General features: G+C 39.8%; 2 protein-coding genes across 6 annotated transcripts; one reads left to right on the top strand and one right to left on the bottom strand.

The window, feature by feature from the left end:
* Positions 1-35,416: 35,416 nt before the first annotated feature.
* Positions 35,417-80,300, top strand: RASSF6 (Ras association domain family member 6). 4 transcript variants are annotated; one of them, XM_035720618.2, is made up of 12 exons: positions 35,417-35,637; positions 46,938-47,036; positions 57,777-57,839; positions 59,021-59,099; positions 63,357-63,496; positions 68,710-68,807; positions 70,485-70,669; positions 73,377-73,478; positions 73,813-73,864; positions 78,645-78,763; positions 78,868-78,965; positions 79,069-80,300. In XM_035720618.2, the coding sequence occupies exons 2-12, from the start codon at positions 46,978-46,980 to the stop codon at positions 79,142-79,144; spliced, it is 1,071 nt and encodes a 356-aa protein (XP_035576511.1). In that variant the 5' UTR covers positions 35,417-35,637; positions 46,938-46,977; the 3' UTR covers positions 79,145-80,300. The 4 variants fall into 4 exon arrangements, with proteins under 4 accessions (XP_035576511.1, XP_025291495.1, XP_035576529.1 ...); XM_035720636.2 differs by lacking the exon at positions 35,417-35,637 and adding an exon at positions 35,644-35,843 and having other exon boundaries at positions 46,936-47,036; XM_025435710.3 differs by lacking the exon at positions 57,777-57,839 and having other exon boundaries at positions 35,418-35,637.
* Positions 80,301-81,946: 1,646 nt separating this feature from the next.
* Positions 81,947-135,360, bottom strand: LOC112652257 (alpha-fetoprotein-like). 2 transcript variants are annotated; one of them, XM_025435766.3, is made up of 14 exons: positions 135,247-135,360; positions 133,867-133,918; positions 133,581-133,722; positions 131,749-131,960; positions 126,807-126,939; positions 123,892-123,989; positions 122,727-122,856; positions 112,962-113,176; positions 111,360-111,492; positions 109,655-109,752; positions 107,116-107,254; positions 104,271-104,497; positions 95,141-95,273; positions 81,947-86,539 (listed from the first exon to the last, which is right to left on the bottom strand). In XM_025435766.3, exons 1-14 carry the CDS (start codon positions 135,329-135,331, stop codon positions 86,492-86,494), a joined length of 1,845 nt encoding a protein of 614 aa, XP_025291551.3. In that variant the 5' UTR covers positions 135,332-135,360; the 3' UTR covers positions 81,947-86,491. The 2 variants fall into 2 exon arrangements, with proteins under 2 accessions (XP_025291551.3, XP_035576490.2); XM_035720597.2 differs by lacking the exons at positions 111,360-111,492; positions 112,962-113,176.
* Between the last annotated feature and the right edge of the window lie 8,819 nt (positions 135,361-144,179).

Here is a 144,179-nt window from a genome sequence, read left to right as displayed (position 1 = left end):
GTATGCTGTTTAAATCTCACCAATGCTAAAATTCACATCTCCCAAAGAGGGGGTTTAGGAGCCTTCCACCCCTTCCCTTTTCCTCACAGATCAGGAAGCAAGATTTGTCAAGCTCTCTTTCCTATCTAACAAAAGATCCCCTTTTATACTACAGTACCATCCCCTTGCCCTTACTCGCATGGTTACTGTTACTGTTGCTTGTTAACTTGGTTGTTACACAAGGAATTTTCCTTGGACTATTCTGGAAAAAATGAGTTTGAAGCCATGAAGATGATTTAGAAAGGAGATAATTTTGAAGGAGAATGCTTTGCCTGTCCAGAGTCCAACATTCCTTCAGAGAAAGGAGCAGGTTCTTATCCTACAAATTCCATGGTTGTAGCCTCAGGAATGAAAAAGAGATGGTATTATTAATTTACAGTTCCAGGTACACCCCATTATCTCATGGGCCACAAATTTTAACATTTTTTGCCAAATAATTGACATCCTTTGATTGTCTTCTTTTGTTTCCCAAACTGGCTAAATGCTAAGTCAATGGTTCAAAGCTGAAGTATGTGGGTCTTGACTTGCAGGGTTCTCAGAGCAACTGAGAAGGATGTCTTCAGTTGTTTACTTATGGAGGTCGGCCTGCCACAGGGCTTTCTCATGGAAGAAAATGTGAATTTTCCAGGTCAGGAAAACTCAGAATTATAGACTTACAACATGAGCTTCCTATATGCTGGAAAATGTGCGTATAGACCCCAGTTACCATATAAGGAACTTCTTGCTGCCCTTAATGCTTTCATGGGTCAATGATACCTTTAGCTGCATCAAGAGGTCAGCAACATAGCCTACCACAAGGCAATGATGAAGTTTTGGACTTTTGCTTTTGGGCCCCCACCATCCAGGTCGGCAGATGACCACTAAAGAGGAAATGAGATTAAGTTACTTGAGGGTGTGGAAACTAACTCAAAAATTCAAAACTGAACTGACCCTTTTCAAAGATAACAGTTTACATTTATTAAATATAAGCAAAACCATAGTTATAAAACCCCATGAGGTAGATATCATTATTATATTAATTCTACTGATGAAGAAAGAACAGTGTAGGTACGGAGAGTTTAAATAACTTACCTAGGTGGTAGAGCTTGAATTTGACCTCAGCCTGCGCATGTCATCAATTTTACCAGGACTCTCAAAATGTGCTCTACAGGAAAACAGCCTTACAAGATCATCCATAAAATTGTTTTTAGCGTCACTTAGGTACCTTCATTCCTGGCAATTTACTACAAACATCATCAATAAAAGCTCTGAAAAGACAAAGACTTGGTTTTTTCTTTCTTTCTTTCTTTTTTTTTTTTTTTGAAAAGACTTGTTTAATTTAGTATTATATTAACTTTCACAAACTTGCTAAAGCACAACATACTTTTCTGCATAACTACCACTAACAATACTCTAGTAAGCAAAAAGAAACACCATAGGATACTAGAGGATAGAATCTGAGATTCTCTTCACGTCCTTTCTAGATTCGGACACAGCATATCACAAAGAGATTTGTTCCATATTTCCCAAGCGAGTTAAAAAATAAAAATTCTTGTACATGAATCTCAACATCTCTGGCACATCTCTGTGTGTGTGTGTGTGTGTGTGTGTGTGTGTGCGTGCTTAGTCTTTAGCTTTTACTGGTAGATGATCCAGGACAGGCTTATCTAAGTCCAGTGTATAAGATCACTAACTAAAGTGCAGGCCATGAGTTGTACCTTCTCTGTGGTTTCCTAAAAATGAAAAAATAAAATTACAATGTACCAAGACCAGCTGGCTGCCCTCTGAGGTCAGCCAGAATTTCTATAGGTAGGTGACTGTGAAAAGATCATCTGGTGAATTCATAAAAGGAAACAGTCATCCAGAAATAAAGAAAAGGGAAAAGTTCAACAGAAACTAACATCTCCCCTTCCAAAAAAATATATGCAGTCTATAGGACTCATAGGGACAAAGATTTTCAGACACGAAGTCCATATATATCTGACATTGTATAGTGTGCAGAGCATAGCCTGGCTCTGAACAGATGACATAGCTCTCTTTAATTTCCTTACCTGAAAATGAGATAAGGAAAGTGCCATTCCGAAAAGTTGTTATGATTAAGCAAGATAACGCGTGTGAAGCGCTTCACGCAGTGCCAGCGCATAGTAAATGCTCATTCAAGTTGGCTATTATGAAGACAGTAGGAGGATTTCTACAGAAACTTGGCCTAAGGCAAGTTACTTCCTCTTTCTAGGAGCCTACTTTCCCGTGTTGACAGTTCTCTCAATAGTTCCTTGGCATACCAAAAAACAAAGAGGTGGGAGAGAAAGGGACCTCATTGGATGGAAACTGTAAGAAGGTGTTCCTGGTCTCAGTCTGACTCACAGCTTCTGACAGAAACAGGATGAGTATCCACTTCCAGGACCTCTGGTCTTACCAGTATTAAAATCATTTCTTGAAACACAAATTAGAGTTCCCTGACTAGAGCGGGACTTGCTACTAATCAGGAAGAACCTTTTTTAAATCATTTTGTTGTTCACCAATGCAGGGTTAAGCTGGGAAGTATCTTCAAATGATACTAAAAAAGAACTAAAATGTATTGAGCTCTTACCATAAATTTTCTGGGCTAAGCACTTTGTAAACTTTCTTAAATTTGATACTCATAGTAAACTAATGATTCAGGCACTATTTTTATGTCAATTGTCTGAATAAGGAAATAGATCCTTAGACTGATCAAGGAACCAGCCTGAGGTCACAACCAAGGTAAGTGCTTTCATCTGATCCCAAGGAGTCCATTTCCAGTGCCAATCCATTTAATGACTCTGCGGCGTTGCCTACCTGGGCCGAACCCACTGCCCTGCTGAGACGATCCATTCTAAGTCACCTACGAGAAGCTGTAATGTAGATGCAGCTCTTCATTGATCAGAGAATTGACCAAAATGTTATCTTTTAGACTAGGACGAACTGCCATCATGTTTTGTCAAAATTTTGTCCACCACTGCGTGGTTTGCAATCATCAGAAACTCTTGTGTTACCTGAATAATGCTAACTGGATATTTCTCTGGTTAAAAAACATACTAATTGCATATGACCTGTTCATGAATCTTCCTAATCTCTAAGTAGCAATTGGTCCTCAATATCACAACCTCTATCTTCAGTTAAGCCATTAGCAATCCCAGCATACAAACCTCCTAAGATGAAAGACAATAGTGAGGCCTACGTACGCATCCTAAAGTCATATGGACGTTGAGTGGAGAGATTATGTGAGAAAGACCATTTTGTCATCAGATTATTGCACACAAAATGAAACCAATCCTAGAATTTAACTCTTCTGAAACTAAGAGCCTTGTGACTGAACTGGTTGGTTATTTGTTTTGGTATTGTGAAGGGCTTGCCTTTCAAAAGATTTTTTTTTTTTTAATTTTTTAAAACAGTCCATTTTTTTTCTTTGTTTGACCGTATATAGTACTTTTGCTTTGGGTATATACAGAAACTAATAAAGAAAGTCCTAGTCCTTAAATATTGTTTTAACTTGAAAATAAATTATAAGAAAGATATTTAAGAAAATCTAAAACAAAAATATTGATGCAAAATGGTGATTATAATCTAGTCACTCTACAGATTATTTTGGCACAAATTTTGTGGAGCTAACCAATTTTCTAAATTGATGCCACGGGTGTACGGGCTGCTTGCAAATCGCAAATGCTGCTGTATGTCTGAATTGGAAGGGACACAAATGACGATAATCTTACTTCCTTACCTAATATTTTCTCTGTGGCAGACAAGATTCTCATTTAATCTTCATTAAAGCCTTATAACAAAAGTGAGAAAAGTGAGCCAAAGAGGCCAGGAGAGGCCAAGAGAGGTTCAGTGACTCACTTGAGGTCACATAGCTTGCAAGTGGCAGAGCTGGGATTTAAACTGAGAAAATGAGGCTTCAGAGTATGGGGTCTTCACAACCATACTCTGACTCTATGTTATTCCCAAGATGTGAGCTTCAGTCACAATTCATAGGGGCTCTTGGTGAGGAAGGTCATGTTCTAGCTTTCCATTCAGAAAAGTCTGCAAGAGCTACCCAGACTGGGAGTGACTGGAAAAGCACAAACTGACTGGCATAGCCAGGGCCTGCTACAAAGGCCAGCCCCACAGGACTGCCTCCTACTGAGAGACACTAGGTCAGGAGGACCGCCTTGAAATGCTGATGGGTGCAGTGCCCCTCTGGCCTGCTGCACTATGTTTCAAGAGGGAAAAAGGGTCTCTGCCATATATGAATTCCCCTGAAGATTTCCCCTATAGAATGTGGATTGTCACATCAGGTGACTAATAGGGACCAAGGAGAGAGAAGTCATAGATGAATGCCCTCCAGAAAATCATGTTCTAAAGGTCTTTATCGGCAGCTACTCTTCTTTTTTTTTTTTTTTTTTTTTTAAGATTTAATTTTTTATTCATGAGAGAGAGAAAGAGGGGCAGACACACAGAGGGAGAAGCAGGCCCCATGCAGGGAGCCCGATGCGGGACTCCATCCTGGGACTCCAGGATCACGCCCTGGGCTGAAGGCAGGCGCCCAATCGCTGAGCCACCCAGGGATCCCGGCAGCTACTCTTCGTTCTCATTTCCCCCTCAGACTTTCTTCAGGTGTATGTATTTAATTTTCAAGAAAGTTTTAGCATTTTTTTAAAGATGTTTATTTTTTAAAGTAATCTCTATACCCAATGTGGGGCAGAAACTCACAACCCTGAGTTGTGAGATCAAGTATCATATGCTCTACTGACTGAGCCAGCCCAGCACCCCAAGAAAGCTTTAGTAACACATAGGTTCCGTCTTTATCAAACTGAGAAATGAATTGACTGTCAAAGTTAATCCATCGGCTCTTACAAACCAGCCAAACAAGTTAGGGTGAATCCTGCACACTCATGCCTTCCTCTGATTCAGACATACTTGTTAGTGAGGCGGAGGTTGCAATGAGCTGACTCCCGGCACTACTGATATCCTTTAGCTATGGACTCTGGGACTGAGAGACACTAACAAGCTTGGTTCAGACAGGACTTTGTGCTACAAAAACAACTTAATCCCATATCTACTATATATATGCCGAGCAACAACAAATCCTGACTTAATTGACAATGCTAACCCCTTTTGGTGCATTCACAGCAAACGGGAAGGCCATCTCCAAACTGCTTGAAGTAAGGTAAGAGGAAATTAGAAGTGCTTGTTGATGCTAAAACAAGAAGCTTGTGTTATAGCTTTGCCAAGTAACTTGTATGAAATCATGTGTTTTGAGATTATTTTCAACACAACATTTACTTAAAGTCTATCATGAGCCAGGAAATGTGTCAGCTTTTTGAAACACAAAGATAAATAAGACATGGCCACATCTAGTGCCAAACATGTAATGCAGCAGTGGAAGCAGTAATGTCCATGATATATTAATACAGAGGAGCAAAATTTGTCTTCTTTCCTTTTTGAGGTAAACTTAATTTGATGCTATCTTAGAGTCTAGTTATAAATAGTTTGTCTTCTTAGTTTTGGACTTTGAGCAGAGGAGCAAAGGTTCCCAATTGCTAGGCAAAGACTTTTTTACAAGTTTTTTTGAGGGTGACAAAATAAGAATCACTCTTCTTACTAGAAACAGAATTTACATAATGCAAACTAAGACATTCTCATGTAAATAAATAAACCAATCTGGGGCTCACAAGCCTATTGACATTCCCCCATGGGTCAATGTGTAAATGCAGAGATCCTTTGAACAGGGAAAAACATTTACCAATACTGTGATAGAGACTAATAGTTGTCAATCCAATAGACTGTTCCCTTTTCTCCTGCTGAGAAAATCCTGATTTGACTATCTGTTCTCCACAATGTGACAGTGTGAATTCTGTCCCCGCCCCCCCCCCCCACCCCAGAGATGAACTATGACTGTTCTAAATCCATTTTCCTTTGCTAGTCATTGGTTTAGGGGTTGACCTGTGACCTATTTCTGGCCAGTTGGATGATAGAGCAATATACAAGAAAGGCTCCTGGAAAGGACTTTCTTCTCTAATAAGATAGAAGGATATGATAAATATGTTCTCTTTCTACTAAGGGCATTGTCCTGTGCAAGTATGATGTTTGGAGATACCACCCCCATCTTATAACTATGATGAAAGACATCGTCAATGTGATAGGATCGCAAGAGCCTTGATAACATGGTCAATCTGCCGACTCATTCTCAAAACCAACCATTTCATGACTTTCTGTTATATGAAACCATAACAAACAATTACTTATAAATGAACAAAGTACATTTTCCCAGGCTTAAAGATAAATAAGAGGAGATATATCAAACATAGATATATCTGATTCAAAAGCCTGATTGGCCTGGTCCTCTATGGCCGGGCTAAAGAAGTAAAACACTAAGAAAGTAAGGAATGAATATTAAATATCCTGGTTCTTTCCCTTTACACAGTGGATATACTTGTAGCATATACTGGGCAAGTACCAGATTTGTTCAGGAATTATTGCTTTCTTTGCCCTAAGTTAAGGTCAGCTGTAGAGCAGATAATACAATTCTGACTGGTGAAATTTAGTTAAATCATTCAGAACAAGACAGTTTGGTTTAAAACTGCTTTAGTGTTTCTAATCTATATGTTAGAAGTATCAACTATTTTTTTAAAGATTTTATTTACTTATTCATGAGAGACACAGAGAGAGGCAGAGAGAGAAGCAGAGACAGGAAAAGCAGGCTCCACGCAAGGAGCCCAAAATGGGACTCCATCCTGGGACTCCGGGATCACATCCTGAGCCATAGGCAGACGCTCAACAGCTGAGCCACCCAGGCGTCCTGAAGTATCAACAATTTTTGATAGTTTTCAGTCTAAACAAATATTCCCTGAATAAGCATTCTTTTTGACTTTTAGTTGTGCACAAATTATCTTCTTTAAAAACTTCCCAGAACAACCAAATAAATTTCTGAAGGTGTCCATATTAGGTCAAAGACTTAAACAATTTCTTTTTTCTGATAAAATTATGAGTCATTTGGTACTGAAAACAGAGGCATATGTGTCTCACAAGTCAAAATTAATTTAAGAAGGCCAGAGCAATTTGGAACACTCCTGGAGAAAGAATAACATTCTACTGTCATGGATAAAAATGTCAGTAGCCTCAGGAGAAGAAGCAATTCCTAGGAGAAGTGCAAATCAAAACCACGAATGAGACATCATCTCATGCTTGTCAGAATGGCCATATCAAAAAGGCTAGAGGTGACAGGTGTTGGTGAAGATGTGGAGAAAAGGAAACCCTCATGTACTGTTGGTGGGAATGTAAATTGATACAGTCACTGTGGAAAACACCATGGAGTTAAAATTTTAAATAGAACTACCATAGGGTCCACCAATTCCACTTCTTTTTCTGAAGGAAACAAAAACACTAACTCAAAAAGAGATACGCACTGCCATGCTAATTGCAGCATTATTTATGATAGCTAAGATAAGGAAACAGCCCAAGTGTCTACCAATAGATGAGTGGATAAAGAAAATGTGGGAGGTGTGTGTGTGTGTATAGTATATATATAATAATTATTTATGCAAATGAATAAAGTGTGTGTATATATAAACAAATATATATAATGAAGTATAATTCAGCCATCAAAAAGGATGAAATCCTGCCATTTGCAATGACATGGATGGACTTTGAGGGCATTATACTAAGTGAAAAAAGACAGAGAAAGACAAATACTGCATAATATCACTTATACGGGGAACCCCAAGAAAATCAAATTCATAGAAAAAGAGAATAGATTTGTGATTACCTAAGGCAGTGGGTTAGAAGATAGAGAAACGGAGTAAAGGTGGTCAAAAGATACAAACTTCCATTTATAAGATAAATATGTCCTGGAGTATAAGGTACAATATGATGACTATAGTTAACGATGCCGTGTGATAGATTGAAATGTGCTAAGAGAGCAAATCCTAAAAGTTCTCCTTACAAGGAAAAAAATTATATGAGGTGCTGTTAGCTGAACATTGTGGTATCATTTTGCAATATATGTACATCAAGTCACTATGCTGAACACCTTAAAATTTACATGGTGTTGTGTCAATTATATTTCAATAAAACTGAAAGGGAAAAAAAGCAATTCCTGGGACAGAGAATGATCTTCTATAAAAGGCTCCCCTCGCCCCCCAAACTGGGCAGTGGTAGGAAGAGAGAGGGGAATAAGGATCTTAGAGCCTTGCCACTCAAAGTGCAGTCCAGGAGCCAGTAGCAATGGCAACGCCCAGGAACATGTTGGAAATGCAGGAGCTCAGGCCCCATCCTAGACCTAGAGGATCAGAAGCTGTGAGTTAATAAGTTAATAAGAGGCCCAGGTGATTTGTATGCACCTCACAGTTTGAGAAGCGATGGCTTAGAGCAGTGATCCTCCACCTTGGCAGCACTTTGAATTTTCTCCAGAGCTTTAAAAAACACTACCAGCTAGGCACAAACCTCAGAACTTCTGAGTTAGCTGTTCTGGGGTACAGGTCGTGGGTGCACTGAGGTTTTTAAAAGTTCTCTGGTGATTACAGTATGCAGCCAAGGCTGAGACCACGGATTTAGTGAGCTGATGGTGGCAGCTTCAGCATATTTGTTTGTCCTCCTCAGTGATGCTAGGGAGTAGGTAAGTTTCTCAGTTTTAGACCTGAGGCCATGAGATCCCGCGCCAGGAGAGAGCTTTGTCGTCAGATGTGGGACATCAACAAGAAGTCAGGGAACTCTAGTGCAGTCGTGCTTTAGTTCAGGTAATAGATCTTTCCTTACAGCTGTACATGTTCAATGAGTCTTTAAAAAGAAGAATAATCTTTGCACTCTTCCTATCATACACTGTACTAGACAATTATGTCTATTCTTCTAACCATCCCATAAACTGTACAAAGAAGGTATTATTGTCCTTCTCTCACAGATTTGGAAACTGAGGCTCAGAGATATTAAGGTACTCACCAAGTTTGTGCATCTGATAAACAGTGCTGTCAGGGTTTGAGGGACAGATCCTTCTGTCTCCCAAGCTGACGCTTTCCCTTGAGCTAATTGCTTTCATATGAACACAAACCATATTTCAGATTCACCAAGTTTATCACTTCTGAAAATACACAAGATAAATCATTTTTTTTAAAGATGTATTTATTTGTGATAGACATAGAGAGAGAGAGAGGCAGAGACACAGGAGGAGGGAGAAGCAGGCTCCATGCCAGGAGCCCGACGCGGGACTCGATCCCGGGACTCCAGGATTGCGCCCTGGGCCAAAGGCAGGTGCCAAACCGCTGAGCCACCCAGGGATCCCCAAGATAAATCATTTTGAAAAGCAAAGAGTTATTTGATGCAATCACTCCTAATTTACCTACTTTATATATTACAAAGTTTACATAGATTTCCCAAAGGATATATATATATATATATATATATATTCTAAGCTCCGATTTTATCCCTCACCTGGGTGCGATTTAAAACAAATAGCTAGGCTTACTTCCTCTCCTTTCTCCTGGCCTGCACTCTCCCCCACCTCACCTCCTAGCCTCAATTAAAATGAGAGTTGCAGGCCAAAAGAAAATCGCTTCATTATTGCCATGTAAGTATATTTAGCTTCCTAATTACTTGAGCTAAAGGAGGTAAGGAAGGAATAATCAAAACTTTATTGCCCTGGATGGGCTTAGCAGGCCTTAATGTGATCATTTTCCTAACAAGAAACTATAGAGGCCCAGTAAGATAACCCTGGTACCCTATTCTCAACCACGTAAGAATAATATCTAGCCTGTGAAGGAAACTCCCCATCAGAAACACCTGGTCAGGCTTGTTTTTAAACATTTGTGCCACTATATGCCACAAGGCATCGCTTCAGTATCAGAGCACTCACTCTCTATCTCAGGGTCAAAGAGCGGACTCTGCCTAAAATGAATTCAGTAACTGACAAAAATGATCTGGGAGGGGAAGAGAAGCTTCCAAAATATGTTGGGCAGCACACAGATGCCTAAGCAGATAAAAAGGATGTCTTTAAGGGTCCATCAAATGGCTACTTTATGTGCAAATATATTGTCTCCGGTACTTAGAAATCAACATGTGCTATGCTAAGTGCTCTGTGTGCATCCTCGTTGAGTTCTCGTAGCAGCTCTCAAGAGCGAATGTACTGATTGCATTTTGCAAATGAAGATGCTGAGGCAGGCAGAGTTTGGGTGACTTTCCTAAAACCGGACTGCTTGCAACTGTGTTAGACCTAGGAATTGAATGGCTGCAACCGAAGTCCAGAGCCCATGTTTCGTAGCCCAATCTTGCCACCTACAGGTAAAATGGGATAACACTTCATATAGGGATAAGGTTTAAAACAGAAAGCCCTGGATAGGCCAGGCAGACCGGCATCTCTTTTCTCGCTTCCCCTTACCCAACAGAACTCTGATTTCCTTTAAGGAAATACCTGTAGTGACCATGCATTAATCATGATGTTTCAGTGGACTACCCATTTCGGGCTCCAAGTGGTGATCAGTTGTTTGGTTCTCGTACTTCTTGCGGCAACCGTCACTGTACTTTGGTTTAATCTGCATGAAGAACTGGAAATATCATGTGATATTGAGAGAAATGCCACCTTCTACCCTGGAAATGAACAGGTAGCAGTCTCTGCTGATAGACGTCTTTTTGACCAGGGAGTCACATCCTGGCTAATAATAAAGCCAGAATTAAGAGATAGAGACAAGACCTTGACCAAAACATGTCTGATGCTGGATCTCCCTTTGGTTTTCAGTTACTTGAGCTAATTAATTTGTATTATTAAGTCTCATTGACTCAGGTGTTCTGCAACAAAAGCTCTTAGCTGTCATGTAGAAACCAATAGTGTATACTTTGGTGCTTGAAATGACTTCAAATGAGGGATTTACTTTCTACACAGTATAGTTTTTTTTAAAAAATATTTTATTTATTCATGAAAGACACACAGAGAGAGGCAGAGACACAGGGTCCCTGTGGAAAGCCTGATATGGGACTGGATCCCAGGACCCCGGAATCGTGACCTGAGCCAAAGGCAGATGCTTAACCACAAAGCCGCCCAGGTGCCCCTACACAGTATAGTTTTAGTGAGAGCTTCATTGTAGACCTCTCCCTGGAGATAAAAGAATTATCTCTAGACCAAAGCAGTGATTAGGTGATTGCTACGCAGCTCATCTAGACTTAGTAACTTGAAATTCATCATGATAGGTTCATAAAAATTAAGACATTCACACTGAGTCAATTATATTACTATTCACCAACTTGTGTAACGGTGTGAAACACAATGTATCTCAAACTCAAGGAAAACAAGCCTTGTTTTCTGAGAATTAGGAGGAAATGTTATCAGGCATACGTGGCTTTTAGTCGAAGAACAGGAAATGATGTTGAGAAATAAAACATGACCAAACTGATTTTCCCGTTTTATTCAAAACCATTTCCGCCATGAGGTTTTCCTTAGGACTTCAAAGAATTACACATATGGAACATGACTCAGTCTCTCCACTGACCTGACTTATTGACAGTTGCAAAATTTGGCCTCCTCATATTGGATCTGATACCCTACCATAGCCCTTACATGCAAAACAGACCCTTCTCCAAACTACATCCTATGTACCTCTCTGCCTGGTTCCTGTCTCACCAGTGTTTCTCCTTACCCTCAGGTAGTTGGATCCATTCTGCTCAAGTCAGGAGGAAGCCGCAAAATTTCAAAATGCCATTGCAACCAAACGACAAGTGCATCAGCCAAACACAAACTGAATTGTCATCTCTCCATAAGCTGTTCTATGATAAACTTTTTTAAAGGGAGAAATACATAAAACACGTATATATGCATACACATGCACATGCACACATATTGAAATATTTGGGGAGAAGGAAGACTGCCAAACATTTAACAACATTGCTGTGGACCTATTACTTTTCTGAAGAAAAGTGTACTGAAAGTTGAGGAAATCGGGAGAGAAAACTTCATGTAAGTTAAAGAAGTAAACCTGGACATAGATTAAAGTTAATCAATCTTCGCCTTCAAAGTTCTAGAAAATGTTTAAGTTGAAATTACTAAGAGGTGAAGTAAAGAGGTTCTCCTGCCCCTCATCCCCCAGGACAGCACTGTAGTTGAACAAGTGGTTTGTGTCGCTCGTTGTGTGAGAGAGAAAGCACACGGCGGGGAGGGGTGTCTTACTAACACATATATGTTTCTATCTCCTTACCCCTATGACCTCCTTACCCCATGACCTAATCCTTTTCAAAAGGATTAGGCTGTTTTGTTGTAGCATATATCAAAATATGTTTCCAGATAGCCCATGCTATATGGTAGAAATGTAGAAATGTCTATGTAGAAATGTTTACAAAGCATGGGCTAATTGGAATTTTTTTTTATTTTACAGAAACATATTTTTTAAAAATTACATACCTAAGATGTTATCCTCAAATTATCTGTAGTAATTAACATTTAATAGCATCCTAATTTCAAACAACAACAAATTCCAAATATATTTGCTTTTAAATTTTTGAGATTGTCTATTAAGCCATAACTTAAATGATCATTACTGGAGCTATAATAGCCCCTCCCCATTGGAGCTGTCCTGCTTTTAGTTAAATGGGTCTTTATAGTCCCACGTAATCAGTCATTGAATGTGGGCAGGGTCTAGAAAGGTGTGACCTTGGGGGAGGAGACTCCCCAGCCGAGGTAAATGCTGAAGGATCCTGAACTACACTCTGCAGGACTCTGATAGCCGGGGCGGTGAAGGAAGGTCTGGGGGCCTAGCTCATGTGCGCTGCAGCCTACTCCGGTTCTGCCAGGATCAACTTCTCCACCTATGCACAGGAAGCAGCTCTTCCAGGATCTTAGGGGTCTCTCTTCTGGAAGCGATGTGAGAGAGGAAATTAAGTGGGAGGAACTATAGTCTCTGTACCGCAAATGATCTTGGAATTTCAAGTGATGTGCATTGTCTCCCTTCTCCATTACCCCCTGTAGATCTCCCTTCTCTTTAGTCAGCAGCTCTGCTTGACCTTGGGGCTTCCTGGTGACATGGTCCAGAAGCTTGTCCTTGAAGAGCCTAAAGCCCTGATCACTGTGACCTTCTCAAGTCAGGATGGCTACACTTGTCGATTTACTGTCCAAACTGTCCAAAGAGTGCCAGGAGTTACCTAAGTGCGTCACCTGAATTTGATCTGCTGGTATGGGGTCCACGTAATTCCATGTCCAATCAGAGGACACACTTTCCTCGGAGGAGAAGAATGAGTCAGTCCCTGACTGCGAGTTCTACTAGTACTTAACACAGGGCCTGGCACCCAGAAAGCTGCCATCGCCCTCAGCGATGTGCAAGGCAGGAAAAGGAGTTTACTGTGCAGATGAAATGACTTAGTGAGTGGGCGCGTGCGTGCGCGTGTGTGTGTGTGTTTCATTTGAGCCTCAAGCATGCTGGAGGGTCAATAAATATGAATTGAATGAGCTGTAATTATGCGTGTACATTTTGTGAAATAAGGAATGTTAATCACTAACATCGTCCTTGCTATCTCCAAGCAGAGGAGCAGGGCCTGTCCAACCGCGGAGAAGACGTGGCTTCTGTTAGAGAACACAGATTCTTCTCTATCTGTTATATTCTATTACACATTCTATTTTTGTATTTCTACGACGTTGATCCTTCTTAGAGTTTCCCACACTCCTGTATCTGCCACTGCAGTCGGCTGACGCTGCTGGAGAAAAGGCTCATTACTGTTCTTCCTTTATTCATCACAAATCGACAGAATGCGTTGAAGACAATCTGTTGTATAGGCCACACGATTAGTTAGCTCAGATGGGCCTCTGAATCCGTAACCTCTGCTGCCCAATAAAGCAGTCGCCTGATCTCAGCTCCTTTCCTTTCTAAACCGGGGCAAAGTTACTCGATGGAAACGGAATCGTGTCGTGGGGTACGGATTTGTACGGTGTGTGGTAGGGTTGTCTTAGAGACAATGCTATTTGCTATCATGTTTTTTAAATCGATCCCCATGATGGATGCCCCTAATTGTCATCTTTAATATCAGTGGCTGAAATGGAAACACGACAAAGCATAATTCGTCTCAAGGGCTTCTTCAGACTCTGATTCAGACTCAGGAAGGCACAGCGAGCGCGGTACAGACCAAGGCGAGCCTTGTGGACCGTCGCCTCTTCAGGGCCCAGAACACTGCTTAGACGGGGAGGGCGTCCAAGGACAGATTTCAATGAACCTCACATGGTCTTCTTCCATGTATATTATTATCTGGGTGAACTTGGGGACATTATTTAATTGAATATTTCTGAAAGTAGGTCCCCTGATGACCCACAGTTGAATCACCTGGGTGTTTATTTACATGTTACTTTTAAATCCGCCTTCAACCTGGTACACCACACCTGTGAGTTAGCAGAGAATCCCATGTGTGTATTAAATCTACTCCTGGTCTGTTTTCTCCCTTTCTTCACTTGAGGAACTAATAAACTAAATCAGTTCTTCGGTACTGATGCATCTATGGAGTCATCACCACTTGCAAGGGGTTGGAAATGTCAGTCCTCATGGCTGCAGAAGCAAAGCCCAGCTGGGAAGAGTGAGGCTGACTTATTTCCATCCATCACATCTAGCCCCTCTGCCACCAGCAGCAGCCGGGGCTATGAGGGCCGGGGAGCCTGGACCAGAGTCCAGCAGCAAGGATGGAGGAGGGGGTTTGTACCCAGCCAGGGGAGAAAGTAGCAGCAAACAGCCTTCCAAGCTCGATTTCACAGTCTGATCCCTGAGCCAGCCACACAGCGTCACCTGGGAACTTGCTGGAAATGCAAGTTCTCAGAATTCACCAAGAACTCACGGAATCAGAAGCTCTGGGCCTGGGGCCCAGCAGTCTGTGTTCTAACAAGTCTCAGACACTGAAGTCTGAGAACCACTGCCCCAAGTGCTGCAGAACCTGGACAACCTGAGTCTCTGTCCTGATTCCCTAAGGTCCAAGGCTTTTGGGTGTGCACCTGCTGCAAGGTTGGGCCTCTCCTTCATGAATCAAACACGCTCCTTAGTAAAAAGATTTTTCTTCCTGGCAAATCTCACAGGCCCTTAAATAATTATTAAAAAGACCTGTACACACATAAGTGTGTGTTTATTCTGACGCCACTTAAGAGCAGCAAAAAGAAAGATATTATCACCATTTTGTCAATAGTTTCCATAATTAAATTAAACATGTGAAGAGGGCTTGGCTTTGTTAAGATTCAGGGGAAATAATTCTTTTAAAATTCTCTTGTCAGAGCATATTGTCTACTAGGCTAAAAGTTTCTTCTCAAATACGATATTGGCCTGAGATGTTCAAATTCCTGGACAGTGACAATGCAGCATAAACTCAAGGTAAGCCATGCTGTCTCACCTGGGGAAATGTGTGCCAGGTAGAGGGAACAGCAACTGCAAACACACGGAGTGGCCACCAGGAGGCCAATGTCACCAGTCAAAAACCGGGTGGTGTAGAGAGAGGACAGGAAAGTGGCCAGTTGTGTAATGGAGAGCCAGGCTACACAGATGCCTGGGAGCCATTGTCAGGACATCTCCTCCGAGTGAAGTAAGGAGCCATTTGAGCTTTATAAGGCAGCATGAATGGTCAGAGCTAAAAAACGGGCTCTAAAAGGACCACTTTGACTATGGTGCTAAGAATAGGCTATGTGGGAGTAGCAGAATGGAAGCAAGAGACCACTTACTGGGTTTTCCAAAATTCATGAGTGAAACAACGATGCCTCCAACCAGATGGCAAGCAGAGGTGCTAATAATTGGAACATTCTAGATATATTCTGAAGATAGAAGAAATAGAGGTTTTGCCCATGGATTGGATGGTGGAAAAGGGAGAGGGGTTGGGGCTGTCTCTGTGTTTTATGGTCTTAATAATTGAAGGTTAGATTCGCCATTTACTGGGATGGAAAAATTGCAATTGGGGTGGGCGCTGGGCAGCGGTCTGCTTCCAAACATTAGGTTTGAGTTACATATTGGAACTGCAGAGGAGATGTTGAGTTGGCAGTGGATTTAAGAGTCTGGAGTGGAGGGGCAGAGTTAGTCTGGAGAGATGACTTTAGAAGTCAGCCATATATATCGACAATAGCTGTTTCCTGAGGAAGAAGAGAACAGTTTTATAAAACCAGCTTATAACTTACACAAGGTTGTTCAGGGCTGCTTTATTCATAACCGTTAAAAACTGGAAAAAGCTCAGGTGTCCAGTACTAGGAGAATAGATAAACAAGCTGTGGTATATGCAATGGCATATTAGTCATAAAAAGTATATTTACTTCTGAAAATGGCCACTACCTGAATGAAGCTCATGGAAATGATGGTGTATAAAAGAGGTAGGACACAAAAAATACACACTTTATGATTCCATAACAAGTAGGACATGAAAAATACACACTAAAAAAAAAGAAAAACAAACAAAAAAAAAAAAAGAAAAAGAAAAATACACACTGTATGATTCCATCTACATGGAACAGGCAAAACCAATGTGTATGGGGGAGAATCCGAACAGTGACTGCCTCTGAAGGGTTACCCCTGCAGGAATCAACTGGGAGGGCATATGAGAGATCTCTGGTGTGATGCTGACTTCAGTTTCCTGATAAAAGTTTGGGTTGCACTGGTACATGCATTCATCTAAACTCATCCAATGGAACGTGTAAGAGTTGTGCATTTCACCGTATGTGAATTACATCTCAAGAAAGAAACAATGTTTGCTCATATGCAAATACTGAACTCCAGCTAATAACATTTGTGATATGCATACGAAGGTGGTTAGGGGTGAAATAAGCTGATTTCTATAATTTACTTTGAAATACATACAAAAAAGATGATAATGAAGAATGGATGGATGGATACATTCATCGGCAATTTTAAAAACAAGTAAAGTTAAAGTGTTAATTGCAGAATTAATGTGGTGAATATATGGGTATTCCTTGTAAACTCTTTTTCTTTACACTGAAAATCTGTCATGAAAATTTTGAAATTGAAAATTATGAAACTGCTGAAAAAAGAATCAGTCTACTACGGGTTCAAAACATTGGTTACTTTTATACCCTTAAACTTCCATCTAAACTTACTAGAATTCAAGTCCCATGGGAGCAAAGCTTCTATCTTCCTACAGACTGTTCTGTGACAGACACCTGTCAGCACACTGGGACACACCAAATACATGTTCAGACAGAGCCACAGTTGACTTGTTGGGGTTTTGTATTGGGGAAGAAGAGTTTGTCAATAAACTGGAGGAAGTACAGGAAAAAAGCAAAAGACCCTACTGCTCGGGACATTTAAAAAAATTTTTTTTTATTGGAGTTCAGATTGCCAACATATAGCATAACGCCCAGTGCTCATCCCGCCAAGTGTCCCCCTCGGTGCCCATCACCCCGTCACCCCAGCCCCCTGCCCACTTCCTTTTCCACTACCCCTTGTTTGTTTCCCAGAGTTAGGAGTCTCTCATGTTCTCTCTTTCTGATATTTTCACTCATTTTCTCTCCTTTCCCCTTTATTCCCTTTCACTATTTTTATATTCCCCAAATAAATGAGACCATATAATGTTTGTCCTTCTCCCATTGGCTTATTTCACTCAGCATAATACCCTCCAGTTCCATCCACGTTGAAGCACATGGTGGGTATTTGTGGTTTCTAATGGCTGAGGAATATTCCATTGTGTACATAGACCACATCTTCTTTATCCATCATCTTTCGGTGGACACCGAGGCTCCTTCCGCAGTTTGGCTATTGTGGGCATTGCTGCTGTGAACATCGGGGTGCAGGTGTCCCGGCGTTTCACTGCATCTGTATCTTTGGGGTAAATCCCCAGCAGTGCAATTGCTGGGTCGTAGGGCAGGTCTATTTTTAACTCTTTGAGGAACCTCCACACGGTTTTCCAGAGTGGCTGCACCAGTTCACATTCCCACCAACAGTGCAAGAGGGTTTGAGGACTTTTTTTTTTTAAGATTTTATTTATTCATTCATGAGAGACACACAGAGAGAGGCAGAGACACAGGCAGAGGGAGAAGCAGGCTCCATGCAGGGAGCTCAATGTGGGACTCGATCCCGGGACTCCAGGATCACGCCCTGAGCCAAAGGCAGATGCTCAACTGCTGAGCCACCCAGGTGCTCCCCTCAGGACATTTTAAATATTTCTCCTCACTCTCTCGTGTGCTTGAGCTCCAAGGACAAGTGGGATGTAATTCTTATCTTAGCTCCTCTATAGGGAAGGTGTTTTTCCTTTGACTTCATTTAGTAGTTTTAAAACATCTTTGCTTTTCTGCAGTTTAACTATGGATTTTGTCCTTTATCCTGCTTGGTGTGCTCTGGGCTTCCTGGCTCTATGGTTTGGTGTCTGACAATAATTTGGGGAGTTTTTTGAATGATTCTTGCTTCAAATATTTCTCCTATTCTCTCTCTTTCCTCTTCTTCCAGTATTCCTATTAGGTGTCCTGTCCCCACAATTCTTAGATACCATATTCTGTCTTTGTCAGTCTTTTTCTCTCTTTACTTTTCAGTTTCGGATGTTTCTGTTGGTTGGCATATTCACAAGCTCAGAGGTTTTTTCCTCAGCCATGCACAGTTCATCTACAAGCCCATCAAAGGCTTTGTTCATTTTCTTGCAGTGTGTTTGGTCTCTAGCATTTCTTTTGTATTCCAGCTTAGAATTCCCATCTCTCTGCTTAGCTTACTTGGCCCACCTATTCTTGCCTGCTGCCTCCTTGGCGCACTGGCTATTCACATACCCAGGTTTCACTCCAGAGGCTCTATCAGGTCTTCACAGTCAATGTCAGGCAACGTATTAGTCACCGTCTTTAAAAATTTCTGTTCTCATGACTCAAATATTCCTGCCATATCCATTTCTGTTCTGGTGCTTGTTCTGATGCAGTCCCTTCAAATTCTTTGTTTTGCCTTTTAGTATGTCTTATGGTTTCTTTCTTGATAACCAGACATTGTGTGTTGACTGAAAGGAACTGAGGTAAACAGCCCTTTACTAAATGTGGTGGTGAGGTGTGAGGGGAGAGAAAGTGTTCTCCAGCCTATGACTGAGTCTACTCTTTCAGTGAGCTTGGGTCTCTGGGCTGTGAACCTCACACATGCTCCTCAGTCGTCCTTCCCCCCAGGAGGGACAGGATAAGTAGAGGCGTCTGCAGCTGGGTATTTTCCTTCCTCACATGGAAAGCCACAGGTGGCTGAAGTTGGGTATTTCCCTTCCTTCGGGTCCACTAGGCTTTAGTCAGCTCGCTCCCCGGAGGGCAGGCCTTGTGAAGAACAGAGTGCCGGGGTGTATTCTAAAGCGGAACCCCTCCACACCTTCCACCCCAGCACAAGAAGCACGAGCGAATTGTTCCCTGGGATTTAGCCTGAGGATCCGGTAGGGCTCCTGGAGGTAAAGCTCACCAAAGACTGGTTCCCCCTGGAGTTTTTAACTCTCACTTGTCCACATGAGCCTCCAGCAATTCAGCAACTTCAGGTCAGGTTTTCTTATCCCAGCACCGGTTTCCCCCAGAGGTTTCTGCTCTTGGTTTCTCTTCCGGTAAGTCGTGGTCTCTCTCCTGGAGAAATAGGTTTCTCCAGTTTGAGGGGAAGCAATTTGCCCTGTTACTTCCCCTCTCTGATGGATTTAGGATTTTTTTGGTCAGTTCAGGTTTTTACTTACAGTTTAGCAGAGTGGTGACTGCCAAGCTCCTTACATACCAGACAGGAAACCAGAAGTCTTTTCTGTGTTCCTTAGATTCACAACTGATCTGGTGAAGAGGCTGCTTGTGGCAGCTGAGGGGCCTGCCTTTGCAGGAGGGATTCTCTGAGGCCTGGACCTGAAAGAACAAGGTAGGCCAGTGGCAGTGGCAAGAGGAGCAAGAATCCTCTCCTCATGCATGCATGCGCTACTTTGGCCCCTCAAGACAAAACACCCAGGTTTAGACAGCAGCCTGGGTCCTAGCGGAAACCCCGTGGCAGTGAAAGTGGTGTGGCTTTGAGTGGTTGCGGAAGGGGGTCAAAGGCAAGAATATAGGACAACGGGACTAAAATCCCTGGGGAGATTCAGAAGCCCTTACTTAGAAGGGATTTTGCTGGGGCTGAGTTCTGGTGCCATTTAGTTAGAAAACAAATGGCAGTGAAATATGGGGCAAGCCATTTACCCCACGTTGAGCCACATTTCACTGCCTTGTGAGTGTCCACACCTCCTCTTATAGTGTTTCTAGGTTAAGTCAAATGATTGGAGCAAAGACAGTTAGGAATATGGCAACTCTTTAGTGGCAGCAAAGAAAAGGGTTTCAAATTTGCAATGTAAAGAGCCATAAATACATCAGATAAAGTTGACCCTTGAACAGTACGGGCATTAGAAGCACTGACCCCTGCTCTTTTGAAAATCCTCATGCCACTTTCGACTCCCCCCAAAGCTTAACTACTATAGCCTACTGTTGACCAGGAGCCTTACCAATGACACAGTCAGCTAACACGTTTCATAAGCTACATGTATTAGATTCATCTGTATTCTTTCAATAAAGTAAGCTACAGAAAAGAAAATATTATCTGGAAAAGCATAGGGAAGACAAAATACATTTACAGTGCTGTACCATATTTATTGGAAAGACCCCATCTGCACCCGCAAGTGGATCCCCACAATTCAAATCCACGCTGTTCAAGGGTCAACTGTAGTAACATGTGTAAAAAAGGAGAAGCTGGTGATTTGTGTTCAGGAACTGCAGTTTCGACATCAGGAGCTCACCATCATGGGTTCCTGTGGCCTCAAGTTCCCCAACTTTATAAAATAATGGCAACAAAACCAGACTCCAAGTGAGAGTTAGACAGGAACCAGGGAACCCTCTGCCTGTAAAATTGCGATCCGCATGTGAGCCTCTACTTTTCAGGTTCCAGGAAACTGTACCAGTAGGAGCCCGAAGCTGGAAAAGCTGACCCACTGCGTCTTGGGACAGCTGGTGTGGAATTCCGAAGGGGATGCGGATGCATTCATCCCTTCTTGTGCGCGGAAAGCCCATAAACACATCTTGAGTTCCAGCCTAGAGGAGTTCAGCCTTCTGTAAGCAAAGCTGGTCACAGGACATCCGTCTGGATGCACGATGCTCAACTGCCTGCAAATGATGGGAGCGTCTGAACACCCATCCCGGCGCTCTATGCTCTATCTTTCACTTTTTCCCAGGCCTTCATCTTCCCGGGGTGGATGCCAGGGGATGGGGGCAGCCTGTAAGGTTAATGTGCTTGGTGTTCACACATGAAATTAAGAAGAAGAGCCACCCAGAGAGTAGCTCTTTTCTACCTCATGCCCTGGCTTTCAGGAAACAACACTAGTCCCCAGAAAGATGCTGCGGAGATTACAACATTCCTGCTTTTGTCTACTGCTTTCAATAGCTACAGTATTTGAACACTCATCCAGCCCAAAGCTCTTTTAATTGTATACAGCACCCTAAGAAGGTCATACACACCCTGACATTAAGAATATAAAAACTGGGATCCCTGGGTGGCGCAGCGGTTTGGCGCCTGCCTTTGGCCCAGGGCGCGATCCTGGAGATCCGGGATCGAATCCCATGTCGGGCTCCCTGCATGGAGCCTGCTTCTCCCTCTGCCTGTGTCTCTGCCTCTCTCTCTCTCTCTCTCTGTGACTATCATAAATAAAAATTTAAAAAAAAATAAATAAAAATAAATATTTTTAAAAAAAGAATATAAAAACCTGCGTGTGTGTGTGTGTGTGTGTGTGTTTATATGTGTATATGAGAACATGTGTTATACTTTGGAAGGCAGAGGAGGAAAAACTGGCAACTACCTCAAGCATTAAATCAGTAGCGAACATCACCTACAACAGCCAAGACATGGAAATAACTCAAGTTCATGGATAATTGCACACACAGGTTGTGGTATGTCTACAGACAAGAAATTCTGCCTTCTGTGATAATGTGGATGGAACCTGAGGGCATTCGGCTCAGTGAAATAAGCCAGAGAGAGGAAGACAAATACCATGATCTCATAAACAAACAGACAAACCAAACTCATAGCAAAAGGGATCAGCTTAGTGGTTACCTGGGACGCCTGGGTGGCTCAGCTGTTGAGCGCTGCCTTTGGCTCAGAGTGTGATCCCCACCCATATGGGGATCGGATCAAGTCCCCACATCAGGCTCCCTTCGGGGAAACTGCTTCTCCCTCTGCCTGTGTCTCTGCCTCTCTCTCTGTGTCTCTCATGAACAAATAAATAAAATCTTATAAAAAGAAAAAGATTAGTAGTTAACCAGGGGTGAGGGATAGGGGAGGAGCAGAGGAAGGTGGTCTAAAGGTACAAACCTCCACTTATAAGATAAACAAGTACCAGGGAAGAAAACCTACAACATGGCAACCATAGCTCACACACGAAAACTTAAGAGCATAAACCATAAGAGTTCCCATCCCAAAGACAAAAGGTTTTCTTGTTTTGCTTTCTCTTTTTATTGCTTTCTCTAAGAGATGATGGCTGTTAACTAACATATGTGGCGGTCATCTCACAAAATATGCAATGGTAGGTAAACAATATGCAGTGCACCTTAAACATATACAGTGACTGGTCTCAACTGTACCTTGATAAAACTGGGGGGAAGTGTTGCTGACACGTGCCCATACTTACTCTGGGCCAGGAGCTCTTCTAATGGCTTTGCACATCCTCTCTATTTACTCATTTTTATCCTCACAACAACCTCCTGAGACACATATTACTATTTTCATCATTATTCCTTTTCTGGGGGTGGGGAGGCTAAGGCACAGAGACATCAGTAGTGGGGAGGAGTTGGGATCCAGGCTGTTAGTGCTATGACCCTGGCCTGCAGGGGCTTGCTCCCTAGGATCCATATAGAACTCCCTGCACCTCTAGCAATTTTTGGGTGGTGTCTTTCAGGTTTTCTATGTAAAATATCATGTCGCCTGCGAATAGTGAAGGTTTTACTTCTTCATTGACAGTTTGGATGCCTTTTATTTCCTTTTGTAATCTGATTGCTGAGGCTAAGACTTCCAGTTCTGTGTTGAGTAACAGTGGAGAGAATGGACATCCCTGTGTTGTCCCTGACTTAGGAGAAAAGCGCCCAGCTTTCCCCTCCACTGAATATGGTGTTCACTGTGGGTTTTTCATATGTGACCTTTACTATGTTGAGGAATGTTCCCTCTAAACCTACTCTGTTGAGAGTTTTATCATGAATGGATGTTGTACTTTGCCAAATGCTTTTTCTGCATCTATTGAAATGAGCATATGGTTCTCTCCTTTCTTTTATTAATGCGTTGTATCATGCTGATTGATTTACAAATATTGAACCACCCTTGCAACCCAGGAATGAATCCCCCTTGATTGTGGTGAATGATTTTTTAAAATGTGTTGTTGAACTTGGTCTGATAATATTTTACTGAGAATTTTTGCACCCATGTTCATCAGGGATATTGGGCTGTAGTTCTCTTTTTTAGTGGAGTCTTTATCTAGTTTTGGTATCAGAGTAATGCTGGCCTCATAGAACAAACTTAGAAGTTTCATTTCTTATCTATTTTTCAGAATAATTTGAGGAGAATAGATATTAACTCTTTTCTAAATGTTTGGTACAAGTAGCCTGAGAAGCCATCTGGCCCTGGGCTTTGTTTGTTATTTTTTTTTTTTTTTGTCTTTAAGATTTTATTTATTTACTTATGTTAGAGAGAGAGAAAGGAAGAGAGCTCAAGAGCTGAGGAAGGGTAAGGGCAAAGGGAGAGAGAGGCAGAGAATCTCAGGCTGACTCCATGCTGAGCAGGGAGCCTAATACGGGGCTCAAGCTCATGACCTTGAGATCATGACCTGAGCCAAACCAACCAAGGTTAGATGCTCAGTTGATTGAGCCTCTATTGGGAGTTTTTTGATTACCAGTTCAATTTCTTTGCTGGTTATCAGTCTGTTCAAGTTTTTTCTTCCTGTTTCAGTTTTGGTAGTTTACATGTTTTTAGGAATTTATCCATTTCTACTCTATGATCCAGCAATTGCACTACTAGGTATTTACCCAAAGAATACAAAAATCCTAGTTTGAAGGGATACATCTACTTCAATGTTTATAGCAGCATTATCCACAATCCTCAAATTATGGAAATAGCCCAAGTGTCCATTGATTGATGAACAGATAAAGAAGATGTGATGTATATATACATAGTGGAGTATTACTTGGCCATAAAAAGAATAAAATCTTGCCATTTTCAATGATGTGGATGGAGCTAGAGAGTATTATACTAAGCAAAATAAGTCAGTCAGAGAAAGATAAGTACCATGATTTCACTCATATGTGGAGTTTAAGAAATAAAACAAATGATCACAGAGGAAAAAAGAAAAAGAGAGGTAAACCAAGAAATGGACTCTTAACAGATGAAACTGATGGTCATCAGAGAGGAGGTGGGTGGGGGGATGGGTTAAATAAGTGATGGGGATCGAGGAGGGCACTTTTTCATGAGGAGCACTGGGTGATGTATGGAGTGTTGAATCACTATATTGTACACCTGAAATTAATATTACATTGCATATTAAATAACTGAAATTTGAAACTAACTACATAGCACTGTATTCTCCAGACTACCTAATTCTGCAATTCGATTTAATTCCCCAATACCACTTTTTCTGCAGTACCTTCCTTGTTCAGATCTTTGCTTGCAGGAACATGTTGGGAGCTTGGAACCTTTGCCTGCAGGACAGGGAAATGACAGATTAGGGAAATGGAATGTCACGTTTTAAGACATGTCTAGGAAAAAAAATTAGAACATTGAGTTTCTTTGATTCCTTTCTCTTTCCTTTCAACAACGCCTTTCTGACGTTTCTCTTCTCATTGACAGGCATCTAATAGTCCAAGACCAAAAGAAAACACCCATATTTTCTCCATAAACTAGAAGTCTTCTGGGCTTTGCAAGAACTGGGATGCATTTGTCTATCAGTGGTCAGTTGTAAAGGATGAGCACAACTAAAATGTTAGAGAAGGTCTGATCTAATGTTACATAATTGAAGAAATGTCTTCATCTTTGCAGCAATCATGTAGTTATGATTGCAGCCACCATTTAATGAATAGCCACTAGTGGTTGGGCAGTATCAGATGCTCTCACTACTATAAGATAACCTTATTGCCCCCAGTTTACAGATGAGGAAGCTAGGGCTTCTCTAGGCCTCCCCTGGCTGTCTTCATTCCAGCTACACTGAATTTTTCTGTCTTTTCATTTTCCTTTCTCCTTTCTGTCGAAAGTCTTTTGCAGATGTTGTTACTTCTGATTATATACTATTTCCCCCACCCTCTAACTTGTAATGCGGTTCAGAATTGATCTCAGTGTGTAATCATATATTCACCTGTGTCATTTTTAAATAATGTCTGTCTCCCATATGATACTCTGAAGTTCATTAGAGTGGGGATGTTAGGTGTCTTTGCTCATTACCTGATCATAAGAAAATAGTGCAATACCAGAGACATGGTAGGCATTCAATAATACAGGTTGCATTAATTAATTTACCCAAATTAGCAGGGCTAAGAGTCAAACTGAGTTCTACCTGGCTCCAAAGCCTGAACTGTCTCTATTGTGCCCTGTGCTTCTAATATATTCGTGGCACTTTAGGAAAATAAATAAGGCTTTTTTTTTTTTCTGAGAGAGAGAGAGAGAGAGAGACGCAGAGACACAGGCAGAGGGAGAAGCAGGCTCCATGCAGGGAGCCCGACGTGAGACTGGATCCTGGGTCTCCAGGATCACACCTGGGCTGCAGGCTGCGCTAAACTGCTGCGCCACCAGGGGTGCCCAAGGAAAATAAATAAGCCTTAACATTAATAACTTACATGGAGATGCCAAGAGAGTGGAGCCTGGCAGACAACAGGACAATCACTTTGGCAAAAGGTAGGCCTTGGTATGAATGACATTGCAAAAAGTCTTTCAACCTTTGAATTTGTGGGGACCTATCTACCTGTCTTCTGTCATAGTTATCTGTCCATCTGTATATCTAGAAATCTGTGGTTTGCGTTTCCACCACTCTTCTTACTCTTTGCCCATCCCCACTGAATTTTAGTGGCTGTTGGTCTATATTTGTCACTTAGATGGGTAGACAGATCAATGTGATAAAGATATGGATGATATAGATGATACAGGTATAGATATGTGTGCATGTCCATCCTTTTGGAACAGATTAAAATGGATACTTGAGTCACAATGGAAAAACAAAACTTCCAACTATGATTGTTTTTTTCTGAAATTTTTTTTCACTGTTCACAGTCTATTTTTATTTTTCCTTTAGTTCCATCCCTCAATTATAACTCATAACTTCAGTCTTGGAAGTGTTAGTTTCTTGCCTTTGAGATCTTTGCCCTCTCCTGTTTACACCTCAGGAAACACCAATATGGTTTTCATTTATTAAACAACTATTATGTGCAAGGCACACAATACTTCTTCACTTATATGCTCCTGTGCAATAGGATTCCCATCTAAGGTCTCTATCAGAGGTTCTCATTTTGCAGAGTAGGAAAGTAGGGCTCCAAAAGGCCAGCTAACTTCCCAAGGTCACACTTCCAGTATGAAGCAGAACCAGAATTCAAATCACATCTGGTCCCAATTGCTTTGTGTTCTTTCTGCCACACTGAAAAATGGCTAGAACATTTGAACCCAACATTGGAAGCCACATATGGAAGAATGAAATTGGGCCATTTTCTTACACCACACACAAGGATAAACTCAAAATGGATGAAAGACCTAAATGTGAGACAGGAATCCATCAAAGTCCTAGAGGAGAACACAGACAGCAACCTCTTCGGCCTCTGCCATAGCAACTTCTTGCTAGACACATCTTCAAAGGCAAGGGAAACAAACAAACAAACAAAAAACTATTGGGACTTTATCAAGATTAAAAGCTTCTGCATAGCAAAGGAAACAGTCAACAAAACTAAAAGACAGCCTACTGAATGGGAGGAGATATTTGCAAATGACATACCAGATAAAGGGCTAGCATCGAAGATCTACAAAGAACTTATCAAACTCAACACCCAAAAGACAAATAATCCACTCAAAAAATGGGCAGAAGACATGAACAGACATGTCGTCCAAAGAAGACATACAAATGGCCAACAGATACATGAAAAGATGTTCCACATCACTCGGCATCAGGGAAATACGAATCAAAACCACAAGGAGATACCACCTCACACCAGTCAGAATGGCTAAAATTAACAAGAGGAAACAAAAAATGTTGGTGAGAATGCAGAGAAAGAGGAACTTTCTTTTTTTTTTTTAATTTTTTATTTATTTATGATAGTCACAGAGAGAGAGAGAGAGAGAGGCAGAGACACAGGCAGAGAGAGAAGCAGGCTCCATGCACCGGGAGCCCGACATGGGATTCGATCCCGAGTCTCCAGGATCGCATCCTGGGCCAAAGGCAGGCTCTAAACCGCTGCGCCACCCAGGGATCCCGAAAGAGGAACTTTCTTACATCATTGGTGGGAATGCAAGCTGGTGTCTCCACTCTGGAAAATGGTATGAAGGTTCCTCAAGACGTTAAAAATAGAATTACCCTATGACCCAGCAATTACACTAATAGGGATTTACTCCAAAGGTACAAATGTAGTGATCTGAAGGGGCACCTGCACCCCAATGTCCATAGCAGCAATGTCCAGAAGAGTCAAACTGTGGAAAGAGCCAAGGTGTCCGTTGACAGATGAATGGATAAAGTAGATGTGGTCTACGTATACAGTGGAATATTACTCAACCATCATAAAGGATGAATACCCACCATTACATTGACATGGATGGATGTACTGAGTGAAATAAGTGAAATAAGTTAGTCAGAGAAAGACCACTATATGGTTTCACTCATATGTGGAATATAAGAAACAGCACAGAGGATCGTAGGGGAAGGGAGGGAAAACTGAATGGGAAGAAATCAGAGAGGGAGACAAACCGTGAGAGACTCCTAACTCTGGGAAACAAATTGAGGGTTGAAGGAGGGGAGGTAGGTGGGGGAAGGGGTAACTGGGTGACGGGCACTGAGGAGGGCACATGATGTGATGAGCACTGGGTGTTCTAAGCAACTGATAAACCATTGAACACTAGATCTGAAACTAAATATGTACTTCATGTTGGCTATTTGGATTTAAATTAAAAAAAAAGAAGTAATAAAGCCAGTCTTCCCAGTGGCAGAGGCTGCTTGAACCACATGAATACAATAAGGGTAGATGACAGGACGTACTTACCTTTCCCTTCATTGTCTCAAACTTTCTCTCCCCACTTGCTTCCTCTCTTCACTTGCTCCTGTATAAGGGAAACCAAGAGTACTCGACTAGTCACCTGGAAAATGTCTAAAACATTAATTCTACATTAGAATTAGAAAGATGAAAGATGTAAAAAGAAAAACAAGAAGTGAATTATCATTTATTGAGTGCCTTCTTTATGCCAAGTGCTTTACAAATGGTGACCCATTTGCAGCAATGCATAGAATGTTCTTCACATTTTGTAGGTGAGGTACACTTGAGCAGGATAAGAAACTAAATCTCAGCTTTTCATTGAGTCATTTCTTTTCCCTAAAAACTTGTTCTGGTCAATTTCATGGATGCATGTTTAAATCACTGATTACTCCCAAAATTTAATACTCTAGGTCCCACCTGTCCCTTTTTTCCCAACCAGCAATTCTCAACTTTTTCATTTAGTGGAACTTCTTTACATTTCTCAAAATTATTGACAACCTCAAAGAATTTTGCTTATGTAGATTATATTTATCAATGTTTACTATGTTAGAAATTAAAACTGAGAAAAAATTTAAATTTATTAGTGTATTTAAAAATATAATTCACTACATGTTAATTATATTTTATGAAAATAGCTATATTTTCCAAAACAAAAAAAGATGTGCTGAAGAGAATGTCATTGTTTTGCAGTTTGCAAATCTCCTTAACATCTACCATAATAGGGACGCCTGGGCAGCTCAGCAGTGAGTGCCTGCCTTCAGCCCAAGGTGTGATCCTGGAGTCCCAGGATGGAGCCCCGCATCGGGCTCCTTGCATGGAGCCTGCTTTTCTCTCTGCCTATGTCTGTGCCTCTCTCTCACTGTGTCTCTCAAGAATAAATAAATAAATATCTTAAAAATATGTATCTGGTGTAATAGAAATCGCCTGGGTTCTCATATCTGTTTCTGCCTTTAGTCTGTTTTAATATTGACAAAAACTGGCGTTGTACACATATATAGTTAGAAAGAGGAGTATTTTTCTTTTTTTCTTTTATTATTTATTTATTTATTTATTTATTTAGTATATATACTTTTAAAGATTTTATTTACTTATTCAATGAAAGACACAGAGAAAGAAAGGCAGAGATGTAGGCAGAGAGAGAAGCAGACTCCAGGCAGGGAGCCTGATGTGGGACTCAATCCTGAGACTGTGGATCACGCCCTGAGCCAGGGGCAGGTGTCAACCACTGAGCCACCCAGGCGTCCCAATTTTGTATATTTTTTTTATTGGAGTTCGATTTGCCAACATATAGTATAACACCCAGTGCTCATCCCGTCAGGTGCCCCCCTCAGTGCCCGTCACCCAGTCACCCCATCCCCCTGCCCGCCTCCCCTTCCCTTGTTCGTTTCCCAGAGTTAGGAGTCTCTCATGTTCTGTCACCCTCTCTGATTTTTCTAACTCATTTTTTCTCCTTTTCTCATTAATCCCTTTCACTATTTTTTATATTCCCTGTATGTATGAATGAAACCATATAATGTTTATTCTTCTCTGATTGACTTACTTCACTCAGCATAATACCCTCCAGTTCCATCCACGTTGAGGCAAATGGTGGGTATTTGTCGTTTCTAATGGCTGAGGAATATTCCCTTGTATACATAGACCACATCCTCTTTATCCATTCATCTTGCGATGGACGCCAAGGCTAAGAGGAGTATTTCAATAGCTGCTCCTTTTTATCCTAACTAATAAACGGACTCTACTCGGAAGATACATAATTACATCACTCAAGTGTTTAACTTTGCTCCACAAATATGTTATGATCTACTTGATGTCACAAGAGTTCTCAGGAGGGATCCCTTAGTGCAAACAGGATGTACACCAGGAACTGCATGCTCTGGGTGTAGCCAACAAAAGCCCAACCATCTCCTATGTTCTGAAACTATACAAGCACCTGTGTTTAGAATATGTGACCTGTAAGTAGCTGGAGTTCTTAAAGGTGGGATAGAAAGCAATTGTGATCCTTCTAAGAAAAACAATAGTTAACAGTTTATAACATTTTAAGTCTGCCATTAAGTGTCAAGACTTTTGAATGAAAACTAAAAACCAAAAAAACAAAACAAAACAAAACAAAACATACACACATGCTTAGTTATTTCCACAATGACTACTGAGCCAAGTGTGTGCTGTAAGCAATAGGATGGTTTAAATAATGTGAAAAGATGGCAGCTATCAAAACTGTGGTTCCTTTAGCAATAATGCAGACAAGGATCAAGAACACATCACTTATAGTCTGGATCAGTGAAAATTGTGTTATTTGTTTAACACTCATATGTCCATGATTTCCTAGGAAATTCCTAAAGCCATGAGTTCTGTCCAGAAATCAGACCAAATATTCCATTTTTTAATAAGAAATAGGATCAGTATTAAATACTCCATTAAAGGATGTCCAGGCTATGACTTGGCTTTCTTTCTTTCTTTTTTTTTTTTTAAGAAGTTATTTATTTTGGAGAGAAAGAGTGTGCATGCATGCATGAGAGCGGGGAGAAGGACAGGGAGAGAGGGATAGAGAGAATTGCAAACAGACTCCTTGCCTAGTGTGGACCCTGGTGAGGGGCTTGATCTCAGGACACTGAGATCGTGGCCTGAGCCAAAATAAATCCAATGCTCAACTGACCTGATCCACCCAGGTGCCCCATGACTTGACTTTCAGTTTCTTTCAACTGCTTACACTGAGATTTAAGAACATTGACTTTAACTGCTTATAAGCTATTGTCACTTGGAATTAAACTTTTTATATGTTGTTGTTATTGTTGCTATTATTATCGCTATTGCTAGCACATTATCCGTCTTTTTCCAAAACTTGAAGAGTGTGGAGTGGGTGTGTGCATGTGTTGGAAGAAAAGGAATGAAGAAGCAGAATGGTATAAAAATCAAATTGGCTAACCACCATATTTAGAAAAAAAGCAATCATTGTCAAATTCTGTTGGATTTCTTTATGTTTTATACACAATTACAATATTAGAAGGCAGTAACACTTGGGGTGGGAGAACAATTATTCCTTATTTCATTTGAAAAGGATTCTCCATTCGTTTAAAAAGTATGTTTGTTTGTTAAAAACAAACAAACAAACAAACAAAAATTGTGAGGCTCCCACTTCTTAAAATTTATCAAAACACTTTTATACTTGGGTTTCTTTCTGTCACTGAATTTTGAAAGTATGTGTGCTTTTAAGTCTCCTCTCTCCTGTGGCAGAGAAGACTGAACAGAGTCTATGTTATTGTTGAAGATTGTACCTCTTTGAGGGCAGAGACTGCCTTATGCATACTTATGTGGCCATGATTACATCCGCCTGGAGCGCAGCAATTTTTCAATGTCTAAGTGGAAGTCTCTCCACTGGCCATTACACTGTTAAAAAATGATCTATATTTAGATAAGAAATTTTCTCTTAGAGAGGAAGTGTGCTTAGAAATGGAAATTATTTTTGTCATTTCTCAATATTACTTTTCGTTGTTCAGATTGTAAACGTAGTTGTGTGGCTTTTATGACAAATCATAACCTGATTCAAAAGTTACGCTGCAGCCCTACAATGTAACAAGAGACAGGGAACCTTTTTCAAAACTCATCAACTATGGAAGCTTTTTAAATGACCTGTACATCAATGACAGCAATGCTTTCATGAAAGTTTTGGAAGAATTTTAAAAGGGAATTTCTTACTCCTTATCTCATTTTTCCCAATTAAGAGAAATTTTGGGTTTTTTACATCAAAGTTCTAAAGTCTTTTTTTTTAAATAAATTTATTTTTTATTGGTGTTCAATTTGCCAACATATAGAATAACACCCAGTGCTCATCCCATCAAGTGCCCCCCTCAGTGAGTTCTAAAGTCTTTGTTTTCATAGGAAATAAATTATATGTTCCTAAATCTAAACATGAATTCTCGGAGAAGAATTCATGTTATAATTGTTGTAATTCACTAAGATCTTGAAGTTAAAATTTTCCAATTGAAAAATATATTTAGGGGAGGGGATCCCTGGGTGGCGCAGCGGTTTAGCGCCTGCCTTTGGCCCAGGGCGCGATCCTGGAGACCCGGGATCGAATCCCACGTCAGGCTCCCAGTGCATGGAGCCTGCTTCTCCCTCTGCCTATGTCTCTGCCTCTCTCTCTCTCTGTGACTACCATAAATAAATAAAAAATATTTAAAAAAAAAAAAAAAAAAAAAAAAAAAAAAAGAAAAATATATTTAGGGGATCCCTGGGTGGCGCAGCGGTTTGGCGTCTGCCTTTGGCCCAGGGCACGATCCTGGAGACCTGGGATTGAATCCCACGTCGGGCTCCCTGCATGGAGCCTGCTTCTCCCTCTGCCTGTGTCTCTGCCTCTCTCTCTCTCTCTCTCTGTGTGTGTGACTATCATAAATATTTATTTATTTATTTATTTATTTATTTATTTACTTACTTACTTACTTACTTATTTTAAGCTTTCCATGTTGGAAAAGTAACTTATTGTGTTGCCTCCTTGTGTATGGCTGGCTTCCTTAACAAGGCAATCCAATTAGGTTTTTATTGGGAGTGCCCTCAATGTTTAGAGTTACTTTGCTTCCTTTTCTACTTCACTTAGTGCCTAGCATAGGCAAGTACAACTTCAGAAACAAAATGAGGTGTACGGCCACGAAACAAACTGATAGTAAATTGGGTCCCACAGCATTAGAATCAGGCAATTTCTTGTTCTTCGTGTATTTTCCTCAAGTTACAATCATCTCTATGCATTTTTCAGGGGTGATTTAGTGGTCTGTGGAAATCACCTAATCAGATGACAACCCACATCTCTTTTTGCCTCCTTTTCTGTTCTATTGCTATGGGTCGCTGTATCCCTGTAGCAAAATTGCAGTAGGAACACATTGTAATCCAAGTATTTGTCTCAACTTCCAATTAATGAGATATTGGTCTGCATGCATATATTTGTGTGTGTATTACAAAAACACACCAGATGTATCCATTAGTTTGTGCTCTAAAACATCCTACCTCAAAACTTAGTGGCTTAACACAACCACCATTGATATCACTGATGGTTCTGTGGGTTGCCAATGTGGGCTGGGCTCAGCTGGACAGTGTTTCTGCTGTTCTCAGCTGGGCTCATCCGTGGGTCTTTATAGTCAGCTGCAGATGAGTTTAGTGGCTCTGCCTTTAGGCTGTCAGTTATGGTAACGGGAACAACTGGGCCAAGGGTCTCTCATCATTTGACAGGCTAGCCCGGCCTTGTCCATACTGTGATTCTGGGCTTGAAGAGCAACAAAGGTGAAGCCTCAGGGCCCAGCTGATTTTCAAGCCTCTGCTTGTGTCACTTGGAACAGACCCATCGATCAAAGCAAGTCACAGGTCCAAACCCAGAACCCTCATAGGAAAGTCCTTCCAAGCAATACTGGGAACAAAACAGAGCTATTCCTGCAGTCGCTGTAGCACTCATTAGAATACCCTACAAGAAGGCATTAGCAAACAACAGAAAACAAAACAAAACAAAACAAAAATCTCCCTTTAGGAACCTTTCTCTCCTCCACCTGAAGTCAACTGCTAACATGGATTAAGCCTGGGGCCTAGGACAAATTGCCAAAGACAATGGTTAATGGTGAAATCACTAAATATAAAACATCAAGGGAAAAGTAACAATATTTTAGTAAATACCCATAGAGAAACCATGTCAATGAAGGCATTCACCGATTGTTTATGGTAACTATATTTGGGGGCTGGGATTATAGGTGAAATTTGCTCCTATTCATCTGTGTTTTTAAATTTTTCCACATTGCGCATGTGTAATTACGTGTTTTTCATATTACAAAATAAAAATGACATACTTACAAAAGAGTAAGTACTCAAAAATAAAAGGAGTCACTGAGCCTCTGATTGGAAACCAGAAGTCAGATAAAGGCTTCAAGGATGCTTGTGATAAAAAAATGAAAAATAAAGTTGCCCTGATACCGATAATAAGCAAATGATCCCCACAGAGTGGAGATGGTGGAGGCAGAGCATAAGTTTAAGTTTAAGGAGACAAGCCTGGGGGCTAGAGATGCTGCAGGTCCTGGTAGTCCTCATTCAAAGGCTAGTCCATGCAGCAGGGGGTCATGGGGCCGACTAATCAAGTTAACACCTACAAGTAATCTCAAAATACACTGTCCTCATATATGAGGTTGTAGAAGCTTTGATTGTGATTTAATAAGCTCATTGGCTTGAGTCTGCTCAGTTTATTAAAATAACCTTCCACAATGATAAAGATGAGCACTCCTCCACACACAAGTGAAATAGATAAACCATCTGACCTCTTGAACATGCAGAATCCTTAAAACACCATATTTATGAAACAGGTAACCTGCAAATCTATAATAATGGTCAGTTCCATCTTTGACATTTGAACTCAAAAGACACCACAGGTCAATTCTGCCTGCTGAACTCATTGTTGAAATTATACTGAATTTCTTTTGTGGGGGCTCTGAGGTTTACACTTGTAAGAATAATTGATTTCTTAAAAATTACCAATGGCTGCTTTACGAGAGAAACAGGTAAATGAGCAATGACACCAAAAAGCGTTTGTGTGAGTGCATGCGTGTGTGCACGCCCACCCAAACAGGAGTGCTTCGTATTCCCGCAGCGTCTGCCGTTTGAGGGTCTCTACGTCCTTGGTGCCCTTTTTGAAACTGGAGGTATTGAGGAGAAGCAAAGTCTCCAAGTTCAATTCAGTAGGTCAACGACTAAATTATTATCTAATTCCTCTTCTGCACCTCATTACAATAGTTCTTAAGCTTTGATGGGTACCAGGTTCTTCTTTGGAGTGTGTGTGTGTGTGTGTGTGTGTGTGTGTGTGTGTGTGTGTGCACGCATACAGGTGCCTGTAGCCTACCCCAGATCCGCTAGATCGGAGTCTCTTGGGTGCTTAGGCCAAGAGGTATGCAGGTTTAGCAAGTCGCATAGTGGTTCTGGGGTGCCCTGAGATGTGAGAACCACTGCTCTGGGTGGAAAGGTGCCGGCAGGGAAAGGAGGCGGCGTTGGAACAAAGGAAAGAAAATAAGACGTTTCCAATTCAAAGAGCACATTTTTAAGAGAAAGAAGTGTGAATCACGACATTCTTTCCCAGGTGGTGTCATTTCTTATGGGCCACTCATTTCTCATGTGGGGAGATTAGGGTGGAGGTGAGTTAGAGTCCATCGGATTCAGCAGGTACAGTCCACTCCGTTCTCAGGATGTGTGTCAGGGAGCAGAGGCCGTTCCTATCAGCTACTCCCAGGAGAGAAAGTAAACACTCCCAACATGCACTGAGGCACAGGGAGTGGCTCAGGTCTCTAACACTTCCCTGCCCTGGCCAGGGGGGTAAGAACCAACAGCCTGGGCCCTGGCCTGGCCTGGGCCCGCAGAGCCTCCGGCGGTCTGGTCGGTGCTGGGCTCCAGCTCCCTGCAGGTGCACGAGCCCCGCCTTCCCGACCTGGGACCTGGCCGAGCAGGACGACACTCCCCGGAGCGAGTTCAGCTCAACGACTCAGGTACAGAGGCTTGTCCTGGTCACAGCGTGACTAGCAGGTGAAACCGGGGCCAGGGGAGAGCACGCCTCCAATCCGCCCCTGAGGTCGCGGTGAGGGCAGGTGTTAGAAGGCAGAAGCCTGGGCAGCCAAGCTGGATGTGCGCGGGCACACATCGCACCAGACGTTGCTTTTCCTTTTGATTGTTTTCAAAATGCGCATTCCTGACCCAGGTGAGCTTGTGGGGAAAGAGGGAACGGCATGGGGGTGAGTGTGGCCACAGAAGCCCTTCCCCCTTCCTCAGGGGAAGTAGCTCAACTAGCTGCACCTGGGATTGCACTTGCCTTCACCAAGGTACTGGCTCCTGGGTGACATCCCCCTTTTTCCTTGAATCATCGGATTTGAAATGTCTTTTGTGGGAGGGTTCTGCTAAACTTGTATTTATTTCCACAAAGCAACAGAGACATATCCCCCTAAAAATTGAAAAGGATTTCTGATGTACTTTAAGACTTCACAGACATTAAACTACTATGAGTAATTAAATGGGAGTCCGTGAGTTAAGGACGCAAGTTCAAATCCTGGCTTTGCCACTTACTCGTTTATCCCTTAGCAAGCTACTTCACCTAAACAAGCCTCAGTGCTCATCTGTAGAACAAGCACCAGAACAGGATATGCCAAGGGGGCTTTGATGGGAATTGAACACTTAGCAAGCGTTCTCTAAGTGCTATCTCCAGTTAGCATTAGGAGAGAAGCAGCTCTGCCAAAAGGGCCAGATCAGGGAGGGTGAGCTAAGCTGGGGAGACCGGACAGTGTGGAGGTGGTAAAGGTAGACTGGTCTCCAGGGAGTGGGTCTAGGATGTGAGCAGATGGCAAATGGGCAAAACATTGTCTTTGAATGGCAGTGAAATGATCTGGCTTCTTGCTGCTTTTTGACAAGTACCTGGTAACAAAAGCAAAATTATTTGTTACTCAATCGCTTTTACTTTGGAAAAGTAACATTCACATTGACTTATTATTTCTAAACAGAAAATACAAGTTCGTAGTAGGAGAGTTACACGCAACCACATATTGTGGCATTTAGTTTTATAGGACAGACTGCCCTTGAACAACTTTCAAAAAATAGACCGTGAGGTCCATGACCCTATGCTGTAGTACCCATGTTGTATGGTTTGTACTGAAGTGTTACAGACTTTCATTTGTGTTTATGGACAAGAAACGTGCAAGAATGATACCTGTGTTTTGTCGGTCTTTACCTCTGAACTTAAATTATAGGGAAGTGAACTTACTTTATCAATCTGTATTTAAAGGGCACGTTCGTTAATGTTGCTGTTAGTTTGATTAATGTTGATAACTTGGAGGAGGGGACAAACTTAGAAGTTGTGACTAGCGAAGTATTTTCATTGACATTTTATCTTATTATTCCGATAATAAACATTTAAATGGTTTGCAGTTGATCCTAGCTTAACATCATCATCGTTTTAATGGATTCTTGTTTCAAACTGCAGATTTGAAATTCTCCAATGTAGTTATGATTGGCTACTAACTAGAGAATTGTGCATAGAATTCTAAAGCCAATGAAACTGAACTTTCCTATTTAACTGTCCTCTGGGGTTTGATTGTGTTTAGTGTTTATAGCTAAAAACTCATAAAATAATCTAATCCACTTAGAATAAATTATAGGACCAGTATCCACTAATTGTTTTTCAAAGAGGAAATATTCCTTCCTGCCAAATAGATACGGTTGGAACTTCCTAAACCAAGTTATTTGATTTACTGTTTCTCGATGGTGTATGTCTACACAACAAACAGTAGCCCCAATTGAGATTAATCTGCTTAACCATATTTGAGATTAGCTTGAGATTAATTTATCTAATCGCATAACTGTGTTAAGTCTTCCTAGTTAAATTCTTATTTTATTTATTTTTTAAATTTTACTTATTTATTCATGAGGGACACAGAGAGAGAGATAGAGGCAGAGACACAGGCAGAGGGAGAAGCAGGCTCCATGCAGGGAGCCCGACATGGGACTCGATCCCGGGTCTCCAGGATCCCGCTCTGGACTGAAGGCGGCTCTAAGCCACTGAGCCACCAGGGCTGCCCAAACTCTTATTTTAGCATTCATATATGTCTCTACTATTTCTAATACCTATAACGTTTCACAGTAAACCATCAAATTATTTGGTCCATGGAGCGAGAAATAACCAACACTGATTAATAAAAAGTTAACTTCCCAATTATCTTGGAAACTATCCCAACTATTGGAAATAGTATAACACATATGTAATATGTTTTTTAACATGTAATTCAGAATTTCATATTTGATACTTGTTTTACTTTTAACTTCCTTAAATAAGAAGCATCCTATACTTTAATTGAAATAGAAATCTAATGTTAACCATCAATTTCCTTGTACAGATTCACTGAAGATAGGGAATTTAGGATTATTAGAGATACATGGGCCTCCTATAAAAGTTTGATTTTTTTATCTTGCCCATATGCAATGCCAAGGATGGAGCCAGAGAGCATTACCTTAAGTAAAATAAGTCAGAGAAAGACAAATACCATATGATTTCATTCATATGTGGTAAAAAATATAAGAAACAAAACAAACAAAGAGGGGAAAAGAGAGAGAAAAGCAAACCAAGCAACAGACTTTTAACTCTAGTGAATGAACTGATGGTCACCAAAGGGGATGTGGGTGGGGGTTGGGTGAAATAGGGGATGCGGCCGAAGGAGCGCACTTGCTGTGATGAGCACTGGGTGTTGCATGGAAGTGTTCAATCACTATATTGTACACTTGAAATTGTATATCAACTATACTGGAATTAATATTTTTTAAAAAGGTTTAGATTTTGTTTTATTTTTTTTTAAGGTTTAGATTTAAAAAAAAAATTCAAATGTTGGTCAATCAAAAATACAACCTGTGAGAAGGAACTTCTGAATATTCTCTCTTTGCTCTAAAGTCTAGTGTTAGAGAGGGTTAGGTTTTGTTGCAGAAATTCATCTATGGGGCACCTGGGTGGCTCAGTTGGTGAAGCGTCTGCTCCAGCTCAGGTCCTGATTCCAGGGTCCTGCGATCAAGGCCCGCATTGAGCTCCCTGCTCAACGGGGGAGTCTGCCTCTCCCTCTCTCTCTGCCTCTGCTTATGGTCTATCTCCCGCTCATACTTTGTCTCTCTCAAATATATAAAATCTTAAAAAAAAAAAAAGAAAGAAATTCATCTGTCTTTCAAAGCTATCAGATATAGTGATTTCATCACTTCATAACTTCAAGTAGTAGACAAATGCTACTGCTTTCAGTGACTGAATGTGAAGATGTCTCCTTTTCAAGTGATGACCATGTAACCTCAGCCACCGAGATGACTGAAGGGCCACTTCTCCGCCATCGTCCAAGAGTCTAGTAGATGGGGCTCAAGAGCTCATTCTGCAGCCAACAGAAAAACGATTCACACTCCCTGTGAAGTCAAGCTTAGAGTTTCCTCTTGGAAACTAGATGAAGCAGAGAATCCTTGAGCCATACCACAGCAGCAGTTCCAGAAGATTCCTTTGGCAGGCAGAGCAGCTCCCTTCCTGCCCGAGCAGTGACAAGATACTTTGAATCCTGAGGTGGCTTAAAGCTCATGTGCTTCTGCTAATAAGGCTCCAGGCCCCTGAGGACACTGAGAGGAAAATGGAGCCAGGGCGTTCTTGCCCTGTCACTAGGCAGTAGAACAGGAAGGGTTGGCATTTCACATGAATTCCACCGGGACCAATGGGAATGAATGTTCATATAGCCGTTCGGGTGGTTGATACATATCCTGTTTAGTGCTGCTTTCAACTCAAGTGCTATAAGACATTTTTATTTGCATCTGGAAACAAGCATTTCCTAATTGCAACACATATCACTTAATAAAGTGATAGTTTTAATATACCAGCTTCCCACGGTGGTCTTTGTGAATGAAGCAAATTCTTTAGAAAAATGTGGGGCCAGATGCTTCCCAGAAACCATGCTTCTCTGGATTCTTTTCCTGTTTTATTAAGAGTTGGATAATGGATGCAATTAAAGATTTTTTTCTCATTTCCTTGAAATCATATAATTATCTACTGTTCTCAACTTTGAGGTTCCTGGTCAGAGCGTAGAGGGAACTGCTTCATTTTGGAGCTGAAAACATGTTTGTAACTTTCCATTGCTTCTTCAGGTCAAAGCAATAATTTTTTAAAACTCCATATGTACATCCCTGAATATAATCTTACTTCATAATTTAAATACACATTTGCTATTCCAATGTTACTTTCCATTTTTTAGTAACTTTTATGGTGTGTGTTATTTTTTTTTAAGACTTTATTTATGTGTAACAGAGAGAGAAAGAGAGGCAGAGACACAGGCAGAGGGAGAAGCAGGCTCCATGCTGGGAGCCTGATGTGGGACTTGATCCCGGGGCTCCAGGATCACGCCCTGGGCCAAAGGCAGGTGCCAAACCACTGAGCCACCCAAGGATCCCCTATGGTGTGTGTTATTAAGATAAGTTCATTGTATATGATTTAGAGAGAACATACAAAATCAAAACAAAAATAATTATCACTCATACTATCATGGCTCACAGTTTTGTGGTTAATATTTTAATATACCTCCCTACATATTGAACATATTCATCCTATCTGTTTTTACCTATATACTTGCACTCATACGCTCACTCTAGGAGGTACAAAAAGGAAATAAGCAATAATCCCGTTCTAAAGGAAGAGTTACATTAAATAAAGTAAAATAGAGATAGAGAGCAGTGAGTAATGGGAAAGCTGCAGATATTTTGCTGGGAAAGTTCAGAGGCAGGAGAAACTCTCTCTGGCTGGGGAATCTGGGGAAGTTAGCATCTATATTTCTCTAGGTCATGTAAACGGAGGACTGTTGCCACCTCACACACCCAGTGGCCCTGAGGACTAAGGGGCTGCACATATACCTAGAAGCCACACTTCTGTGACTAGCATCAGCCCCAGAGGAGGAACTCGTGAAACATTTGTTGATTACATAAAGGAGCAGACCAAGTTTCCTCTTTTAAACAAGTAACCATTTAATCCATGATAGGGCACAGCAAGGTAATCTAAGTGACTGGCCCAGTTGAGTTCACTGAGGCTGGGATTCGCGTCTCCCATCCTCTGGCCTCATTTCGATAACTGGCCGGTCCAGGCTAGCCAACGTCTAGGCAGGATACAGAGCAGGGGCCGGCAAAGCATGGGTGCTTCCTGCTGCTGTCAGAAGCCTCTCAGGCTCCTGATCTCCTCTGCCTGTTCAGACCCAGTCTACTTTCCTGTGTCCGCCCTGCCCTGTTGAGCCACCGAAGCCCGTCTGAGCTTAGACCTACGTAGAACTTCCAAGACTGTTTATGTCTCCAGGACTTGATTGCTGACCTGTCTAATTTCCTATCTCACGAGCTCTGTTCTGGCTGGACAAAATGAAGAAATAAATAACCAAACTTATTAAATAATGATCTTATTTTTTGTACAGCCTGAGTCGATAAACTCTCACCCCGGGACCAGAGAGCTTATATGATTTACTCTCCCAGTTAAGTACATAGATTTGTAACAACTACCTTCCTCCTCAAGGCATAGTTTATTTTGTTCTACCAAACTAGTTGTGAAAATGTCCAGTGTAAGACCTCTAGGCTTCTAGAATTATCATTTCCCCTTTTTTCATAAATCCTCATCTCTGCTAATCATGACCTCCGTTATCCTTCTCATAAGTCTTTTGAGGAAACTAACTCTGATGCTTGAATCATCAAGTCTCTATAATTTAGAAGATATTCACAAAGGTCCTACCAGATTTTTAAATGGCTATAGATTATGGTTAATAGGGAGGGGAAACTGTTTGAATTCACAGATCTATTTCTCACCTTGACAATTAATAATAAAAGTGAGACTTTGACCAAGTTGCATTTTTACTTTTCAGATATTTGGACTGTTTGTACTGTTAATATTATTTCCTGTTCAATTAGCATATATTGCCCACGAACAAAAATTTATCCTGTTTTTATTTTGTTCCATAAATTCCACTTAACTGTCTTCCTTCCTGAGGTCAGAGAATAATGGAAGGGCTTTTGAAATCCTTTAATCGCATCTGAGATCTTCCGACTTGCTTCAGCAAAGCTCCTGGGTTTGACAATATAATTCCACAGCAGTTATTTGGTATCTTTAGTGATACCTCAGCTATTTTTTTTTATAAAGGCAAATAGGGAGCTAACCAGGAAGCTCCTGCAATGGTTCTTCAGCCCATTACCAACCTCCATTGGTGCTTCTTCAGTTCAGTATATACCCAACTTCTAGTGTTAGTAAAACTATCATGTTAACTATGAAGTCAAGAAAATTTTATGGCTAACAATTAATCCTTCAGGCCACATGTGCAACTTTACATTTAGTCAGCCACCCAGCAAACATTAATGGAATTCCTTCCATGTCCCAGGCAAAATTCTAAGAGCTGGATGAACACAGGTAAATGCAAAAAGCCCTGGTCCGAAAGAAGCTCATTTTGTGGTTGGGGAAGACAGACACATACAGATAAGATCCTTTCAGACACTGTTAGATACCTAAATAGAAATCATGTGGTAGTGGCTGAGACTTGCTTAGGGAAAGCCTCTGAGAGAAGAGATACTTGGCCTGAGACCGGCATGATGGGAAACAGACGTGAAAATCTAAGGGCAGGGCGCTCCAAGTTGGAGAGGCAATAAGTATAAATCCCTAAAATGGGAATGAGCTTAAGAAGTGACTGAAAACCAGCAAAAAAGGCCAACCCAGAGAAAATGTAATCAGTGGGAAAAATAAGGGAATGAACACTCAAGAGACTGACGGGATTTTGTGGGTCATCATAAGGAGGCTATATTTTATTCTAGTTCATTCTTGGAAGTCATTGAAAGTTTTTAATCATGAGATGATGATGTCTGTTTCAGTCTTGAAAGTGATCATCCTCAGTGCTGTGTGGGCGATAGAATACTAGTCACAGTGTGGATGCTGGAAAACTAGCCATGAGACTGATGCAAAAATCCAGGAGAAAGATGATGATGGCTTGGCTCAGGGTGGTCACATTGGAAAGAGAACCTTGTGAGGTTCGGGTGATATATTGGAGGTACAACCAGCAGGATTTACTTTTGGATTGGACGCTGGTTATAATGAGAGAGGAAAAATAAAATCTTAGTTATAGCGCCTCATTGGATAAATGGAAAATAATTGGGGAGAAGGGGATTCTGTAGATGAAAGAATGTCAGTGGCCCTGTCTTGGACATGTTGATTGATGTGGAGATGCCTGCTAGACATTCAAGTAGAAACTAAGTAGATAGTGACATGAGTCCGGAGCTCAGCAGGGAGGTTGGGCTGGAGATGGATTCGATTACCTGGAATAAAGTATAGACCCAGAAGAGGACATGGCTGAGGTTAGACTAGAACAAGCCAGCATTCCATGATTGTACAGAGGATTCCAGAGAGGAAACTAAAATATTGAGATTTGTGAAACAGAAAACAAAAACAAAAACAAACAAACCAACCCAAAAACCAAGGTAAGGTTGTTATGGTTAGAAGCCTCAAGAAAAGAAAGAGTTTCAAGAGCAGGAAACAATCAACTTTGCCAAATGCTGCTAAGAGGCCGAGAAAATGAGAGAAAACGAACCATTTGGCAAGCCATAGGCCACTGGAATGCGGGAGGGGAGGTACAAGGAAGGGCAAATTTAAAAGAGAGGTGGTAAATAACTGGAAGAAGGTAGTGTTTGCACAATGAGGTCGCCCCTGGGGAATTCTCAATAGGGGGAGACAATAACCCTTTCTGAGGGTGATTAGTATGACAACATGGAGGGGCGAAACTCAGGTTAAGAGCAAAGGCCGTATGACCAAACAGTCCAGAACAATTTCTATGAATGACTAACTGGGATTTGTTGGACTCATGGAACATGCTACCTTTTTGTACCAAGGCAGCCTAAAATATCCAAGTAACTTCTGACCTGTGCAGAGTTAATTTGCCTGGTTGGCTAAGCTTCTGTCCCTTCCAGCGTCAGTCCTCCATTAGACTCCCTTCCAATGAGGAGCTATCAAAGAGGATGACATCCCCAACTGGAGGAGCACCATTCTTTGAACAAGAGGGTATGAGTAAAAAAAGAACTAAGGTATGAATCAAGAAACAATGCAAGGTGGAAAGCAGAAAATGGCATCACAGCAGGTGCAGATAATCGGCTATAGGGAGATTTGATAAGGTCCCACTTGAGCAGAGATGAGGAGGAAGCAGAAATCTGGACATCAGCCTCTGGTGATGAGGGTCCTCTCGTGTGAGGTAACTAATTGGTGAGAAGAGACTCAGTGGTTTGAGATCCATTAGACCGGTAGTCCTGGTATTTGAGAAAAACTTCAATTTTCAGTTTGGAGAACGTAGGTGTTGGTGGAATTGCAGAAAATCTGAATGTCAGTTGCTTAGAATGAGATCCTCGGGAAGGTTTGTGAACAAGAAGATGATGTGATGGTCAGAATAGTAAAAGCACAAAGGGAAATTAGTCAAGCACTCAGCTTCGAGGCTATTATGATCTGCCTGGTGAGATGTACTCATAGCTTTCAAATAGATTATATAATTTCAAATAATGGGCTCTAAGGAGAAATATGCATCAGGGATTTTGTGAAAATAGCTTTCTTTTCTTTTTCCTTTTACCTTCCTTTGGGCAGTGGGTGAGGGATTGCTATTCTCCTGGAGAAAGAGGACATGAAATGTTTTCCAAACACCTTCCTCCAACCAAACTAAGCTGACTTGGTAAAAGGAGAAAGTGCCTCCCCCTCTCTTTTAAAATAAAAAGTTGAACTTTTCTCTCTAGCCTAAGTTTTTATTCTGGCTACCTACCCTATAATTCTATAGGCTTGAAGCAATAGTAATTAAATATTTAATTCCAGCGAAATGGAAGGACTAGAAAATATTATACTTAAAAAATCTCTGGTCGCACCCTAATGCCATTTAGGTGAAGACATAAAAGAGGATGTTATTCATGTCTAACCATGATTTCCAGAGCCTGCAGGAAACTTGAAGAATGTTACATCACACCTAATCAACACTTGCGAGTCAGAGCTTGATTTTAGCTGCCTGGAAACCTAAAAATTGTGTTTGCAGGACTGGGGCAGGGTTCAGCCCATTTGAGTTGAGTGGCTATAATAGAAGAAATGTGTTCCCTTGCACAGAATCATATAGGAGGGAACTCAGTCTAGAGATACTGCAAAAATAGACTTACCAAGTCGGCCAGTCCTTTCTTGCCTTGGGCCATTCATTGTGGGGTTTTTCGGTTTACATAGTACATTTTCCTCTTTTTTGCACATCTCCAAACATTGCCCTAGGATTTCTTCTCTCCTTTAGCTATTTTGTATTCCCATGTTGCCAAAAACATTTCAGTGATTATAAAATGCCTTTTGGGGTTGGGGGGTTGTAGAAGCCTTTGGGAATTTAATATCTTCTTAAAGAAAATAACACTGAGCTGCTAAGCAGAAGTTCAGAATTGACTAAAAAAATTTTCACAAGTCTCTGGAAATTTCCTTTAAAAACATGGTAAGACATCTAAAATTTTTTTTCATAAAATTCCGGAATTTTTGCTATAAAATATAAAACCAGCAAGGCTTCAGAAACATTATTCCAGCCAGGCAAAGTTCCTCATGCAGTTTTTTTTTTTCTTCTTTTTATACTTCTCAATAAAAAGTAAGCTTTGCACCAAGAAACAGCACTTTCAAACATTCCAAGCACATCTGTGCATTTATAGAAATATAGAACAGGAAGGTAACTGTTGCATCACTAAAACCTGGTCATATAAGAACTGTGGATAAATTGAAAAATGGGGAAAAAAATCCTTAAAGCATATTCCAAATAAAAAAAATTCAGAAAAAGGATTTCTAACAGGAGTTATGCCAAATTGGATACATGTATCCAGCCATACTGGATACATTCATGACCAAAAGCATAGCTAACAGGGCCATCAACTATAAAGTGATTTTCAACACGATTTTGATCCAGGGATCCACCTAAAAATTTGCAAATCATTTGCGTTTATCATGGGCCAGCATTATGGTTTATATTGTACTTTGTTAGAAATATCACTTTATCTTGTTGCCTTTCTCTCTCTGCATCTCTCCATTGCATAGCTTTCAATCTCTCAAACTGATTACCAAGGGGAAGACTGTATGTCAAGTTATATATTTCTGGTTCATCTAGTATTTTTTTCATATGCCCTCTTTATGCCCATTTTCTTTTAGAGATTGTTATAATTAAATTGTATGTTCCTCTCCCTTTACTACTTATTTTCCCTAAGTTACATGAAGAATATAATTTTCAATTTTCAATTTAAAATCAAATTTAAAATTTGATATATTTCAAATGAAATATATCATGAGAAATAAAATGGATTTTTCTCAAAAGCATGTATTGAGCAATAAAAACAGAGGAAAATACCTAAACATCTTATACTGGGGGAGTGAAGGAAGGTGAGAGCAGAGAAAGGAACACACTATTACTTGGTCTCCAACAAGTCACTTTGTGAACAATTACGAAAAAAGAGGTTTAGAGGCTGCCATTTGGAAATTCGCTCTGAGAGAGTTCAACTTTGAAATCTGAGCTTAGTTTCATACCATTGAACATTTTGGAGGGCATCTCCTTTATCTTATTAATTCCCTTAGATAGAGAAAAAGTCTTTGAAAAATATCTCAGAAGAGACCAATAGATAGGAAATCAAAAATTTTAATCTGTGTAACTTTTCTGAAATGCAAAAACAATGTTAGTGCAAAGAAGAAAGTAGAGGTTTTAAAAAGACATTCAGACTTTCTTCAAATGATGTGTGCCACTACTTACTAAGTGTCAGAAATACAGGTTAAGAATACCCATACCTTGCTGGGATGGTCTGAGGATTACATTAGATGATACCATAAAGTGGTTCACATATGGAGTGTAAGATCTGTGGCACATGGTAAAATAAAATCCTTCTCCTTCCTTCCCTTCCCAACCCAACCCTCATGCCCATGGATGAAACACAGCTTAAAAACTTGCCCGAAGTGGGGGCACCTGGGGAGCTCAGTGGCTGGGCATCTGCCTTTGGCTCAGGGCGTGACCCCAGGGTCCTGGGTTCCAGTCCCACATCGGGTTCCCCGCAGGGAGCCTTTGCCTGCCTTTGCCTGTGTCTCTGCCTCTCTGTGTGTGTGTCTCATGAATAAATAAATAAAACGTTAAAAAAAAAAAAAACTTGCCCGAAATACTTTGACACACCAGGGACATGACAAAATATTTCAGTTTAAGTCAGGAACTTATTTCTGAATGCATCACAGGAATATACCATTAATGATATTCTAATGTCTTAGGGTAAACTCAGATGACGTCAAAGAAGGGGAAAAGACGACTATGATGGCTCACCAGCACTCATCGTGGATCTTCGTCAATGACAGGACATTCGTTACGGGGTAACTATGCGCCTGTGTTATGTGTCATTCTCCTCTGCCCACTCGCTGGATTCTGCCCTGCACCTGTCATTCCAAGCACCATGTGCGACCCACAAGATCAATAATATCAATAACATCAATGTTGATTCGTAACACTGGAGACATTGGATAGGAATTTTTTTCTTAAAGATTTTATTTATTTATTCGTGAGAGACACAGAAAGAGAGGCAGAGACACAGGCAGAGGGAGAAGCAGGCTCCCTGCAGGGAGCCCCATGTGGGACTCGATCCCAGGAACCCGGGGTCACGCCCTGGGCCAAAGGCAGATGCTCAACCACTGAGCCACCCAGGCGCCCTTGAGTAGGAATTTGAATAAATATGGCCCTAAAGACTGCCAACCTATAACCTCTCCTGGAACAATCACTCATATTTCCTAAATAGTTGTCTAATTTCACTAAATGCTAAATTTCTATTTTAACAGTTGGCAGAATTTTCAGGAACAGCCTTAAGTAAAGGATCTAAGGCTCCTCAAAAATAATATACCCAAAGAATCCGTCCAGGGCTCTCCTGTCCTCTTCTCTCCCTCCTTGCTCCTCAGGACACACTTCATTTTCACTATGTCCCCACCTTGATGTTCGGTGATGCAACATATGGAAGGAACATCCACAGTTGTTTGCATGTACACAGCAAATAGCATCTTACATTGGAAGATAACAGAGGAGGGATTTGAAAACTCTAAGGGTAGGGCTGAGCACTGAACTGGCTGAGCTGGGGCAGAAGTGGATGAGGAGAAAGATGCAACCGTTCAACAAAAACCCAAGTAGCCCTAGAACAGGACCCACGTCTCACCAGGAAAAGGAAGAAAGCCAAAGAAATAATGGTGGAAGGAAGTGGATGTAAATGGAGCTGAACTGGGCCATGGGAAAGCAGGGAGAACAAATGTGGTCAAAAATGGAATTAAAGGGCAGCCCGGGTGGCTCAGCGGTTTAGCGCCGCCTTCAGCCCAGGGCATGATCCTGGAGACGCGGGATCAAGTCCCATGTTGGGCTCCCGGCATGGAGCCTGCTTCTCCCTCTGCCTGTGTCTCTGCCTCTCTCTCTCATGAATAAATAAATAAAATCTTTTTAAAAAATGGAGTTAAAGTCACAATTGGAGGACAAATACGAAATATGAGAGGTGGGGAGAAGATGTAAAGGAGACAGTGGATCCATACATTCATTCCTCAAGCACTTATTAATGGCTCCCTGCAGACGGGCTTCTGCCACGCAACACCCCTAGCCTCATGGGCTTGCCTCCTGGAGGATACAGTCTCTGTAAGGTAAGCGAGGAGCCACATACACTATTAGACACTGGAAAGAATGAAGAATAAAAATAAAGCAGAAAGGGACTAATGAGTGCTAGGGCTGGACAGCAGGGAGTCATGATGTCCTAGCAGAAGGCCAGCGGGGAGGCCTCACTGAGCCTTAGAAGGAAAGGCTGGAGGAGGTAAGCGAGCAAGCTGTGCAGGCTGCTGACTGGTAGCAAAGGGGGCACAGCAGGTTCATAGCCCTGAGGCAGGTCCCTGTCTCCAGGAGTGGAGGCAGCCAGTGTGGGGACGTGAAGGAGGAAGGACAGCAGACCCTGAGGCTCCCGACACTGTGGGCCGGAGCATGCAGGATCCCACAGGCTGTTGTGAGACTTCAGCTCTCCCATTTGTGGCAGGAAAAGCCGTTGAAGGATATGGAGCACATGCGTGGGTCAGTCTGGCTGCTGTTTTGAGAGCAGACTGAAGGGGCACCCGGGGGGTTCAGTGGTTGAGCGTCTGCCTTTGGCTCAGGGCATGATCCCAGGACCCACCTCGGGCTCCCTGCATGGAGCCTGCTTCTCCCTCTGCCTCTGTCTCTGCCTCTCTCTGTGTGTCTCTCATGAGTAAATGAATAAACTCTTAAAAAAAAAAAAAGCATGTCGAAGAGGGGGACAAGAGGGGAAGCAGAGAAATTACCAAGGAGCTGATAGTTGAGGGTCGAGATGGTGCCTTGGGCCAAGGTGACAATAATGGAGGCTAAAGAAAAGGGCAAATTCTGCATATATTTTGATGGAAGAGACAATGAAACCACATTTTGGGGGAGAAGGGTCTGGGATGCTATGACCCTTATTTCATGTCATATTTTGAATTGATCAAATTGAGGACTGATCATTTACCTTCTGTAACCCAGGACCCCTTTCAGACCCTGGTTTCCGCATACTAATAGGAGCTCCAGACGGTAAAATAAAATATTATGACATTTACACAAACACCAGACTTGACGACAGCACTTCTCACTGCGGCCCATGGGCCGCCCACCTCCCTATCAGACCATCTGTTACCGGTGCAGATCCTGGGCTCCGCTCCACATAGATCAGGTCATTGGGATGCACACTTAAGTCTAAGAATCACTGCTCAGAGGAGGAAAGGAGGAAAGTGTGAGAACCTCTGACCGCCTGAAATAAACAAAACCCTGGGGAAAATTTTAAAAACAGTCGCCGGAAATTCTGAGAGTACCACTGACCACCTGTGATATCAACATGTCACAGGTCTGACAAACACCTCCGTTCACTTATCCACTGGACAAATGTCATTCAGCTCCCACTCCATCCAAGGCTTGTTCCAGGGAACAAGACAGAAACTGTGAACTTATTAAGGGAGTTTTATTTCCCTCCACGGAAATGCAGGGAAGTAGTGGACATTAATAGGAAAATAGAATCTGCTTAGGGGAAAATTTGGCTTCAGCAAATTTCATGAGAGCGACATATGATCAATAAAATAAGAGGTCATGGTATTAAGAGCACAGCAGCAGTATGACATTTGAGTCTTACCACTGAGTGAGAATTCTCTGGGTTTAAAAATTTCCCTGGGTGAAGGGTGTTGGCATAAGCCAGCTTCATGCTCAAACGCCTGAGTCTCCAGTTGCCGTTTCATTGCCTGAGGTCATCACTACTCTGCTGCTTCACATGGTAAATATTCTAAGTGAGCTGAGTTTAAAAACACGGTTCCATCTGGTTGCTTTCAAAGTACTTTCATTTCAGGTCCTAGTCTGAAATCAGGGTGCTTTGGAGGTGAGTAAATGCTGACCATATACTTGAAACAGGTTCAAATCGGTGTGAGAACGCAGATCAGATTTCATTCTCGGAATCTGGTCGACTTTTTCTCCTACTTGGGAACCTACTATAGACCCTTGCAGGCCGTAGCTCTTCCAGCAGCGGCCCACAAGGCATGTGTCCTCAGTAAATAACTTTAATTAGCATGATGTAATACATTTTAGCCGAAAGTGCATTATTCCAAACAGTGTCTTTTTCCAAGCACGTTGGCCAGGCACCTTTACTAAAACAAAGGAATCAGCCTCCTGTACCTCTGAGAATACATTTAGCACAAAGAGCCAGTGTTCCAGAGGCTGCTCCTACCTGGCCAGTAGAGCCAGAGGGCAATGTCTGCCCAGTTTCCATGGCCAGGGTCTTCTCTTGGTCAAAGGCATTGGCGCAAACACTGCGTGCCCCAGCATGCTCGGCAGGTAGGCTTGGGAAGAAGACGCCACTCTTTTGAAGGCCACTGGACTCTTGTCTTTAATAATGGATAAGAGAGCCCTCTCTGGCATATTTCTTTTTTTTTTTTTTAAGTTTTCAGTAGCTTTTATTTTATTTTTTGTATATTTTTTATTGGAGTTCAATTTGCCAACATATAGTATAGCACCCAGTGCTCATCCCATCCAGTGCCCGTCACCCAGTCACCCCATCCCCCTACCCACCTCCCCTTCCACCTTCATTTGTTCATTTCCCAGAGTTAGGAGTCTCTCATGTTTTGTCTCCCTCTCTGATCCCCCCCCCCATTTTCTCTCCTTTCCCCTATAATCCCTCTCACTATTTTTTATATTCCCCATATGAGTGAAACCATATGGTGATTGTCCTTCTCCGATTGACTTACTGACTTATGTCACTCAGCATAATACCCTCCAGTTCCATCCACATCGAAGCTCAGGAACATGGCTCCAAGGGTCACTGACCACCTGCTGTGATTCACTCTGCGAACTATCCCAACGGTCCAAGAGCCTGTTGCCACCCAGCCCTGTGGCAAGTCCAAATGGCTCCACCTCCAAAATCCAAACACTCCTCTCCAAGCCACCATCATGTCTCCTGATGGGCTGCCTGCTCCTACTCCCTGCCCCAGTAACCATGGCCCCCCAGCACCCAGGATGGCCCCTGACCATGTAAGGCACAGCCTCCTGCTTGAAGCCTCTACGTTTCCTTCTAGAGACTCCTTACTATCAGGAGGCTCTAAGGCCCGACGTGATCCGGCCCAGAGGAACTTTAGAACCTCATTTTGAACCGCTCTTCCCTTCTTTGTCCCCTTCAAACATGCCAAGCGTAGCTTTGTATGCAGGGCCATGCATCTGTTGCTTGGGATGCATTCCCTGACTCCTCATGCGGCTGGCTCCTTCCCATGAGTGTGTGTTTAGTGTGTCAGTCCTCCCGAGGGCCCTCACTGACGCGTCCTCTGCCGTGCACTGCGTCAGATGATCCTGTTATCTCAGAGCGCTCCTCCCTAAGTAAAAATAGCAAATCTCTTATTTTGCTCTTTCGTTTTCTTCTGCCTTCCTCCTATAGAAGTAAGTCCTGGTAGCAGGGACCTCACTAGCTGCATATGCTGCAGTCCCCCTAGCGTCCATTACAGTGTCTGTTACGTAGTAACCCCACACAATTTTGCTGGTTATTCATGAGTATGGCAATGGCCAACCTCGGAGACCTGAACCAGGACCTTAGTGTTTGCCAGATGCTACCCTTAAGTACTGTTCTGCATCTAGGGGCAAAGTGACTACACCAGGGCTTACCTTTAATGTACGCGCACATTTCCTTGGTATCTTGGTTAAAATACAGATTTTAATTTCTAACAAGCTGCCCCCCGGGTGTTCAGCAATGCTGGGATAGGAGTCGCTTTTAAATCTCGTGATAGACATAATAACGGCTCCCGGAGATGACTACATCCTAATCCCCTGAAAGCTGTGAATATTTTTACGTTGCGTGGCAAAAAGTAACTCAGATTACTAATTGACTGATCTTAATATAGAGAGATTACCTAGATGGGCCCGATGTCATCGCAAGAGTCTTTAAATAGGGGAGAGGAGGGGAGCTCTACGAGGAGTCTGTGTCAGAGCAAGGCTGCAGCAAATGGTCATTGCTGCTTTGAGATGAAAAGGGGCCCAGAGCAGAGGAATGTGGGCAGGCTCTGGGAAGAAAGCAAACAGGTGAACAGTTTCCTGGTTCACAGCCCTCACACGATTCACGAATCAGTACTGTTCTCTCCAATACACTCTGCTGCAACAAGAAAACAGACTATTTCATCAAAGTGGTAGTTTCAAGTCCTTACTTTGGGCTTGGAATAGAAATACAAAAATCAGTGTTGGTTTGTCAGTAGTATTAGGGCTGTGAAGCAGAGACCATATCTTCCTGTGTTTCAGGCCAGAGAAGAAGATTATAGGGCATATGACTTCCTTCATTCTTTCTTCCCTGTCCGCGAACTGCTCGGGCTGCCCCTAGGAATTCAGCGTTGCACGTGATAACAGAAAACAGGGGCTGGTGTGGAAGCAGGCTCATTGCCACTGCCAACCGGAATAACAGGTTGTGGATTTTTTAAAGCTTTTTCATAAAAGTCTTTAAAAACCCAAGCATAGAGGAAAAGGGAATAGATAAATATCTTCCCTCATCTGAGGTTGTTGGAAAACACGTAACTTGTTAAAATATCAAATACTGAGAGTTACCCTTATAAAGAGATTCTCTTAAAAATCAGATGTCAGATCTAGAGCACACATGCCTGTTTTCTTCAGAAGCACTGGCCTTTTAACAAGGGATGTACTCCTTTGCTTCTCCCCCCCCTTTTTTTTAATCCCTTCTTTTATGTCTTATCAACATCTAGTGACATGGTTCTGTGCAGCTAAAGCCCTTCTCTCCAGTGGTAGAGTTCATCATCGAGAAAATACTTGGGGGGTTTTTGTTTTGTATCCACCAATTAGCCATCGCTTCAAGTTTCTTTTTAATACTACAAAATTATCCTTTAGTTTTTCATCCTTTTGCTGTTATCTGAATTCTAGGGGTTGAGGACCCGAGAGAAGCTGACAATTCTATCCACTCATGGCTCTGGCCCACTTTTTACAGGGGTCATCAGGCAAAAGATAAATGCCTGGAAAATACAAAAGTCCAAAATGGCCAAAAGCAGCTGAGGGTTGATTGTGGTGGAGGAGAGGCAAGTCTGGTTATGCACCACCTTATTGATTCCTTATTGATTAGATTTCTTGTGGAGTTCATGCAACTCCCACATCCTTTTTATTATTGGTTGTCAGCAGTGAAGAGGGAGTTGGGTCTTAGGATAGAACTGTTTGGAAGAACAAAGCAAACAAATCACAGGCACTGTCACCTGACCACGAGCAATGATTATGGATACGTTAGCAGAATTACTAGAAATGTTAGAAATCATTCCTTTTCTTTTCTTTTCAAGGTTTTATCCCTTTATTTGACAGAGAGAGAGAGAGAGAGAGAGCACAAGCAGGGGGACTGCAGAGGGAGAGGGAGAAGCAGACTTCACGCTGAGCAGGGAGCCCAACTCTGGGCTCCATCTCAGGGTCCTGCCATCATGTCCCAAGCTGAAGGCAGACGCCCCACCAACTGACCCCCGGGCACCCTGAAACCCTTCCTTTTCAAAAAGGGCAACAGCCTTCAAAGGAAGTCAGGAGAGGGGGCAAATTCGGAGCTTCTTGATCATTTGGGGCTTGCATTTTTACTGCAGTCAAGACAGCCCTCCTCCTCCCAACTGGGCTGTTTTCAAACTGTGGAACCAAATCCTTTCATTTGCAATGGAAATGTGAATAACCTACTTTGCAAGCTGAGAAAGGTCTCTATGCAAAGGTTGAAGGGTAGTCTTTCTTCATTTGAGCCTGGAGAGGAAGCCAAAAGCAAAACAACCCGAAGCTGTACTGGCTTACAGAAGAGCAGCTGCAGAAGTTTGCCTTTTTTTTTAAAAAAAAATTATATATATATGTGTATATATATATATTTTATTGGAGTTCAATTTGCCAGCATATAGCATAACACCCAGGGCTCATCCCGCCAAGTGTCCCCCTTAGTGCCCGTCACCCAGTCACCTCAACCCCCTGCCCTCCTCCCTTTCCATTACCCCTTGTTCGCTTTCCAGAGTTAGGAGTCTCTCATGTTCTGTCTCCGTCACTGATATTTTTACTCATTTTCCCTCCTTTCCCCTTTAATCTCTTTCACTATTTTTTATATTCCCCAAATGAATGAGACCATATAATGTTTGTCCTTCTCCGATTGACTTATTTCACTCAGCATAATACCCTCCAGGTCCCTCCACGTCGAGGCAAATGGTGGGTATTTGTCGTTTCTAATGGCTGAGGAATATTCCATTGTATACATAGACCACATCTTCTTTATCCATTCATCTTTCGATGGACACCGAGGCTCCTTCCACAGTTTGGCTATTGTGGACATTGCTGCTAGAAACATCGGGGTGCAGGTGTCCCTGCGTTTCATTGCATCTGTATCTTTGGGGTAAATCCCCAACAGTGCAATTGCGGGGTTGTAGGGCAGCTCTATTTTTAACTCTTTGAGGAACCTCCACACAGTTTTCCAGAGTGGCTGTGGAGAAAGGGGAATCCTCTTGCACTGTTGGTGGGAATGTGAACTGGTACAGACACTCTAGAAGTTTCCCATTTTAATTCCAGGATTCAAGCTGGCAGTAATGAAGGATAAAGTGAGTTGAGAGAACTCTGCTACTGCTTGCGGGCATCACGCAGACGTCAGGAATATGATATGATGGTTTGTCTTGGCAAATGGCTTAATGATAAGGCTCTACTTACTGTTTTCTGGTGTCCTATTTCCTGTTTCCACCATTCCAAAAACTTACAGGAGTTTATGTTTTTGTGGAAGTAAATCTATGACATCATAATAATCGTATTATGCACTTACTGTATAAAGTTTGGGAAATAGACAGAACTACAACTCCTAAAATAAATCACAATCTGGATTCCCAGCAAAGAGTCCCAGCTGGGTCGCCTTCACATGTTTAATTCATAGTTATTTTATTAAAAACATATTACATTTTAAAGTCAGGTTTTTTTTTTTTAAGATTTTATTTATTTATTCATGAGAGACACAGAGAGAGAGAGAGAGGCAGAGACACAGGCAGAGGGAGCCCGACCTGGGCCTCGATCCGGGACCCTGAGGTCACGCCCTGGGCCGAAGGCAGGTGCTAAACCACTGGGCCACCGGGGTGCCCCTTAAATTCAGGTTTTTAACCTGACATGAAATTGTTGATCTCGATGCTAAAATGTAACATCGTGAACAAAATCCACGTGTGTTGAGCGGAGAACTGAATGTAGGACACGGCAACTTAGCATTTGTATCCTGTCTCAGGTTTTCATCTCTTTGGGGATGTTCTCTCAGGCGTCGTGGGTTCCTGCTCCGAAGCACGCAGCTGTGGACCTCAGGCCATTCCTGATGCTGCTGTCACGATGCGGTTCAGCGGCGGCTGGGCTGGGGCCTGGCGGGTCCAGCAGGTCCCCGCGCCCTCGGGAGGCACCGCCGTGGCCAGAGCTGCCCCCGCCGTGCCTTAGCCCGGTTGTATTTTTCTCTGGTTTATTTCGCATCCTAAGGCCGCCTCGCGAGTTTGTACTGGGTTCCCCTGTGCAACGGTATTGCTGGTTTGCCTTTATTGGGTCCAAACTGTAAGAAGCACTTAGCAAAGAGGGGGACAAGGTTTTTGGTTTCTGGGGAAGGGTTAGGATATCCATTTAATCACACTGCAAATCGCCACTACCGCAGGAGCCAGACCTCTTGCTACAACTAATATCTGACATCCATCCGTCTGTGGCTGCAAGGCTAACTCCATTCCATCCATCATGCCGTCCCATGCCCATGACTATTACAGTTTTACAAGATCAAATAAAAATTGTTTCTTCCGGCCAGCTAAGTAGCATGATAAGATTGAGGAACTCCTCTCTTGCTAGGTCCATTATTCACGGCAGACGTCAGTGTGTGGGTAATTCCCATCTGCTGAGCAGCTGCAATTCAGGCCACAAAGTACAAAGTACGCCTAAGCATTTTACAGTGAGCTCTGGATCTAATATTGCTCATAAAACCAAGCTGGGAGCCTTAAAGGAACAGAAGCCCGGAGCCCTCCTCTGCATCCTTCCCCATGCAGCGTCTCTCCGGCTAGCACCCTCCCCGAGCCGCGGGCAACTCTCGGCCGTCAGCTGCTGCCAGGATCTGATCTGCGCCCTGCCGGTGCACGGGGCCAGCTTCTGTCCCGGGAAGCTTATTATTCTATCCCTTCATTTGGGTAGTCCAGTTTACACGGAAGTTTGCCATTCCTCAGTTTTCTAAAAACACTGTCCATATGGGGGCACCTGGGTGGCTCACTCAGGTAAGTGTCTGCCCCTTCAGCTCAGGTCCTGAGCTCGGGGTCTGGGATGGAGCCCCCCCCCCCACTTGGGCTCCCTGCTCAGTAGGGAATCTGCTTCTCCCTCTGCTTCTGTCCCTCCTCCACGCTTGTGCGTTCTCTCTCTCTCTCTCTCTCTCTCTCTCTCAAATAAGTAAATACATCTTTAAAACACTATCCATATTATATACTGTTTGATTTTTTCAAATCTTGTTGTATATCACATGCAGCATTTCATGTTCCAAAAAAGAAGCTCTCAGAAAATCCTTTTGTTATGTATCAAACAGAGTGTGTGGGGTCTTTGAACCTATGTCTACTTCTTGGGTATCCTTGTGGCTTCTGGACATCACAGATTTGTGGACTGAGAAGATTGGATGTGAAATCCATTGCTTATTATCCATTTTATAGTTTTGTTAGGGCGGCTGAATAGCTGCTTAGCGGTCTGATCTAGGCCGGGTGAGGAACATCTTGGTGGCTGAGAGCACAGGTGCACAGATGTTTGTTTCCTTTTTGGGGGGGAGGAAGGTGCATATATAACATTTAAGTGGATCCAAGAAATCTGTTACAATAAGCATTGACAGGGCACGTTGTATATTAAATCACTGTCCCCTTTCCTGACTGCCTAGATGACGCTTTGTGATTACCTTCAGATGTATCTGAATCATGTAATCCCTATACGTATTTTAAGTCCCTTTGAGACTTCACTCCTTTCTGTACATGCAGGACCCTTGAGCGTCTTTCCATGGTGCACAGCCTTGCCCCTGCGCCTCATCTCAGTACTGTTGCAGGAGTCCCACCCTCCTCTCTCTGCTTCCATCTTGTCCTAAAATCTGTGTCTTGTCAGTCCCCTAGTGGCCCTTAGCATCATGTCTTTCTTTTGCCTAGAAAAAAAGCTACTTTGTTCAGTAGCTGCCTCCTGCCTGCGGGGTGAACTTTAAGCTTGTTAAAATGGTTCACAAGGTTCCTGCCTGCTTCTTTAGCTCACTGCGCACCACTCTCCATTTACATGTTCAACTCTTAGATCCTGACACTCAGCTTTCTCCACAAAAACTATAGAAATAGCTCCATGTCCTTGTGAAAGTTATCTCTGCCTGGTAAGTTCCTCACACTCTTCACATTTGATCCCCCCCCCCCAAGTTCACGGTAGGCAGTGTCTGTTGTCCACGCTCTCACCTGTCCTCAGGTTCAACTGTGTGAATGCATGAGTGCATGGCCATTCGCTATTAGAAGCCGCAGTTTGAACCAGTTTGAACCAGATATGGGCGATCATCTTGACAGTCCCTCTTCATGTCCTTGTGTCTTCAGGGCCAACAAGTCAGATCTACACATTACAGGCTGTTTTATGACCAGCGACCAATGTTTCATCAGGTACACAAAAAAATCACCTTCAAAAGCTTCTTTGGCAGGGTACACACTTCTCCAGGCAGATAGAATATAGTGCAAACAAAACATACAAGCACGTTTATTCTCGCGGAGCTATGGTCTGGTGAGAGAGACCAAATACAAGACAAATAAGTATGCACAAGGTTAGAGGTGAAGAACGGGCAGAGGTAAGAAAGCAGAATATGAATGTTGGGAGAAAGCAGCGCTTTAGATTGAGTGGTCAGGAAGGACTTCTTGAGAAGGTGAATTCTGGGTAAGGAGTTAAAGAAAATGTGTGAAAGCGTGACAGCGTGGGGGATGGGGATGGAGGTCTTTCTGGACATAGGGATCAGTGCAAAGGCCCTGAGGTGAGAACGTGCCTGACATATTAAAGGAATATCAAGGAGGCCAGTGGTTAAAGTGTAGTGAGTGAAGGAAAGAATGGAAGGAAATGAGATCAAAGGGAAACAGAAGACCAGCTCACATCTGGCCTTTTAAGTCACTGGAAGCATGTTGGCTTTTAGTCCAAATAATGAAAAGATATTGGAGAATTTGGAGCTGAGGAGAGAAATGATCAGGTTTGCATTAAAATAACACCTGCTATTACAACAGGCTAGAGATACAGGGAGGCTTTTAGGAGACTGTTGCAGTAATCCAGGTGAAAGATGGACCAGTAGGTTAGCTAGGGAAGGCAAGGATCTTAGGCTATGGGCGCACCGGGGAAAGGACAGAGGAGGGGCAGTAACCAGTATTCCTACTGCCAGAGCCTACCTGTCACAAAGGAAAAGTAACTCAGAAGCAGTGGCCATTTCTGAACTGTTACTATACCCCAGGTAGGAAACACAGTGTCAGGCACGTACTAGATGCTTAACTGAGGCTGATTAATGTTGGAAAACCAAGAAGAAATGTGATACCAAATCCCTGTTTGGTGGCCGTCTCCTGTCACAGAACAGACTCCCACAACTTTGCCCTCAGTCATTTTACCTTCTTTCATTATTTATTTATGACCAATATTTGTTGCTGTCCCCAAAAGACTTCTGTTTTCAATGGCCTGCATTAAGTGAAAATGACAGCACCGTAAAGATTCCATTGAACCATTTCTATATCGTACCTGTACGAACTAAATGCACTATTTCTGCCTTTTACTGTTAGAGAGCCTCATTATAACCAAATGTAATTTTTTTTAGGGAACAACTTAATTCTTTATTGAAGAACTATAATATTTTTTATGGGAACCAGAAAAATCTGCATATTTTATATGGACAGGTAAGCCCATCAAAGAAATGCAATACAGTTTGATTCACAGGAAGAAATTCCATAAAGGTATGGAGGATTCAGGATGAGTTCGAGTCCATAATCTAGCGGCACAAGTGGTCTGGAAAAACTGGCAAATCTTTAACTTGATCATGATTTTCATTTTTAGACCAAATCACAAAATCCTAGTCCTGGAACATGTGACTTCTTAAGCAGTATTGGGGACAGGAAAGTATTTAAAAATAATTTTAATGACCTATTTACTTTCTATTTTTTAAAAGTGTATAAGTATCTTTTGAACAGCAAGTCCACCAGAAATCTATCATAATACTTTTTGCCAAATGTACTAGAACATATAGAGAAGGTCGTGTCATCCCATGGTGACATTATTTGTAATGGAGAGAATTTGAAGATATCTTCAGTCTATCCCAATGAGAGATAGCTCAAAGAAATATGGCATAGTCTGTAACATAGTTTGATTTGGTTGCTAAGATGAATCAGTTAAATTCCAATGGATGTGTACTACGTTATAACAACAAATTTTAAAATGTGAAAGAAACAATTCAGAAAAGTCCTGACGCTACAAAGCATTTTTTGGGAGTGCAAATTGTTGGGAGTGCAGGCTGTTGTACAATCCGGGCTTCGATTTTTCATTTCTTCCTCTTCGTCTCCTAGTAATCCTGTTTCCCACAAGCCTCTCCACTCAGTCTTGTGTTCTAATGGAGCTAACTTCACATCTTTACGATATCTTCCTGGTCCCAGGGAACATTAGACATTTCTACCTCTGATTTAAATCTTCAAATCTGATGGTACAGCATTGACTTTAGGCCAGTGCAATTTGGCTTAAAATTGCTTTAGAAGGAAACTTGCAAACTACTCTGGTCTTTACTAGTGAGGTTAAATGATTTCATTCAACTGAATATTTGTTACCTTCCCAAATGTGATAGATAGGAGAAGGAAATAACTAATCTCTTTATGAAGAAATGGGCATAATTTTAAATTATTTCAATATTGTCCTATATCTAAGATCTCTAATGTATATAACTGTAAAGAAAATTTAAGAAAAGACCAAAACTTTAAAAAAGATTGTTTATATTTTGCTTCAAGTTTCTGTAAAGTTCATAATGTTAAGTTTTTTCCTTTAGGAAAATATTTGAATTTTGATGTTATGAACATATAATTTGAGCCATATTCTTTCCAATTCTAGGAACAGTGTTCAATTTATAATACAAAAGTCATTTAATTTTTTAAAATACATGAATAAAGTGCACAGTGAGACTATCAAATTGTTTAATCTTTCCATCTTTACTCACTGGTCAATAAAGTTAGAATTCAGAATTTTCAAAATATCCTTGGTTACAATAACAAACACTGTTAAAAGGGGCAGTATGGAGGATAAAATGCAGCTTTCTTAATCTCTGATTAATTAAGCTAATATATTTTTTAAAAAATTTATCTATTTACTTAACAGAGAGAGGGTGCGCAAGTAGGCAGGGCAGCAGGCAGAGGGAGAGGGAGAAGCAGACCCCTGTTGAGCAGAGAGCCCGATGTGGGGCTCGATCCCTGGACCCTGGGATCATGACCTGAGCTGAAGGCAGAGTCTGCCTAACCAATTGAGCTACCCAGGTGCCCCTAATTGAGCAAATACTGATTGTCTCCTGTGTGCAAGACACCATTCTAGAAGCTGCAGATAAAGCAATGAAGAAATTGGACAGAATGCCTTTATGCTGCTTACATTATAGCAGACAGATAAGAAACAAAATATACAATATATCAAATGGTAATAAAGGTGGTGGGCAATAGTAAAGCAGGGAAGAGGGCTCAGGGATCTCAGTGGGGTGAGGGAAGAGGAGCATTCAATCAGAGACTCTGAGAGATGTGAAGAAGCAAACCTTGCAGAAGTCTGTGGGATGCACATTCCAGGAGGAGACAGCCTGAATAAGGGGACGGAGCCTGACTAGTGTAATTGAAGGAGAGCAGGGAAGCCAGGAGAGCAGGAATCTTGTGAGAAAGGGGAATTAGTAGCCATTGCAGCTGGAGACATAACTGTGAAGGGAAAGCACCAGAGTTTGTGGGTCTTGTAGATCATTGTGAAGACCTTAGCATGTATGTGCAATGAGATGGAAAACCACAGGGAAGTTTTGAGTAGAACAGTGACATTACCTAAAAGGATTCATTTTAAAAGGATCTCCCAATTATTAATAAAATAAAAAATAAATAAAAAATAAATAAATAAAAGGATCTCCCTAGCTATGCGGAGTATAGGAAAGGACAAGAGAAGAATGAGAAAGAAAATTCTTACAATAATCCCGGCAAACATTGGCAATGGCATGGACCAAAATCATGGTAGTGGATACAGTGAGTGTGGTCACATTAGGGATATATTTTTAAGGTGGAGCTAATAGGATTTGCTAATGAGTTGGGTGTTGAGAACAAAAGAAAGATTAAAGGTGGCTCTAAAATTCCTGGCCTGAGCAACTGGAAGGATAAGGGTGTTATTTACCAAGATGGAAGAGTTGGGGAGGAAAATATTCATGGGAGAAAGACCAAGAGGTAATTAGGAACACACTAAGTTTGATGGAAGGTAGGCAATTGGATGGCTGGAGTTCAGTGGGAAGGTTTGGGCTAGAAATATAAAGTTGGAAGCTATTAGTTTAGAGATAGCATTTAAGGATCCTTGAGATCACCAAGGATACTGGTGTACATCTGAAAGAAAAGAGGCCTAAGGATTTAGACAACAAGATTAAATAAGTATAAACAAGACTTCTGTGATAATTTATTTAGTTGACCTCTAAAGAGACACTTTGTAAAAAATAAAAATAAAAATAAAAATAAAAAAATAGACACTGTGCAATTAGAGAGTATTCTGATATTCCTTACATGAGAAAACCTTACATTGTCTGATAGCAATTGGAGTATTTTTTCTTGAAAGCAAGAATTAGGTAATCTCAGAAGAGCAGTTACTCTTTGAATTTTTGCTGTAAGGGATTAATTGAAGTGTAATTAAGCAAAGAAGGGATGCTATACAGCAATAACTAAAATGTAGGACCTGCGTCATGTACTGCCCTTCCAGAGACCAAATTATGTTTGGTTGTTGAAAACAACTGATTGGTAACCTGACTTCTCAGTAATCTGAAACATGACCTCAAAAGTGGGAGAAAGAACACAACTTTGTTTCTGTCAGCCAAAGAAATAATAAGCAATAATATTATTGAGCACTTATTAACTGTCAGGCCCTATGAAGTAGGGGTTATTGTGATGTCCATTCTTCAGAAGCATCAGGTTTAAGGGTGTCCAGCATCTCATCCAAAGTCACACAGCTGGGAAGTGGCAGATCCAGGGTTCAAACACGGTTCGGTCTGATTCCAGAGTCTGGAGTTTTCATTACACTCCCAAATAAAAATCGAGTCATTTACATTCTCTAATAATTGATTGGATGTCGTAGTACTTATTGGATGGTTGGAATATGACTCTCCTTAGTTTCTATATTTTTTGAAATTTCCATAATGACAATACATTACCCTAATAACAGAAAGGCTTTTACATAGAGAAGGGAAACATTGATTAGAAAATAAATTTTATGGAAATATGCTTTGGTACTAATATTTACATCCACAGAATAAATAAATGTCTATAACCCATGCTTGCATGGAATTTCCTTCCTATGTTATATTTTCAACTTAAAATCAAATGCTTTTGATTTTTTCAAATAAAGAATTTCTGTTATACAACTTATACTGTGTTTTCATATATTTTTCCCTCATTCTGCATAATTCCTTGAGCTAAAATTTCTTGCTCAGAAATGAGGAAACAGCCACTAAGTCTCTGAAGAGCTGTTCCTCTGATTTCTAGTTTAGTTAGAGTGCTTACTTCTGCTTTAATCTGAAGATAACAGAATTAAACTTCCAGTTCAGTGAAGAATCATGGAGTTCAGAAAGCATTTGAACATGCTATGCCCTCTGGTGGGCATGTCATTACCATTATGACTTACTTTGTTGATTATAGGTGTTTCCAAAAATGAATTATTTTGCATTTGAACATGCTATGCCCTCTGGTGGGCATGTCATTACCATCATGACTTACTTTGTTGATTATAGGTGTTTCCAAAAATGAATTATTTTGAGGATAAATTGAAAAGCCAAACAATCCCACTGGGGAATTTATTTATTAAGATGCCTTACAGACCTGATTTCTACATTTTCAGTTAAAAGATTTACCTTCTATAAATGACACAAAAACCATGTATGAGATGATTGGTTTCTTCCCCAGACAGAAGAGGGCGAACTAATTGTTGAAGGAATGTTGGACATTTCCTGGGGAGTAAAACGGCCTATACAACTGAAAATCCAAGATGAGAAGCAAATCCCTTCTTTCACTATGTTGAGATCACCAGATGTCTTTTCCAAAAGGTAAGCTGCCTTTCGTGTTTTAACTCCTTAGTGGAGCATCCTCATATTTACATACCTTTCTTGTGTGGATTCTTAGAGATGGGAGCGCTAATGCTTATAACACAATCTCATCTGATCCCCAGCAACTCTGTGAAGTAGGTGTTCGGAACCGGGGGCTCCGAGAGGTTAGGCAATTTGTGCAAAATCTCCAAATACCATGTAGCAGAACCGGACTGGACCTCAGGTCTGCCTGTCTGCTGTGTTGCTTCTCTCCTGAAGGCTGCGTTCCTTTGTTAGAAAAGACAAAATGTAAAGGCAAGATTCCATTAGCCCTGACCTGGACACCAAAAGGGGAGAGAAAATTTGAATTTCTCCTTTCCTTGGAACAGAGGGCTCTTCCTGAGGGGAGACTTCTGGAAAGCAGATTTAATGATGCTCCACCTAATTGTCCTGATCCCGTGCAACAGGGCACAACAAAATGCACGTGAAGCTCGTAACTGCACAAGACCTTTCTCTGCGTGGGTTTATGCATCAGAACCCCAAATACAAAGGCTGGGCTGATTTTTTTCTTTATCCTTTGCAATTTTTAGAAAAACGAATATTCCCAGGGAGAATCATACATGTAATTTTTTTTTCTTTTTCTCTTCTTCTCTACCTTCCCTCCTTTTTAATCCTCAACTTTCCAGCTTGTCTCCCTACTACGTATAGAGAGGCACCAAGGTTTGTCCTCACTCATCCTGCCATCTATATATAACTAGATGGGCTGGAGTTCTAGGAAGAGAGGATGAAGAGAGAGCCCAGGACCTTTTCCTCAATCTGATCTTTGGCCATAGGCAAGGAAAACCCAATATCACCTTGAAGGAAGCCCCATTTTTCCTATGGAAAGAACACTGATGCCCCACTGTGATTTATTTGCACCTTGCCAATTCTCTCAAACACGATGCTCCAGCAGTTCTGAACATTTTGTAATTCCCTACAGGTACCATGCAGTCTCTTACTTTCCTGACTCCTGGAAAGTCTACCTGCTTTTCAACATCCATTTGCCTCACTCCCTTCAATCAATCTTTTAAGATTCTGGTCAGGTAACACATTCTCCAGAAAGTCTTTTCTGACCCTTCTGTCTGCACCAGGGGCATTGACAGTTTTTCTAGAATCACTTTTAAAATGCACCATCAATTGGTTTTTTATGCCCCTATCTCCTCCTCTGGCCCGAGGGCTTTCTCGGGCTATGAACACACTTTATTCATCTGTTATGGTGGTGCTGGCATGAAGAAGAGACTCAAAATACAGTTTTGAATTAAGTCCCCACAAGCCTGGTAGTTACATTAACCTCTGCTCTGTTGTGAAAACTGTCTCCATCTACCATTCTGACTAGTCTCCCATCCAGGCTAAGGGTTGCCAGCAGGGAAAGGGTCCTGTGTCTATGCAAGAACAGAAGGGAGACCACAGACTTAGGCTCTGATGAAGCCCCGAATGCCTCATCTTCAGGTACCAGATGACTGATGGGCTGATGATTCTAAATGACTAGGAGCATCCTGTAAGAGGAGAAATTACCCCTGGGCTCTGCTCTTAGATCACTGTACAAGACATGAATTTGGCAGAATTAGCTATCATTATTCATATTGCCTAAAAACTCATTGCAAAGTTCTCTGAGCAGCCAGCTGCTTTTGATACATTTTAATTATTTGAGTCATGAAAACTTAATAAGTATGGAACATTAAGGGAAGATGTCAAGGAGATGCAGTAAGGTACTTGTATTATCACATGAAACCTTTTTAAAAATAGCTACCCCAAGGTATTTTGGAGTTTTCAAATTAAAATTCAAAACACTTGCTCCTAAAAATCCTCAATTTGGGCATAACTTTCAAGAGACCAGGTGGACAAAGTAATATTGATGCCTCTCCGTACACTGTGGCAGGTTAAATTTAATATTCTCATGACATGCCTTCCATGGACACCAACTGCATTTTTAATTATTTATCAGAAAGACCATTGCTGTGAACCGAACAGGAACTATCTCCTTTAGTTTAGAGTTGAGAAAGAATTCCCTAGAGAACTCTGCCTGCCCTTTACCACAGTAGTGAGACTTACTAGAGCATTCGAACGAAGCAAAGGGCACACTTGTGGTGTATCAGATCTTACTGAAGGTTAGGAATTATCAGAAAGAGGTCCTACCCTCTCACACTCAAGAGCAAAGTTAGGTTCAGTTGTGGTTAACTAGGCAAGAATCCTTCCTGGAAACCAGCTGAACACTCAGCAGGAAGGGACAGCATGATTTGGAATGGCTGTTCCTTGGCCTCTGGTTCCCTAGTGGGGTGCTTGGCCACCCGAGGGTCCTATTCTTTGTTTCAGTCCAATTCTAGACATTGTCATTCTGGTTACCACCCTTAAGATGGCATTCACTTGAATTCTGAGCTTTGAAGGAAATCAAATGAAAAAAGAGCCTATTCCCTCACTCTCACTTCTCAAGTCCCCTTTCTCATAAGGGTTCCTTGGTGCAGAACTTGTACCTCTGCTCCCACAGGGTCACAGATGTGGTATCTTCAGTGGGTGGATGTGGAGCAAAAGACAAGGAAGTTGTGTACTCAGCTGCAGGAAGGGCTGCAATCTTGTCTTTCTGTTCACCCATGGAGACAATCATCAGTTTGTCATGCTAATTTGCTTTAATGATCTTCCAAATGAGTCACCCTGAGTCAGCTTAAAGGGAGTGGTAGAAGCTTAAATATAAATCAGTCTGTTTGAACTGTGACCACTTGTGGCCCTTTATGGAAACAATTCTTTGGGCAGTACTTTGATCTTTCATATATGGTCCAAGTCCTTTGTTTCGAAAATCTTTCAAAACATTTTTTTTAAAAAAAACCCAAGCCTTACTGAGATTACATTTGCTTGCACAAGTTTTGATTTCAGTCTTTAATCTTTCTAAAATCTGTGTTTGCACATTTTATACAGGTCGTGACAGAATGACATAAACAACAGAAGCTGGACAAGTGTACATTTGAATAACATTCATAGTGTGGTTTTTTTCTTACAACACAGGTAGAAAAATGACCACATTCCATTTGTCTATCAAATTACTACTTCCTTTTTATTTTGCAGCTCGTCAGAAAAGTTCCCCACGATTTAAATTTACTGATAGTATATATGGTGAAGCATGGTCAGAGCAATGCTAACAGTCCCATGCTTGGGCAAGTTAAGCTATTTGATATTGCATTAAGTTCCATCCAGTTTCTTTGAACAGCTCTGGGTAACTGTCCTCAAGTGTAGTCCTGTGCACAGTTGTACGTGGGTGATTCTTCGAATTACACAATCCAGAGCTCAAAACTGGTGCTTTCTACTATGATGGGTAGAGAGGAGGAAGGGCCAAAGATTCATATACTGAGCCATGTTTGTTCCCCGTGATACCACTGAACCATAAGGAAGTGAGGACAAGTGCCAAGTCTGCCGAGATAACCGAGGATTTATACAATACTGATTGGGCACTCCTGGGCACTCTCATCTTCCCCCATGTGAAATAGCATTAGGCTGCCTTCCCATTTGAGTTTCTGCTTTTCATTGGTATTGAGCCTTCCCCATTGCTAACTCTCTTTCTATGATAATAACATCTGCCTCCTTGTGATAATTAATCTCTTGTAGATTAGGGAAGATGGGTAGTTTTGTCTACCTTAAGAATAACTTGATTCTGAGTCAGGATCTGAATAGGTCTCCTTTGAGTTCATTATTACTTATAGTTGTTGGACTTTTCTGACACTCAACTATCTATATTCTGGAGAGTAAGGCTTATGAAAAAATTAACTAACAAAAACATTAGAATTATCTTATTTACACTAAGACGTTATTTAGATCCTTTTTTAAATTTTTTTTTAATTTTTATTTTATTTTTTATTTATGATAGGCACACAGTGAGAGAGAGAGAGAGAGAGAGAGGCAGAGACACAGGCAGAGAGAGAAGCAGGCTCCATGCACTGGGAGCCCGACGTGGGATTCGATCCTGGGTCTCCAGGATCGCGCCCTGGGCCAAAGGCAGGCGCTAAACCGCTGCGCCACCCAGGGATCCCTTAGATCCTTATTTACATTATTAAGCTCAAATGATATAAAGGTCGCAAAAAGACACCAAAAGAATTCAAAGATCAAGGGGGAAAAATCACGTTTGTCATGTTCACCACCACTAGTCTTAATAAGCATTTTTTTGTTATTGTTGCCACCAGTGGAATTTGGATAGAATTAGTGCTACAAATGCTACATTTGGATAGAGTATATGCCACCACTTACCGGTTTTTGTCTTTATGCTAGAGATTTTTAGTAAGAATAAAACCAGTCCGAGTAATAAAAGTATCCATTAAACTAGAGAGACTCAGGAATATCTTAGCTCCCTAGTGGTTCCTTGCCTATCATGAAACGGATACAGGTGATCATGATGAGGATGACAATGAAAATGAGGATGATTTTGATAACTTTTAACACATATTGCAAGTTTACTGTGCATATCAGGCACTGTTTGAAGAATTTTACACAAAATAACTCATTTAATCTTCTCAGCAACCCTATCCAACCTCCTATAATTAACATCCCCATTTTATAGATAAGGACACGGGAGAAGGCACAGAGAAGATAAGTCACTAGATAAATAAAGTAAAAGTGACTCAGCCCAGCTGGTAAAAATAAGTAGTTGCCCAGTTTTATGTATTCTAATCACTAAGATGCATTGAAGATTGTTAGTATCCTGTATATAAATCATAATGTTTTAGGAAAAAAGTTTCTCATATACTTTCCTCCTTCGTAAATTGCATTCACAGTAGTAAAGAGCCTTAAAGATAAGCACCACATCTTACTGAGAGCCATTCTACCTAAAAATGCTTTGAATACAATGGGAACTCAAAGCCTGTTGGAAGAAGGAACACTTTTATATCTTAACTCTCCTAAGAGCATTGCGAGATATCTGTGTGAACAATGGATTATTTTGGTTTCTCCTAATTCCATTTGCATACACATTTTACAGAAGCTGTACGATCTTGTGTTTCAGGGTATAACTGAATTGTCAATTTTGCTTCAAGTGAGGACAGAAGTATATAAAGCACACGATGACCATCCTGGTGTAAATAGAATTTTAATAAATGAAATCATTATAATTTGGACTATGCCTACCTGTGGAGGCTCTCCATGCTATATTAATGCTATAAATCTGAAAACCATTATGAATAGAACTGATGTAATTTACATGATTCACTACTTTTCAGGGGAATGACACGCTGGGGGGAGTTTGACGATCTTTACCATATTAGTGATCTGGATAGGACCCAGATTCCAGAGCCTGAAGCAACAGTTTCCCAAGGAGGTAAGTATCAAACTCTTATTAATGGAGAGACCTCTTTTTTAATGTAAAGCATGAATCCTAAAAGTTTCTCTGATATTTAGCATTTTGCGCACCACTATTTAATAAAACTTTTATATTAAAAAAAACTCTTAGGATCATATTAAGTCACTACCATGCTCATATGATATTTAAGAACTTTACTATATAAAAATATGATTATTTTTATTTATTTTTCAAGATTTATTTATTTATTTGAGAGAGAGAGCATGATGGGGAGGGGCAGAGGGAGAGAAAGAAGGAGAGAAAGATGTCGAGGAGACATCCCACTGATCACAGTGCCCCACACAGGGCTCCACCTCATGACTCTAGATCATGACCTGAGTGGAAACCAAGAATCAGATGCTCAACCAACTGCACCACTCAGGCGCCCCACAGCTATTTTCAAAATTACACCAACTCACTTAGATTTATTAGATTAGGGAAAGCTAATGAATTGAATAAATCTGTATATGTAAAATTCTTCAGTATTTTCCCTAGGGATTAGGATCATTTATTATACTCAGTAGTTTTTTATGTTAGACCAATCCCCTCAGACTGAATTCTACATCTTTTTAGAAGTTGAATGTTTTAGTTAGTTAATAAGTCTTTACATAACACCATTTCCCCCAAAAAAGAGGCAGATATACTGAAATCAGTATATTTGATAGAGTCATTTCAACCATTTCTTTTAAAAAGAGAAATCGACTTAAACATCAAATAAGTTCATATCGAACTCACACAAACCAATGGTAAATGGCAGCTCCTATGACACGTGACATCGGTAGCCACAGTGATGATGTGATAGTAATATTAGTAGCTACCATTTACTGAGACTCTGCTAAGTGTCAGCCATGATATTGTGTATCTTACATAGATATGGGGAACCAAGAAGGGAGGAGCTGGTGACTGAGGCTGGGGGCAGAGTTTATGTTTCTGGGGTCGTCCTATTACAAAGCTGATTTCAGACTTTTCTCGTCAACATTATCTTATTAATCTACCAACAACTTCCAATGTTTATTTTTTCCAAGCCTTTCTCAACGCAGTTTTTTCTTCTGTCTCCATAAAAACCCACATTCAATAACTAACATAATGTTCCTTCCAAGATTCCCCTATCTTTGATGGCTCTTGGCATCTTTTATATAAAGGTCCTTCTAGTTAGCCTGTTGAAAACATTTCTCTAAACTCAGGGGAGGGATCCCTGGGTGGTGCAGTGGTTTGGCGCCTGCCTTTGGCCCAGGGCACGATCCTGGAGACCCGGGATCGAATCCCACGTCCGGCTCCCGGTGCATGGAGCCTGCTTCTCCCTCTGCCTATGTCTCTGCCTCTCTCTCTCTCTGTGTGTGACTATCATAAAAAATAAAAAAATAAATAAACTCAGGGGAATCCTAATTTCTTGGTATCGAAGATACCATAAAAATCTATTTGTATCCAAGCACCAGTGCTAGAGGAAGATAAAATATCTCAAGACTATTGGATGATACTCTAATTAATTAGGAAATTTTTTAAAATCCCAAAGTAAAACGGAACACTATTTCCTACTGTTTGAAAACATTATAGTTCACTGCCTAGCTATATATTTTCCTATTAAATACATATACAAATCCACCCAAGGAGGTAGGCGGCTAATGATATGGCCCTTATAATCTTTATTCTTCCCAGATTATTTATCTTATCACAGTAGCACTCTGAAGCCTTATGCAGAAGAAGAGCCAGAATCCCCATTGCTCTATCGAACCATGAGTGAAGCAACCCTGGTGAGAAAAAGGATGAAGTCTCCAATGATGGACAGAAAAGAGAGACAGAAGCATAGGGCCTCTATTAATGGGCACTTCTATAACCATGAAGTGAGTCATAATTCCATTAATGTCATTTAAATGATGTCTGTTTTCCTAACAATACCACTCAACTCAACTTACAATTAAAAATAGTAATAAAATAGTAGTAGTGTATCTAACATTTATTGGGTACTCACTATGTGTTAGGTATTAAACTGTTTTAAGTTGGATTCTGATTATCTCATTAATCACTGAAACAATCCTTTGAAATAGGTACCATTATTTTCCCTGCCTGTGTTCACTGAGGCTCCAGAAGTTAAGTAATTTGTCTTAGGTCACAGTACTTTTAAGTAGCAGCTCTGAACTTGAAGCCAGCTTTGTCTGACTCCAGAACCCAAGTATTAGCCGACGTGATGGATGAGCCCTATCTAAGGGTCTGGTTCTGTGCCAAGCACTATAAAGATGGCTCAGTTAATGCCTCTGCCCACATGGAGCTCGGGTCTCGGGCAAGGAAACCAGTACATCAACAAATGGCATTAGAATAATGTAAGGGCTGCAATAGAGAATGGTTCAAAGTACATTTGAACATTAACATTTAAATAAAGAAAAAAAAAACAGCTACAGACCTTTTATTCCAATGAATCAAATTTCTCATCTCACAGCGTTCCTTTCCGGGTCTTGAACATATAGATGTATTTTTTTATGTAAGCGTAGTTATACTTTGGATATAATTTGTATTCTAATTTTTCACTTAATGTTTTAAATTTATGTGTTCCTTTCCACAGTTTTTGTAAGACATTTCACTTTGTTGATGGTGGGAAATAGATCAGAACTGAAGTTTTTCATGTCATGTATTTCAGCAATTATTCATTCATTTAATAAATACTTAAAAAGCACTTATTCTGTGCCAGGTACCATCCTAAGCCCTTTAATACAAAATGTTAACTCATTCATCTGAAGCTTTTTTGCCTTGTTCTTTCTTCTACCCTTGGGAACATATCCAAAGTGCGCCTTTGGAGACTGGTGGGGAGAAACCTCCCTTGTGAATTCTCTGTTCAAATTCAACATTTTTCGGGCTCAAGAATTTCCCCTTAGCCATTGACAGTCCCGCATAGATGTGCAACTACCAATTGCCCTGGTTTTTATTCCTTATAATTATGCTGTGTCATCATCTTGTGGGGGTTGTTGGTGTTAAAGAAGGCTGTAAAGACCTCACTGTTCCAAATGAACAGCCGCCAGCGGGGCCCCCCTGTGCTAAGAATGAAATTGATGAGAAGTTGGCCGCAGAGTATCCTGGTTAAATGCTGGATGGCTGCAGCTTGACACCCTGATTTCAAATTCTTGATGACCGAAGTTAAAAAAAAAATACCTCCATCTCTTAGCTTTCGTTCTTTTATCCTTCCTACTTTGCAGGTTGATGGGACTAAATGGAATGAGGTGAGCTAAGCACTGAGCACAGTGTCTGGCACAAAGAAAAACTCAATTTACATTAGTTTCATTTTTGTTGGTTAAAAGAGATCAAGCTGGAACCACACATATGTCATACAGATGCCATTCGCTGCAATTTAATAACTAGCAGAAAACAGAACAAACCCTCAAGCCCCAAAGCACTCCATCGGTGAACGTGCTGCAAGAGGCATCTAGGAGTTTAAGTCGATATAGTCATAAGATGTGTTTTTATGTCACAAAACCCCATGATAACACCAATATTGTTAGGATATGAATAACAGCCATATTAGAGACTTAGATTATGATATTTGTACATAAGTTATGACTATTGACGACCTGTGGTATGCTTCTACCCGTGCAATAAGAAACCATTTTATTCCATTGTGTGTTTTGGCCAAGTAAAACTCTGAAAAACATGATTCCAAGTTCATTGTATGTTGGCACTTTGGAAGGGCTCTTGGAGATCATCTAGTCCCACTCTCTTATTTTACAAATGAAATCCTCGAGGCTTCTTAAGGCCTCAATGTTAAGTGAACTAACAAAGTTGGAGTTAGGAGACTCTATGATCTAGGGCTCTGAGTCTTAATCTAGTGCTGTTGCCAAACTCCATAAATATTTTTCATATAAACAACATAACCATGTATGTAACATATTCTCGCCCTAGTACTAGATGAACACATGGGTCTACAGGACTCCATGGAACTCATAAGCACCAGTCAGATGTTTCAGAGTGACTCATTAATGCCTCACAATGCACAAACACTGAATTTTCTCACACTTAGCAAGAATTTATCCCAGAAATCCTCCATATATCTGCTTCAAAAAGTTATCTCCATACCCATATTTCTATTCACACAGATGTTGTGCATATATGCACTTTGATATTTACTCACTGATTTCCCAATAAAAGGCTCATCTAACAATCCACTGAGCCACCCCAGAGCCCACCCATCTCCATGTCTGCTGAACCGAACTCATTTCTAGAGTCTTGGAACACTATTCATGTTACTTTGCATTTGTGTTTAGTCATAGTTAATTTAATTTAAAATCTTGAACCACATTGAACAATGAGATGGTTATCTAGTGAAAATGTTTCGAACATCCTCAAATGATGTTTTACCCGACTTACTCTAGAAACAAACAATGTAAAGCTGCTTAAAAGGATACATAATATCCCAACAACAAAGAAAGCAAGCACAAAAGAACAAAAGTTTTAAACTGGTGATTTGGGATTTTTTTTTTCCACATAAGAGGGTAAGAAGGCCAGGTTCAACATATTGATTCTTGTTAGTTTGATGTAATGTTAAGAATTTTGTTTTCTTCCCAGACATCGATTTTCACTCCAGCCTTTGGGTCAGAAACTAAGGTCAGAATAAATAGTAATATGAGGACTGAAGAAGTAATAGAGCAACTTCTCCAAAAATTTAAGGTAATCTTTATCACAAAACTGAGCTAGAACTGTATTGGATATAATTTAACTGCAGATACATAAATGCACTCTTCTGAAGAAGACCTATCAACATATGATCTAAATTAAGTTGTTCACTTCTGAAGAATTCTTTCTTAAGTATAACATCTCTTTGTAAATGAGCCTTGAGAAATTACTTTAGCCCTAGTGAGCAGAGCTGTTTTCATGTCTAAAAGTGCAAACTGAGAGTGAGGAAACAGATTATTTGGGTCAGGTTAGTTTAGAAAACATCTGACAATGACCAATCAGTCAAATATGAAAGAATTCATGTACGTTTATTTTTTTGCATTGACAGATTGAAAACAGTGCCCAAGATTTTGCACTTTACATTACTTTTGCAACAGGTGGTAAGTTTGATCACTCTTTTTATATGATTCCAGGAGGTTGTAGTTTTATGTCCACGGGGGAGGCAGAAGACAGTTAAACGTCATTCTGTGGAAGCAAGGGAAAGAAAAGAGCAAGATGGAAACGAGGGAGGGTGTTTTAGAAGATTATTCATATCTCAATTTCAGAGGAAGATAACTTAAGAATAAGGTATCCTAGAAGAGCTTATAATACAGAAGAGTTCATCTGCTATTTGGCCAGACATTAAATTACCTGAATGGTGGTCAGACCTGGGAGAGTCTGTGGAAAGTTCCCAAGGATTGTTATGCACTGAAGTTGTTGACTTCTATACCTCTTTCTTTTTGACTTTCCCTTCTCATTCTAGCTCTTACTGGAGCCATCAATGCAAACCATCTCTCTCTGATCTTGTTATTACCGCTTTCTTAGCACTGTGTCTGCGGCATTGCAGGAGTGTTCTTTCTCCCTCAGTAGAGAAAAATATGCACAACTTGGTGGTCAGGAGCAAAAGTTTGGCAGCTGGACATTGGGAAGAGGCTACACATGGGGTGCTGGGAGCAGGGATAAAAGAGAGATTAGAGAAAAAGCTAAAGAAATACTAAAATGAAATTTTTAAAAACCCTAAAGCTGAAAAAATTACGTTAAATTGTAGAAATATTTCCGGCTAAAGAGTCAGAGTGTTTGAACAGGAAATTGAACAGAATAAAATAATACTGGGACACCTGGGTGGCTCAGCTGTTGAGCGCCTGCCTTTGGCCCAGGGCGTGATCCTGCAGACCCAGGATCGAGTCCCACATCGGACTCCCTGCATGGAGCCTGCTTCTCCCTCTGCCTGTGTCTCTGCCTCTCTCTCTCTCGAATAATAAAATCTTAAAAATAAATAAAAACAAATAAATTAAAATTAAAATTAAAAAAAGAATAAAATAATACATTTTGATGCCAGGACAAAAATGTAAATGAAAAAAAAAATGAAAGTTGGATCTTTAAAAGTATATAAAATTAAAGTCCTTATAAATTGAAGCTTTGAAAATAAGAAATATATGAATTTTAAAAATTCTAAGGGTGTGTATATATATATTCATATTTTACTTGTTTAGGAAAAACTAAGAAGTATAAAATAAAAAGCAGAAAGGGACTCTATAAAAATGTAAAAGATACAAATAGTAAATTATGAAAACTATCAGATAAAAGGTTAATACCTATAATAGTAGAGTTCTTGCAAAATGGTAACAAAAAGACAATGCAATGAAAACAGAAACCACAATGCGATATCAGCTCCCATTTAGCAGATTGGCAACGTTTCAGAAGGATTCTACCTATGCCTGGTGTGGTGAAAGGTAAAAGGGTATTTTCATGCAATTCTGGTGAAAATGTAACTGCTTTTACTTTTTTGGAACTTATTCTAATATTATTAACATTATTATTAACATACAGGATATGTATCCTTTAACTCAGCGATCCCACTGGTGAGAATCTATTCCACAAAAACGAAAGGACTAATACCTACAGATTTATGTGCAAGGCTATTTATAATGACAACAAATTAAAGACAAAGTCACCCATTATAGGAGAATGATTGCATAAGTGGTTGTTAAGCAGCCATCAAATGGAGTTGTTAGATGTATACAAGTTAAATGGAGGGAATTCCATAATATCTATTCTGTGAAAAATGCAACATGCCTAAAAATGTACATAATATGATCCCATCTTTGTAAAAGAATTACAAATCCCATTTAAATATGTGTTATATAAGATCCTATGACCAGAGAGAAAGGTATTAAATGATAGATACTGAGTCATGAGCATCAATTACCCAACTAGGAGGTTGGGGGGATGCAGAGAAGAGGATGGAAAAAGGAGAAACACAGAAGCAAAAAAATAAATCATTTAAAAAAACATGTCTTAACTCCTAGAATCCTCTTCTGACCTCTACACGCTACAATAAAAATAGCAAGTTTCACACGACCTCCTTTATGTATTGTGCTTGTGTCTGTGCATAAAGACACATAGGAAGGGCTGGCCACACGAAGGGTAATAAGGCTGATGTCTCAGAGTTCTGGGATTCCAGGTGATTTTTACTTTCTGCTTTGTGCTTGTCTCCGTAGTTTCAATTTACAATAGCATGTGTGGTTTTTAAAAACTTTATTAAAGAATCATTGGGAATAATTGACAAATATAATTGTATATATTTAAAGTATACAATATGATGATTTGATACACATTTACGTTATGCAATGATTCCCAAGATCAAGATAATTAACACATCCATTACATTACATAGTTAAAGCTTTTCATGTGTGTGTGAGATGCTCCAGATCTACTCTCAGCGACTTTTGAATGTACAATATCATGTTATTAACTCTAGTCAAGAAGCTGGACATTAGATCCTCAGAACTTATTCTACAAATAACTGAAATTTTGTACCTTTGTTATCATTTTTCCCTTCCTGACAGCATGAGTTGTTGCTTTTTATAATCAGATAAAATGTCTATTTTCACTGCAAAAATGTAGTTCTTTAAAATTTTACCGGAAAAATCATGTTTTATTTCAATTTTTGTGTCAAAATTCTAATACATAAAATCCAGAAGATAATCATAACTACCACCTTTTAGGGATCAGGGACAGAGAAAAGAATGGAATCAATAGCACCTGTTTAGGTATTAATCTGGAAAATACAGGTGCATTTAATACCTTGTATCAGCTAACTCATGATCAAGTGTTTTTCAACTTCTAGTCCATTTCAGAATTACCTGATAAGTGCATTAAAATAAAGATTCCCAAACTATCCAGATCCAGGAACAGTCTGGGAATATGTATTTCTGATAATTATCCCAGAAACAAAGTTATGAAGCAAGAAACCTTGCTCTGTGATATCAAGAATGTAACACACTGAGGATGCAAAACCAAGTTAATGTAAGATGTAGAGGTCAGAAGAGGATTCTAGTGGGTGAATAAGATAAGCTGAATTATTGGGTTTCTCCTTTGCTTCAGAAATGTAGAGGAATTAAAGCAATGAACTCTAATTCTATAGAAGCAAGAATGGACAATATTACTTTAATTGTGCTCTAGATCCTCTCCTAACTTTTTCCTGGGGCAAGCCCCTGGGGATGAGAACAGTTCTGATTCTCGGAACTTTGGTAGCCCAGGGTAATTGATTTCATTGGTGACAATGTAGAAAGGACTCATTGGTCTACCTTTTGCCCCTTTCAGTCTATGTCAACATAGCAGACAGATTATTCTTTAACGATGTAAGTCAGACTATGTCACATCACTTCTCAAATCCTACGGTGGTGTTTCTTCCCCACAGTAAAGCCAGAGTCTTTATGCTGGTCCCACTACATGTTTTCTTCAACTTTTAATAACCCTTCCATCATCTTCATGTTAGCCACCCTGGTCTCTTGTTGCTTTTGGATAGCACTAGGTGTGCACTGAGTTGGAGGGTGCCTGGCTTATTTACTTACTCTGTTTGGAACACATTCTTCCCCCAAATAGCTCCCTGGTTCCATCCCTCAACTCCTTCAGTCTTTATTCATATGTTATGTCTTCAGTGAGGCCTTTTGAAGCCACCCCATCAATCATTGCATACTTGTGCCCTATGCATACCTATTTACACATACACATTCTTTCTACCCCTTTCCTTGCTTTATGTTTCTTCTGAATGTTTGTCACCAATATATGACATGTTTTATTGATCTATCTTCCTTAGCATCTGTGTCTTCCACAGAATGGAATGTAAGGTCCACAGGGGAAGTGATTTTATTCTGTTTTATAAGGTGCCCAGCACAGAAAACAATGCCTGAAACATAGTAGGAACTCAAAAAATATTTGAAGAAGGGGGGAAGGAGATGGATGTAAAGGCAATGTGTTCAGTTCATGCTTCATTCTGATAAAAATGAAATCATGGATGTGAAACTATTTTGACAGAAAGCTGGAAGTGCTTTGGTGGGTGGGAAATTTGTAACTTTAGGAAATTTGAAGTTCTAGGAATACACCAGATTGGAAGTTATTTTCTTTCTCATTTCATTATTATGGCCCTCAGATAAATGAAATAATAAAAATATCTGTGATGTGAAACATGAGTATATGTTTAAGAAAGACCCAAGGATTGCATTGGAATGAGAAACAGAGGAATCATTGAAGATAATTACAAAATTTTGGACCTGAACAACTGGGAATATGGAAATACAGTAACTGAACTAGGAAAGAATCAATAAAAATTTGTTGAATGAATGAAAAATTATTAAGAATTTTTTGGGGGCAGCCCCAGTGGCCCAGTGGTTTAGTGTTGCCTTCAGCCTGGGGTGTGATCCTGGAGACCTGGGATCGAGTCCCATGCCGGGCTCCCTGCATGGAGCCTGCTTCTCCCTTGGTCTGTGTCTCTGCCTCTCTCTCTGTGTCTCTCGTGAATAAATAAGTAAAATCATTAAAAAAAAAAAAATTTTTATGGGACTGTTACTTGATAAAAGCATAAATGGGCCTGGGGATATATCTGAACATCCAAATCAAAGGTAAGGATGAATTCTATGAGATACAAATCAAATTTAAGAGATAGCAAGAGAAAGAAGTCCATTTGTACTTTTTTTTGGAAAGGTTTCAATTTTAATTTACTCATTTGAATGAGTGCCTCCTGTTGTATGTTCTGTTCATGCTTCATTCTGATAAAATGAATAATTTTTCGGTCTTCTTCCAACGTGAGCTAGAGAGAAAGTGAATGGATGACTTACATTTCTTCTCTTTCTCTAGGATGGACTCCTGACTATAGATGATTCTTGTTTTCCTTTGCAGAGCGGAAACGGCTAAAGGAGACAGATGTCCCACTACTGCATAGGCTCCTACAGGGACCTTCCAAAGAGAATGCTCGCATTTTCCTCATGGATAAAGATGCAGAAGAAATTAGCAGTGATGTATGGATATTGTTACCCTGAATCTGTCTTTGCTTCCTCTTGACTTAGCACCTTTCACAGAATCTGCTTTCTTTTTTGTCTCATTTTGTGTTTTCCTTTTCCAGGTGGCTCAGTACATTAACTTTCATTTTTCTCTCCTGGAATCCATCCTTCAAAGATTAAATGAAGAAGAAAAGAAAGAGATCCAAAGAACAATAGCCAAGTAAGTCAGGAGCATGCATGCTGGGCACCCATTCCTTTAAGAGGTCCAGTGCACTAAAATGTGTTCAATTTTTAATAACTCTTTTTCTCCTTCTCATTTTCAGATTCAGTACAGAAAAGGCTATTATACTGAAATGTCTTCAAAGTAAACGGGCAGTAAAAACTGAAACAACGGTTTAGCAGTACAGCCTGCAATTGCTGAAACACTTCAACAAAATCAGAGGGATATTACGATTTGATGAGTGCATCCATTCGATACTCGAGTTCATACAAATACATATGAACTTGAATTTGTAGGCAATTTAATGTTGAAGAAGCCTGTCTGTCTTTGAAGTGATGAGGTTAACGAGGGTTCATAGCTGCACTGAAAGGGGCTTGAATTTAGTTCCAGTAACTGGAACAAGCTTGGATACTGTGTATTCCAAATACTTTAAAACACTCAAAGAACTCGAATCTAAATGGTGTCTTCAGATGTCAAGTACCCTAAACCTCTGTTAGCTTGAACTGTCAGGAGAACTAAAACATCATCAACTGATTATCAGACGTGATTCAGACGTAAAAGCAGCCAGCTCTGCAAATAAAGAGGCATATTCTTACCCTACCAAGGAACTGCATGGTAAGAGTGTTTCACAGCTCCCTAAAAGCTCTAGCATCTTTGAGAAATCCAGGACTGTCTCTTTATAGTCCATGACTTTGGGCCATTTGTAGCATCAGAGCTAGTGGTCCTTTGGGTTGGAAAAGATCATGGACTCTTAAGAAATCCGAACTGGCAATTTTCTCAACCTGAACCTCCTTTCCCCCACTCTTTCTACTCATGACTTCCAAAGTATTCTTGAGCATTTTTTTTTAAAGTTGGTTGAATTAGTTTTATTTTTCCAAACAAGTCTACCACAGACACCTCATATATTTAATCAGCTAGGACAAGATTTGGCCCACAGAAACCGTTTGTTGCCGAATGAAAACAAAGGATAATGCAAAACTTGTAGCTGATGGTAGGCAAGGAATCTGGAGCTCTGCTCTTTTTATCCAAGACAACTCATTCCACGGTATGAGTTACTTAAAAGTCTGCTAAAACCAATTGGAAAACAAACAAAAAATAAAACCACTGAGAATGCCGCAAGTATCATCTATGATTTTATTTATGAACTCCATGTTAGATTGGAGTTTTATGCAACACTGTTCCATTCTCTAAGCTGCTTTCATTTGTATTCCTCAAAAGCGTTGTATTAAATTGTTTGGATACATTGCATGTACTAAGGGATAAGGGTTGTATTGTAATAAACCCAAGTTGGAAGACTAATAATTATCAAAATAAAAATGCAAAATATTTTTAAGACCAAGGTATTACTTCCTAGTGTCACTGAAACCAAAACCTAAACTGGATGAAAGTAAAAGTGTGTTATGATCGGTAAGTCCTAGGAAAGGAAATCTTTTGAGGAAAATAGAGGCTTGCTTCATTATCTCTCCAGCTATCAGTTAATAAGAAAATGGTCTCATCTTGCCAAAATTGGGCAAATGAAATAGTTAAAATTCAGTGTGCTTACAAAAAAAATTAAGTAGTGTCAGGTACCTGCCATAAATGACAGATTAATCATTAATACAAAGTCTACAAGATGTGTAAGAAAAATACCAAGATGTGGATAGGAAAAAAAAAAAACACATAAAAATTAAAATCACAGGAGAGGAAATTCCAATAGCTACCAAGTGCGGGAGGGGGACTTGTATCTTATCGGTGATCAACCTCACTGTTTTGTGTCCTTATTAATAAGGAGACAGAAACACAGTAATTTAAGCAGAGGTTTAATATAAAGAATTAAGCTGTGATGATAGGTGAATTGTAAGAAAGAGAGTGCTAAAGGGTACACCAAGGCTGGGGAAGAGTACCCCAAAAAGGGCAAGTTTGGAATCAGAGGTTTGAAGTTCCCTGGAGAGGCTGTGGGTGCAGCCCATGGGTGGTGGAGCAGTTTGCTGGTTGCCAACACCACAGTCGTAGGTCGGACGAGAACACCCTTTGGGGGAAGTGGGCAAGTGTGCAGAGGGCCTTGGGGATTCTCTGAAGGCCCCGGGCCCAGATCACAGAGTGTCTGTGTCCGGAGGTCTGCCGGAAGTCTGGGGACACAAAGAAAGCATAGAGGGTACTGCTGCAGGTGTGCCTGGACTAGGGGCTCAAGGGACCCTTTGCAGGAACCCAGGATAACTCTGTGCATGAACTGGGCAAAGGGTCTTCGAGACTGTGTGGCGCAGAGTCTGGGCAAGTGGCTTCCTAGAAGGCCATGCCGGGGTGGGGTTGGGCCAGGGCTCTCTGTAAGCAAGCCCTGAATTGAGAGGCTGGAGTGGGGAGCAGTGATTTGGCACCAGGGCACAGACCTGTACTCAGCTCCAGGCTGTCACCGCAAGTGGGGAAGGGGTTGAGGGAACAAATGGGAAAGAGAGCTGCACCCTACAGGCAATCAGCCCTGGAGAAAGCACCCTGGGCAAAGCAGTGGAGGGAAGCCCAGGCCCAGAAGTCTTGGCCATCAGCCGGGAATCAGGAGACCAGACTTTCTCCTACAGTGTTTCTTCACCGCCCTCTGCTGACGAAGCATGACATCACGCAAAATACAAAGGAAAAAACCTTTAAAGGTTCCACAACCATTTTTACAGAACCAACAGTGAATTTGGAGCTGAGAGTCAATAAAATACCTGAGATGTCAATAAAATAAATAAAATAAATAATAAAATAAATAAAATAAAATAAAAATAAAATAAAATAAAATAATAAAATAAAATAAAATAAAATAAAATAAAGGAAAATGCACTTTTTGGTCTATTAGCAAAGATTAAGAGTGATATTAAATACTCAACAAATTACAATGAGATGGTCACTCAGACTACTGGTAGAAATAGGAATGGATATTAACTTTTCTTGAAAGCAACTCAGTAGTAAGTTCATCCTATAATTTAACTTACAGGATCTTATATTGAAATAATGAGCCATACAAAGACATTATGAAAGATATTTATTATATTGCTGTTGTGGTAAAAGAAAGTAAATAGCTTAAATGATCAAAAATAGGAAAAAATAATTAAAGAAGGAAAAGAACATTTACTCATAGAAATGGTATGCAGCCACTAGAATTATGTTTCCAAATGAACTTTAAATATAGAAGAAAATTCTTATGTATCTAAGTAAGAATATACATACAAAAATTCAAAATATCTCTTAGCCGTAAAATATGTGTGTGTGTGTGTGTGTGTACACTAATATTTGTGTCGACACACAAACCAGAAAACATTAAATGTGGTTATATATGGGCTATAGAATTATGGGTAAATCATTTATTTTCCCATGCTTATTAAATATTCTATAATAAACCCATGTTACTTTTAAATTAGGAAATGGAAAAGTTATGATCAGAGAGTTACCAATGTGGGACCTGGATGGCTCAGTTGGTTAAGGGTCTGACTCTGTTTCGGCTCAGGTCATGATCTCAGGGTCGTAAGATTGAGCCCCACATTGGGCTCTGCACTCAGTGCAGAGTCAGCTTGAGATTCTTTTCCCTTCCCTCTCCCTTTCCCTCTGCTCTTCCCCATGCTCATGCTTTCTCTGTCTCTAAAAGAAATAAATAAAATCTTTTAAAAATACGGAAGTTACCAACAAAAAGTAGCAAGAACATGCAAGCAAGAACAGAGTTCCAGTAGATGCAGAAATATCAAATTTTTAAATAAGACATTAACTTCACTTCCATGGTAGTTTTAAAATATATTCATAAAGACATTGGGCCTAGAAGTCACCTTGCATATGGCCCAGACCTAGTGACTCAATCCTAAGGAATAGAAGAAAGCAGAAGTGACAGTGTGTGATTCTGGGTCTAGGTCATATAACACTGTGGCATCCTCCTTGCTTACTCTCTTGGATCACGGGCTCTGGGGGAAGCCAACTGCCATGAGGGGGGCAGCACTGGAGAAAGGCCTGCGTGATGGGAACAGAGACCTTTGCCAAAGTCAGCAACAACTGAGGGCTCCCGTCCGAAGCCAGATGAGTGGGCCGTGTACTGGCCCCCATTAAGCCTTCAGAGAACAGCCCTAACAGTTTGATTACAACCTCGTGAGAGACCCTGAGCCAGAAAATCTAGCTAACCCACTCCTGGGTTCCTGATCCTCAGAAAACATATGAGAAAAGAAATGTTTCTTGTAGTATGCTGCTAAATTTTAGGGTAATTTGTTACATAGCAATAGGTAACAGACAAAAATCTGTTCAGAGGCATCTTTGCATAATGTAAAAATATTAACTTTTGTCATAAAACTCTTTATCCTTGTTCTAGGTGGCTCAAATATTTCACTACCAGTTACATATTAGTTCAAATTCAATCCCAGATCATGTTATACTTATTAATGGTAGAGGACTTTTTGCATTCATCTTTGTATACTTCACTGTGCCTAATATTGTCTTGTGTATAGGATGTGCTTGATATAAATCAGTTGAATAAAAGACTTAGTGACTTAGTGAATCAGTGAGTAAAAGAATGAGTGAATGAGTTCCATGAAATATTTTTTTCTGAAAACCTCCTGTATATAAACCTCCTTTTCACAAATCTGACTCAGTAGCTAAAGAAATATAGAATCTTTACTGGTTTCCCTGAATTTGGTGGTATATTTTATTATCTCTTGGCTATATGAAATATGCAAATATATTATCTCTTGGCTACCTGAAATATATAAATACATTATCTCTTGGCTATATGAAACAGTAAGGCAGTGTTGCTATGGAATTTTGTTTAGGGCTGTTCACACTGGTTTCAGGAAATGAAGGAGAAAGAAGCCCATTTTCAAGGCAGTTGATGAGGTGGAAAAGATGGCAGGTGTAACTGTTACGTTGCTCTATATCTACCTGTGAAAGGAAAGAAAGGAATAAGAGGCAAGTAGAACAAAACCCTCAATGGCATCCATTGGTCTTTTAAATAATAATAGCTAACACCTATTAGGCTGAGCCATCTGAAATTGTCAATTTAACCTACAAAAGCAGCAATTTCATATTACTCACACTAATAATACTTGCCATTTGCCCAGTATGTTTTAAGGTTTATATATATCAGCTGATTTAGTGTTTATTATAGTCCCACGAAGAAATTACCCTTTCAACCCAATTTTATAGATGAAGAAGAGAGCAAGCCATGGAGAGGTTAGGACATTTGCTAAAGTCTTTAGCAGAAGAGCTAGGTAAGATTTGAATTATGCTCCAGAGTTCTCTCTCTTAACTGCTATAATCTAGGATCTCACCCTAAACTATATTCCCTCAATCTGGCTTTCCTTATGTGTCCTCATTTGTAAAATGGGAATAGAAGTACCTACTTCAGTGGACAGTTGTGCAAGTTATAGGACGAATACTTGACACATAAAAGGTATCTTAGCTGCACTCCACTTATTTGGACATGTTCTTATACATTAGCAAATTAGCTTCCAAAAGACATTTGTTAAGTTTCTATTGTATTTCATACATTGCTAGGTGCTACAGAGCATAATATGAACATACTAAAATCAGATAACTAATGAATTTATACAAGAGACAAACACATAAGGAATTATAACACTGGGCAGATTTCAAACTTCTGGTGTCACAAGAGCAGAGCTGACTGGTAATGTGATGCACAGGAGTCTAAGATCACATACTGTCCTAGAGACCAGGGAAAGTCACGGAAGAAGTGGCCCTGGTCAAAGACTAGAAACTGGGCAGGGTTTGAACAGATAGAGATGTGGTGGTGTGTGAGGTGTTTTAGGGGATGGTGAGTGATTTGGTTTGGCTAGTTTTAAGACAAAAATTCAGTAGTTGGGGGCAACAAGATCTCAACAAGGATAAGGATACGATGGTGAGTCGGGGCAGAACTCAAATCTAGACCATCCATCTCCAGCAACTGGGCTCTTCACCAGTGCATTAGGGCTACTTTGTCATGTCAAAGAACATCATTATCTGAAAACTCAATGCCAGAGAAATCCTCCTGAAGCACTCATTGCAAATTGTGGTGATATTCTTTTCACAGTGTTGAGAAGACTTTCTGTGAATAGTTAACCAAATATCGAGGTTGTCTCCAGTTAACCATTGACTCTGCAGCTAAAGCCTCAGCCTTGAAAATAAATAAATAAATAAATAAAGCCTCAGCCTTGGAAGAAGTCCTCACATGTTCATTCAATTTCACATTCTCTACTGTCCATTGATTCTTTCTCTCATATCTCTTTTCCCTAATATATATTTGTAAACTCCTTTTTGTATGTGTGCTCTCTTCTTAAATTTTTAAATTCACCTCCAACCTCCTCAACCCATTTTTCCCGTCCCTCCACCTTTTATCTTTACCCTGTATATGTGATGCTGACAATGGAACCCAGGAGCCCTTAAATTTATTAACTTGAGCTTTGAATTCTAGTTCCAAACCACCTGTAAATACTAGGGCAAGCTACTTAACCTCTTTGCACTCATTGTGTTGGTCTGTAGAATGAGAAGGTTAATAATAGTACCTGCCTCATTAGATTATTATGAGTTATGAGGGTCAAATAAGTCTTTACAGGGAAAAACTTACAATAATATCTGGCACACAGCACCATGCTAATTGCTATTACTGCAGCCAGTGACAATAACAAGCCAGAAGTTAAGTCTAGTTACATGTCTTAGGACATTGGCTGTTACAAAAGCAGACTTACCTAGCATGTAGGAGACCATGCACGGCCAATAGGACCTATTCCTCACCTCAGTCATGACCTTTTGGAGCTTTTCTATTAACACAATGACTCTTGGCAAACAGAATGTTAAATATTTTCTTGATTTCATAATGTGTTCAATGCCATAGGGATGAGGCAAAGTCCTGATTTGTTCAAGACTAACTGATATGAAAGAAAGAAAGAGAGAGAAAAAGAAGAAGAGACATATGTTTTCACCAAGCTGCACCAGAAGGTAAACTTTATGAAGATAGGGATTTTGTTCTGTTCTGTTTGGTCACAAGCTCCTAGAACAGTGCCTTGTACCCAGCGGATACCCACTAAAAATCTATTGGATGAATAAATGTTGTAAGTGGTTCCAAATACCTTCCCAGTCCCATACTTCTTAAAAAAAAAGTCAAAGCAGTTCTAAAGGTAACTTATTCTAAAGCACATTCAATTCAGTTAACCAATAAGCATTTTCTGCAGTGCTATCGACAGAAGCTTCAGAGCTGCACTGGGGTCTTTTTCACTCTAGAAACCCAGAAGCCAGCTCCCAGCCAGATGTGGCAGCCCATTGCATCTACCTGAGGTTTTGAAAGGTCCCTTGATTTCCTATTTCTGGTGTTGCTTTTGAGAAGCTGAGAGCTTATGAGAGAAAGGAAGCAGGTAAGCTGGTTGTATGAGGATTACAATACAGAGATTTCTCTGCTAAGTAGAAAAGGATTCAGTGAAGCCCAGGCTAGTATCCTGAGTAACATTGAGTAGCTGAAAAATGATGCTGCTGATTTGTAGTTTCATTACTCGTGAAAAACAAAAGGCAGATCTCAGCAAAGACTCTATATTGACATTTTTCTGGGATCATTTGCCTCCCAAGAGAGACTGGCACTTTTCAATCAGTTTGGATCCCTGGGGGGAAAAAAGCAAATAAGTACATCTGTAAGAAAGAGAAAAACAAAACAAAACAAAACAAAACACCTGAACATCTATGATCCCCAAATAGAAAATCTTTAAGACTTACCTGTTATATGCCTGAAAGTGGCTTTAACATGCCCGTGGGTTAAGGTCTTAGGATTTCTCATGGCCTAGTCTTTGACCTTAAGGATTTAACTAACTGCAATACCTCTTCTACTCCCAGGACCTCAGATTTAGAATTTTAAAAAGTTGATTTTCCTCACAAAAATATGGGACTCTTTTGCTACAGGGTAAAAACGGACAATCTATATCAGTTTCTCTTTGCATTTTAAAACTTCCCAAGGCTAATCCCACACTAAATCATTGTATAATCAAGTGCAAGAACTCAAGAGGAACAAGACCACTAACATTGATCAGAGTGTCTCTACTGCCTTCATATATATTGGTGTTGGCCTCTATGTTAAGCCCATCAGTTTCCCCCAATTTTTACCATATAGTCTTTATTCAAGTAAAAGGCATTTGTGGAAGCCCACAGAGATCAGTGAAAGTTATTTCATCTTTAGTGAAGTGGGAATGGGAGCCCCTGAACTCCACCGCTAAGATTAGCACATACACATACACATGCACACACACACCCTAGGTGATGGATGACTTGCACTCCTAAGGGCTCCTAGCACCCTGTGGGACATGGTTAGAAGTCTATTAATTTAGTCCTTCTTCCAACCCTCAAACAGTACCACATCTAAATAATCTAGAGACTGGAATCTTTTTAAGTTTGCTTTTAAAAATAGCTGTGAACTTTAAACTATCCTTGTTTTTTTGGTCACCCATGACTTTTAAGAGTCCATCTTCATGGAAAGTTTTCCAATAAGCTTAACCTCAAGACCCTCACACTTAATCTTGTTCATTGGCTCTGAACCTAACACTAGTAGTGTAAGTCATATTTCTCCACATCCGTCCTTCCTGGCTTTATTTATTCCATAATTCCTCAGTAAGTTTCTAATTTGTAATGATAACAAATGTGAGGGCAAGGGGGAAGTTTCTGGTAAAGGTGGGGTAGAAGAAAGGCATCTGAGGAACAACTATAATAATGAGAAATGTCCTGCATGAAATAAGGGATGATAACTCTATATCTTGAGGCAAAGCCCAAGCAAGACTTTGAACTAGAAAACATGAACTCACATGATGGAATGCAGAGAGCACAGAAAAGAAAGAGGAAACATTTTCCTTACACTGACCCCAAATTAGTCACTCTGATTTCTTATAATCCTGGACATGTTGATAGACTGTTGCCATGTCACCCATCCTAAGATTTTGGAATAAATATTACCGATTTCTCCATATCCCTTTGACATGCTTTTCAATACTTTTTTCATTCTAGATACTCTCTGGACATAACAATTCACCACTGTCCTTATAAAATGTATTGTCTCTCATCTCTTCCAAAATCCCTGTGCAATAATGGTAAAATTATTATATAAAAAAAGAAGAAAGCCTTATTGATACTAAAAAGAAAAAAAGCAATGTAACAAATATTGATGAACTGCTAGAAAAAGAAAAAAGAGAAAGTCATCAGTATGACACTGACCAATATTTCAAAGTACAAAAATAGGAGCTCAGAATAATAAAATGGTGATATGTCATAGCAGTAAAAGAGCAGAAAGTCACTGATTTCTTAGTTGCTTATGCTTCTTGTCTGCTGCCCAGCCTGCTTTTCAAACATCCTAAAGATTCCGGCAGCCACCACTATCCTTTCAATAAACTGATCTTTACTTAGCCAGAATTTGACCCCATGATTTACACCTAAAGAATCCCTATTCAGCAAAAGCGCTGTGCAAATAAATAAACAAAATAATATTTTAAAATGCAAGGTCTCAGAAAGTTTATCTCCCAAGTGCCCATTTGGAAATAACACAAACATACATGTGCACGTATATGTTAAGAATGTAGCCCATGGGCAGCCCGGGTGGCTCAGAGGTTTAGCGTCGCCTTCAGCCCAGGGCATGATCCTGGAGACCTGGGATTGAGTCCAGAGTCGGGCTCCCTGCATGGAGCCTGCTGCTCTCTCTGACTGTGTCTCTGCCTCTCTCTCTGTGTCTCTCATGAATAAATAAATAAAATCTTAAAAAAGAAAAAGAAAAAGAATGTAGCCCAGCACAGGATACAAAATCAATGTCCATAATCAGTGGCATTTCTGTACACTAACAATGAGACTGAGGAAAGAGAAATTAAGGAGTCAATCCCATTTACAATTGCACCCAAAAGCATAAGATACCTAGGAATAAACCTAACCAAAGAGGTAAAGGATCTATACCCTAAAAACTATAGAACACTTCTGAAAGAAATGGAGGAAGACACAAAGAGATGGAAAAATATTCCATGCTCATGGATTGGCAGAATTAATATTGTGAAAATGTCAATGTTACCCAGGGCAATTTACACGTTCAATGCAATCCCTATCAAAATACCATGGACTTTCTTCAGAGAGTTAGAACAAATCATCTTAAGATTTGTGTGGAATCAGAAGGACCCCGAATAGCAGGGGAATATTAAAAAAGAAAACCAGAGCCAGGGGCATCACAATGCCAGATTTCAGGTCGTACTACAAAGCTGTGGTCATCAAGACAGTGTGGTCCTGGCACAAAGACAGACACATAGATCAATGGAGCAGAATAGAGAACCCAGAAATGGGCCCTCAACTCTATGGTCAACTAATATTCGACAAAGCACGAAAGACTATCCACTGGATAAAGGACAGTCTCTTCAATAAATGGTGCTGGGAAAATTGGACATACACATGCAGAAGAATGAAACTAGACCACTCTCTTGCACCAGACACAAAGATAAACTCAAAATGGATGAAAGATCTAAATGTGAGACAAGAGTCCATCACAATCCTAGAGGAGAACACAGGTAACACCTTTTTTGAACTCAGCCACAGCAACTTCTTGCAAGATACATCCATGAAGGCAAAAGAAACAAAAGCAAAAATGAACTATTGGGACTTCATCAAGATAAGAAGCTTTTGCACAGCAAAGGATACAGTCAACAAAACTCAAAGACAACCTACAGAATGGGAGAAGATATTTGCAAATGACGTATCAGATAAAGGGCTAGTTTCCAAGATCTATAAAGAACTTATTAAACTCAACACCAAAGAAACAAACAATCCAATCACGAAATGGGCAAAAGACATGAAGAGAAATCTCACAGAGGGAGCCATAGACATGGCCAACATGCACATGAGAAAATGCTCTGCATCACTGGCCATCAGGGAAATACAAATCAAAACCACAATGAGATCCCACCTCACACCAGTGAGAATGGGGAAAATTAACAAGGCAGGAGACAACCAATGTTGGAGAGGACGTGGAGAAAGGGGAATCCTCTTGCACTGTTGGTGGGAATGTGACCTGGTGCAGCCACTCTGGAAAACTGTGTGGAGGCTCCTCAAAGAGTTAAAAATAGACCTGCCCTACGACCCGGCAATTGCACTGTTGGGGATTTACCCCAAAGATTCAGATGCAGTGAAACACCGGGACACCTGCACCCGATGTTTCTAGCAGCAATGTCCACAACAGCCAAACTGTGGAAGGAGCCTCAGGGTCCATCGAAAGATGAATGGATAAAGAAGATGTGGTCTCTGTATACAATGGAATATTCCTCAGCCATTAGAAACGACAAATACCCACCATTTGTTTCGACGTGGATGGAACTGGAGGGTATTATGCTGAGTGAAGTAAATTAATTGGAGAAGGACAAACATTATATGGTGTCATTCATTTGGGGAATATAAAAATAGTGAAAGGGAATAAAGAGGAAAGGAGAGAAAATGAGTGAAAATATCAGAAAGAGAGACAGAACATAAGAGACTCCTAACTCTGGGAAACGAACAAGGGGTAGTGGAAGGGGAGATGGGCGGGGGGTTGGGGTGACTGGGTGACAAGCACTGAGGGGGGCACTTGGTGGGATGAGCACGGGGTATTATGCTCTATGTTGGCAAATTGAACCCCAATAAAAAAAGAATGTAGCCCAGCAAAACATAAAATGCTCCAAGAAAAAAACATAGTATTTTAGAAATAATTCAATTTACCCAGGATCACATTAAAATGAGATCCTATGTGGACAGCCATGAATCAGTCCTAGAAATAACTAGATCCAATTGGAAGATTAAGCCAGAGGACTTTTTGAAATTTACTTTTAAGATAACAGAATATTCTATTACAAAAACTGCATTATTAAGAGCCTGAAACAGTTTAGTGGTGTGATGAAAGTAGATGCTTTATTTGCCAACACAGGAAAAGAAAGACAATTGGTAACTCTCAAAAACAGAAGGATATACTAGGAAATTATAGTCCAAATGTCCCAAAATGAATAAAAGTGGCATGATTTTCTGTAGCTTAGTAGGTAAGAAAGAGATTTTAATGGTAAATCATACCGTTGGTCAATCCATTTGTGGTATTGATGTAAATAATATTGCAGATAAACACACAATTAAATAGACTATTTAATGGTTTCCAGTTTTTAGCATCAACTTACGAACAAAGCATAAAAACCTTATATTTAATAAGCAGATAAATAAACTCAGACAATGTAGAAGTAATGGTATATACAGCTTTAAAAAGAAAAGCTGGCAAGGAAGTCAAAGGAAGTTTAGACATATTAACTATGTTTTGGAAAAATCAATAGATGTTGATGGAATTAAAGGGCCAAGAAATATAACATATAACTAATAAGAGAACTAAAAACACTCAAACAGATTAAGACGGCATTCACAGATAGGGTTCTTGATGTTAGTGTAAGTGCACTATATTCATTACGTGATTTTAATATTTTAAGAAACTATTAAAGTGATGCTGGTGTGGCTCAGTCAGTTACGTGTCAGCCTTTGGCTCAGGTCATGATCCCGGCGGCCTGAGATCCAGCCCCGTGTCAGGCTCCCTGCTCAGTGCGGCGTCTGTTTCTCCCTCTCCCTCTGCCTCTCTGCCCTGCTCATACTCTCTCTCTCATTCTTGCTCTTTGAAATCAATAAATAAAATATTTTAAAAATAAAAAATAAATAAAACAATGATGGTTATCACTAGGAGAACTAAAAGTGAAAACCTAACATTGGTTACCTTTTGGGAATGGGAAACGTACCCTGCTGTTCTGCTTGAGCTTTTACCATATTCATGTATTACTTCTATAATTTTCAAAGCTTGTGTAATGTGTTATAAGAAACTAAACATAGTAACTAAGAATGACCTGATTTACATAGGTTGGGGTTATCACGTTGCTTAATCTGATCTTTGTCTTTTTCTTTGGAAACACATCCGAGATTGCAGCAGCTCTGGGTCAGTAGACCCATCCAGTTGTTAAGTTCAGGCTATTTAACCAGCAGATCTTTTCACATGAACCTGTGTTAAATCATGTCTAAAAGTAGAACCTTGCTTTTTTTTCCCATTGCTAAATTTCACGTTATTATTTTCAAAGCATTGTTTCAACCTGCACACATTTCTGCTAATTCATGTTTAATTTCCTCTGTAGTATATTCTATTGGCTGATAGAGAAATATCACAGGCTATAATTATCGTTGCCACTGACCTGGCAAAGAGAATTTCTCCTTGGACCTGAATTTTCTCCTTGAACCTGCTGATGTCTACAATTTGTGTTATTATTTCATGAAATGTGAGATGCTTCTTCTTTGGATGATCCGAATTCACCCTGTATAGCTGAGTTTCTTCTTTTTTTTCTCCTTTTATATATTTCGGTTTTACTCTTGCCAGCATTCCAACATTGACTTTAGTTTACCCTTTTTCTCCTTAGAATTTGGCTTGCTTCTCAAAATATGTTTTCCATCTTGTCTAAAATGCTTTATCCTCCCAATAGCCAAAGCAGGAAAGGCAGTCTTCAAACCTGCCCACTTTCTCTTTTAATTGGCAGAACAGGTTCATGTAAGTGACTATTATAATCTCAGAAACAAAAACAAAGAAAATGCCTGTAGGTCCCTGGAGCAGTTAGTCTTTTATAGCTAACTTGGAACATGCCCAGACTGCCAATTGACTGAGTCTTTTCACTCCTGGGGTCTTGGTTGCATGGGGGTTCCTGGGGTATCTAGGTATTCCTCTGCACTATAGTCAAACCTAGACTCCTTTCATAAACATAGAAGCACAAAGACAAGAATTCTTGACGATAAGATTCTAAAATAGTTTGATCACCTATTCCCACATTTTTTGCTACACTATAAGATTATTTTTTAAATATTCTAGTCTTATCTTTATATTCAATACCTTCAAATTCTTTCCCTTTCTTTCATAAATGTTATTTTCCAATTGTTTCATTATTTCTGCTGCCATCTTTGGTACCAGCTTCACACTGAGAGTTGGGCCTATGAAAATATGAGGAGGGAATTGGGGAAGAGTTTATGATTAGCTGCTTGCACCTTAGCAATGTGATTCTTAAAGTGGTCCTCAAACCAGCCAGCATCAGCAGCACCTAGGAACTTGTTAGAAGCGCAAATTATCACACCCCACCCCAGAATTACTGATTCAAGTGGTGAAATTGTAGGTGGGAAATTCTGAATTTGTTTTAATAAGCTCCGGAATTGATTCTGATGCACACTATAATTTCAGAAACACTGCCTTAGAATAAGCATACAAGGGAAAACTTGACCAAACTTTAGAGATAATGCATAATTACAGATAATAAGCATTTTTATTATCTGTAATTAATTCTGGCAAATTTTAATTAACATGATACATTCTTCAGAGAGCTGCTTCTTCTTCCTCTTTTTAAGATTTTACTTATTTATTCATGAGAGACACACAGAGAAAGGCAGAGACACAGGCAGAGGGAGAAGGCTCCCTGCCGGGAGCCTGATGCAGGACTCAATCCCAGGACCCTGGGATCAAGACCACAGCCAAAGGCAGACGCTCAACCACTGAGCTACCCAGGTGCCCCTCCAGAGACCTTCTATTTTCTCCTTTAATTTGGGGGACAAATCCTAAAAGAAAATAGGGAAGGAAGGGGAAGGAAGGGGAAGATAGTTGGGCTTTTCAACCACTAAGTTAAAGATTGCTGTTAGGTAAAAAGCATGGGAAAAAAGCACACAGAAATCTTCCTGTCACGCTGTTCACCAATAATATTTTGAGCAAGTAGTATTCTTATTCAGGAGCAAGATATAAGCACAGGCCCTTCTTCAAAGTGTTGATCTATGTGGCTATGGGGTTGTTACCCAGGTGGAGACATGTTTTCTGAATGCTTTACAAAAAGCAAGAAGGCTTTAAAATAAACAACTAGACTCTAGCATAAGTGATGACTTTGATTGTGTATCAGCTAGTCTGGGAATCAGTAAAACTTTTCTGTAAGCAGCCTGAGAGTCATTTGGGGCTTTGCAGTTCAATACAGTCCCTGTCACAGCCATCCAGTTTGGCAATTACTTAATTCAGCTGTTGTGGACAGAAAGGCAGCAGTAGACAATATGCAAATAAATGGGCATGACTGTATGTCAATGCAACCTTATTTATATAAACAGGAAGTAGAGTCCAGCAGCCTGAGGGCTGCAGTTTGCCTAACCTTGACTAGACTACAGGTATATGATTTTTAACATAAACACATGTACAGTTTAGCTAAATAGGTAAAAAAGAGCCATGAAGGTAATTAAGGCATTCATGAAAATTATTTCCTGTGAAAACATTTCCCTGGGCCAGCCACTAGACTTAACCCTGGTCCAAACCATCCCCAGCCACTTTTCTCTATAAAGGCTGCTTTATTATTTTTTTTCTTAACTACATTTTTGCATTCCTCTACTCAGATACTATAATCTACTATATCTGAGTTTCTGCTCTTCAAGTCATGTCTCTGGGAGAGCAGTTCGTCCTGGGGTCCCTGTGTGAATTTACATGGATTTTCTGTGCCACATCCTATCATGATATTCTTAGGAATTGAAGTCCTACAACTTAAAATGAAATCACTTACTTGTCAACTACATGCAATTAAATTAATTACAGAAAACAATCTGTGGGTAGTCAGTGTGGTGGGTGAGCATAGATAGATACTCTTCATTGCTCTTTCCTCTCTATGTTCTTCAATCCCCATTCTTTTTTTTTTTTTTTCAACCCCTGTTCTAATGATCTTTTGGCCACTGAGGATATAAAACCCTTTTCACTGGTCCCTTCATTAAGCCCCACTCCATTCGATGACTATTCCTAACTGTGACCCCATAAATTTCTAGAACAAAACTACAGTTTTCCCAAAGGTTTTTAAACTGTTATTTCTTTAAAATTTCACTACATTTCCAAGGACACCATTTCTCTACAATTACCAAAGTCTTCGGTTCATCCTTCCTCCTCGCACCCCCAATCCTGTACATCTCCACTCCATCTGGTGTTATGACTCTGGTATTCATCTCTATCTGTGTCAAACCCTGCTATTTTCCTCAACTAAACATAAATATTAACATATCTGAAACCCAAATATAATTGATTACACCAAGCCATCCAGACTATGATTTTCTTCTCATTCACTCACAATGGGAATGGAGAACGTATTGGTGTTTTAATTTCAGTATATCCTAAGTACCCTGAGAGAACAGAGAAGGAAATAGAGATACCAGACCTCTTCTCGGAAACACATTTCACTCGACTCTGCTTGGCAGCACGTCTCCACCAGGTGGGCAAAATCTGCAATAATTGATTGGAACTGCATCTCTGTCGCGTATGGTTTCTGCTTCACGAGATTGCTGAGGAGCCTGCATCAGAAAGGAATGGCAGAAACACAAGTAGTCCCTGAGTCTAGAAGGCCACCTGGCATACCTGCCTTACTGATTTAAAGCTGGACACCCCCCATGCCTCCTGGTTGCTCCCACTCTGCAGCTGGGAAGCCCTGAAAATGCCATGATGTGTCCCCAGATTTCACACTGCCCATCTCCATCTCCGTGTTTTATCCAACATACTTTAATTCCAGCACATCTCTTTTACATAGTTCATATATTGAATTTAATTATTTTATACAATTATTACGAGGGTAAATATTTTTGTTTTCTATTTTTATTGCATTGGATGATAGATAAATTATACAGTAAATTAAATAGATTTTCTTTAATAATTTGTTATGAACATTTATTCTGAACAACTGACTTCCAAATAAATATTACAAGTATAACACACCTGGAAGTTGAGGGTCCTACAGGCGTTATTAATGATAGGTCAGTAAACTAACTTGAAACTATAGTGGCTTGAGCATCATCATCTCTGATTTCTTTCACCGGAGTTTCCCCTAGAACTGTAGTTTCAACCACTTTGAATATTCAAAAATGTGACCTGGTTTCTGTCTCTCTAATTAATAATACAGTATTCCTGGGGATCCCTGGGTGGCTCAGCAGTTTAGCGCCTGCCTTTGGCCCAGGGCATGATCCTGGAGTCCCAGGATCGAGTCCCACATTGGGCTCCCTGCGTGGGCCCTGCTTCTCCCTCTGCCTGTGTCTCTGCCTCTCTATGTGTCTCTCATGAATAAATAAATAAAATCTTTAAAAAAATAGTATTCCAAATCTTCCAGTGTTATCTTCTCTCTCTCTCTTTACTGTTTAGACCAAGACAGATTTAACCAATACATTAATCAGCATTTTACTGTTCAACCAAAAACCTTTGCATATTCTTCATTTTCAAGTCACATTGATAATACCCAGTGGCCTTATTTCCACCTTGAATGGGTGTAAAATAAAATATCTCAAGGCTCTAAGTAGTTACTTCTTTATTTTTTTTTAAGATTTTATTTATTTATTCATGAGAGACACACACAGAGAGAGAGAAAGGCAGAGGGAGAAGCAGGCCCCATGCAGGGAGCCCGATGTGGGACTCAATCCTGGGACCCCAGGATCACATCCTGAGCCCAAGGCAGGTGCTAAACCGCTGAGCCATCCAGGGATCCCCTAAGTAGCTACTTCTATGACAATTTAAACCAGAGGTCCAGTAAAATTGCAGACAGTAAATATTTTAGGCTTTGCCCACAGAGAGGCAAAATGAAGGATACTATAGAAGTATAATGTTGTAAATGTATTGTATCTCGAGACAGAACACTCCAAACCTCTGCTTGTCTAGGGTGGGCTGCCCCTGTGGCAGGCGCAGTTTGTGTCCAGTTGCCATCAGCAGGCGAAGATAGAGAAGAGGGACCAGCCACTGAGGGAGAAGGTATGCCCTGGGGTCAGTGTCACTCTCCGCAGCAGCAGACACGCCCTCCTCTGCTCCTGGCTGTCTCAATGTGGGCAGCTGGTCTGAGCCACTTTCTGAGTCATTTGACTTCTGGACTAAGATGACACGATGACACCACCTTTTGCTGCCCATAAATGGCCAACAGCAAAGTCCTCAATATATAGGTGGCATCAGCTCAGGCACTTGGCAGCAGAGATCACGGTCACCCGTAGGGAAGGCAGGCATGGGAGCGACCTGGAGTCATGGGTGAAGCACACTGGGCCCTCTGAAGCTCTGAGCCTTGCCCAGTGAAGCAGTGCCTCAGAACCTAAAAATCAGCCACACCCAGCTGTCTACAGCATGCTGATCCCATTAAACAACAAAACAAGACATCCAACTTAACATGGTAGCCCACTGGACATGCCTCTTTGAACTTGCCATTTCAACTCTACCCTCTCCCACCACCCGCAATGCTCACACCCCTACGCTGCCTTGAGGATAGACAAAGCTAAACAACAGAATGACTAAAAATATTAGCAAAGCACAAGCTAATGATTTCTTTTCAGAAACTGCCTCAAAAAAAAAAAAAAAAAAACCTAAAAAAAAAAAAAGAGGGCTGGTTTGAAGAACACATAATTGCTGCCCCTTGGCTGCCAGACAGAGCTGAAAGAAGCAAAGAGATTTTAACTGCCTCCATGTTTGCCTCTAATTTTATGTCCTAGGAATATAGGAGAGAAAATCAGATATGGGAACAAAGACTCATGTGCAAAAATGCTCATTGTCACAATGTATAATGGGTAGAGATTGAAAACAATTTTCACGTCCAATAATTAGGAATGGCTAAATTCATTATGGTACCCAGATGGTGGAATATTACATTGCCATTGAATGTGATTTTGAAGAAAAATTGGTGACCAAAATGTATACGTTATAATTTTTAAAAGCTATATTAGAAAATAATGGCAAAAGCCAACATCATTTGAGTGTACTGATATTTAATGTGATCCAGGCAATGTGCTGAGAATTTATAAATATTATGCCATGTAATACTGTCTTCTACCTTTTTAATAAGGCTCTATGTCATCTCCATTTTACATTAGTAATGGTGATTTCAGACCTCCTGGGAATATTATAGTTCAGGGCGTATATAGCAAACCAGTGAGGTCAGTCTTCCTTCTAGAATGCCTGAGGATTGGGAACCACTCGGGAGGACTCCTCCTGAGACAGAAATCAGCCTCACAGACTTCCATCGGATAAGAAAGGTCAGCGGAAGACAAGAATGACTCCTTGGTTCCCCAACTGAGCCTTCATTAGACTCATTTCTGAGTTATATAGGACCAGGATGACTTAGAAAATTTGCCGAAAGAGAACTTTCACTTGAGTCCTGCCAACCATGGAGACGCACACAAACTGCACTGCCCTAGTACCCCCTGAAAGTGTATGATCTTGGGGTCAGGGGAAAGGGACTATTTCCTTTTTAGGACAAAACATAATGCAGCTTTGTCATTTCAAGGGATCCGGTCTGCAGCTGAGCAGGAGAGAGCAGCACCTGGAGGGCATGAGTGTTCCCAGCAGCCCAGGAGTGGTGCCAGGGAAAGCATGCTTGGGGAATTACAGAGGGTGAAGGGAGTTTCATAAGCTCTCCCCTAAGGACTCTAGGGATAATTGCTGGAACTGAAATTTTTGCATAAGCAGGTAGTCACAAGACTGTGCAAAAATAGTATTATTAAATATTAGAACCATTGACTAACAGACAAAGGGCAACCGTGGGAGTGTGCACTGGTGTACATATGTGACATGGCATTGTATACATGTGGACAGGTATGTGACATTGTGCTTGTATACATATGTGACATCATATACAAATGTGACAACTACACCGATGTTTATAATGGGCACCTCTGCCGTGTTGGAGTAAAAGGGTCATGATTTCCTTCTCTCTTTTTTATATTCTCAATTTTCTGCAATGATTATGCATTACTGTAATAATAACATAAATTGATGTTTTAAAAGGAAATAGAATAGTATAAGGATTACTTTTTCTTTTCAACTGTTCTGTACATATTTAATCTTCTGATTAGACATAAACTTGATCCCACTTGAAAAAAAATGCTGTACTTGTTTTTAAGTGTCTCTATGTAATTTAAGTCTGCATGGTTCTATATATCATCAAACCAGTCTCTACTATCTTTGAATAATAATTATCTGTCTTTAAGAGACTGATTAGTAAAAGTGAGAAACACAGGCTATTTCCCATTGGAATTTGGCGAATTTTATCTTAGAAAATATTTTCCTACAAAAACAATATTACTCCTGATGCTGAAATTCACTGTCCAATCCATGAAAGCATAGGATTGCTTAAGTCCCAGGCAATAGAAACTGTCATGGGTAACCTACACTGTGGGAATACCCTGTTTCCAAACATCGTTTGGGGCTTTTTATGGTCTGGCTTAGGGGATTCAGCACCGAAAGGGCAGGAGCTGACATGGGAAGGGGACAGAGTTTACTACCACAAAATCTGGACTTTTCTTTCCTTCTACTGTCATAAAAAGGGCACAAATTTTGAAGTCAAACTTACTTTGGTTCAATGAGTTCGTGTGAGGGTGGAGAAGATACTTATCCTCTCTGACCTTTATCTATGAAAAGAAAATGTGAACACCTACATTGCAAGGTATTTGTAAGGACCAAAAATAAGATATTAAAAGATTGAGAGTATAGTAATTGGCATTCTTAAGGCGACAAATAATGGCAAAGATAATAGTAATGATGAATAGTTAATAATGGCACAACTTGGGACACCTGGGTGGTCAGCAGTTGAGCGCCTGCCTTCGGCCCAGGGCGTGATCCTGAGGTCTGGGGATGGAGTCCCTCATGGGGCTCCCCGCAGGGAGCCTGCTTCTCCCTCTGCCTGTGTCTCTGCCTCTCTCTCTCTCTCTTTCTCTCTCCTCTCTCTCATGAATAAATAAATATTAAAAATAAAATAATGACACAACTTGCTTCCATTTCAAATTGTCAGTTGCTTCCAACCACAGTCTCCTTCTTCTCTGACTCCCACAATTAATAGTACCTTGTCACAGCTTTTCTCCTACTTATTTATTTGCTCATTCAGTCAATAATTGATGAGCATCTTTACAATTTCCCTAAGGATTTGAGCTGTAGATTCAACAGTAATAGAGAAACCTAATGGGAGAGGCAGGAAAGCTCCCCTGTCTATAGTCTCCTCTTTTCTCACTTATAAGTGGGGTCCAAATGCCTTCATGGCTTGGCCTCTCCCTAACCCTCTAGGCCCACCCAGAAGTGTCTCTCCCTTCTCTCACTTATACCTCAGTCACACTGAATCACTCTGCTCTCCTTTTCTCCCTGCTGGGTGGGCTGGTGGCCAAATGCACTTCCCCAGAGGGACCAGTAGGGAGAAGACTGGGTTTCCAGAACATCAGTGAGCAGCTGCTTATTTAAACCAGGAGAAATACCCCAATTGTACTGGAATAGGCAAGTGAAAATAGACACTTCCCATTATGAGAAAACAGATGATCTGGAAGTGAGATTCAGAGCTGGGGTATCAGGAGCCATGTTATCTCTCCTTGGAACTCCAGATATAAAGACAGTCATTTCTACAACTGGGGTCTCTGCCACTTAGAAGCTTGACTTCCTCCCCAAAAAACTGTCAAACACTTGTGATCTGCTTGCAGGTGATTTACCTCCCCTGCCCACTTCCTCCTTCCACCACCCTGATCTCTCTGCCTACCAACCTGACTGCTGTTATTTAAAAATAGTTCTCTTAATTCTATTTTATAGCTTAAAAATTTTAATTTGCCTTTTAAAAACTTAAATCCCATTTTCAACTCAAAACCATCAACTTGTTTTCAGTTTTTCATTTCTATAATATTAATCTTTTATTTTCATTACATTTACCCACATTTCACTTAAAGTACATTCTAGTCATTCTAGTCTTTATTCTAGTCTAAAGTACATAAAGAGAGAGAAAAGTCTTCACATTTCAACTCAATATTTTTAATTGGATTTTTAATCATTTTGCTTTGAACTTCCATTTCCTTTTGATTGTCTCTGTCTTTTTACATGATCTCAACTTCTACCTTCTTTTCTAACTTGCTGAAGTTTTCTTTTTCTTCCAGGAGCCCCTTCACTGTTTTCTTTCTTTGCTTGTCTTTGCGTTTATGCTGTGAAAGTCAGCCCGAATTACAAATGGATGAAAGTGGTAGAGACCCCTGGCCACTATCCCAGGAAGTAACAGGGAATTTTTTTTTTTTTTCCAGTTTGGCCCTTGACTCCCAATATGGATTCTCCCAGAATATTCCAGAAATGTCTACATTAACTGTCTCTATGCTACTGCTTTCTCCATACAGAGAATATAGTGAATTCACTAGGACAAGGATAATTCCTAATATTTCATGCTTTTTATTTTTTAGCCCTTAGCTAGGGGCTCAGCGTTTGTTTGTTTGTTTGTTTGTTTGTTTGTTTTGAAAGAGAGAGAGAGAGAGTGCCAATGCATGTGAACAGGAGGGGAGGGGCAGAAGGAGAGGGAGAGAGAATCTTAAGCAGGCTCCACACTCAGCACAGAGCCCTACTGAGGGCTTGATCTCACAAGCCTGAGATCACGACCTGAGTTGAAATCAAGAGATGGACACTTAACCTACTGAGACCCCAAGTGCCCCAAGAACTCAGTGTTTTAAAAATTATAACCAATATTATAAGCCCTTGATTAGGGCACACTAGAAGCTGTATGTTGATAGTTAAAGCATATGTGCCTTGAGCCAGGTAGCTTGGGTGAAAATTCTACCTCAACGACCTATTTACCTGTTGTGTGATCTAATACCAAGTCTTCTTGCCTTCTGAGCCTTGGTTTCCTTACAATTAAAATGGCATACAATGTTATCTACCTCATAAATTTGTGGTATTTGGTGAGTTGCCATATATAGAGCAGTACCTAGCTATGCCTGGAGAACTTCCTCAAGAGAAAGCAAACCTGCACAATAGAAGTGACAGAGACCTCATTTTCCTATGTTCTCACATTAAGCCTGAGCTAACGAAAGAATGGCTAGCTAAATGTTAACGATGGTCTTTGGGTGTTTATTGGGAAGTGTCAACATCTAGTTTGTGGTTGGCTCACCTTGGGACTGCAGAAAGGATTCCAAGGGTCAGTTGGCTTAAGAATTGCAAGTGCTATGGTAAAACAGAGCAAGCAACAGCCTGTGCTTGCTGCCCACGAGTAAATGGATGTTCCAGAGGCAACAAAAACTTTGCCTCACTTGGAAAGATGATATTGTTGGATGAGTAATATTGAGATCCTGCAAGTGGATATTGTAGAGTAAATAAATTAATTAGAAATATAGTAGGCTACCAATTCTAACGATCCTGGGGGAGAAGAACAATGAGGACTAGAGCTCACTTGCTTTCTCCTAAGGACAAGCTCAGGGGCACTATAAGGAATCACCCCACCATTGGGGGTTGGAGCACTTTCAATGCATGCTGCTGATTCAGGGAAAACCAAATTTCACCCTTTGGCTTTTCCTAGAACAGTCACCTTTGGTCAACTCCAGATGGGGCCTCTAACATCATACTCATCAGAAGCAGAATTCATTCCTGGGGAAAATGCCTGGACCATGGGAGTATCTTGGCTCCAAGCTCAGGAGCAGAATAGGGATAAAAAGATGGGTGATTTGATGCCACTAAGAAAGGCAGTCCTTAGGTCTGCAGCAGCAAACAAGTAGCCTCTTTTCTAAGACCTGACAATAAGTGTTCCGTTCAATCCATCTATGCAGGAGTGGAGAGAATTGGAAAAAAGGCCAACAACCATCTGTGAGATCTTAATCACCTCATGCTCTCAGTGGCAAAGGGCAAATCAGCTGCCTACAGTTGGGTGTGCTGATTTGCTACTTCTACAGCCAAGCCCCTGATGCCTCAGTCACCTCAGCCTCAGTCAGAGTCTGAAATCTGAGCCTCTCAGGTCATCTGTCATCATACTGACATTTGTACATTCCTAATCTGACCCATCTACTGCTCTCCTGATCCTCTGTCTCTTTTGTAACTTGAGGCTTTCTCAAGAAAACGTCCCTATATCCACAGCTTCTCTTCTGAAGCTTCTCTTCCTCCGTCTTGCTCTACATGAAAACATGAGGCTCCCCAGAGGACACAGCTTCCCCCAGGACCTTCCAAGAGGAGCTCTTTTTGCTTGAACTCCACTTACCTTAGTATCTAAGTCTCCTACTGCTTCCAGCTTCTCTTCTCTGCATCCTCTTTTATTTTTTTATTTTTTTAAAGATTTTATTTATTTATTCATAGACACACAGAGAGAGGCAGAGGCACAGGCAGAGGGAGAAGCAGGCTCCATGCAAGGAGCCCGACGTGGGACTCGATTCCTGGTCTCCAGGATCACACCCCAGGATGCAGGCGGCGCCAAACTGCTGTGCCACCGAGGCTGCCCTCTGCATCCTCTTTTAAAAAAGCCATAGCTCCTTTGAGTACATATTATCAAACTCTAACATTTTTCATCCCTACTTATTCCTGCCACATAGAGAGAGTCTTATTCTCCCTCAATTCTGATGACTTCAGACCCAGTTAATCACCTCTCTTTCCACCATTTATAATTTTCTGTAGTTTTGACAACTGCTTTAATGATCCACATGTGGCAGATTGATTACAAAAAATAGACCCATTGTCCATCTTTCTCTGTATTCATGACCTTTACAATGTGACTTTCCAACTCTTCCTATCAAGAAATGAAGTCTTTTTCTATACCCCTTTCATCTGGGCTGGCCCTATCCTACCTTACATGCAGGGTCTCAAACGTGGGCCTCAAGAGACCTCCACACATCCACCTTCTCCCGGCTATCGTGAAGAAGCCTGGGTTAGCCTGCTGGGGGCAAAAAGATCGCGTGCAGCAGAGACAAAGCATCCTAGACAAGGCCATCTTAGGCCAACCAGCTCCCAGCTCACTTAGCAGCTGACTCTTGAGCAAGCCCAGCTGAGAATGGTTGAGACTGGCCCAGGTCAACAGACTCTCCAGTCAACCTACATACTCCATTACTGACTTCATCCAGAAGCCCTTTTCACATAGATTGCATATTGGGAAACTCTGCTTAAATGTCTGGACATTGTATTCTACTGGCAACATTTCTGACCACTAGGCTTCAGTATTGGTAACGGCAACCAAATCAGAATAACACTTTGCAAAATAATAACATATTCATAAAATTGTCTAATTTATAAATGTTTTCATATGCATTATATATGTATATGTAATATACACACACACTTACAAATGTTCCAAATTTCCCATTTTAGGAAAAATACGTTAGTATACTTCTCTGTCAATATTTTCTGATCAATAGACTTCAAAAAATGTTCTAATTGAGGAAACAACCCACGATAGCCATATTGCAAAACTGCAGAATATTCTCAATTCTAGTTGACCTTCAATGTAACATTTAACTGATCCATTCATTGCATAATACTTATATCTGGGCCCAGTTTACAGTTCTCTATACCGGATCCCTTGTTGGCAGAACAAATTAATGAACAAATTAAACAAAGATTCTTACTTTTGTTTTTCAGTTTGGAATTCCTCCTCCTGAGCTTTGCACAAGTTCTCTTTAAGGCTGATGACTTGGTCACAGGATAAAGGAGGAGAAATGTAAGTTCGATCAACTTGCAGATCATCAAAGCATGGCTTCCTGAAGGCATATGAGTCATCACAGCAGTGGCCCACAGCAGCATTGATAGGCTCTGCCTCATGTCTTCTGCATAAAGCTCCAAGAATTAGTTTTGCCTTTCTCAGAAGAGAATTAAAATAAGAGCCATAAGGTTTGGTAATTATTTTTTTTCTTTTTTCTTTTTTTACTCCACAGAGAATAAGACTCCTAAGCATTCTCAAATTCTGGTTTCTACTAATTTGGCCTAGATTTCACTGTTTGAGAAAAAGTAGGAGTGTCAGATGCAGTCTGGTTCCCAGACTTGTCCCCCCTCTTCCTCTCAATAAGCTGAGTTCACTTGGATTCCACCTCTACGTTCCTTCCCAGTCCAGCTTATAGACCAGTGTTGACTTAAGGTAGGAGTTTCTTATGCTTTTTTAAATTAAAATCAAGGGATCCCTGGGTGGCGCAGTGGTTTAGCGCCTGTCTTTGGCCCAGGGCGCGATCCTGGAGACCCGGGATCGAGTCCCACGTCCGGCTCCTGGTGCATGGAGCCTGCTTCTCCCTCTGCCTGTGTCTCTGCCTCTCTCTCTCTCTCTCTCTCTCTCTCTCTGTGACTATAATAAATAAATAAATAAATAAATAAATAAATAAATAAATTAAAAGCAAGCCTCAAGTCAACAGTACTATTAATTTGATTCAAATGTAAAATTGATGAGTGGAGTTCAAATTAAAAAGCTCAAATCCAATTTGTTTCTATTTCTTTAATGAATACCTGTAACCACCACTGAACTTGGCATATGGTAGGTGCTTGATGAGTATTTATTGAATGAATGAATGAATGAATGGATGAATGAATGAATGATGTAAGAAATTCTTGGATCCTATTTCAGTTATCTCTTTCATTTCCTTGTCTTCTTCTAGAACTGTCATCTTGCCTTGCTCCTTGTGTGTCTGATTCTTATCCTGATGCTGTCTGCAAGCCTGCCTATATGCCTTTCCAAGTATGACTACCCAAATTCCTGATCATTTATATATTTGGGGATAAAATAATTGAGACCAGTTAGCATCAACATTTCATGTATGAGTTTGTCATTTTTAAATGTACCAAAGAGATCACTTAAAAATAAGGTTTTAGGGGCAGCCCGGGTGGCTCAGAGGTTTACCACCAACTTCAGACCAGGTCGTGATCTGGAGACCCGGGATCGAATCCCATGTCGGGCTCCCTGCATGTAGCCTACTTCTCCCTCTGCCTGTGTCTCTGTCTCCCTCTCTGTGTCTCTCATGAATAAATAAATAAAATTTTGAAAGAAAAATAAGGTTTTAGGAACACATAAGTGTAATTGAAAGAGTTCCTCAAGAAAGGCATGACTAGATTTTAAAAATTTATAGTAAAATAAAAGGGAGAGAGAGCTAGGTGATTAAATTTTTTTAAAATCTGCAATCAAAATATTTTATTTTATCAGAAGAAAGACAAATTTAGCAGAAAGATGTTCTATCAAGAACATAAGGCAGAGAAATCTGTCACCAAACAAGAATTCAGTAGTGTTAAAAGAATACCACTTGAGAGAGATCTGGAAACTACATCTTGGAGAAATGAGCATACAGGGGTCTGGAGGGATGTTCTCCGTTGTGAGGAAGACATAATTTCTCATTCTTCAGGATAGCCTCGAAGAAATATCCCTTAAGACTATCCGTTCCCTTCTTCTAATTCCATTTGCACAACTAACCATATTCTAATTCAACTTCCTAAGTATTTTGATTCAGGAAGAAGTGTCCTCTAGTTATTAGGCCCAATTATTGTGCCATTGGAAAGACATTTCTCATTGTAAATGGACACACTGGTGTTATTCTAATAAATTTAACACTTGTGAGTTTGATGTGAGATAATAGAAAATATAAATATTTGATTTTTGACCTCAGTCAGCAAGCCGTGATCAGAAGCTTGGATTTTCAGCACCACCCTCCCATTCTTAAGAGAGGGGAGAGGGGCTGGCAATGGAGTTAATAATTGATTATGTATACATAAGGAAGCTTTTATAAAATCCCAACAGTATGGGTGTTGGAGAGCTCCCAGGTAGGTGAACCCATCCATATACTAAGAGAATGACACACCCTAACTCTGCAGGAACAGAAGCTTCTGTACTCAGGATGGTCCCAGACCTCACCTTATGTATCTCTTCATTTGGAAGTTCACCTATTTCCTTTACCATATGCTTTACTTATCTGGTAAATTTAAGCAAGTGTTCCTCTGAGTTTTATGAACTGCTCTAACAAATTAATCAGAACTGAGGATGTGGTCATGGGAATCTTAGATTTATAGCTGATCAGTCAGAATCATAGGGAGCAACCTGAACTTGCGGTTGTTATCTGAAGCGGGATGGGAGCAGTCTTATAGGACTGAGCCCTTAACCTGTGGGATCTGACACTATCATCAGGTAGATAGTGTCAGAATGAGTTAAACTGTAGGACAGCCAGCTGGTGTCACAGAGAATTGCAAATCCAAGAATTAGACCCTGGGGTATGATCCAAGCAAAGACTCATTGAGTCTGACACCACCACCATTAAGGAAGTAACCATCTTACCTCTGCTGCTAATCAAGACAATTGGCATGAGCTGGCCTAAAAGAAATTCTTCTGGGGATGGGAATATTAAGCTCTATTGAGAGATCACAGAAGCATCCAAAAACATGAGATTGATTACTGGAGATTAGGACTTCAAGAACAGGCAAACATGAAGTCATGGATGTACTTACCAAGTCCTCCATGCAGGCAAATTGTTGCTCATCTCTAAGAGGGCAACATTTGGTGGCAGCAGCTGCCATATTCTTCGTGAACATAACCAACTCTTGTGCAGATAGTTGTGGGGCCTTCTTAGTATAAAGGATTATGAGCCTGAAAGAATAATTTTCTCTTACTCCTGGCAATGACTATTTGCCTAAAATGAAGAATTCTAGAGTTTCCTCATTATTTGACAATCTCTAGCTTAAGTTGAACAAAGCATTAAACAGGGTTTAAATAGTTTTAGTCCTTATTCTAATGGCCCGATTACTTATTCAGTATACCTGGAATCCTCTTCACACATCACACATTACTATGATCCTTTTGGGAAGAAGTACTTATCACAGACACTATGAGAGCTAATATGTATGGCTACAAAATCAGACTTAGTAAATAGCTTCAGAAATAAATGTATACACGGCCATTAAAGCTCGTGTTGGTAGTCTATAACGTGTAGGAATAGGGGGACAGCAACAATCAGCAAATAGGCTCTACTTTCATGGGGCTCACACCCTAATGGGTGAGATAGCAGGTACGCTCAATGTAGTGACTGTAGGCACTGACGGTACACAGAGAATGGCATCTAATCTGATCCCAGGGAGGTCGGGCAGGCCTCCTGGAGGAAATGGCATGTGAGCTAAGATCTAACAATAACATAAAGTGAGTCAGGTGAAGGGGAGTGAAAGTGGGAATGTGATTGTGTTTTGGCTTTGTGGGTTTTTTTTTGTTTTGTTTTGTTTGTTTTTTGCGGAGGGGGTTAGTGACGGGGGACTGGAGACAGGCAAAGGAAGAAAGCTTAGTTACAGATTCAGATTTGCATTGTTCTTAAAATATTTGTAGTTGCCATTTAAAAAAACGAATGAAAATGGGCAAGTTGTGATGTGAGGGAAAAAGCAGTTGAAGGCCATTCCAGAAATCCAGGTGAGAGATAGTGATAGCCTGCACTGAGAGTGGTTCTGGAAATAGAGGGATATGAGACAGATTTTAAGGAGAAAGTCTCTACTGACCTGGTTTGAAGACAACAAACAATCAGAATCAATCATTACATTTATATTATAGTGGAGTTGGGGAAAGAATTTAGCTGTAGCATCCAATGAACAGGAAACCTAATCCAGTGGTTCTCAGAGTGTAACTAATGGACTAGCAGTATCAGCAGCCCTGGGGACTTACTAGAAATGCAAATTCTCAGGCCCCATCCCAGACTTACTGAAAAAGAAACTCTGGGGACAGGGCTGTGTTTTAACAAGTCCTCCAGGTAATTCTGATGTACTCTAAATTTTGAGAACCATAGACCTAATCCTTAAACTAGACAGTAGCAACTGAACACAATATAGAAGTAATAAGCCAAATATTCTATTTGAGAAAATAATTTTTCTGGACCCATTATTCTGGACATTAATTTTATTTATGTATTTATTTGTTATTTTAAAATATCACTTAATTCCTGCACAATTTTTGTATTAGTTTAAATACACTAGGTTTTGTAACAATAACAAAAACCTCAACCTTGTTGCATGGCTTCAGACCACAAAGGTTTATTTCTTACTCAAGCCACATGTCTGGTGCAATTTGGCATGGTGGTTCTGCTTATCTGGATCATTGTGGAACCAAAGCAGATAGATGAGCTACCATCTCAAATGTATCTGGCTATTGTGTAAGAAGAAAAGGAGAAAATAGGAAAGTCTGCATTGGTTGTTAAAGCTTCTGCTCCCCAAATTTTAGCATTTCATTAGCCAAATCAAGTCATGTTGTGAGAAATATGTATTTTTTTAATGGACACAATATTTCGCAGATCTTTCAATCAGGAGGTTGAGTTTATTTCTCTACCTCTTGGCTCAGTTTGGCCATATGACTTACTTTGGCTGATGGGACAATAGCAGATGTAAGGTAAGTAGAGTCTTAATTTTAAGCTCAATTTATGGGACACTATTCAAATTGATTTTTTCTCAACACTCTTCTTCTAAATAGACTATTACAGTAAGACTCTAAAGATGACTAAAAACTGGTTTTTGGTTTTTAGCATATTAATCTTTGAAAGACAACAGACTTACCAGTCTCTCTGCACACAAGGGATTCGGGTATTCTCTCTGGCAAATAGTTATGGTATCTATTCATCTCTACTCTCCATGGTGAAAATACTAAATTTACTATATGACATGACTTGAAACTGACAAAGCAACCCTAAAACTGCAGGTGAAACCCCAAAATAAATGTCCAGTTGGGAGGGAGAAGACCCCAAAGAGAGTACAGGAAGGCAGCCAGGGCCTGCTTGGTTCCCTAACCTCTGGATATTGACCAGAATCCAGAAACCGGCCTAGAAAGCCACATAAAACACTTGAGACTATGTGGACATTTGTATCATCAAGACAAAGATAGCTAGGTTAATTTTGGACTCATTTAATTTTTTCTTTGGCCTCTGAGATTTTAAGGTTGGATGTAGACTCAGCAACTCTCAGCATCAGGAGTTAACAAAAACTCACAAGTATAAATCTGGACAATATCTTGAAAGCATACCTGTCATGGAAGTAAGCGTCTCCTAATTTCTCATGTAAATCACAATGATTTTTTACACGCTCGTGGCTTTCACGAATCACTCTTTGGAACATCTCTTTCTGGAAAATAAAGACATTCAGTGATTATCACTGTAACAGCGTATCTTGAGGTAAGATTGCAAAACCGTCTTCTGTAAAAGTTCAATGTAACTGTTTTCCTAAACCCAGGGCTTTATTTACTTAGTGATCTCGCAAGTCTTGAAAAACATGTTTTTGTAAAACAGGAATGGCCATGTACTTTGTGGAGAAAAGAAGCACCACAAGAGTGATATTTAGTTTCTGGTGATATAAACTCATGTGTGGGTAGAAATGGTGTATTTTACAAGCATAATGCACATCATTCATCAAGCCAAAAAGAGATCCTTAAAAGTAGTTTACAGGCCTAGTTTGGTCAGAGTGTGTGGTTATAATACAGCCTTTTTACATAAATAGCATTAGATACAAAGATACAGATATAGGCATAGAAATACAGATACATATTAAAAAGTCACAGTTTAATAAAAACATGTAACAGCCTCCTATTTAGTAAAACACCTCACAAATACACATTGAAGCAAAGCAAATGGAATTCTCAGAACTAACTGCTAGTTCAAAGAGTGCTTCAACCACACACATAAAGTTCCACTGGGAAAATACAAGTGACCTTTCAGGCTTAGCTCTTCACTAAGAGGATCAGTTATCATAACTTAAAAGACCCAGTCTATCTGATCTTACTAACCAGTGTTTGTTACAGCGAAAATGTTAGCAGATTTGCAAACTGTTTGCCTGAACTTTACCCTTAGCCTTGTCCTTACTGCCTGTGTGATGTTGGGCAAGTCTTTCAAGCCTTCTAAAACTCTATACTCTCATCTATAAAATGCAGTTAATAATTCTGGCATTTCCCATGTAACTGGGCTGGTGTTAGGATAAAATGGGACACTGGTTGTAAAGTTACTTTGTGAACTCTAAACATCCATGTCCCTGAAGGTGCTATTATCAATAATGACTATTGCGGAGGTCTACTGGGGCTGCCAAGAGTGCTCACTTACAGGGGAATAAATTACCTTCATTGATTCTTCTCTCTGGGAACAGAAAGGTGGTAGATGAACCTGCTTGAGCGCAGACTGGATAAGAGATGCCTTCAATCCTCTACCACCACCCCACCCTCTGTGAATATGTAAACCATTGCTTAGAATAACAAAAGCCAGAACCACCTGGCTCCTGGTAATCCAAGGATAAGTGATCTTCTGGTCAGATAGGTAAGGTCACCTGCTTTTCTTCATGTCACATGCATCACAGAGCTGCTGCCTGTGAACAATATGATTTCTGGCCTGAAACAGGGACAGTTTCTAGGACTGCTTAATGGAAATAGTCAACCTTTCCCTACCCTAATATCCTGTGCTTTTTTGTTTCCTGCTACAGTGCCAAGCAGACACCCATTAAAAGAGAAGATCGCACAGAGAAGTTTTCATGAATCATAGAATCTATATGACAATGACTCATGTACAGAGTTGTATGATGATGTGGCCTTTGGTTTAGATGGAAATCATACTTCTTGTGCAGTGTTGGCACTTAGCAAGAATACGCACAATTATTTTACAAAATATGGCACTACTAATAGCACTGGAATTTTTCCTATGTTGGTAATGGCTAATGAGCAACAAGTTAAAAAATAAAAAGGAATTTACCCCATGGCTATAGCATTCCAGAGGATTTTCTAATTTACAGCATTTTGCCAATAAATTCTGATATACTGTATCCACTCTTAAAATCACTGGAACTGCCAATTCTGAATGTCTTCTTGAATATTCATAAAGAAACCTGTACCCACATAAACCATATTAGAAACAGTAAAATTCAAAAGCCATGAGTTTTCTTTCAAAAGCCAATCATTATTATGAAATTTATCCAATATTTTAACTGATTTTAGGCATTTGGAAACCTTGGGAGGATGGCAGGGAGGTTTTATTGACTACATTTTGAGATAAGGAAATGGAATCAATAAACCTACATGATTTTTCCGAAGTCAGACAGGAGTGGTGTCCGATTCAGAACTTGAAATTAAAACAATCTGATTAGGGATAGTTCCTGGCTCAGCGTCACTACTTACTTTTATGAGAAATTAATATCCAGTGTTTGGATGAGAGTACATCATCTTCAATCATCTTTGAGGCAAGATTATAAAAGTTTTAGATATTTTTTGATAGAAAGTACTAGCTAAGTATTAAATTGCCATCTTCTCCTCTTTTCTAGATAAGCTTTCAAGCTTGAGTAGTCCAAGCATAATCTACACATTCTTCTGGGTTACAAGAAATTTGGACCCTAGAATATTTACAAAGGAATCACAGAAAAATAAAAGACATCTTGGAAGGGATCTTATCCAACCACCTGAGTTAGTAGTTGGAACACAAGAGCCTAAGGAAATTAAGTGGCTTGACCTACATTCCAAAGTTTATGCACAACAAAGCTAGGCTTGGAACTCTAGTCTCCTAACTCATGGCTGAATGTGATTTCCACTAGGAAGTTGTACCTATCGACTTCTCTGGTACCAAATGCAAATTTAGGAATGAGTGGGTTCAGGCAGTGCCATTTACTTTTATAAGCCGTATCAAATGTATTTTCAGAAATATAGTTAAAATCATCCTACAAAGAGCTTTGAGGAAAATTCAGATTCTTATGCTTTGTTGGAGTTTAATTGCTCCAAATAATGCTTCACAAAATGACTTAGGAAATACTTCAATCACACAGCAATATTGTTTTAATATTACATACCGAAATCAGTTTGTCTTGCACAAATTAATATGCATTTCTGAATGGACACTGGAGATGTTAATATTCCATCTCTCTAGTCTTTTAAGTGCCACACCATGGCTTTGGTAGTAGTTATTAAATTAATTAGAATAGAAGAGCTCTCCAGGCACACCAATCTGAAGCCCTTACCTAGGGGTGAGTACCTTAGGGCAAAGTTTGCAAACGCTTGACCCATACTGTGTTAAAAAATTCCTGTATTCGTTGTCAACGTTTAAAGATCAAGCAATTTCCAGCTTCTTTCAAAATACAGTAGACCTAACCACTCAAAGCCTTCATTCATATATGCTAATGAGTGGCTGGAACTGTATAGGTAGCTGCCATGTTAGACTCCATCAAGCATCTCCTCTTGATCACAGTTCCCATGTAGTCACTCATTTACATCATGGGCTAGCCTCTGATCATTCAAGTCTTCAATCTTTCCCATAAAAATCCATAAATATAATATTCCCTTACTAAGACTTTACAAAAATCTGTATTACTCTTGCAAGAAGTCGTCTTGCTTGTCGGAAAATTGTTTGCATACAAATCGATCTTCTGTAAATCTGCTGAGGGGCAAGGATGGAAGATCAGGTTTATCATCATTTTCTGAGTTGATAATGCATTCCCCTTGGAACGGCACAGGCAGAGCACAGCATGGAGCAATTTTACTGGATGGGATTGACTGTGAAGAACAGGTATAGTTCATAAGCTGGCTCTATAAAACATAAAAAGGAGCAGTTATTCTTGATGACTTCATTCTGAACTTATTTATCTTTATTGCTATTACTAGAAAGCCAGAGAAAAACTTGGCATCATGTGTTGCTTTATCCTTGGCAAACTGAGAGACCAAAAGGTCATTTATAGTGACTTGTTCTAAAAAAGAAGGTTTCTCTATTTGACCTTACTTAAGTGTCAACAAGCTCTTTAAACATCTCTTAAACAACTTAGGGGAGACAGATGATATTATTGTTTCCATGGTTAGCTCCACAAAATACAAATGAAGGTTTTATTGTCTTGCTATTGTTGCTATTGTTTTAGGATTCCAGCTTAGAATACGTTTTGTCCCTATAATTTACCACATATATTGCTATAATATTACTATTAAGCTTACATATTTAACATATTTATTTAAATAATAATACACAAATAATTATGTACATGTGTGTATGAATAAGTTAATCTCTAAACTTAAACTCACAATATAATTAGAGTCAAATAAGTAAACAACAATCATAATGCAGTATAATGGAAGTTGTAAGAGAAGCACATATGTGACACTCTGGAAGGAAAAAGATTGGAAATCCAGACTGGATGGAGGTCAGAGTGTAGATATTAAACAATTTGAGTCCTGAAAGACAAATAAAAGTTGCTTGGAAACTAATGAAGAGGAATAATATTCCAAAATTGTTCATCTTCATACATAAAAAATCCTGGAAGTGAGAGAATATGAAGTATTTGGGGAAATGATATATAAGATATTTGGGGGTTATTGAGAAAATGTAGTTGAGAAATGATGGGGCTTACTGGAAAACAGTTTGGAGCTTCCTCAGAAAGTTAAAAATAGAACTACCTTATGATCCAGAAACTGCACTACTAGATACTTACTTAAATACAAAAATACTAATTCAAAGGGACACATGCACCCCTATGTTCACAGCAGCAGTATTTACCATAGCCAAATTATGGAAGCAGCCCAAGTGTCCATTGACTGATGACTGGATAAAGAAGATGTAGTATATAAATACAATGGAATAATACTCAGCCATCAAAAGAATGAAATCTTGCCATTTGCAAGACAGGGATGGAGTTAGAGTGTATTATGCTAAGCGAAATCAATCAGAAAAAGACAACATATGATTTCACTCACCAGTGGAATTTAGAAAATGAAACAGATGAATATAGGCTGGAAAAAGAGGCAAACCATGAAACAAACTCTTAATGATAGAGAACAAACTGAAGGTTGCTAGAAGGGAGATGGGCAGGGGATGGGGTAGATGGGTGATGGGCATGAAGGAGGCACTTGTGATGGGCACTGGGTGTTGTATATAAGTGATGAACCACTGAATTCTACTCTTGAAACCACGGGCCAGCCATCTTGGACTATATGTGTAAAATAAGAAAGAAAAAAGGCCAAGAACAGACTACTGGCAATACAAATTTTTAAAGGGTAGTAGAAGAGGGGGAAGAAAAGAAACAAGAGCTTTAAATGATACACTGGACCAGATGGATTTCACAGATATTTACAGAACTTTACATCCAAATGCAACTGAATACCCATTCTTCTCAAGTGCACATGGAACTTTCTCCAGAATAGACCACATACTGGGTCACAAATCATGTCTTAACTGATACCAAAAGATTAGGATTGTCCCCTGCATATTTTCAGACCATAATGCTTTGAAACCTGAACTCAATCTCAAGAAGAAATTTGGAAGAAATTCAAACCCGTGGAGGTTAAAGACCATCCTGCTAAAAGATGAAAGGGTCAATCAGGAAATTAGAGAAGAATTAAAAAGATTCATGAAAACTAATGAGAATGAAGATACAAATGTTAAAAATCTTTGGGATACAGCAAAAGCAGTCCTGAGAGGGAAATACATTGCAATACAAGCATCCCTCAAAAAACTGGAAAAAAATCAAATACAAAAGCTAACCTTGCACCTAAAGGAGCTGGAGAAAGAACAGCAAATAAAACCTACACCCAGCAGAAGAAGAGAGTTAATAAAGATTCGAGCAGAAATCAATGAAATTGAGACCAGAAGAACTGTGGAACAGATCAACAAAACCAGGAGTTGGTTCTTTGAAAGAACTAATAAGATAGAGAAATCATTAGACAGCTTTGTTAAAAACAAAAGAGAAAAGACTCAAATTAATAAAATCATGAATGAAAAAGGGGAAATCACCACCAATACCAAGGAAATACAAACGATTTTATTCTTTTTTTTATTTTTATTTTTTTACAAATGATTTTAAAAACATATATGAGCAGCTATACGCCAATAAATTAGGCAATCTAGAAGAAATGGACGGATTTCTGGAAAACCATAAGCTACCAAAACTGGAACAAGAAGAAACAGAAAACCTGAACAGGCCGATAACCAGGGAGGAAATTGAAACAGTCATCAAAAAATTTCCAAGACACAAAAGTCCAGGGCCAGATGGCTTCCCAGGGGAATTCCATCAAACGTTTAAAGAAGCAGTAATACCTATTCTACTAAAGCTGTTCGAAAAGATAGAAAGAGATGGAGTACTTCCAAACTTGTTCTATGAGGCCAGCATCACCTTCATTCCAAAACCAGACAAAGACCCAACCAAAAAGGAGAATTATAGACCAATATACTTGATGAACACAGATGCAAAAACTCTCAACAAGATACTAGCCAATAGGATCCAACAGTACATTAAGAAGATTATTCACCATGACCAAGTGGGATTTATCCCCGGGATGGAAGGCTGGTTCAACATTCGTAAAGCCATTAGTGATCATATCAACAAGAGAAAAATCAAGAACCATATTATCCTCTCAATAGATGCAGAGAAAGCATTTAACAAAATACAGCATCCATTCCTGATCAAAACTCTTCAGAGTGTAGGGATAGAGGGAACATTCCTCAGCATCTTAAAAGCCATCTATGAAAAGCCCACAGCAAATATCATTCTCAATGGGGAAGCACTGGGAGCCTTTCCCCTAAGATCAGGAACAAGACAGGGATGTCCACTCTCACCACTGCTATTCAACATAGTACTAGAAACCCTAGCCTCAGCAATCAGGCAACAAAAAGAAATACAAGGCAAAGAAGAAGTCAAACTCTCCCTCTTTGCAGATGAAATGATACTGTACATTGAAAATCCAAAAGACTCCACCATAAGATTGCTAGAACTCATACAGGAATTCTGCAGTGTGGCAGGATACAAAATCAATGCCCAGAAATCAATGGCATTTCTGTACACAAGCAATGAGACTGAAGAAAGAGAAATTAAGGAGTCAGTCCCATTACAATTGCACCCAAAAGCATAAGATACCTAGGAATAAACCTAACCAAAGAGGTAAAGGATCTATACCTTAAAAACTACAGAACACTTCTGAAAGAAATGGAGGAAGACACAAAGAGATGGAAAAATATTCCATGCTCATGGATTGGAAGAATTAATATGGTGAAAATGTCAAGGCTACCCAGGGAAATTTACACATCCCTATCAAAATACCATGGACTTTCTTCAGAGAGTTGGAACAAATCATCTTAAGATTTGTGTGGAATCAGAAAAGACCCCGAATAGCAGGGGAATATTGAAAAAGAAAACCAGAGCCGGGGGCATCACAATGCCAGATTTCAGGTTGTACTACAAAGCTGTGGTCATCAAGACAGTGTGGTACTGGCACAAAGACTAGACACATAGATCAATGGAGCAGAATAGAGAATCCAGAAATGAGCCCTCAACTCTATGGTCAACTAACATTTGAAAAAGCAGGAAAGACTATCCACTGGAAGAAGACAGTCTCTTCAATAAATGGTGCTGGGAAAATTGGACAGCCACATGCAGAAGAATAAAATTAGACCACTCTCTTATACTATACAGAAAGATAAACTCAAAATGGATGAAAGATCTAAATGTAAGGCAAGATTCCATCAAAATCCTAGAGGAGAACACAGGCAACACCCTTTTTGAACTTGGCCACAGCAACTTCTTGCAAGATACATCTATGAAGGCAAGGGAACCTAAAGCAAAAATGAATTATTGGGACTTCATCAAGATAAAAAGCTTCTGCACAGCAAAAGAAATAGTCCACAAAACTCAAAGACAACCTACAGGATGGGAGAGGATATTTGCAAATGACATATCAGATAAAGGGCTAGTTTCCAAGATGTATAAGGAACTTATTAAACTCAACAGCAAAGAAACAAACAATCCAACCATGAAATGGGCAAAAGACATGAACAGAAATTTCACAGAGGAAGACATAGACATGGCCAACACGCACATGAGAAAATTAATGCTCCGCATCACTTGCCATCAGGGAAATACAAATCAAAACCACAATGAGATACCACCTCCCACCAGTGAGAATGGGGAAAATTAACAAGACAGGAAACAACAAATTTTGGAGAGGATGTGGATAACGGGGAACATTCTTGCACTGATGGTAGGAATGTGAACTGGTGCATCCACTCTGGAAAATTGTGTGGAGGTTCCTCAAAGAGTTAAAAATAGATCTGCCCTACGACCAGCAATTGAACTGCTGGGGATTTACCCCAAAGATACAGATGCAGAGAAAAACCGAGACACCTGCATCCCAACATTTATAGCAGCAATGTCCACAATAGCCAAACTGTGGAAGGAGCCTCGGTGTCCATGGAAAGATGAATGGATAAAGAAGATGTGGTCTATGTATACAATGGAATATTCCTCAGCCATTAGAAATGACAAATACCCACCATTCGTTTCAACGTGGATGGACCTGCAGGGTATTATGCTGAGTGAAGTAAGTCAATCGGAGAAGGACAAACATTATATGTTCTCATTCGTTTGGGGAATATAAAAAATAGTGAAAGGGAATATAAGGGGAAAGGAGAGAAATGAGTGAAAATATCAGAACATGAGAGACTCCTAACTCTGGGAAATGAACAAGGGGTAGTGGAAAGGGAGGTGGGTGGGGGTATGGGGTGACGGGCACTGAGGGGGGCACTTGGCGGATGAGCACTGGGTGATATGCTATATGTTGGCAAATTGAACTCCAATAAAAAAAAAAAGAGGGGGAAGAAAATTGATGAAAGAAACTGTAAGAATACAGTCTTTCTCCCTATCATCTTCTGCAATCATCACTGGAAAAATAAACCAGTACAGTGATTGACAGCTTTGGGTCTGAAGTCAGACTTCTTGATTTCTAGTCTTGACTGCTATCTTCCAACTGAGTGACCTAGGCAAGGTACTTAGCCTTTTCTCCTTCAATTTCCTCATCTATAAAATGGGGTTAAAATAATACTTGCTAAGATTATGGGAATTAAATGGATTAATAATTATTAGGAAGAAAAAAAAGAGCCTGGCACAGGTAAAGTACTAAAAAAGTGTTTTCTGAATAAGAGTGAAGTGCTTAGAATTAGCAGTTGGCACAAAGAAATTGTTTTTTTAAAAGTCTGTACTATAGCAATTATTATACAACCCCAAAATGTTGGTCCAATAGTGCTTTGAAGTCAAAGAACGAGAGAGAACTCGGCAATGTAAAATTGAATTATGTTGACTGAGTGATTAGGTAGAGTTAACATTAAAAATTAACATCTACAATACAGATTACTTGCTTTTTGAATTGATGTGATGTTGTGAAGTATCATGTAATGTTATAAGCAGTGATAAGTATAGAAAACTTTCTAGGACATACAGTTCAAAGGTAATAAATAACCCATGTATCATTCCTAAAAGCATTGGGAGAAATACTCTAATAAAAAGACAATTAAATCAATATGAAAAATAAACAGTAGAAAAGGTGCACTTATCATGATGAGCATTGGGTAATGCACAGAATTGCTGTATCACTACACTGTATACCTGGAACTAATATGACACTATGTTGACTATCTTGGAATTAACATTCTTAAAATGAATAAATAAATAAACAAACTGGAAAATAGTGTATCAAAGAAATGATGTTCAACTGAAATCATTCTTGTTAACAATGTTATTGAAAAAGAATGAGTACAGAAAAAGTAAGAAGTCAATCCAAACAACTGAACTAAAAACAGCTACACAAACCTGAGAGAGCTAATAAAATTAAAAGCAGAAACCTAGCAGAATTAGTAAATAAGTCCAAAAACTTTCCCTGGAAGAAGACCAGTACATTAGGTAGGACCTTTGCAAAGCTAAATAAAGGCGAAAATGCAACTACATGCAGAAAAGAACTATAATTATATGCTTGATGTTTTTAGTTATCCAATAGCAATATTATGTAGAACCCAATACCTCAGTGAGAAGATGCTCATAAAGGAAACTTTATTTTAAAAATGTATATTATAAAACCTGACCCAAAAATGGTACAATTGATGCTCATTAGTCACAACAGTTATAAATTCACTGAATTTGTGAATACGAACTCATCAGCTCTAAGGGGAATCCAAGACTAGTTTCCTATAAGCCTCTGTCACATTTTTGTTGTCAACAGATCAAGATATAGCCTTGTTTTATGTGTGTTTCTATTTAAATACCCCTTATTTAATATGTATTGATGATTTGTTAATGTTGAACTAATACATCTAACACATTAGCTTGTCCTTAAGGTACATCATGACTTTTTTTGTGTTTTGGAACCCCAGTCAGCACTTCAGCACTTACTATGCTTGAGGGCCATTTCAAACAGCTAAATCACACATACGCACACACACACACACACACACACAAATGTGAAAAATGTGGCACTAGACTGCAGAAAGGACACTTATTTACAGTAAAACAAGAAGGCATTCCCTAGGGCTGTTGACTCAGTAGTCCCCCCCAGCCAGGATTATGGGCATCACACAACTCCAATTCTTCGCGGCTCTGAGCACACACCAGTCAGCCTGCAGATGACCATAAAAGTGCTGAGTGCTGATTTGGGGCTTACAAATGAATTTTGACAAATAGGTGAATTCACAAGTGCGTGAATAAGTAGTGAGGATCGACTGAAAAATGTCAAAATAAATCTATAGCAAAAGAAATGGAAAAGCTGTCACCCAGGTTTCTGTCTCCAGTCCTGCTCCAGTTTCATGGACAAGTTCTTTCAAACCTTCACAAAGCAGGTAATTCTCAATACTATGAAGTTATTTCAGAGATTTTGAAAGGAAAAACAGTGTAATTTTTGGAAGTTAGCATAACTGAATACCAAAAGTATTGGTAGTTCTAGACTACCAAATACTGGAAGTTCTAGACCAATTTTATGTAAACAGAAATGCAAAAATTTGAAAATTATATATATGTAAAATCCAGAAATATAACAAAATTAAATTGATTTAAGCAACCTAAAGATGGTTAAAAATTAAGAAATCTTTAAATATAATTCACCAATGGATAAGTTAAATGGAAATCAAATGATCATCCTAAGAAAACAAAACATTTACTAATGTTCAGAAATCAAACTAATTAAAACAAAACAACCTCAGGATGCCTGGGTGGCTCAGTTGGTTAAGCGTGGAACTCTTGATTTTGGCTCAGGTCATGATCTCAGGGCCATGAGATGGAGCCCTTCATTGGGCTCCGTGCTTAGTGTGGAGTCTGCTCTAGATTCTCTCCCCTCACACGCATTACCCACCCCCACCCCCATCCCTACCCTGTTGCTCATGCACATGCACATTCTCTCTCTCAAATACATAAATAAAATCTTTTAAAAAACTCAAACCTCTAAAATAAGAGTGAAAAATCCCTTAACATGTAAACAATACCATTGTCAAGCCAGTAACTTTAAACCTGTTTCCTTAAAGTCTGGACCAAGACAGGAATACTAGAACCATTTATAGTTATCTATATTGTTTGTGAATACTAGCCAATACAATGAAATCATTGAAGATTGTTCTGGCATTCCTGACATGATGTAGAACCAGAAATGGAGTTACTGGTTTGGCATAGGTTTTTTTTTTTTTTTTTTTTAATTTATTTTTATTGGTGTTCAATTTACTAACATATCGAATAATCCCCAGTGCCCGTCACCCATTCACTCCCACCCCCCGCCCTCCTCCCCTTCTACCACCCCTAGTTCATTTCCCAGAGTTCGCAGTCTTTACGTTCTGTCTCCCTTTCTGATATTTCCCACACATTTCTTCTCCCTTCCCTTATATTCCCTTTCACTATTATTTATAGTCCCCAAATGAATGAGAACATATAATGTGTGTCCTTCTCCGATTGACTTACTTCACTCAGCATAATACCCTCCAGTTCCATCCACGTTGAAGCAAATGGTGGGTATTTGTCATTTCTAATGGCTGAGGAATATTCCATTGTATACATAGACCACAGCTTCTTTATCCACTCATCTTTCGATGGACACCGAGGCTCCTTATTTATGTTTTAAAGGATATTAGAGATTTTGTTTTATTTTCTTTAACTATGATTGCGTCTGTCAGGCCTCCACTTTCTTTTAACTCTACTCCCAAGTTCACCCAACCTTCATGCAAATAACATTCTAATTGCCTGTCCTGAAAAGCCAGGACTCCTTCTAAGTATGCAAGGTAGTGTTTCTTCCAGCACTAGTTGGGATTACTGCCATACAGAAAGTAACTCAAGAACAACATTATATTGTCTATCTCCAAGATGAAAGTAGCAGTGGCTCCTGTCACCTTTCCCAGCAGTAGGGCTGAATGTGGCACTGATTTGACAACCACAATGGTACCAAAGGATACGTGTGGTCTGACCCCGGCTCCATTCCATTCCATTCACAAAGTAAATAGTTGAGGCTGCAGAATCCAAGGGATTCTACTGAGTGTCTATGCAATGGCTTTCTATTTTAATTTCCACTGTTACTCACATCCTTTAATCTTTCATGGAATGGGACTAAAATAGTTGAAGGTGGGGGCTCCTGTCCATAAGAGTCATAGATATCCCCATGAAATTAGGATTCTAGCTTCTCTTTGTTCCTGGGTTTTATTTATCATGATGAAAATTAATCAATGTTCTAATTTGCAGAAAGAATAAGAACAGGACTTGTAATCTGTGATTTACTAAAGCCTCGTTGAATTTTTGACAGTTAAAATTTTTCCTTCTCTGGCATTTGAAGACTTTACACTTGGATGAGGGGCGGGCGAATTCTATGGTGTCCGTGCCCCCAAACCCCAGACCGACCTCTTTGTCTTCATGCTTCTTTTATCCTCCAGGCTGATATGGCCTGGGCCCTCAGTTGCAATTCTTGGGATTCAAAGATGAATGAAATACAAACCCTATTTCGAAGGAAATTAAAGGTCAGCTCTAAAAATTAAAGAGTAACAGAATAAAGTGAAGAAGGACAGGATAAGTAAGGAGGAAAGGAAGTGGGGGAGGAAGAGATGGAGGAGTAGAAGGAGAAAAGTAGGGAAGGAAGGAAGAAAAAAATCATTGCCTGACTTGGGATGAGAGAAGAGGGGAGACACTACTGTCAACTCTACTGGTAATATTGAGAAGTGCTCATTACTTCATTTTAGATTCATTACATATCATGGTCACCTTTTTTTAAGAGTTGTAAGGTTTGTTGTTATTGTTTCGAATTTTAGAGTTTTTAGAATTGTAAGTTTTTTAAAGCCTGAAGTGAATTTTAAGAAAGGAGAGGCTCTCACCCTGCCAAGTACACATGCGACTACATCTCCTTCACAACATGTCTGATGCAGATTTTTAATATACACGGCCAGTCTGGCAATTTCAGAAAAGTTAGTTTTTGGTTGTTTTTTAGTCAGCAGAACCAATTCCCTGAAAAGAAAAATAAGTACATTTTAGACCATATTTTGAGTTCAATCCTTTCTAAAATTAGTTCTAGTTCATTGAGTAACCAAAATAATAGAAACACATTTGCAAATGTAGGATGAAGAGAGTATATTTTAAATATATACTTTTAAATGCCTTCTATTTCTTCAGTGATAGCACTCAGAGCCACACAAAGATCTAAATCATAAAACAAACACCATTCAATTCATAATCATGCAAAACATAGTCATTTTCATCATTGAAGTTATCACTTAAAGAAGCTGAGTTGCTTAGATGCATAACTTGGAAATTTATCTGACCTGAATTTCCAAGTAAAATTCTTCATCATAAAGACAATGATTACAAGAGTCTTGGGTCTCCCTTGCCTCTCCCTATTGACAGCTGAGCAACATCCCCAAAATGTCTCTGGCAAGAGGAAAAATGAGACTGCCTTGTAAGGAGAACTAAGCTCCCGTGCAGCCCAATGCTGTCCCAGATTGGGAAAGGAGGTGATATAAGGGAAGATACATCTCTTCACAGGTAAACTTGGACAGAAATACAATCTGGACCAGGAAATAGGCACACTGAGTAAAACAAATTCTCCTCACCCCACACTCTTCCATCAAAACACCTACAAAACACCACTAAATTTTTCTGTTCTGCATTTCACTGGAGCCAAAATCTTTCCTATCTTCTCAGAGGAAAGAAAATATTTTGTCTTCCAGCCTTTATCATGTGGAACAATTAAGTGCCTGCATCTTCATGTACAGAATCTTTTGTGCACTAAAGGCAGAGGCTAAGGGATCTGACCAGATGGAAGAAACTGAGGCAGGAGATAGTGGGTAGAGAGAAGGATTGGGCGGTCTCAAGCCCAGCTCTCTGTGTCCTATCAAATGGGCAAATAGCATATGTGTAGAGAAAGGAAACAAGTTTGCATTGAGAGACATTATTAAATAAAAGAAAAATAATTTTTCACATGAGTTTGATCAAATGGGGTAATCCAAAAGCAATAAAATTCATGTATCTCAATCAGTAACTTACACTGCTTTTGCTACTTTATGGTTGAATTTAATTCCAATTTCACATAAATGGTGATGCCTCCAAGATAGTTCTCTAATGTATTTTCTGATGGGTTCTAGCTGTAATTAGAAAAACAACTCATCACAGAAATGTGGTAGTAACAGAAAAAGCCACTCGTGTAATCAGTAAACAAGAAAGGAAAGTACAAGTTGTTTATCTCCTCAGAATTAGAAAGTCCTTATTGCCTTATTTAAAAGAGATCAAATGTGGTTGGTTGGTTGGTTGGTTTTATAAAATAGTATCTTACTTCCCAGAAATCACTTGTTCTAGAACCTCAAACATTTGGAATGAAAAGAAGACATGAAATTAAGCAAACAAAAGTCCAGAGAGCCAAAGGAATACATTTCAATTAGGTCTTATACTTGTATCTTGTTTTTATTCAAGTTCCTAGCTCTGTCATCTTAGACATGTCTCCTACTGCTTATCTAAAATATATGCTCCAGTTTCGCAATATACATTAATGAAGTCCCCCTCCCCCACAAATATGTTCATAGTTTTTAACCCAGGATTTTTACTTTTGAAACTATTGCAAATAAATTCTTCTACATAAATAAAAACATAATTATGCAAAAAGAAGAGCATGCATATTTTGTTATGATGGTAAAATTTTGGAAACAAATAAAATGTGTCTCAACATTGTGATGGTAAAGTAAATAATGGCACATTAATTTTGACAAAATTTATACTTCTACTAAAAAGAAAGTTTAAGTCTTCAGTATGATCACAATGTACAAAAGAAAATCTGTGGATAGAGAAATGAACAAAAGGAAAAATCTAAAATTGGTATCTCTATGTGTTGGAAATATTAGCAATATTTTTAAATTTCAGAACAGCTCTATATTTTCACTTAAACATTATAATGACCAGTTGGCTAACTGTACCTTAGAGTACTATTTTTAAGAACAAATTAAAAAAATATACACAAAAGTAATATTCAAACCACAAAACTGGCACAATAATCATAATTTAATAATTATTATTAAATATAACTAATTATATTTTTAATCAATTATAAATATAATTATTACTTTAATCCTTATTTTGTTGTATTCTACCCATTTAAAATCTAGTACAAATAAGATTGTCTACTTCTCCAAGAGTCTGTGAAGACTTAATTCATAAACCATATTCTCTGATCATAGACTTAATTTTTACACACTTGGTTATGTCATTTTCCCTGAGAAGAAGCCAGAACCATTAGGAATAGACATCCTGGTATCAGCAATACTGTAAAGATCATAAAGTAGGATAGAGGAGGGAAGAACTCTAAGGTAACTTTATAGGTGCATGTTATACATGAAGGAAACTTCTCCACTGAGAAGGATTAAAATTAAGAAAACTTTGTAACTTAAAAGAGTAAGCACAAGTTACTTAAAAAAAAAAAAAACTTAACCTCTACAAAAACGTTCATTCTTTAGAAATGTGAAGTAATAAGACATAAGTGTGCATGATCATTTGTTTTTCTGTTTTTAATTAATATAAACCAAAAAGCAAAAAAACTGTCCTGCTTAGGAATTCAAAATTGACTTCTGAAGGAGTCACTAGGGAACAAACAGAGAGGGAGATAATAAATTTATATAATAAATATATTTATATATAAAGTATATAATATAAATTAAAGCTATATATTATAATGATATCATTAATATTATCTTTAATGATAATAGCTATAATTATTGAGTACTTAGCATATGACAGAAACTCTTTAGATATATTATTTAATTTCTTACAGAAAGCAGACAAAGAGGAGCTCAATATGAAAAATAGGTTTAGAGAAATAGAGAAATAGGGGTTTTGAAGAATATGAAATAAATTTACACTGAGAAGATCAAAGAAAACAGTAAGAACAAAGTGGTCCTGTATTTAATCTTGAGAATTCATCAAAATGATTATCAAACTACTACTCATTTCAGTACAACCTTTGGAAAATCCATCTGGTGCCCTCTCTAGTAAAGATGGTCATTTTATGTTAATATTTAAATCCTGAAACGAGCATGCATGAAAAGTACTTTTATCATAGAACTAATCACTGATTCATATCCATTCAATGAAAGAGAAAGGCTACATGGTTAAAATTAAGTGTGGTAGATTGTATTTTCCAAAGATTGCTGCAGGGATATCTTCTATTCCTTGCTCTTCTTACAATGAGACTTTGACAGTCTTCCCAATCAAAAGGTACAGTATATATACTGTCCCCTTCAAACTGGTAAGGTTTTATGGTGTTTCAACTAATAGTGTATGACAGAAGTAACTTCTGAGACTAGTTCATTAAAGGCCATTCGACTTCTGCTTTAGCCACTATTATATGCGTTCTTGAAGTCTTTGGCCATGTAAGCAATCCATCTGCCCTGAAGCTACCATGCTGCGAGGAATCCCAAACTAACCAAGACCACGTGGAGAGGCCCTGAGATTCTGGGAGAAGAAAGAGATCTTGAACTAGCCCCTAGGTGATTCAGGCCCCCGGAGTCCTAATTTCAGCCCTTGTCTGACTGCAACCACAAGAAAGATCATGAGCCAGAACTGCTCAGATGAACCCTTCCTGGACTCCCGACCCACAGAAATCATGAGAGATAATAAAATGATCCTTGGTTTTGAGTCAATAAATTTTGGGGTATTTTGATATGCAACAATAGTAACTTGAATATTAAATATTTATGACAAAGTAGTGTCTATGCTAATTCACACTTTTCAAATTTTAATAACAATATGAATTGCTTCAGTATCTCTTTACAATGGAGTCTTATTTCGTATGTCTGGAGAAGAGCTTCAGATTCTGCATTTCCAATGAGACGCCAGGTAATGCGTACGTTGCTGGTACACAGTCCACACACCGCAGAACAAGGCTCTAAATAACAGTTGACATATGAATATTTTACCTTCATCTGGAAGCATTCAGTTTTATTTTCTTCTTGGCAACATGAGTGAATAGCTGTTTCATAGCAAGCAGACATTGTCAGAATAGTGGGTCCATACAAGAATGGATACTTTCTAGACATTTCATAAATGTACCTGTAATTTGGCAAATACAAAGTCGTGTAATTTAGAATCCAAGAACATGTGCCAACACAGTTTCTGCATTTAGTTTTGTCGACCTGAAACTTCTAGAATTTCATGATGAAAGAGATAAGATAGCACTATACTATGTAAAGACATCATCACGTGTTCACGTCACTCTGGACAGATCACTATGAAATTAGACATTCACAGAATGCCCAGAAAGTGACCAACTGTGACTTCCAGGCTGGTGGGGAAAGAAAAAGTAATTAAAACTTGTCATTTTTATATAAATGGAAGAAGTGGAAGATAGAAAGTTCAGTAGGCCAAAATGAATTGTAAATGCAGGATTGTACATCTGGTGCAGGAGGATTAAATTTAGAAGCTATTAGTGGGGTGAGGGGAGTCTCTCAAGATCATCCAGAAGTTCTTTCTAGACTAGGAAATGCCAGTCCTCCAAGATGTGTCCCTCAGTATTTTGGTTTGTTACTAAGCCCCCATCTTTATTTCCCTCTCTAGTTCATTTATCCCTCACACACAGAGCCTGGGCATCAGGTCTGCCTTTCACTTATAATGCATGTCTCCTCCTATTTTTGCAAAGTTTGCTTAAAGACCCCACAGACACAAATGCAAAACTACTGAACAAGAGGACATTATAGGCATGCGGGGTGCCTGGGTGGCTCAGTCAGTTAGGCATCTGTCTTCCACTCGGGTCCTGATATTATGGTGCTGGGGTCTAGCCCCTATGTCATGCTCCCTGCTCAGCACAGAGTCTGCCTGGCCTTCTCTCTCTTACTCTCCCTTTCCTTCTGTCCCTCCCTCTAAACGCTCATACTGTCTTTCTAATTAAAAACAAAAACAAAAACCCAGATGACATTACAGGCAAAAACTGGCTTAATGCTCACACAAATCCATTTTCTTTTTCCGTGTGCACAGGGAGACTCCTTTTCCAGACTCCCTTGCAGTTAGGTCAAGAACATGTAACTGAATTCTGGAGGATGAAATGTGAATGAATGTGCTCCACAATGCTTTGAGGTGTGGCTGGTAATGTCTCAGCACAGTTCCCTGCTCTCGCTCTCTTTTTTTTTTTTTCCCTGCTCTCTTTTTTTCTATTTCGATGACCTTGGAAACACATGCTCCAGATAATATAGAGCTGGAAACACTTGCATTCCTGGGTTACCCGTGGGAGGAGAACTGTCAGCAGCTGAGCCAAGATAGAGAGAGATGAGATGTCAAGTGTCAGGATAGCCAATTAAAACGAAATGAAAGTAACACTCAAGACTCATACTGATTATTATAATACTATTCTTAATGCAAGTTTAAGATGTAGTGTCTGTAGAGTTGGCCTATATCACCAGAAAAATGGTGACACCAGAAAATCAGGTTTTCAACATTGAAAGGATAATGGAGGAAGCGATAGAATAGGAACTTGGTTCTTGTTTTAACATCCATCCACCACCAGTTCCTTGGATAATACATAAATCTATATCCCTGCTCCTTTGGGATCTAACTCCAAGTCCTTTTGGGATCCTAGAGAAAAATACAGCTGCAGAAGCCAATGAAGTCAAATGAAAAATTGCTACCATTGCCCTCCCTGAAATGATTGAAAAAGCAATGGTATCTCATGACAAATATCCAAGGAAATGCTTAAAATATTTTATAGAAATCCCTTAGTGCTGCAGGGTCTAGAAAACAATAACCGAAGGAGGTGGCTAGAGTTTCTGGGGTCAGGGACTATATCCATATGTGACTTCATCAGAAGAGTATTTGTTACTGCCCTCTGCCCAGATATGAATCCTGGGGCCCTAATAAAGACAAGATTTGCAGGAGACCTGAAGCGCTAACCAAACGTCAACAGACACCTTATCTAACAACTGGTGTGTAGCAATTCTGTGGTAACATTTCCTTTCGGTTAAAGGTAGAAAATCATTTTTTGTGTGTGGGTGGATGACCGAGGCAGTTGCCAGTAGAGTTGTTTACCAAATATTTCCAGCTCCCCTCCTTTCAGGCAAATGGTAGGATTGCACATTTCTGCCTCCTGTGAGATGAGGTATGACAATGTGACTTGCTGGTTAATGATGTGTGAGTAAAAATGATGAGTGCTGTTTCTAAACAAGCTTAAGAAGCAATACATGATTTACTATTATCCCCTTCCTTTGCCATAGTAATCAAGGAAGTAAGTGTTGAGATGGTATCTTTGTCAACCTAAGTCCCTAAGTGACTATGATAAGCAGACGGCCTACCAATTTTCATTGGACAGATAGCATGAGTGAAAAAAAATTCTGTTTTTTTGTTATACTGAGCTGCTGAAAATTAGAGATTATTTGCTACCACACTAAAGTTAGCTTACCCTGTAAAAGTATTATTACTTTTGCTTTTTAAAAACCTATAAAGAAAAAAGTCATCCGCAAACTATGGAGGTGGAAAAATAGGCCAAATAATAGAACCAAACATCATTCATTAACAATACTTAGAAAAGTAGGTCTGTGATCCTCCCTCCCCCCATCCCCCCCAAAAATTCCTCTTCACTCTCACTAAGCGGCCCCAAAGCCCTGGAAGTTTAGTCAATGGGCTTCTATCAGCAGAGTCTCTCAAGCCCAACCTATAGAAACAGAACGACAGAACTGGTATTATCAACATACAGCTGCCTCCTAACATAAGGAATTGTATTCCTTGAGAACTGAAGCCTTGTGTTTCTCTTGTCAATACCAAATTTCACCAAAGCCATTCAATACCTCTGCTCTTTATTGTCTATGCCGAATTAAGAGTTCATTTTTGTACTATGGTAACTTAGTTCCCTTGGAAGATACTCAATATGAGCCAATTCTAATTTTAAATCTCCAAAGACAAAGTTTAACTCAATATAAGGAAAAGCTTTCTACTAATTAGAGACATTAAAAAAATGGAATGTCCCTATAGTAAGATATCATAGGGTCACACATTAAAGACAAAGTTTAACTCAATATAAGGAAAAGCTTTCTACTAATTAGAGACATTAAAAAAATGGAATGTCCCTATAGTAAGATATCATAGGGTCACACACACACTTATATAGTAAGATATCATAGAAGTGGGTTTCTACAGTCAGATATTCAATAGAAGCTTATAATAAATTAAAACTGTTATCGAAAATTCCTTAGATAATCCAAAGATACAGTAACGATGGTTTTGTGTATCTGTATACTATGCCGTCTTTTGAAAAATCTGAAATAGCTGACTTTTCCTCCCAGCTCTGATATATGGTTACTGTTTCCTTGGTTGAGAATTAAATGAAGTTGTTGCCTTATAATTATGAGACAAGTAATTAGAAAATTATTTTTCCTCTCAGTATTTATAGTTGTCTGCATATTAAGATTAGCGTTTAAAATAACTCCTTATATTGACTTCATTGTAAATATTCAAGAAGAGATTAGATTCACTGTCTGAGTATAGGTTAGATTTTGTAATCTCTGAATGTTCAACCCAAACCTGATTTTATAATTCTCTCTTAGAATGGAAGCATCATAGTAAATAGGTAGCTGGGTCCTGTTTTGGTTCCCATTCAGTTGCCCCTAATGCCAGACAGGTTGTAACCTGCCCAACCCCCAGTCTCTTAGTCCTTTCTTTTTCTTTTTTCTTTTTTGGTAAGATTTATTTATTTGAGAGAGAGAGAGATTGGGGGGAGGGAGGGAGAGAATGAGCTTGCGCGCTCTCTCTCTCTCTCTCTCTCAAGCAGCGGGGAAGGGTAGAGTCTTAAGCAGACCCCATCCTGACTGCAGAGCTGTATGCAGGGCTTATTCTCGAGACCCTGAGAACATGATCCTAGCTGAAATAAAAAGTTGAATGCTTAATCGACTGAGACACCTAGGGATCTAGTCCTTTCTACCTAAGGATGCAGGTCCAATTAATTTCTTCTTCAAGGTTCAGTAATTCTGTACCCAAATAAGTGAATTAAAGTAGTTTATGTAATTCGGCATCAAGTCACTCTGCTCATTTATCTCTGATCAAAAGTTTCATGTCTAAAATCTGAAATCAAATCATCACCATGCTCCTTGCCCTCTAGAACAAGCATCAGATCTTTGCCTTATTCCCATTATCTGAGCCTGTCTTGATAAGACAGCCAGAATTGCATTCCTTGAGAACTGAAGTCTTGTGTTTCTCTTGTCATTTCTACCTCTCTAGGCATTGGTTACCTACCTCTAAACCCAGGCACTTGCTCATACCCCACTCTTAACAGATAGACCTCTTTGCTCATTAGGAAAACGAAATAAGACCTTCCCTACGCATCTGCTATAATGCTATCCACTCTAGGTGGGAATTATAAAATGAGAGTTTATGAGCAGAAAACTCATCTCTGTCTAATCTGCAATTGCCACTTACTCCTAGTTCTCACCAAGCCTATCAGATACCCTCTCTGCTATCCCTTGATGGATCTTCCAAATGCCAGCCCCTTGCCAGAGCTATCACCCACTCTCTGTCCCTAGTACTCTCTGTGTATTATGCTCTGCTTACTTGCTGTACCTTTCAACATCATTTGCTACGGGTCTGACTAATTTAACCTAAGGAGATGGGTCCTTCACATTGTCCTAGTCATTTTTAAAATTATCTTTAAAAATGTTTTTGTCCTAGTCATTTGTAATGTTCTACATACAGATGTTTCTATGCCCTGTCTGGTTTCACTAAGGTTGTAACTGTCATTCTGAGGGAGAAAATATATATATTGTAGCTCAAAATTTTACTCTAATTCCAAGTAATAAAGCATTGTGTTCTCAGAGGCCCATATATATAAAAAAAGATCTGTCTTCAAAATTTGAAAACACTCTTCTTCAGAGAGAAATGGCTTACCTCTCCTTCACTGACACTTGATTCTCTTTGTGCGTCTCACAGATCTGCTCAGGATTTGGAATTTGGAATACATCACTGTCATCTGCATCATCTTTTTTGTATAATAGGAAGCACTTGAGTCTTGCTTTGTTATTTATATTGCAACAGTCAGAAAACTCCTGTCTCTCAGCCTTTCCTTGGTTATTACAAATGTGTTCCAGAAAAGTAGTCATCTGCAGGAGGAAATAATAATGTAAAGGGGAAGCAGGTGTGATCTACACTCTTAGGAAAGGTAAAGGATTATTATAAGAAAAGTCCCCTGAGCATATGATCATACACTCTGTATTTAGTAATCCCTGGAGATAGCTCTCTAGAGCAGAAGTTTTTTATGTTTTTAAGTCTAAATTTCCACATGTTAGACATGGGCTAAATGGAATTTATCATTCTTTCATTTCCAAAATAATTGTGATTTTGAATATGTTTTCATATAGTCATTAAAAGGCATTAAACAGAAGCCAAAATTTCAGAGCCCAGCAAAATCAAAGTATTTCTTGTAACTATCCACCAAGAAAGAAAAAGATGGTAGTTTTCTTTCCTTGCTTCCTAATTGTTTTTAGTTTGGTTTCCATGGGAAGTTATTTTAAGAATTGAACTCTGAGACAGTATGTATTCAGTGTCAAATGTTCAAATGAAAATGTAATAATTCAGTTACTTTTCAAATACCTTTGAGTGGCAGTAAATGTGTGGGATGCTACAAACTTCAAACAATACATGCCCAGATTTAGGGGATAAAGGTTAAAAAAAAAAAAAGGCCATCTTTTGAAGTAGAATTAAAAAGGAATCACTATTAAAATAAGTGAGACTAGTCACTAGGAGAACTTCATTTCAAATGTGTTTCTAGGGGCACCTGGTGCAGTCAGTTAAGCAGCTAACTCTGGATTTCAGCTAAGGTCATGGTGTTTAAAAATAAAATAAAATGTGTTTCTAATAAGACTGATGATTTTTTTTAAAGATTTTATTTATGTATTCATGAGTGACACAGATAGAGAGAGAGGAAGAGACAAAGGCAGAGAGAGAAGCAGGCTCCATGCAGGAAGCCTGATGTGGGACTTGATCCCAAGACTCCAGGATCACACCCTGGTCCAAAGGCAGACACTCAACCGCTGAGCCACCCAGGTGTCCTAAGACTGATGGTTTTCTATGTCTACTAAGAGTCTAGTAAGTAGGTGGGTAGGTTTTAGCCCCAAGAAGGTGGATTAAAAAAAAAAAAAACTTACCGACAAAAAAGAAAACTATTAATTTGTAATTTAAAATGTTTGGCATGATATAAGTGATCCAAAAAATATGTGGATTGTACAAATATGTTAGTGTTCATCAAAATTTGCTCATCACAAGATAGATATACTTTATGAGACAGTAGTAATCCCCAAGATTTTTTGCTGGCTAAGAAAAAGGCCTATAATAATATTCACTTCTTTCTTATTTTTCAAGTACTTTTAAAAACTTTTTAAAATTAGTACTTTGATTTCCCAGGGACCTTTATATGAGGATGTCAGACAACAATATTCCAGTGAGAGAGGCAAAGCAACCAACTTAAACGAACAAATTGGCATTCTAGGTTATAATTCATTCTCTTGAGTGTTTGGGTTCTCTGAGTCTGAGCCCTCAGAGATGAAGTGAAAAACTGTAGATTTATAAACCTACAAAGATTATATTTTGAGTGTGATTGATATACATATTGTTCCCTTAAAATTTCATACCTAATTATTCAACATCCCACTTCATGATAACACCTTTTGGTTGGAATTTTAGTTTAAAAAAAAAGAGAGAAAGGCAAAACATGATTTACCTACCAATTGGTGAGCGCATTCTGACGGTGATTCATGTGGCTTGAGAATCTTGCACTTGTCTGTTAGATCTACCAACTCTTCAACTATGGTTTGTACTTCTTCATAAGTTAACTTCTGAAGAAACTGAGCAACCATAATGCTGGTGCTGAAACATACCACTTGTAAGAGTGTTAAAGATAAAATCAAACTCTTCCTCCGTTATTGTTAGATCAAATAACAATGCCCTTCTCCCCCTTCCGAAATAATCGTGATTTCAAATTTCAGATAAGAGAATATTGATAAGACTCACATGTCTCTTAAGTTCTCCTGCAGATAATTCTGGCTATTAATGTGGCGCAAGGCTGAAAAAAAAAAAAAAAAACGAGATTTTTTTTTTTTTGCATTAAGAGGATATTTTCAAAATTGAAATCTCCCTTTATAATTCTGAAATCCATATTTATTCACTTATAAACTTCCAGACCTATTTTATTTGCCATCAAAATTAAAATGAATTGCTAGAATATACCTTCACCTGTGTTTCAACTGCATTCTGTAAATAACTTATTTCTATTCAAATATACTGTGTACTTGAAATCTGTCATTTGCTTACAAATGAGTTGCATGTACTTGTGTTGACACATCTGAATTAATTAACATGATTTGGCTATTTGGCTATTTAACTCTTTGTATTAGAAGCTACTAGCGTATCCAAGGAATATTAAGAAAATTAAACATTGGGAGCAAACGTATAAATATTAGCACTTTGCCAGGCTTCATTTGGCAAAGACAGCATCTCAAGCATCTTGGGTTTACTATCAACTTTATCTTTCTTATCACCTCCACTTACAAGTTCTCTATTAAAAACAATATCTTCTCAGGACACCTGGGTGGCTCAGCGGTTGAGCGTCTGCCTTTGGCTCAGGTCGTGATCCCAGGATCCTGGGATCGAGTCTTGCATCCAGCTCCCTGCATGGAGCCTGCTTCTCCCTTTGCCTGTGTCTCTGCCTCTCTCTATGTGACTCTTGTGAATAAATAAATAAAATCTTTAAAAAAACTCAACAAAACAATATCTTCTTATACTAATGGTTTCTTAAGAGCTGAACAGCTTTCTGTTAAATAAAGAAACATTATTATCGCTATTAATACAAAAGCTTTGGAGTCCGTTACTCTGAGTTCAACTTCTAGCTCTTATATTGAGTGTGGCCTTGGGAAAATTGTGTAAGCTCTCAAAATTTCTATTTCTCTACCTAGAAAACAGAAATAAACTCTACCACATTGGATAGTTATTAGGATTCAATGGAAACATAGATGTGAAGCTCCAAGCCCAGCACCTTGCACAGAATAGGTACTGAAAAAAGTGGGTCATAATATTTTTCTTGCTACTATGAACACAGTTGCTTTATCCAAAATTGTTTACCCAATTTCAAACACAAATTTGAAATGTATAGATCCCTCACCCAGAGTGCAAGCCAAGCTAAAACGAGATCTTTCTGTGTGTGTTGCCTCAATATATTCGCTCTCTTTCACATCCCTTCCACAAATTAATTTCTAGCAATTTCCAATGACTCTGTTGACAGTGATGAGCACTGAAGAATATAAGCCTTTTCTTCCATTTAAGTATATATTTTAGGAGTCATCATGCCTTATCTCCTGGCACATGGCATGTATAGATTGTAAATAGGATCCCTACCTGCAGCTAGTAAACTTCTCTGAAGAGTTTGACATTGAACGTAGCTGAAGAAAACAAGAAAACATATAGGTCTAAAAATCTTCATTGTTCCAGATGAACCTTTAAAGAAGGTGCTCTATCATCTGAAAGAACTGAGGAATCCCTTTATACTCTTTTCAAGTAATTACTATTAATAATTAACCTTTTCCTGGTGAATATTTTTTCTAGACCAATACAACCCTGATAAAATTGAAGAAATTCATGGCAATGAAGAAATATTGCTAATGGATGGCATTCATTAATGAATACTGGATTTTAAAATGAGTCATGTCAATCTACTTGTTTTTTCAAGATTATACCATGTAGGCCTTGTAATAATCAATAAGCACCTTTGGTAAATATTTCATTTCCTGGGAATGCCTGTTGACATGTACAAAGTTCTGAAGTGGTAGGAGGGAAGGTAAACATGTACTACCACAGATTCAAATAAATGGTTAAAGCCCTGGTTCCAGTGCTGGGCACATTTTCAAGTCCCTGGAGATAGTGGGGAGCATAGGCCTTGGGAGCAAACCCAAGGAAATGGGACCTAACTTATTGAGTGTTCATTGTGAATCTGGTGATTTTTATGACTTTATGCAGATAACAGAATTCTTATTCCTTGAAAAAGAAAATGGGACTCAAGATTATCTAGGCCTGCCTGCCATACTAGGTAACCACCTAAAAGCAGCACCTGGAAGACTCAAGTTCTGGAAATGGCCAAGAACACATCATGCAGTCCGTCTAAGGGCCATGGAGCTGTTGACAGCTCTGGCAAGGGTGAACCAAGACAACTGCTTAGGCAGGCTCTTAGCCCAGTAGCTGTATGAGATTGAGAACATCATGACACCCAAGGGCAGGCACAAGTACCACGTGGATCTACTGGACTAGTGAAGATGTCAAGAAGTGACAGTGCAGATGAAGCACATCCTGGTGCTGAAGGTGCTCTATGAGAAATGGGAGGTAGCAATGAGATTGGGCCTTTTCTTCTATCAGTTCAAGGAGTGAACTTATTCAATGTCCCAGGACAGGCAACCAGAAATCACTTCCGAGTGCATGCAGCTCTTGAGGCTTATATCTGAGGAGACCCAGAGAACTTGCATTTTCCCTGCCAAGTCAGGGCCTGCCCATAGGACTGAGAAGCCAGCCAAAGAAGCACCTGGGAGCCTCAAGCTCTGGGGAATCTTGAGAACACATCATGCAGCCTGTCTATAGGGTACAAGTAAAGGAGTCTGGACTACTTTGCAAGTATGACATTTTGTTGGGCTGCAGGAATATCCTTCACTCAGAGACACCCAGGAGCCATGATTACTGGCAGAGCAGACAAATCTGGAATCCTTGCAAGGGCTGATTCTAGTATGCTGACTATAGTATCCTCAACAAGAGACACTTGGGAGTCTTACTTGTTACAGAGGCCTGGGACTTCAGAAAATAGGCAGACCTGGAGGATTTGGATTGACCTGCCATGTTGGAAACAGGAAGAAACAGAAAATTTGAACAGACCAATTACCAACAATGAAATTGAATCAGTAATCAAAAAATCCCAACAAACAAAAGTCCAGGGCCAGAAGGCTTCACAGGCAAATTCTACCAAACATTTAAAGAAGAGTTAATCTATTCTATTTAGAAGAGTTAATCTATTCTTCTATTTAAAGCAGGAGAGCTAAGTTCTTGTCTCACAAAGATTGAATCTCGTGGACAAAGGAGAGTGAGCAAAGCAATAGAATTTTATTAAGCAAGGATACAGAAAAAGCTCTCAGGAGTGGGAGGGGTCCTGACAGGGTTACCAACATGGATCTCCACTGACAGTCTTTTATTTAGAACTGACCAGGGAGTTTGTGACCTTAACATTCTTGTGACAACTTGGCTTGAATAAGGACTGATAATAACATTTTTAATGGCTTCCTTCTATTTTTTTAATAAATTTATTTTTTATAGGTGTTCAATTTACCAACATACAGAATAACACCCAGTGCTCATCCCGTCAAGTGCCCCCCTCAGTGCCCGTCACCCACTCACCCCCACCCCCCGCCCTCCTCCCTTTCCACCACCCCTAGTTGGTTTCCCAGAGTTAGGAGTCTTCATGTTCTGTCTCCCTTTCTGATATTTCCCATACATTTCTTCTCCCTTCCCTTATATTCCCTTTCACTATTATTTATATTCCCCAAATGAAGGAGAACATATAATGTTTATCCTTCTCCGACTGACCTACTTCACTCACCATAATACCCTCCAGTTCCATCCACGTTGAAGCAAATGGTGGGTATTTGTTGTCTCTAATGGCTGAGGAATATTCCATTGTATACATAGACCACATCTTCTTTATCCATTCGTCTTTCGATGGACACTGAGGCTCCTTCCACAGTTTGGCTATTGTGGACATTGCTGCTAGAAACATCGGGGTGCAGGTGTCCCGGCGTTTCATTGCATCTGCATCTTTGGGGTAAATCCCCAGCAGGGCAATTGCTGGGTCGTAGGGCAGGTCTATTTTTAACTCTTTGAGGAACCTCCACACAATTTTCCAGAGTGGCTGCACCAGTTCACGTTCCCACCAACAGTGCAAGAGGGTTCCCTTTTCTCCACATCTTCTCCAACATTTGTTGTTTCCTGTCTTGTTAATTTTCCCCATTCTCACTGGTGTGAGGTGGGATCTCATTGTGGTTTTGATTTGTATTTCCCTGATGGCCACTGATGCGGAGCATTTTCTCATGTGCGTGTTGGCCATGTCTATGTCTTCCTCTGTGAGATTTCTCTTCATGTCTTTTGCCCATTTCATGATAGGATTATTTGTTTCTTTGCTGTTGAGTTTAATAAGTTCTTTATAGATCTTGGAAACTAGCCCTTTATCTGATACGTCATTTGCAAATATCTTCTCCCATTCTGTAGGTTGTCTTTTAGTTTTGTTGACTGTATCCTTTGCTGTGCAGAAGCTTTTTATCTTGATGAAGTCCCAATAGTTCATTTTTGCTTTTGTTTCTTTTGCCTTCGTGGATGTATCTTGCAAGAAGTTGCTGTGGCCGAGTTCAAAAAGGGTGTTGCCTGTGTTCTCCTCTAGGATTGTGATGGACTCTTGTCTCACATTTAGATCTTTCATCCATTTTGAGTTTATCTTTGTGTCTGGTGCAAGAGAGTGGTCTAGTTTCATTCTTCTGCATGTGGATGTCCAATTTTCCCAGCACCATTTATTGAAGAGACTGTCTTTCTTCCAATGGATAGTCTTTCCTCCTTTATCGAATATTAGTTGACCATAAAGTTCAGGGTCCACTTCTGGGTTCTCTATTCTGTTCCATTGATCTATGTGTCTGTGTTTGTGCCAGTACCACACTGTCTTGATGACCATAGCTTTGTAGTACAACCTGAAATCTGGCATTGTGATGCCTCAGATATGGTTTTCAAAAATTCTCAACAAGATACTAGCCAATAGGATCCAACAGTACATTAAGAAAATTATTCACCATGACCAAGTAGGATTTATCCCCGGGACACAAGGCTGGTTCAACACCCGTAAAACAATCAATGTGATTCATCATATCAGCAAGAGAAAAACCAAGAACCATATGATCCTCTCATTAGATGCAGAGAAAGCATTTGACAAAATACAGCATCCATTGCTGATCAAAACACTTCCGAGTGTAGGGATAGAGGGAACATTCCTCGACATCTTAAAAGCCATCTATGAAAAGCCCACAGCAAATATTCACAATGGGGAAGCACTGGGAGCCTTTCCCCTTAGATCAGGAACAAGACAGGGATGTCCACTCTCACCACTGCTATTCAACATAGTACTGGAAGTCCTGGCCTCAGCAATCAGACAACAAAAAGACATTAAAGGCATTCAAATTGGCAAAGAAGAAGTCCAACTCTCCCTCTTTGCTGATGACATGATACTCTACATAGAAAACCCAAAAGTCTCCACCCCAAGATTGCTAGAACTCATACAGCAATTTGGTAGCGTGGCAGGATACAAAATCAATGCCCAGAAGTCAGTGGCATTTCTATACACTAACAATGAGACTGAAGAAAGAGAAATTAAGGAGTCAATCCCATTTACAATTGCACCCAAAAACATAAGATACCTAGGAATAAACCTAACCAAAGAGGTAAAGGATCTATACCCTAAAAACTACAGAACACTTCTGAAAGAAATTGAGGAGGACACAAAGAGATGGAAAAATATTCCACGCTCATGGATTGGCAGAATTAATATTGTGAAAATGTCAATGTTACCCAGGGCAATGTACACGTTTAATGCAATCCCTATCAAAATACCATGGACTTTCTTCAGAGAGTTAGAACAAATTATTTTAAGATTTGTGTGGAATCAGAAAAGACCCCGAATAGTCAGGGGAATTTTAAAAAAGAAATCCTTCTATTTTGCGATCTGTTTATTCTTTGTTGATCACAATGTGACTGCCATAAAAGGGCCCCACCTCAGATGCCTGAGGCAAGGTGGTCTGATTTGTTCCCATATCTCTGGTTTCTTTGCACCTTGGCATTTCTGGGATTGACCCCAGCATTGAGCATTCTGTTCAGTGGGGAGTCTGCTTCTCCCTCTGCCTCTGCTTCTCCCCTTGGCTCATACTCTCTGTCTCTCTCTCTTGCTCTCTCTCTCTCTGTTTTACAAAACTGTAGCAATAAAAGCAGTATGGTACTGGCAAAAAATAGACACAATGTTCAATGGAACATAATAGAAAACCCAGAAATAAACCCATAATTGTGTGGTCAATTAATCTTCTACAAAGGAGGAAAAATTATGCAATAGGAAAAAAAGATTCTCTTTAACAAATGATGTTGGGAAAACTGGACAGATACATGCGAAAGAATGAAACTAGACAACTCTCTTACATTATACACAAAAATAAACTCAAAATGGATTATAGACCTAAATGTGAGATCCGAAACCATAAAAATCCTAGAAGAGAGCACAGGCAGTAATTTCTTTGACATTGGCCATAGCAATATTTTACTAGGTATGTCTCCTGAGGCAAGGGAAATAAAAGCAAAAGTAAACTATTGGGACTACATCACAATAAAAAGCTTTGGCACAGTGAAGGAAGCAATCAATAGAACTAAAAGGAAACTACTGACTGGGAGAAGATATTTGCAAATGACATATCTGATAAAGGGTTAGTGTCCAAAATATGTAAAGAACTGATGCTACTCAACACCCAATAAAACAAACAATCCAATTTAAAAATGAGCAGAAGACATAAACAGACATTTCTTTAAAGAAGATATCCTGATGGCCAATAGACACATGAAAAGATGCTCAATATCACTCATCATCAGGGAAATAAAAATCAAAACCACAATGAGAACTCACCTTATATCTGTCAGAATAGCTAAAATAAAAAACACAAGAAACAACAGATATTGGTGAGGATGTAGAGAAAGACAAACTCATATGCTGCTGGCAGGAATGCAAACTGGTGCAACCACTGTGGACAATGGTATGGAGGTTCCTCAAAAAATTAAACATAGAAATACACTGTGCTCCGGTAATCACACAATTGAGTATGCATTCAAAAAGTACAAAAACACTAATTCAAAGGGATAAATGCATCCCTCTGTTTACTGGAGCATTATTTACAATAGCCAAATTATGGAAGCAGCCCAAGTTCCATGGACTGATGAATGGATAAAGAAGAAATGGTATACATATGCAATGGAATATTCAGCCACAAAAAGAATGAAATCTTACCACATGGATGGAGCTAAGGAGTATAATGCTGAGCAAAACAAGTCAGAGAAAGACAAATAACATATAATTTCACTTCATGTGGAATTAAATGAACAAAACAACAGCAAAGAAAAAAATAAGAGGAAGAGACATAGCAAGAAACAGAGTTTAGAGGACAAACAGTTAACAGAGGGGAGGTGGGTGAGGGATGCATGAAATAGGTGAAGGGGATTACGGGTACACTACTGTACTCTTAACTGTGTACAATAAGCATAGAGTAATGTATAGAATTGCTGAATCACTATATTGTATACCTGAAACTAATATAACACTGCATGTTAGCAATACTGGAATCAAAACAAAAAGCTTAATTTAAAAAAAATGATCAATAGCAACAATAGACTCAAGAGCATGTAATTTGCTCATAGACTCACAGGTAGAAATTCAGGTCTGTCTGACTTTGGAGCCCACACCATCCAAGAGCTAGTATTGAAAACTAAGCTGTCGACATTCCTGAACTATTGTCACCTTTGCCTAACATCCAGATTGGGGGTTTAGGGGAGGAAACAGGTACTTACTGGTCAAATAAAAAGTCTAAGAAAAATGTGAAGTCCAAAAGTTTTGGAAATGGAAGATCACCAGTTACTACTTTAACAATTCCTGTCCTGAGTTTCCTTGTTTATATCTGGAGGATTTGGACCAAATAATATCTAAGACTGGCAGTCCATCACTTGATTATACTACCCATGTGTTCTTATTTCTGGTTTCCTAGAGAATAATAATAATAATAATAACCGCAGATCTGTTCTTATTTAGGTTTGGGACACATCGGCTAATGCTAAAGAATATGGATGATGTGTGTGGAAAACTAGAGTCAGAAAAGGAAGAATTCTCTTTGGCAGGTTTCATCATCCTTCTCAGGGTCTTCTAAAGAGCGCTAATTCTCAGCATCTCTTCTGCTGTGCCCCTGAGATCTTCCTCCGAGCCTTATGGAAACATCAGAACTGGACCTATTATTACACTAGGAATGGCTAATCCTTTGGGTGAGTGCCCCAGAAGGTCACCTACTGCAGACATGACTAACTGATCACTGCCCTCTTTGTCTCTGCACCTTGGCTCAGCTTTAGCATTCACTGTGCAGTGCCACAAGAGAACCAGTATTAATTGATTGGGGCTGACACTTAAAAAAACAAACAAACAAAAAACAGAAAAACTGTTGCATGTGTGTTAAACTAATTCCTCTTTTTTATAAAGAAAAAATTGGACAAAATTTACATCGTATTTGAATTCTCATCTCAGAGCAAGAGATTCTGAAAACAAAAGATCGTGTTAGGTCCTTTATCAGTGGCTAATGGAATTTCAGGCCAGAGGAAAAACAAGCAGCGAGGATTATCTAAACAAAAGCAAGGGGATGAGTTTTGTGGTAAGACTTGAAAGGTAGCACAGAATTTGTTCCATAAGAGAGTGAGATGTTTACACTGACATTTTTTTTTGTATATTTTTTTATTGGAGTTCAGTTTGCCAACATACAGCATAACACCCAGTGCTCATCCCGTCAAGTGCCCCCCTCAGTGCCTGTCACCCAGTCACACTGACTTTTAAGATTAAAAATGGAAAGCATACAAGAGACAGTGACAATTTTTAATGAATATTATTTCACAGTAAACCTAATTCTTATATGAGTCATAGAAACAAGAGTTTGAAGGAACCTTAGAAAGACCAGGACTGGATCTCCAGATCCCACAGAAAACCTGGGTGAGGATTGCTTGCAGTCTGGGTACTCATTGCTGTACCATGAGGCTTACCCCACTTAGAATCACCTCTAGTACTAGAAAATTCTTCATGCACTGAGTACTGGTGTGTTCTAGTCATCGGTTTGGGTTCTGTCTGAGCAGAGAACATGTGATTTGCCCTCATTCCAAATCCTCTCTTCTCTAGACAAAATACATCTTTTGAATAAACCATTCCTCTCCCTCCTTTCCCCACATCACACCAGTTACCAGCTTTTTATTAGTATGTTCTCCGGCACAACAGCAGAGAGCTATATGGCAGTTTCCTCTGTGAGTATAGAGTCTTGTGATGACAAGCTCCTGGGACTCTGGTTTCACATCTGCTGTGTTCAGCACGGTATGGGACACATAGCAGAATCCACTAGTAGGGGATGGGACACACAGCAGAATCCACCAGCAGGTGGAAAATTGAATTAGCAAACTGTGCTCTGATTCACTTCTGTTTGCTATACTTATTATCCATTATCTAAGTAAAACTTTCTTCCTGTTCTCCTCATTAGTAAATGGAAGTTTGGAAAATGGCAAAAGGAAAAATAACTTCATGAAATAAACATCTATTGTCTGCTGGCCCTTGTATTGGGTACTTTATATAGTCATTTGATACAGTTCGCTAAAGCCTTTGTGATGTGATGTGGATATTATTCTTCCATGTTACACAAAAATATGGAGGTCTTGGATTGTAGGGAAATTGTCTGAGGATGTACAGCAAGTTAGTGGCAGTAGGAATGGGGTGCCCTCCCCTTCCTCTCCCCCTACACCTTCAGCTTAGATTGAGTGCCGATCAATGCAGTCCCACAGCAGGGACTTTTTCTATCCGTATGACATCACATGTGATTACTTGTTTACTATCCTTCTCCCCTGCCACGGGGAACCATCTCTAACCAGCTCACGTTTGTATGCACAATGTCTGACAAACAGTAGGAGTCTAATAAATACTTGTTGGTGAAATAAATAAAAATCCCAAAGACTACACTGTAATTGCTATGCCGAAAGGACTCTGTGACTATTCTCATGTATTATTTCTTAAAGGTCATCACCTTCAGTTTCAGACATTGAAACACTAAAAACTTTAAAAGTTTAAAGAACAGTTGGGATAATCAGGCCACGAGCCCATGACCAACCCTCATTTCCTGGCTGCCCAGTTCCCCACACTCCCTCCTCTCCTTAGACATCACTGACAAGCACTTACATCTCCAACATTAGCGGCAATTACGGCTTGGAATAGTAAGAGAAAGAGCCATTGTCACTGATGCCTTGGGTGCTCCTCCCTTTCTATGAATGACAGATTTTATAAGTCATTCAACATGGCCACACCTAGGAGGTAGGGTGTACAGAGGTCAAGAATCTTGTTCAGGGATTAGAGGACTCAAATTCAAACCTTGGTTCTGCCAATTACCAGTTGTATGACATTGAACAGATTAGTTTAACTCCCCAAGACTCAAGTAGTC

The sequence above is a fragment of the Canis lupus genome, chromosome 13, assembly GCF_003254725.2.
Source record: "Canis lupus dingo isolate Sandy chromosome 13, ASM325472v2, whole genome shotgun sequence".
In the NCBI taxonomy this organism is placed as follows: Eukaryota; Metazoa; Chordata; class Mammalia; order Carnivora; family Canidae; genus Canis; species Canis lupus.
The sequence above is the reverse complement of the archived record's forward strand: the minus strand, read 5'-3'. Positions and strand labels throughout refer to the sequence as shown.

What these genes read in the sequence shown, in the direction of transcription:
- RASSF6 (XM_035720618.2), top strand. Translation starts at nt 46,978, where the DNA reads ATGATGGCTCACCAGCACTCATCGTGGATCTTCGTCAATGACAGGACA. An exon ending in GACAGGACATTCGTTACGGG is followed by an intron (nt 47,037 to 57,776) that starts GTAACTATGCGC and finishes TTGTGTCTTCAG; the next exon opens with GGCCAACAAGTCAGATCTAC. An exon ending in CAGAAGAAATTAGCAGTGAT is followed by an intron (nt 78,764 to 78,867) that starts GTATGGATATTG and finishes TTCCTTTTCCAG; the next exon opens with GTGGCTCAGTACATTAACTT.
- LOC112652257 (XM_025435766.3), bottom strand. Translation starts at nt 135,331, where the DNA reads ATGAAGATTTTTAGACCTATATGTTTTCTTGTTTTCTTCAGCTACGTT. An exon ending in GAGAAGTTTACTAGCTGCAG is followed by an intron (nt 133,919 to 135,246) that starts GTAGGGATCCTA and finishes TTTTTTTTTCAG; the next exon opens with CCTTGCGCCACATTAATAGC. An exon ending in AAATGTGTTTCCGAGAAGAG is followed by an intron (nt 86,540 to 95,140) that starts GTCTGGTATCTC and finishes TTTTCCCCCCAG; the next exon opens with GGATCCAAACTGATTGAAAA.